General features: G+C 41.6%; 2 protein-coding genes and 1 long non-coding RNA gene across 4 annotated transcripts; 1 reads left to right on the forward strand and 2 right to left on the reverse strand.

The window, feature by feature from the left end:
* Positions 1-59,772: 59,772 nt before the first annotated feature.
* Positions 59,773-112,248, forward strand: GALNT5 (polypeptide N-acetylgalactosaminyltransferase 5). 2 transcript variants are annotated; one of them, XR_006277954.1, is made up of 11 exons: positions 59,773-61,728; positions 73,860-74,026; positions 76,941-77,060; positions 78,497-78,632; positions 79,013-79,132; positions 80,750-80,867; positions 82,121-82,444; positions 86,803-86,883; positions 88,256-88,417; positions 93,323-93,572; positions 110,266-112,248. XR_006277954.1 is itself a non-coding variant. In XM_038422138.2 (10 exons), the coding sequence occupies exons 1-10, from the start codon at positions 60,218-60,220 to the stop codon at positions 93,461-93,463; spliced, it is 2,880 nt and encodes a 959-aa protein (XP_038278066.1). In that variant the 5' UTR covers positions 59,792-60,217; the 3' UTR covers positions 93,464-98,729. The 2 variants fall into 2 exon arrangements, 1 of the variants encoding a protein (XP_038278066.1); XM_038422138.2 differs by lacking the exon at positions 110,266-112,248 and having other exon boundaries at positions 59,792-61,728; positions 93,323-98,729.
* Positions 84,504-92,828, reverse strand: LOC119863548. The gene is made up of 5 exons (XR_005295634.2): positions 91,657-92,828; positions 91,143-91,254; positions 89,104-89,168; positions 86,960-87,039; positions 84,504-85,026 (listed from the first exon to the last, which is right to left on the reverse strand). It is a non-coding gene; the product is annotated as an uncharacterized LOC119863548 (long non-coding RNA).
* On the reverse strand, positions 102,198-112,872 carry ERMN (ermin). The gene is made up of 3 exons (XM_038422167.2): positions 112,258-112,872; positions 111,776-111,868; positions 102,198-103,985 (listed from the first exon to the last, which is right to left on the reverse strand). Exons 1-3 carry the CDS (start codon positions 112,502-112,504, stop codon positions 103,486-103,488), a joined length of 840 nt encoding a protein of 279 aa, XP_038278095.1. The 5' UTR covers positions 112,505-112,872; the 3' UTR covers positions 102,198-103,485.
* Positions 112,873-121,896: the final 9,024 nt, after the last annotated feature.

The following is a 121,896-nucleotide window of genomic DNA, read 5'->3' on the forward strand; positions in this document are numbered from 1 at the left end:
TTTGGTAGGGATGTGATGACTCCACCCAAAATATAAAAAGGTAACATTTTTATACTGTGATTTAGTCACAAGTTAACTCTTAAAACAAAAGGAAACAAGCAGGGTTCTAAAATAGGCCAGGAACACAAAACAACTCTTCCCTTAGAAATTCTCTCTCTCAAATGTCTGTCTGATGTTCAAGTTCACAAACTATAAAAAGCACCTTTTGGTCTCATTACATATTGCTAGTTATTCAGCCAAACAGGTTACCTAAGTTGCTTTCAGATCAGGAAGAGAGAGAGAGAGAGAATGTGTGTGTGGGGCAAGTCTCAGAAATTTCAGCTCCAAAAGTAGTATTTTGAGAAAGTTATAGCTACCTGAAAATAGGATTTTAGGGTTCTACGCTTTTGTAACCTTTTAATTTCAATGGGTAATTGTTCCCTGCTCTTATCTGGGACAGGACCAAGGCTAGATTAATGAGACTGGATGACCAGGGCTAATGTTTTTCGGAGGCCCCTTTTTTCATGACCATGGTATTAATGAAAGCAAAAAAAACACCCAGCTTATGACAAACAACTCATGTATGTTATTGAATAAACATGAAAGGAAACTCAAAGACAATGAACAGGTTATATATTGTCTGGATAAACATAAACATTAAGAGTCAAATGAAATGCTGTGTTTAAACCGGCACCTTATAAGGTTTAAGTGCTGCAGATTCAGTTATTGTATCCTCAAACAGTGTATGAAGTAAATCCCATTCAGTTGATATGATAGCAGGAGCATTAAGGTTTGTTTCTACCATAGTTGACTGAAGACAATTTTTGATTAAGGCAAGCTCAGAGAGTGATCACTTCATAGATTTTTAAGGCCAGAAGGGACCACTGTGATCATCCAGTCTGACTTCATGTATTGCACAGGCCATAGAACTTACCCAGTATAATTTCTAGAGCACATCATTTAGAAAAGCATCCAATCTTGATTTAAAAATGGTCAGTGGTGGAGAATCTACCACAGCCCTTAGTAAATTGCTCCAATGATTAATTACTCTCACCACAAAATGTATGCCTTACGCCCAGTCTGAATTTGTCTAGCTTTAACTTCTAGCCATTGGGTTGTGTTACATCTTTCTTTGCTAGATTGAAGAGCTGATATTTAAATCTTTATTCCCTATGTAGGTACTTGTACACTCTAAGTCTTCCTAAACCTTCTCTTTGTTAAGATTGAGCTCCTTGAGTCTATCCGTTCATCACTATAAACCATGTTTTCTAATATTTTACTCAGTCTCATGGATCTTCTCTGAACCCTCTCCAATTTATTAACATTCTTCTTGCATTTTGGCCACCAAAACTGGACACAGTATTCAGGCAGCAGTTGCATCAGTGCCAAATACAAAGGTAAATAATCTCTCTCTCTACTCCTAACTGAGATCCCCCTGTTTATGCATTCAAGGATCATTTTAACTCTTTTGGTCATAGCATCACACTGAGAGCTTATGTTCAGGTGATTATCCACTACAACCCCGAAATCTTTTTTTATTCACTGCTTTCCAGGATAGAGTCCCCATCCTGTTAACTATGGTGTATGTTCTTTTTTCCCCTAGTTGTATATGTTTACATTTAGCTGAATTAAAACATTGTTTGCTTCTGCTCAGTTTACCGAACGATCTAGATCACTATGACTCAGTGACCTCTACTCTTCATTGTTTACCACTCCCCCAATTTGGGTGTCATCTGTAAAATTTATGAGTGATGATATTTTTTCCATCTTCCTAGGTCATTGATAAAGATGTTAAATAGCCTAGAGCCAAGAACGAATCCCTACAGGACCCCACTAGAAACATACCCACTCAGTTCTACATTTACAGTTAGCCCATTTTTAATCCATTTAATGTGTGCAGTGTTAATTTTACATTGTTCTAATTTCATATGCCTTACAAAAGTCAAAAGTAATAGGGTTGACAACATTTTATGAAATTTATAATCTCATCAAGTAAAGACATCAAGTTCCATAAATCCATGTTGATTTGTATTAATTACATTACCCTCCTTTAGTTCATTATTAATGGACTCCCATATCAGCTGCTCCATTATCTTGCCTGAGATCAAAAAATTGGCACAACAGTAGCTTTCTTCCAGTCTTTTGGAATTCCCCAGTGTTTCACAACTGGCATTGGGTACAGTCAAATATAGTCTCAATGCAAGGAAAATGTTTAAGACATTACTCAGATGTTTGTCATGGAAAAAAATTGATGACTCCAGTAGTGCTCTTATGATGCATAATGACAATATCTTATAAATGTTGAAAACTGATACATTTTGGTGAGCATCAAGCAGTTCCTGAGTGCATATTCTCATCTTGTCTTCACTTCATACTTGATCAAGAGATGTAAGGAAGTCAAATTTGGGGATAGTTCAGCATAGCATTAATTTCTTTTTAGTTCCAAACTTAGCTTGTCGAGGATAACATAAAAGTACAACACCTTACATCTCCTTCTTCCTTGAAGCAGAGTGTTACTTTTGCCATCCGGAAATTTTTGCTTTACAATACATCTGGATGCTTCATGGTGAGACTTATCAACATCACTTCTCAATATATTATTTTTTGCTTGCTCCTCAAAATTGTCAAACTGAAATCATAAGCTTGTGACAGATCCTTGCAAGAAGTCAGCAAATTATCATTATCATATGACTGATCTCTGCAGTTTTCAATAGAAATGGCATTTCTATCCAATAAAGACTTTGAAGTCTGAAGGAGCGACTTGCCCATATGGCTTTCAATCATATAAAAGGCAACAAAACACTCATACAGCACCATGTAAGCAGTATAGTAAAATGACAGATAACCGATCAACATGAGCTATTTCAAGTGTTGAATCTACTATCAAAAAGTTGTATTTCTCCTGTTTGACTTCAGTTACGATGAATTCCAAAACGTTATGTCCTCTTAGCTCAATGAACCCATCACAGATCGTTTTTGACAGGTGGGATGGATGACCTTTCCCTTTGTTTCCATAGTATTTAATATGCTCACTAGAAACAGGTCAAATTCAATGATGGCTTCAAGAATACCGAGATAATTTCTATTCTATTGAGAGTAGATGAGTTTCTTGCTGAACATGGTGTAGCATTTAGAAGAAGGGAGGAAATTAACAACTGTCACAATGTGTGTTAAAACGTCCTTTCAGTAAGCAGTTTGCATTAGAAGCAGATGTATCATCTCCCTGTCAATGAGATGCTTTTCTTGTGAATGCACTAGCCATGCAACTGTGACATTTTGATGTCCCACTCTTTTCATGGGAACAAGTCTTCTCCTCTGCTTTTTTTCCTAGTTGAAAAGCCTGAGGTTATGAAGGTGCTAAGATTGTTAGGAGATAAAATTCTTCTGTTGTGCCCAGTTTATCGAGAAAGAGTTTGCACACAAACCTCAATACTACTCTTGTGGATTTAGAATATATCAGCCAATGCTGCTGATAACATTCTCCACTGGCAGATAATCTAAAGGAAGAATGAGAGATACTGTTTGAGTCCCGCTCAGAAGCTATAAATTTATCATTGCGATTCTGACAATAGAGTGGACCTTTCTCAATAAAATGGGCACAAAATTCCTGTTATCAAAGAAGGCCATTTAGCCAGATATTGTTGGACACTCAGGGCCCTCCCTAGCTATTTTGGTGCCTTACGCAGGCCCTCCCCCCACAAGGGGGGCTGTGTGGGGCCCTAGGCCTCCATGGATGGGAGCAGGGGGTAGGGAGGCTGGTCCCAGGCCTCCGTGGGGGATGGGGACTGGTCACTTCCTGTGGGAAGTGGAGTGACCTGGCCCCAGCCTGCTCCACTCCCCTGGCTCCCAGCCGCACAACTGGGGAGTGCTGGGGGCCGGTTTCCCCCAAGCCTGGGAGCCAGGGGAGCAGAGCAGGCTGGGGCCAGGTCACTCCACTTCCCACAGGAAGTGGCCAGTCCCCCGCCCCCCATGGAGGCCTGGGCCTGCCCCTGCTCCCGCCCATGGAGGCCTGGGATCCAGCCTGCTCTGCTCCCCTGGATCCCCAGCTTGGAGGGTGGGGACTGCCCCCCAGCACTGGCTCGGCTGGGAGCCAGAAGAGCGGAGCAGGCTGGAGCCCAGTCCCTCCGCTTACCACGCAGCGAGTGCAGGGTCCGGCCTGGCTGTAGTCTTCAAGGGAGTGGGGGCGGGGTGGGAGCCTGGGGAAGAACCAGAGCAGAGACTGGAGCAACACAGCTGCACAGGGCACCAGGAAATTTGGTCCCCCAAATTTCCTGGTGCCCTACGCAGTTGCGTGCGGGTAAGGACAGCCCTGTTGATACTAATGGCAACATTATCCTCTTTATCACTACTATTCTATTTGCCTTCTGTACAAAGTAGTGGATCATCCCTTTCATCCTGGATTTCTAAAAGGTTTGCCTTTTATTCTGCCCGTTCCTGAGTGAACAAGTTTATATCCATATCCTCACTTTATCATTTTCTGAGAAAGGTAGTCCAGCATCTCTGGCAGATGATTCTGAAGCAGTACAAGCAGAGAAATAGTTTGGGTAACTTGCATACAATTTTCTCTTTAACTTTCTTTCCTTTTCACTGGTCCACTTGAAAATTGTCTGCTGGACAATTTGAAGTGAGTTTAAAAAAATATTAATGAATTACTATGCAGTTTTGTAATTAGCAACCAGTGATTAGTGCTGCCAGTTTGCACTCCCATCACCAGCAACTGAAATTAAACTTTAACTGTGAAATCTTAAGAAACTGAAAACAAAAAATCAGTGTCAGCAGGGGGATTAAATTATTTTTTCGTTCTTTTCTTTCAGTGCTAGCATGAATACAATCAAAATCCCCTTGTATATATTTCAAGGATTGAAGGGGCCCCAGGAAAGCAGAGGCCTGGGGCTGAAGCCCTCTTAATCCAGCACTGGACAAGACATGGCTCTAAGAATGAGAAGGCCATTTACACTTTAACTCTAGCAGCACAGCTCAATACCAAAACAAGGACAAGATTAGCAGTTATATTCTTCTTCAGACCAGATGGTGTTTGTTCCCTTTGTGATCCACCTGCATCCAGCACCCTCCCTTTACAGTGCCCCAGAAGTAGGGGCTGCATTTGCACTACCACTCAATAGTACTAGTGATAATAGTATCCTTTGACAGAAAAATGACATTTCAGATGTTGGACAATGAAGAATAGATATGCACAAATATAGAGGCGGTCAATCTAGGATGGTCCCCTACAGGGAACCTCACTAACAGATGATCACACCCACAAAGTGTAAGACCAGCCCAGAACCACCAGTGAGTTGCAAACTGCTATTGTCAGTGAAAGAAAACAGCCCAAAATACATTCCATCTCCACAAAGATTGGGATGGAAGGGGGTACACAGCTCAACAACCCTATAGGGTATCTCACAAGCAGACAGTCAGTCATTCAATGTATTGCAGCTTAGCTCAAAGGCTGATCACAAACAGCGCAGCAGTTCACCCTCTGACATGTAGGTCATTGAAGTACAAGGCCTCTGAATAGTTTGCCATACTGGACTGTCACAGGTAAAACATTTTCAATCCTCAATAGTGTCAGGATTCTAATCTGAAAATGGAATTTGGCAAACAACAACAAAGTCCTAATTTCAATTTTAGCATCATAAAACTGGCCTTTACTTTCAGACAAATTGCTGAAGAGTCCTTGTAACTGACAAAATGATGGCCTTAAAAACAAAAGATAATGAACAAGGAAATAAGAACAGCAGGCACAATCCTGTCAGCAAACATCCATAGCTCAGAAGTTTGTTCATGGGTCATTCTTTTTTCACTCCCATTTCCCCCCGCCTTTCTTTTCCTTAAATTTCCAGCACAGGTAATTAATAGGAGGAAATATAAATCATCCAGAAATCCAAGAACTTCGGGGAATTTTGCTCTGGGTGGTGGATAACCTGGTTAATCTGGACTGCTTTCATTCTGTGATAAAACAGAGTTTGAATAACGAATTTTCACATGCCTTTGCACATAAAATCATAAAATTAATCTGCTCTAGAGAGCTGTCTGCCTCCATGGTGACAGAGCTGTGTTTTAAGGAAACCAGGTCTAGGGCTCTGCTGATGAATCAGTTGAATTTTGCACCCTGGACTGTGAAATATTAGCTGGACTCTCATGCTCCTAGGCTAGTGAAAGAAGGTGGGAATTAGTTTGTTGGTTGTTCTTAAAGAAGCTATTGTAAAGACCCAGTTCAAGAAACCTTCGCTTGATGTTGATAGTCTTGCTAACTAAACTATTAACCTTGTTCAATCTCTCTTTATTTGGGAAAGATGGTTGATTATGTTGTAGTAGAATGTGGAGTCTTCAGATTTCCTTGTGCCTTGTCAATTGAGTTGTAGGACTGCATATGGGACAAAAAAACAGAGTAGATTTAATTTTATCTCCTGCTACTGATGAGAGGAGAAAGCATCTGTGCTGATTCCCTTAGATGTTATCTGCCTTTGACACCACTCATCATGAGATATTGTTCAGATGTCTCGAGACCCTATCATGGTTGGATTGAATTGCTTTCAAGTAACTCCAATCTTTCCTTTGAGAGCTCCCAGACTGGCTTTTGGGCAATTTCTCATCTGACCCCATAGTTCTCTCATACAGGATACGCCAATGGTCTATCTTATCTTGCTTCCTGTTTGTTGTGTACCTAAAGTCCCTATGAGGGTTAGTAAGGAGAACTTGGGCTGTGATGTCTTCACTATACTGACAATACCCTGTTTTATATTTCCATCTTTTCTGACCCAGCTGGTGCATAGACGAGAATACCTCGATGCCTAAATGAAATTTAAATTTAAATGAAGACTACCATAATTCTTTCAGCCTCAGCAAGCTAGCTTGGGTATTGGAACCCTGGATTGGGAAAGTGCATCTACTTTGTGTAATACCACTTCTCAAGGCAGGAGTCTCATTCGATCTGAAGCTGCTCCTAAATGCTCAATTAGCAACTGTAGCAAAGAGTGCTTTTTCCATCTGTGCTAGCTTTAGCCATGGCTAACATCGCTAAAAATAGCAGTGTAGCCATGGCAGCATGGGCTTCAGTGTAGCTAGTAACGTGAGTATTCTCTTAGAGGCCACAGCATGTTTCTACAACCCATGCTCAGGCCCAGCCAATGCTGCTGTATTTTCATGGCTATTTTTTAAGCCATGCTAGCGCAGGTATGTGTACCAAAGCTGCAGTCATACCTCAGATTTTATTTCTTGTGTTAAATATTTTAACTATTGTGGAGGTCCTCTCAAACTCCGACAGAGAAATGGAAACACAGCACATGATACGTGTATTACCCTTCCATTCTCAAAACCACTGGATGTTAAATGTGCTTACAGATGAAACAAAGGAAAATGGTTATATCTAGCAAATACTACTGGTGCATATGAGTGGTCCAAGCATAAATGCTTCTGTAATTTAGATTTTCAGATTTTGGCCACCCACCCATACAATCCTAATATCCCCTCCAAGACACGGACCGTTTGAGCTATTCTGATGAGATCTGGTTATGGAGTGATTGTATCTGGAGGGAGTTCTAGCAAATGATTATTTAGGAGTGACATATTTGTCCTCTCTCCTTTTCCCTTACACTCATTTCTCCTGCAGGGTCACAGAGATGGGACAACACCTCTGCCTACATCTTAGGTGTTCAGGTAGGCCATCTTCCTTAACTCCCTAGAAGAGGAGTGCTGGGCTCACTTCTCTATTCCTCTGCCATCTACTAGGAGGTCAGAAAAGAATATTCTCCCCAGTGCAGCGGGTGGCTGCAAATGTTATGAAGAAGAGTTAGCAGGTATTGTGGGAGGAGACACTTTTCACCTCAGAAAATGGCTGCTACTCTTCTTAGCAAGTGACCTCTCCTATTCCTTTTCTAGTTCACTGACTCCATATGTTGTGTTAAGCCTGATTTCGTAAGATGGGTGGAGGGTAGTTCTTATTTGTCAGGACAGGGTCTTGTCAGATATGACTAGGTTAGGCTGTATCTCAGCCATGAAACAATTTTTGATCAGGTCCCATATTCTGGCAGAAGACCATTTGCTGCTTGAGTTTTACAATAGTATACTGGCTCCAAACATGAATAGGGATAAATATAGTACAGCAGTCATGCTGGCAGCAAGTACTACAATTAAGGTTGCAAAATAGTTGTATAATCTTGTTTTCACATGCTCATAACTTTCTCAAACATTGTATTTGGGTAAAATTTCCTCTGCTTGGTCTTTTTTTAGAAAGGTAATGCATAAGGTCAATGTATTCCCAGTTTAACTAGCTACATCCATCCCAGTTCAAGGCACCTTTGACCATGGTATCTATGTGCCAATAAATCCCTTTTCTGGCACATTTACAGTGAAAGTTTCAAAAAAACAATCAGTATTGATCTAATTCTGCTCCCATGAAAGTCAATGGGCTTTTGGAAATTGTGTCATTGACTCTTAATTTTTACATCTCATTTTAAAAGGTAGTTGGGTAATTGATTAAATAGTCTAGTATCGATGCCAATGTATAACTGACTTTCCCTGCATTTGGTATCATTTCTTTCTCTGTGTACTCAGGCCAGTATACAGTTTATATCTTTGGCTAAACTAAAACTGGAGCCTTATGCAAGCATTTAATTGTGCATCTGGATTAATACTGTATTATGTCAATGCTACAAAGACCTAGCCTGAGACTAAACTGCTACTGGTCAACAATTAACACTTTGAAGCAAATCTAAAGCAAACAGGTAGGAATAGAAAGTCATATGAGGTAAAAAAAAAAATTAAGCTGGGCCTATGCAATCATAAAGAGCATACTGCAGATAAGCAAGTGAATTTTAAAATCAGTATGGTGTGTTATTGAGAATCAGTGTAGAAATTTATAGACCGGGGTGAGTTTGGAAAGACTGGCTCCAAAAAGAAGCCGACTGTTGCATTACGAATCAACTGAAATTACAATTAAGAACACTTCCTATTCAGGTAACACTTTACATATTCAAATCATTGTACAAATATTAACTAATCAGATATCATAATATCCTTGTGAGGCAGAGAAGTAGTATCATCCCACTTTGCAGTTGGAGGAATTGAGGCACGTATGTGCTATGACTTGCCTGAAGTCACACAGGAAGTAGTAGCTGAGACAGAATTAGAACTCAGAACTTCGACTCCTAATCCTGAGGCCTTTTCTAGTAAATTCATTCTCGACTCATTTCTGAAATATTAAAAAGGGATCAGCGGACATTTTACCTATAGAGGGCTGATAGATATTTCTTACATTGTAGGTCTACTTTGAACTCTTGCCACTTCACAGAGCTAAGTTACATAGTAATTTCATATCACACTTAAAATCATTCACATATTTAAAGAAAGCCTATGTCATAAACAAGCCCTCCAAATAAGCGATCGTGACAATCGCTCTGGATCAAATCCAGTATATCCCCAATTACAACTTCCCCAAATACCTGAGAGAAAAGGTGGGTTTTCTGGAATGCCCTAGACTCTGGTAGATCAAAGAAAGCAGGGAGCTCCAAGCCAAGAGCCATTAACTGAGAACTTCTTGCTAACCTCCTCTTTTAAACCACTGGGGCTCCAGCACAAATGCCTCCACTGATATCAACTGCAGCAGTATGGCATTGAGAGACAGTCTCACAGATGACTTGAAGAGTTTCATATGTTAAAACCCAACACTTTGAATCCCAATTGAAAACCTTTTGGCAGCCAGTGAAGATCACAGAACTCAATATTCCCTCCACTTAATAAAAAAGCAGCCGCATTGTGTACTAACTGCATTTTCCAAAGGGTTTTAAGGTGTAGCCCCATGTAGAATTCATTACACTACAGTAATCTATTTGTAATGGTATTACATACTCAGGCGTTTCATTAACATGCCTTTCCTTTATAGATTGTCAGCTGAAGCAGGAGCATTTAATGGGATTGGGAAATTTGCCATTGATTGCAATGGGAACAGGATTGGGTTCCCTCCAAATGCAGTGTGTTGATTTTGCTGCAGCTATTAATCTGAAAATAAAGGGGAAGTTAGTTTATTTCCATGATTCAAAACATACAAATCCCAGGTGTCTGCCTATCTGTGACTGGGCCTACTTGAACACTAAGCAGTGAAATCAATAATGACTATGAAAATAATTGTAAGAATAATCTACTAGGTGACACTACTAAAATATGAGTAACCATTGCTTCAGTTCTGACAAACTGTCTGATCCCTATCTTAGTACCATACTGTCCATCCCTTACATTTGTTAACTTCTCTCCCTCCTCCCACCCTCTCCCCCCCCCCAGATCATTTGCAAGCCAAACTGCTTGTTCTTTTATAAACTATTGGGGGTTTGTTTGTGCTTCTTAGTAGTCAGACTCATATTAGAGTGAGGACAAGCGGCTCCAGGGCAGCTGGGCCTGGAGTTGTTGTGCAAGGTAGAGTGGGGTTGGGCTGGGTGGCTGGGGTGAGAATGGCAAGAGATGTCCCGAGAACTGTTTTAAAAGATGTAAAGAGTGCTCCTTCCATGGCAGACAGCCCTGCTTCTTCCATCATCCTTTCCTCACCCAGATGCACTTGCTCGAGGCCATTAATACTGCTGACTCGCCCTTGCCTTATGCCTCACCCCCCACCTATGGCCAGATTACATCTACCATTGTATGTATGCTCTGGAGTCAATGGCTCTCTGGCATCCATTATGTTCACTCCAAGTCCTGGGTAATTTGGTCTTATTCCCACAAAATCTCAGCAGCTTTGTGCAGAGGTCAATAGTCCCAGTTTAGGAACAACAGTCCTGGATTTTAAAAACAATGCTAGTGACCTGAAATCATAAGTCAGGGCACCGAACATTATGAAGTTGTTGTTTTTTTTAAATAAAAGATTAAATCATGGTTTTGGTCTGTAGACTGATGTTTTTAATTCCCACTCCTCACCCCCCACTGTTTGGGTGAGACACTTGCAGTGTTGTCAACTCTCAAAAATTTGTAAATAAAATGATTTGGACTTTGATGCAGAAGGCCCATGCAAAACTGGAGCCCCGTTGTGCTAAGCGCTGTACAGACACATGAGACTGGCTTAAAAATCTTGAAGTTAAAAAATATCCCACCAACACTTTTTGGTTCTTTATTTTGTGTTCTGGTATTTGAGCCTTTGCAGTGCTTTCAGGTCATTTTCAAGCTTCTCTCTGCAATCATGAGGGCTAATTTATTTTTTAAATAAATAAAAGCTGAGATTCTCAACTACCTGCATGACTCCAGGAGCTGAGGCCTTAAGATAAAGGTTAAATATCATGAGACTTGTGATTTTTTTTTTAAAAATCCTAAGAGCTGTCAACACTGCTACTGTTTCTCAGCATTCTTGTCCATAACAGGCTAGTAATTGCACTGAATGATGTCCATACAGGGGGAACTGATTTGGTGTGAGGTTCTCAAGGATGGAGAACACGGGTGGACGTTGGTATAACCCTTCTGCTAAGTGTTGAGGGCAGCAACAAGGGCTGATATCAATAAGTCTAGGGAACCCTTTCTAAAATAAATGTTTGGCTCAAGCCCCTACCCCAGAGCTACACTCCCATTACTGGCTCCAGGAAACTAAATTTAAAGCTTCCTGATCGCTTTTCCAGATGTCCTTTCCCTACTCAGAAGGACATGGGAGTCCTCTGCAGTAAGAAATTACCAAAAAAAACACCCCAAAAAACAAAACAGAAACCCCCCCACCACTTTATTTGGGAAAACAAAATAAAATTAGCAAAACCCAAAGAATATATAAGGGTTATGGCCAACTCCAATTTGCCCCACTGGTGTAGGGTCAGAAACTCAATTCCTACCCACTTAAACCTCATGCACAAACCTTAGATTCATTGCTGATCAAGTGAGTTCTTCTAAACAGCTCTCCTTGCTTGTCTACTTCAATCCAGTGAAGCCAGTAGCACTAGATTCTGTTACACTGCCAGCTGTATGGACTCCCGGAGTCAAAGCAACTCTACATTAGAGTCAAATCCATGTTAACCTCATTTCAGAATCTACACCACCACAGCTAATCTGGTCCTGCAAAATCTGCTCAGCACAGAGTTCCTCATCTCTGCTAAAAGAATCCCCAGTCATACAGTCACATGTGGACCGAGCCCCTGGTCTCACAAAGTCCTTCCATCCTCCCTCTATTCTTGAGTTACAACTACATGCACAATATAATATAATTTCCAAAAGCAGATCACTAAGTCCAAATAAGACCACATAAAATGCTGTACAGAACTGCACTGAGGTGAAATTATAATTATGTAAATTAAGCCTGATAGAGCTAGCTTTCCCTCTTTCTCTAGTTGGGAGAAGTTCCATGGCTCTAGACCATTTAACTCCAGGTCTTACACTGGGAATTGGGCCTGGTGGACAGAGGGACCTACTGGGGATACATTGTTGACAAGTCTCATGATAGTTGGTGTTTTCCTTAAAACTCCAGCTCCTGAAATCAACTGATTATGGGAGAATCTCTGGCTTCATTTTTTAAAGTAAGTTTCTATCCTCATGGTTGCACAGAAAAACTTGAAAACATAACCTGAGCACACACTAAAGGTGTGGAAGTCAGAAGGCAGATAAAAAGATCCAAACGTATCATTTTTCTTAATTTTTTAAACCAATCTCATTATTTTGGGGGGCCTAAGCCTGATTCATGATTGTCAAACACTTGGGGTTAGAAGTACTGTTGAAACTTCCTCAGCTCCCAGTAGAGCAGCAAATAGAAACCTGATAAAGAAAGCATGTGACATACCCCTGAAGATGCCAAAGAGGGGAACAGGCCTGCTGCTCCTGGCTGGGGTGGAAAGCTGCAGGTTACTGGGTATCCTCAAAGGAGACAACAGGTAGTGTGGATGGGACACCTATAAAGAAAGAAGAGAAACAGGGCTGCTAAAATGAACTCCACAATTATTTGAGGCCTTGACATATTAAAATTAGTTATTTCTCCCGGACAACTCCCTCCTTCAGAAGTGGTCCAGCAAATATTTTTTTAAATGTTGGTTATCATGGCCTACTATTGGAGAAATCAGCTTTTTTGTTTTTCTTCCCCATAGATTCCAAGGCCAGAAGCTACCCTTTGATCATTTTGTTTGACCTCCTGTGTAACACAGTCCAGAGAAGTCCCCCAAAATAATTCCTAGAGCATGTCTTGATTTAAAAATTGCCAGTGATGGAGAATCCATTATGACCTTTGGTAAATTGTTCCAATGGTTAATTCCCTCACTGTTGAAAACGTATGCCTTATTTCCAGTCTTAATTTGTCTAGCATCATTACCAGCCATTGAATTGTGTTATATTTTTCTCTGCTAGACTAAAGAGCCCATTATTAAATGTATTCCCCATGTACATACCTTTACACTGTAATCAAGTCACCCCTTAACCTCCTCTTTGTTAAGCTAAGTAGATTCAGCTTCATGAGTCTATCACTATAAACCATGTTTTCTAATCCTTCTCATGGCTCTTCTCTGAACCCTCTCCAATTTATCACGATCCTCCTTGAATTGTAGATAGCAGAACCAAGCACAGAGGTCAGACCCATTACAGAGGTGAAATAACCTCTCCTACTCGAGAATCCCCTGTTTATCCATCCAAGGATCACATTAGCCCTTTTGGCCACAGCATCACACTGGGAGCTCATGTTCAGATGATTATCCACTCTGACTCCCAAATCTTTTTCAGAATCAGTGCTCCCCAGGCAGGCAGCACGTGAGACCCCTCACTTGGGGAAGCCAGCCCTGCCCCTTCTGCCAGAGGCCCCACCCCCACTCCACCCCTTCTGCCTGAGGCCCCGCCCCCACTCCATCCCTCCCACATGCAGGGCCAGAGGAGCCCTAAGCCCTGCACCCTGATTGAAGGATCCCCCCCGGAGCCACCCTGAGCCCTGGCCTGCCCAGGCTGCCCCACTCACCCGAGCTGCCCACCCGCGCCCCAGCTGGCCAGAGGAGCCTTGAGCATAGAAACATAACCTGAGCCTCCCCCAGCCTCCATTATGCACCGGCCATGTCCACAGGATAAAGTCCTATCCTGTAAATATGGCCCACATCCTTTGTTCCTAAATGAATCTGTTTAGCTGAATTAAAATGCATTGTTTGCTTGTGCTCATCTTACCAAGCAATCCAGATCACTCTTTTAGTCACCTGTCCTCTTCATTATTTACCATTCTCCCAATGTGTATGTCATCTGCATACTTCATCAGTGATGATTTCATGTTCTCTTTTGGGTCATTGGTTAAAACATTAACTAGCATAGGGCCAAAAACCAAACACCTGCTCAATGATTCCTAGTTCACAGTTACATTTTGAGATCTATCAGTTAGCCAGCTTTTAATCCATCTAATGTGTGCCATATCGATTTGATTTAACTTTTCCTTTTTGATCAAAATGCCTTAAAGGCAGCTAAATATATCACATCAATATTATTATCTTAATCAAGCAAACTTTTAGCTCCATCAAAAAGAGCTATCAAGTTAGTTTGACAGGATCTATTTTCCATAAATCCACGTTGACTGACATTAATTATATTATCCTCCTTTAATTCTTGATTAATCAAGTCCCAAATCAGCCTCTCCATTTTCTTGCTGAGGACTGATGTCAGATTGACAGGCCTATAATTACCTGTTTACCCTTTTGTACTATTGACACAACCCTAGCTTTCTTTTCTCAGTCGAAGTGGGGGTTAGAAGAGGCAGCAGCTGATGCTAATGACTAGGGCACTGTATACAGAAAGTCCAGGCTTCTACTACACAGAGAGTTGAGTTAACCCTTTGACCTGCTCCCAGATTTCACTTTCCTATCTTCCTCTCATTCTCATATGCAGCTCAGCACCAAGGGAGAAGAAAGGAGCTCACTTCTTGCTAATGCTGATTTAAGAGGCAAATCAAAGGTCTAGTCCAACCCACTCTTTAGAGGAGGGCCAATCCTCATGCTGTTAGTGTTCTTACTATTAGAAGTAGCAGATGCTAGTTCCAGCCCTCAATCTTCCCTATCTGAAAGGATGCATGCTTTAGCTGGCCAGTGTTTAGCTCCCTCACTAAGACTGGAAGCCAGAGTGAATGTGAGAGAGAGGAGATCCAATGAGCCCAGAGTGAGGAACTGGGACTGCTGTATAAGGAGACTGGAATTGGAAGGTGGCATATGGGGAGTCTTGAGGGGTTGGACTCGGACTTGTTGAGCAAAGAGGCTGGGACTAGTATGAGAAGTTTTAGGAGTAGAGTCTGGGTCCAGCTAAGTACAGAGAATGGGACTTGGACAAGGAACTAGGGGTAGGGAAAAGAGAAAGACTGGAACAGAGACAAGTTGGAGGGATAGGACTAAAGAGTCTGTGCCCACTAGACAAACTCTCCTCCAGGGCCTGGAATGAAGCCTGACTTTCCTGACTCTCACAATTCCTCTGTTGTCAGCAAACATCTGTAGCAAAATTGGCAAAATGTCCCATCCCCCTCTAGTGCTGGTCCACACAGAGGATGACAATGAACTGCTGTTATCAATTGCTCTATTAGCCTACTTGGCAGAAGTCCATGTGGTGGAACTAAAGGTTCCAACCCAGGTGATGACCCATGCAGGTGTTAATATGATGCCACATGATAGAACTTTCTGATTTTCAGTTTGCTGTTTTAAAAACTTACACACACAAATTACACACAAAAATAAGTTAAAAACATTATTAAGTTTGCAAAAAATCAAGCACTTAGAAGTCAGGAAATGCCAGAATAAAGGTAGCCCATGCAAGTTTAATTAGTCCTCCTAATATGTATGCATTTTGCTACATTATGTGACTAAGTGAACTTGACTGGTTCTGAAGCCCCTAAGGATGTGCAAAGAGATACTGAGAATAGCTAATCAGATAAAGTCCTGAACCTTTGTTTTCAGTGCTGAGCTTCTTTAACACTGTCTTTATTTTATCCATACACACCACAGTCATTGCAAACATCTTCAAATTTTCACAGTGTGTGCAAAATATACATGCATGCAACTATACTATACACACTGGGAAAGCTGTGAAGAAAGAAAGCAGTTCTGTACTAATTCCCCTAATTTATTCACACAAAATGTCAGTGCAGTGTCATATAAAAATCTTTAATGATTTTAAAACAAATGGTCCCTGGGGCAGGAAAATTGTTATAGTATCATTTCTAAAATTAATTTAATTCCTTCAGAACAGATATAAAAGTATGCCTACTCTATTGCAAGTAGTATTAGAAAATATCTAAAGGCTCTTTTCAGCAAAAATCAAACAGTATTCTTCAACCTTTCACTCAATTCAGAAGAAATGTGGTTCTTGGTGGAACCTTGTTTTACTCAATTTTGCCTCTGTGTAGAGTGCTGAAAAGCAGTCTATTGTCCCACTGCATCTTTTTCCATACCTCTCCTTTGGGGGGAAAAAACCTGATTAATTAGTACCCGTTATTTTCTTAACATGGCTGCAGAAGCTATTTTTATTGCATTGCTAATGTGACTCATCATGGCATATTTCCTTAACCATATGCGCACAAATTCAGGACAGTCAGTTATTTTGATATTCCTGGCCTGGAATTCTTCCCTCAGCAAATACATGTGATGTTCATACATGGTCCCTTTTTGCCATCCACTGTGCCCAAATAGCATCATACCTTCTCACCATATCATATGTAGTTTCACTAGGACCAAGGGATCACATGGACAGCCTAAACAACTCTACAAGTTTGTCCTCTGCCCTTCCTTCTGGCAGCACCACCACATGGGAGCCACACGCCCCTCTGTGCATTATAGGCCCATGATCCAGAAAAGATTACCTGATTAATGGAGAAAAAGGGATATGGGACTCGGGAGCATATGAAAAGGTGTCCAGAGAGCACGCTGATAAACATGGTATAACACATTCAGATGGATAGGACACACGTTGTATTGCTAAGTGTCAGGTCATGGACAACACATGCAGATCTACAAAAAGAAAAGGAGTACTTGTGGCACTTTAGAATAATAAATTAATATTTGTTAATATTTGTTTAACAAACAAATTAACAAATTTATTTGAGCATAAGCTTTCGTGAGCTACAGCTCACTGCATCAGATGCATTCAGTGGAAAATACAGTGGGGGAGATTTTATATACACAGAGAACATGAAACAATGGGTGTTACCATATACATTGTAACGAGAGTGATCAGGTAAGGTGAGCTATTACCAGCAGAAGAGAAAAAAACCTTTTGTAGTGATAATCAAGGTGGGCCATTTCCAGCAGTTGACAAGAATGTGTGAGGAACAGTGTGGTGGGAGGGTAGGGGGGAATAAAAAAGGGGAAATAGTTTCACTTTGTGTAATGACACATCCACTCCCAGTCATTATTCAAGCCTAATTTAAAGGTGTCCAGTTTGCAAATTAATTCCAATTCAGCAGTCTCTCGTTGGAGTCTGTTTTTGAAGGGTTTTTTTTTTTAAGAAGAATTGCCACTTTTATGTCTGTAATCGAGTGACCAAAGAGATTGAAGTGTTCTCCGACTGGTTTTTGAATGTTATAATTCTTGACGTCTGATTTGTGTCCATTTATTCTTTTACGTAGAGACTGTCCAGTTTGACCACTGTACATGGCAGAGGGGCATTGCTGGCACATGATGGCATATATCACATTGGTAGATGCGCAGGTGAACGAGCCTCTGATAGTGTGGCTGATGTGATTAGGCCCTATGATGGTGTCCCCTGAATAGATATGTGGACAGAGTTGGCAACGGGTTTTGTTGCAAGGATAGGTTCCTGGGTTAGCGGTTCTGTTGTGTGGTGTGTGGTTGCTGGTGAGTATTTGCTTCAGACTGGGGGGCTGTCTGTAAGCAAGGACTGGCCTGTCTCCCAAGATCTGTCAGAGTGATGGGTCATCCTTCAGAATAGATTGTAGATTCTTGATGATGCGTTGGAGAGGTTTTAGTTGGGGGCTGAAGGTGATGGCTAGTGGCGTTCTGTTTTTTCTTTGTTGGGTCTGTCCTGTAGTAGGTAACTTCTGGGTACTCTTCTGGCTCGGTCAATCTGTTTCTTCACTTCAGCAGCTGGGTATTGTAGTTGTAAGAATGCTTGATAGAGATCTTGTAGGTGTTTGTCTCTGTCTGAGGGGTTGGAGCAAATGCGGTTGTATCGTAGAGCTTGACTGTAGACAATGGATTATGTGGTGTGGTCTCGATGAAAGCTGGAAGCATGTAGGTAAGTATAGTGGTCAGTAGCTTTCCAGTATAGGGTGGTGTTTATGTGACCATCACTTATTAGCACTGTAGTGTCCAGAAAGTGGATCTCTTGTGTGGACTGGTCCAGGCTGAGGTTGATGGTGGGATGGAAATTGTTGAAATCATGGTGGAATTCCTCAAGGACTTCTTTTCCATGGGTCCAGATGATGAAGATGTCATCAATATAGCACAAGTAGAGTAGGGGCATTAGGGGACAAGAGCTGAGGAAGCGTTGTTCTAAGTCCACCATAAAAATGTTGGCATACTGTGGGGCCATGCGGGTACCCATCGCAGTGCCGCTGATTTGAAGGTATACATTGTCCCCAAATGTGAAATAGTTATGGGTGAGGACAAAGTCACAAAGTTCAGCCACCAGGTTTGCCGTGACATTATTAGGGATACTGTTCCTGACGGCTTGTAGTCCATCTTTGTGTGGAATGTTGGTGTAGAGGGCTTCTACATCCATAGTTCTACATTCATGCAGATCTAATTTTCCAATGCTACCAACAATGCTTTGGGGGGCCCCACACTTCAGGGGGAGCGGGGTCCAGGGCATCCTGGTAGTTTAGTGGGGGGCCTGGGACTGGCAGCAACGAGCAACCCGGCCCCACCCTGCCGGCTCCTGGTGTTGCTCAGAGTGGGAGAGGATAAGCCAGAAAGGGGCGGGGACTTGAGGGAAGAGGTGGAATGGGGGTGGAGAAGGGGCGGAGCAGAGCTGGGCTGCTGCTGATGCCAGGCCCCCTGCTAGCCCCCCAGACCACCCTGGAGCCCACATCTCCCTGAAGTGCGGGGCTCAGGCTGATTGCCCCAGTCCATCCTATGGATGGGATGGCTCTGGGTCCAGGGCAGCCTGAGGGTTAGCTGGGGGCCTGGCGCCAGCAGCAGTGAGCAACCCAGACCCAGCCTGTCCCTGCTCCGCCCGCTCCCCACCTGCATTACACCCCTTCCCCTAAGCTCCTGCCCTGCCTTTTTTTCTGGCTTCTGACCCCTTCCCTGAGCAAAGTCGGGAGCCAGCGGGGCAGAGCAGGCTGAGGCCGGGTCGCTTGCTGCTGCTGGTGCCTGGCCCGCGGCTATCCTCTAGGCCACCTGGACCCTGCATCCCCCTACAACACGGGGCCCCCCCACAGCACCTGGCCCGGGGCGGTTGCCCCAGTCCATTCTTTGGATGGGACAGCTCTGTCTGGACCCGTTCTGGGCACCACTGAAAATTATATAAACCCATGACTACAGGCTCTCTGTATAAAGCCAAGTCCTCAGGGCACTTAAGAAAAACTCAAGCTAATATTATCCAAGTTAAGCACTCACACACAAGTAACACCCCCCCCCCCCGAAAAGACTGATGTTCTCCATAGCTTCTACCTGGAATCAATTATGGGATAGAAGCAGATCAACAAAGAAGTCTGTGACTACCATGATTTGTTGCATGGAAATATTTCTAATGCAGCAGACATAAGGAATCAGGCAAATTTCAATTAAAAAATGAACATCAGGAAAAGAAGGATGAATTGGGAGTGTAGTAAGGAGTTAGATGTCTGACAGTTTTAAAGAATGCATATGGCGTATCTAATATAAAGCAAACAACTATTTTAGTTGCTTCAGAACACACCTCATCCACCCAAAAACTTAAAATCACGGAAATAAGAAGTTATGGGGGAAAGGCTCTGGCGTTTCTTTCACCTTTATACTGCCTATAGTCAACACACCCCAACACTCCATAAAGCTTTCACTTCCATTTCAACAGATACCCCAAACTGATATGCACACCAGCATCATCAAACATGCACTCAAATCTAAAACCTGAAAGTGACCTCACGTGATTTTAAGATAGGCGGTGCTACTCGATCTACCTATAATTAAGTTTGCCTGATACTTTCTAACGCCCTGTTTTCAGCTGATTATAACTTTGCCAAATTTTAAGCATTTGAACTGAAACTCTCCCTCCCAGATGTCTTGTCTATCTGAGGCAGAAGCTGATTTTGAAAGTTTCAGGAAAAATAATTCATGTTTGAGCCATGTGAAAAAAAATATTATAACCATTTAGCCGAGAAGCTCTAATGACCCAATGTTATGAAACAAGGGCTTGACATTTATCATAGGGGTTGCCTTTGGGCAGGGGTGAAAGTAAGTTGAGTGACTTACTGGTACACTGGGGCCAGCTCTGGCCCCTGGAAGGGCAGGGCCTAGGGTGGAAGGGGCGGGGCTGAGGGGGTCAGAGCCATTCCCAGCCCACCCTGTAAGGTAAGTGCCCCCCTTCTTCTCCTCCTCCTCCCCCCTCCCCACCAGGGTAGCAGCAGCAGCAGCCTGGGGCTCCAGGGGCTATTTAAAGGGCCCAGGGCTCTCCAGCTTGTACTGCCCCGGGCCTTTAATTAGCCGTCGGAGCCCTGGGGAAGCAGCGGGGCTCCAGCGGCTATTTAAAGAACTGGGGTAGCAAAGGCAGCTGGAGCCTTGTTCTTTTAAATAGCCTCCAGAGCCCTGCCGCCACTACCCTAGGGCTCCGGGGGCTATTTAAATGATGGGGCAGTAGAAGCAGGGGAACCTCAGGCCCTTTAAATAGCCCCCAGAGCCCCAGCAGCGTGGCTCTGGAGGCAATTTAAAGGGCCTGGGGCTCCAGCCACTGCTGGGAGCCCCAGGCCCTTTAAATTGCCCCCTGGGGAAGCTGGGCTGCCTCAGTACGGTGCACCGGTTCTTGCCGGTATGCCCTACTGGGGGGTACTGGCTTACTTTCATCTCTGCCTTTGGGTCAGGCATGTGCCTTTTGCTGTCTGAAAACAAACACCCCAATCTGGCCAAGTTATAAGCCCAGTACAGCCAACCCTATATTGAAAAATCACAGTCAAAACCTCCAAACCATGACATTTTAAAAGAACAATTATAGTGTGTTTGTTGTTCAGCTCCTGATTTTTGAACACACCTGTGCACCCACAATGTGGGTGTGACGGCATTACCAACTCTTCCAAAGGTACTGAGTACTAGAGACTCTGGCCAATATCACAGGAGCTCTCAGAGGCTGGTGGCTGAGCTTTCAGTTTCTTCTCATACTCCAAGATTCTCATCAATTAATACTGTAGCCCTTCTCCATCCACCCCTACCCCTGCCTCAGCCCAGCATTTATTCCTGGCTCCACCCACCCCAGCCTCCCCTCTTCACCACCCTCTGGCCATACCCAGGACAGATGTTATTAGGCTGGTGATGGGAAGGGTGGAGCAGGGAGCAGACAGGCCCAGTATTCACAGGACAGCAGGAGGACCAGGGTGCAGACCAACTCATTATTCACAAGAAGAGGGTGTCAGGATCCTAGCCAGAGCAGCGTTAAATCTGAGGCTGAGAGTGGTGGAGGAGTTCAGAATCAGATTCCAGGCCAGGTCAATACCAAGGGTCAGAGTCCAAGTCAGCTTTCAGGGTCAAGTTCAGGAGGCAAAATTCAAATGAAGCCAAGATTAAACCTAGGGTTCAGGAGCAGTAATCAGGAACGGTCATAGCAGCTACAGAAGATCGGCACTGTTGCCTGATCACTTCCTTCAGTGCCCCTTGAGTTTATATAGGGCAGGGAGCCAATCAGGAGCCAGAAGGCTGCTGCTTGTCAGACCCCATGAGGTGGGACTTTCCATAGTCTGTATCCACAGCAGGTGGTGGGCAGTGGAGCACAAGCTGGTAACAGCTACTCCTGGGTAGCCGCATAGAGATGTCTGCTGCTTGGTGTCTCTGCAGGCCTGGGTTCCAGATCTATTGGGCCTTACTGAGGGTAGGATGGGGTTGCTGAGCTCTTTCTATTCTATCCCTTCCCCTCCCCTCCTGTGAGACTGGTGCCAACCACTCTGTGTCCCCTACCTAGAATGTCCTCTTGGCCCTTGAGGGGAGAGTTCTGCCTGCTTCCTGAAGCAGCACCGACTGGCTATTCTTGCCTGCCTTTTGGCACCCAGCCAGTGAGGCAGGGCTGAAGTTTGTGAAAGGGCAGCAGCACCTGTCATCTTGGTGAGTGGATCCAGCTTTGCAATTGTGTTAAATTGCAGAAGTTGCCAGCACCAGGCGCTCTCTCCTGTGTTCTCAGTGCTCCCGGCTGGTGCCCAGGCAGGGTGGGAGAGGTAGCCAGCTGAATCAAATACAGAGGTCATAAGATACACATACAAATTGGGACAAGAAGCATGTGGGAGAGACAGAGTGGTTGGGCAAGAAGACTAGGATTAATAGCAAGGACAGGGGTGTATAAGGGCTTGATTGGGAGCCAGAGAGGCAGGGCAGGAAGACTGAGATCAGATGCAGGAGCCATGGAATAAACTGAGACTGGTTGGGCAAGGAGCTTGGGATAAGAAACCAGGAGAAGAGTGGGACTCAGATGGAGAACTGGAGTTAGAGTGGGGATAAGAGACTGGGTCTATCTGGGCAAGGAGACTGGGAAGAGTTTTGTGGGAAAAAATAGTACGTGATCATGTAATTAAAGATTGCATCATAAAGTATGCACAAGGGAAGAAGCTAATGTTGCCTGTGCAACCTGAATTCTGACAATTCCTAACTTTTGAATGCTTGACTTTGCAACCTTAATGCAGGCTTTTGGCTGAAATATCAGATATAAGTAACTAATCAGCACATCTGAAGTTAAAATTTCTTTTGCCTTAACACTGTTGAGATTGGTATGCTCTGCTGGCTTTCATTTTCCTTTGATGGGGTCACTTGTACCATTGGCTGTGTCCCCTCCATAAGAGTTTAGTAGCATCCAGCAGAAGGGAATCTAGAAAAATTTGTGTTAACCTCATTCCCAATTTCTGCACTAAAATTTGGAAAGAACTTTTTTGGATGAAGCTGTAGAACATGGACAGTCCCATGCTTCATACCCTCCTCCTGCCACACCTCAATGGAACCTCTTTGTCATTGAGCTCCAGTGGAAGGACCCTCAAGGAATTGTAGGAATAGTTGCCCCCTCATGTGCATACAATATGCCCACAAAGTGGAAGCTCAGGACCAATATGAATAAAGGCTTATTGCTGGAACATATTGCAAGATCTTGCAGCAGTGAATACATTATCTTGAGTGTTTCCTAGGCTGGGAGAACTCAGGTCGTGAAAAAAGGTGTTCCATAGCTTATCAGTTTAGATTTGCCTTAGTAAACCAATGGAAAACTTAAAAGTGGTGAAGGAGAAGAATTCAGGGAGCAAGCGAAACTATAGGAGACATGGGCTATGCTGTCTTCAGCATGCTGATATACCCACCTTTCTGTTTTCCTTTCATACAGCTTGTCAGTCACAGTGGAATGAATTCCTCAGTGTCAGGATAACACTGGAGCTTGGTTTCAGAGTAGCAGCCGTGTTAGTCTGTATTCGCAAAAAGAAAAGGAGTACCGGTGGCACCATAGAGACTAACAAATTTATTAGAGCATAAGCTTTCGTGAGCTACAGCTCACTTCATCGGATGCATTTGGTGGAAAAAAAAAAACTGGAGCTTGGATGAAGGCTCTCTGGATGACAGCCAAGATGGAAGCAAGATTGGTACACTGGGAGAAGCAAGCGGAAGGGTTGTCCATAATTATGTCAGCATTCTGACTGAAGGAATGGGTCTGCCAATTGTCAGACAGGTTTGCAAAGTGTGCAATCATTTCTTCCAGATACAGACTCTGCTACTATCGTCCATGTTTTTTCACCTTAAGTCTCAATTTCTTCAGTCTGCTTATGTACAATTACAATCTGAGATCATCTGCAAACTGAAACTAGTGTTAAATGCAGCCACCTTCTTGTTAAAAGGTGTTTCATGATTAATACTGTAAGCCAGCGGTCCCCTGCCTTTATGTGGGAATAGCACATTCCTATTCCCAGAAGACTGTGGCGGGCACCAGACACCCCACCGCCAAAATGCCACCGAGAAGCGGCAGCAGAAAGAAGTGTCACCGCCAAAATGCTGCCGAGAAATGTCAATTCTTCTTGTGGCATTTCTGCGGGCGGTTCTCCGGCGGTTGTGGTCGGTGGCAGCATTTCAGCGGCACGGTGTCCTGTGGGTGCACACAACTGCTGCAGCGGGCACCATTGTGCTCGCAGGCACCGTGTTGCGGACCCCTGCTGTAAGCAGAGTCAGAATGAGCTCTATCCTGACATCTGATGGTGAGCTGTGGAAAAGGACTTCAGGGACTGATCTCATTTGCATGGGCACACCCATGCTGCCTAGCATGATGGACTGCTTGCCCACCTGGTCACTTTGCCTGCTGTGGGATCTCCAGTCTCTCTGTTATTGGGGCAGGAGTAATAAAGCGTTGTTATCCTGGTTATGTGAATCAAGGACAGTAGAACTGTAATTGGCATTTTATGATGGAGGGACTCGTCCTCAAATAAGTAGCACTCGCTAGGCAAGGGACATGGGTTCCAAAACCCAGTGAATTGAGAGAGGGGTTGGTGATAGGTATGTGTACCTGGTAGTGTGGGCTCCGGCTCCGGCTCCCTGGTGTAATAACACAGCTAATTTTGGCTCCATTAGGAGTCTTCTTACATGCTGCAGAGCTGAAATCACTAAAGTGCTGAAGTTGCTGAGAGCTGCAGGGGGACCTGAAGATGAGTGGATAGCAGGATGGCAAGAGTGGAGTGGATAGCTGGGTGGCTGGCAGAGAGGAGTGGAGTGGATAGCAGGGCAGCTGACTGAGACACGCAGCTGGTGGTGAAGACTGCAGCAGAACCCCATGGAGAGGCATGGCAGTTGGCCATTGACCCGAGCAGTGGAGCATGTAAGGATGCTCCCACAATACCTCACTCCACTTCCACCGAGGCTGGGAGGTAAACTCTGCAGATGAACTTCTGAACTCTGGGGACTAAGGACAGAAACTGGGGGAGGGGGATGACTATTGGGTTGCTGGACTTAAGACCCTAAGGGGAAAAGGACACTGCCAAACTTACTCGGGGTGGGTTGGTGTTATGAATCCTGTTTGTGGTGTTTCCCCAACATAATGCTACATTGTTTCCCACCTTTATTAAAAGGCTTTTGCTACACGCAGACTCTGTGCTTGCGAGAGGGGAAGTATTGCCTCTTAGAGGCGCCCAGGGGGGTGATATGTAATTGTCACTGGGTGGGAGCTCGAGCCGGTTTTGCATTGTGTTATTGAAACAGAACCCCAAGATACTGAACCTGTCCCTTGTTGCTGCCAACTCTGACAGGCAGAAAGGTTACAATACCTTTGCTCTGTAATTTGTCTGGTAATCAGTAAGTTACTAGTTACCTGAGTGACTGCCTCTTCCCTTCGACCATGCTACCACAACTGCAATCAACAGAAACATTCAAACTCGAGGGCTCTTGATTTAAGTAAGACTGTGGGCTGCCCACTGGACAGTCTCCATGTAAAAACACCTGTGCAAGACCAGGCTGGGGCTCCTGGTATTGATATTACCAATGGAACTGCACCAGAAATAGCACAGTGGTGGGAAATTTCCTGAAAATTGTCAGTGTAGAGACAAACCTTAGATAATTTAAAAAAAATCCAAACACATGAAGTTCTGTTCAGTGAGTCAGTCCACATGCTCCCACTCTCCTCCTCCCACAGTCCTTCTGATGCTTTGAGAGAAATTAAGCTTTTAAATATTTTTTAATGTTTTGTGCTCACTTCATATTTCTCTCCCTCCTTCTGCTCATCTTTCTCTCTATGAGGCCATCTCCAATATAGCTTTGGATTTGCAAATCCACAAAACAATCTCCGTTCCCAATCATCCAAATCGTTTTCAAAAGTAAAATGTGGTATAATGCAGCTATCCTTTTCTGAGAACCTTTCCTTTTGTAATTATCATTTTGTACTTCTATAGCACCTTTCATGCATGCATCTCAAAGCATTCATTATTAAATATGGTTATGACTATACTTAAAGATGCAGGAAAAACTGTGTTTAGGTCTGGATCTAGATTACATGCAGGACACATTTCAGTGAGTGGTTGTTTGGTCAAAATCAGGGCTAAGGTTCAAATTCATCCTTTATTGTGCTACAATCTCTTAAACTATTCTTATGAGATTTTGCTGATCATCTGACTACAACCAGAATATAGAAAGTTATGGTTTTGGATCCAATTCAAAACCAAAATGATAGAGACACTCTCTTTTTCTCAAATTCCCTGAATTGGAGAGCCTAGGCAGCAGATGTAGAGCGCATACTCAGCATTCAGCAGAGTTGGATGAACAACAGTTATTCAGGGAGGAGAAATAAAATTGTCTAAAAAGGCAGAAAGAACAAACATACATTAGAGGAATTCAGTACTGCACTGAGGTTTTCTCCAAAGGCTCTCAAGAGTGTTGTTTCTGGATCAGAGGTACTGAAGACAGAAGCAATACTAGGGACTACAGGGGTGGAGGGAGCAACAATAGAGAGAGCTAATTGAATTGAATGTAGGAGAGAGTAGAGATGAAAATAGAGAACATGGAGGTGAGAAGGAAGGGAAATCAGGAGGAAGCCAAGAAGGGAAGGAAGGACCTGAGAGTAGCAAGCAAGTTGGAGAGAAGTTGTGAAAAGGGAAGTTGAGAAAAGAGGGAGAGGGAGATATATTGAAAGACAGTGTGATGGGAAAGAAGGAATTCAGAAATTACTTAATCACTCCCTGAGTCTTTAGGCCATGGAGGTCCTTGGCCACTCTCACAGTTTGCCCCAATTCTTTCTGTCAAGGCCATATTTTTGCCATTGATGGTAATTCACAGTAAGAACTTTGAGGTCTTGCTCAATATTATCCCTCCGTCTTCTCCTTGGTTAGCCATGAGGTCAGACACCCCAAGGAGGTCCTTCCAGGACATGCTTAGCTGTTCTGTCTTTCGTTGTCGTCCTAATCACATGCCCTGCCCTCTGAAATCATTTTGAAATAGTGGTCAGAAAAAAGAACAATTAATAGTAAAGACCAAATCAACAACATTATCAAGAAATTTCATGGGAAAGTTACTCCAAGGTTGGAGGTCAAATGACAAGGTTACAGCGAAGCAGCAAAAGACAGCAGACTTTGTAAACATTAATTGATGAAACCTCATGATAGTCTTGTAAAAAAGGTAAATATCCCTTTTATAGCTGAGAAAACTGAAGCACAGAGTTTAAATCTCTGATCCAGCAAAACATTTGTGCATGTGCATAATTTTAAGCATACAAATATTCCCACTGCAGTCAGTGAGAGTATTCCCATGCTTAAAGTTATATATGTACATAAGGGCTTTGCAGAAGTAGGGCCTATCCAGAAAAGATTGTATAGCAAGTCAGTGTACATCCCCCAATGAAACCCAGAAGCCCTAATTCCAGTTTCCTGATCGAAACAGAGAATAGTGTGGCTCCTTTGTCCCTTGAAGTATCAAAAAATAGAAATTACTGACAGTGAATCAGTGGCTTTTATCTTTTCTAGTTAGAGTAACCTAGAGGTGCATTCGAATCTCCTGCTGAAGGTTAAGCATACTGGGTGAACAACAGAAAGATTGTCATCTTTAATGGGCTTATTCACCTGAACTCATCAGTGGGGCAACTAATAAATTAATGATAATTTACAGTTATAATGGGCCCTTCATTCCAAAGTGCTTTACAAGCTTTCAGCTCCATGTATCATACCTCTGGCATGGGAAGAGTGGAAACTACGCTGACAAGCATCTGCCAGTATGAAGTATGGGTAGCCAATAAGATCATAAGTGGTAGAATTCTTTTGCTGCTTGTTATAAAATGTAATATTCATTACAAGAATTGCTATTCAGCTACAAAAAAAATATGAGTTTAAAGTATGGTCTTAACATGTTTCTTCTCTCATGTAACTGTAATACAGTTGAAGATTGGTTTGGAATTTTTTACTGTAATCTTTTTGGCCGCCATAAGATGATTCTCTTGCACTGGCTAATAAAGCTGCAAGTCCTTCCATTACTTAAATACATATAATCATTTACCTATGGTATTACATTTTACTTGGAATTTTAAAACGTTATTTTTTCCACTGTCAAAGCCTGGGCTCAGAGTTCTGTGTAGAGCTGGTCAAATGATTCATTGCGAATTGTGAACTGGGCAGTTTTTCATTGAATAATTATTCAATGCTATTCTCCCATATCTATAGCTGGTCAGATAATAATCAAATCAATCATTCACATCTACTTTTCAGTCAGTCATTGAATAATTTCTTTGTAAATAGTTGTTTGCACTATTTACTACTGCTACTTCTGTGTTTCTCCAGAAGGGGCTGAAAATTTAACCAACAGCTAAGGCAGTACAAGGAACTTTTGTTAACCCATAGGTCTCGATCCTGGACCCCTGAAGACAGTAAGAGTTTTCATAGTGATTTAATGGCAGTGAGTCTGGGCCCCTGGCCACCATAAGGATGGATAGATAGATAGCATCACAAAACAGAAGAACCAGGGATCATCCAGTGAAATTAATAGGCAACAGGTTTAAAACAAACATAGAGAAGTACTTCTTCACACAACTCACAGTCAGCCTGTGGAACTCATTTCCAGGGGAGATTGTGAAGGCCAAAACTATAACTGGGTTCAAAAAATAATTAGACAAGTTCCTGGAGGATAGGTCCATCAATGGCTATAAGCCAAGATAGTCAGGGATGCAATGCCACATTCTGGGTGTCCCTAAGCCTCTGACTACCAGATGTTGGGACTGGAAGACAGGGGATCACTCGATAAGAGCCCTGTTCTGTTCCTTCCCTTTGAAGCATCTGGCATTGGCCACTGTCAGAGGACAGGATACTGAGCCAGATGGACCATTGGTCTGACTCAGTATAGCTGTTCTTATGTTCTTATCCCTTAGAGTGTTCCAGAATTAAAGTTCACCTTTAATTCTGCTAAACCAACTTCTGCATAAGCAATGCTTGCTGTATAGTTACCACTATATTTATAAGGAGATATTTTCAGAGACACAAGGAGAACACACTAATTGCCCTTTTGACTTTGAAAACCTCCCCATAGTTAACACTGAGAAAAAGGATAGTACTCCTGTTCAAAATAAATAAATAAATAAATAAAAATTGAAAAAAAATCTGGTATCACTATAGCAGTGCCTTTGATTCTAGTATTGCTTTGAATAAATAAACGTGGTAGATTTGAATTTAGTGGTTGCACTTAAACAGAGATGCACAGTTCAGATTATTAACATATATGAAGGCATACATTTGACAACAGATTACATTTTAAATGGAGATTTTACATTTTAATTTCAGCTGTGCCTTTAAATTTGTTCAGGTGGAAAATAGAACAAATGACCATCTCAAATAGATCATTATTCGCCTGTAAAAAAACTAAAGCTAAAATACATGGAGAAATAGAAAAGGTTCAGAACTCAACTAACTAACCTGCTTGATTTCCCATTTAGGGGACCAGTCAAATAACCTACTTATGGTACGGAACTGTGCACATCTGGGAAACAGAGGAGCACAGGTTGAGAAGGAAAAAAACAGGGTATGTTTGAATACTGAAGTAAATTTTGTACTTATGAAAGATACAATTTGATAACCCTGGAGCCTGAAGTCCAATATTTATCCACAGGACAAGTGCAACTCAGACAGCAGTAGTACAAACTTCCTTACGCTGCTCTGCCAATGTGCTGCAGTTCTGCTAGAGAGGGATCACTTCCCTGTGAGAGATGGCAGTGAAGTCTATGGGGTAGATTTTCTAAGGCACAAATGGCAGTTAGGCACCTAAATGCCATCTGTGCCTTTGAAAAATCTACCCCTATCTGCCCACGTAGGATAAGAGTTTCAGAAACACCTATGTGACTTAGTGGCACAAATCCCACTGACTTTCCATAGGACTTGAGCACCTAGGTCACTTAGATACTCCCATAGTCTCTGCTGAGACACCTAGCGTGGATAGCAATTGTGAGGGTAATCTAGTCTGTTGTCAACCGGCACAGGACTGAGACAGGGATTTTCTAAAGCACAAGTGACTTAGGAGCACAAGTCTCATTGATTTTCAGTAGGACTTACTCTCCTAAATCCCTTAGGCATTTTGAACGTGTCTCCTCAAGGCCACTAACTCCTTTTATAGCAAAGATCACCAATCATTTGTAAGAAAGTAATGACTTTTCTCACCATGAACCTCAGCAAGATTTGAATGAGTGACAAAAGTGTGAATTTTTTTAGGTTATTACCAATCCCCTGCATCATCCAGTTCACCTAGGCAAGATGTTTTAACATCACTTCCAAAAGCACCATTTCTACAAATTGATACTTCCATCAATGACAATAACAATTCTGTATGAATTCAGTATAATGTCCTCCCAGGAAGTAGTGTTTTGGGCAATCAGGATTTCATGGAATGAGGATATTTAGCATGGTAGTACCCATTAATTGGATGGTAGATTTTGACATACCAAATAATAGGAATAAAGAAGTATAATTCCACACATGAAATACAGCACCTACCTTTGGATCCCAAACATCTTTGTTCAGCAGAAGTAGGCAACCTTCACTAAACTGGTTTGATCCAATTCCAATATATGATAAAGTGAAACTTGCCATTAGTGACCACCAAAGAGAGCCACAAAATCTGTTTCCCTGTAAAGCTGGGTTTTCTGTAAAATCAAACCATAATGTACTGGACACCTTGGGCACACTTTAAGCTGATCAATATGGGGTTTATTAAAGAAGGCATTAATGTAATTTTCATTGCACTGATCCACAGATTCAGGCAAAGCAGAATGGTATGCTCTGCACATTGTCAAACAATTTACCTTCATTGATGAGCATAATCTTATTAAAAAAAATAAAAATAAAAGTAATGCAGTCTGGACTGTTAAAATGGTGAGACAGCCCCTTAAAGGCCCAGTCCTTCAGTTCTTACCTCAACAAAATTTCTGTTGAAGTCAATTAGAGACAAAAGGCTCAGGAAACAAAGCTTAGTTCCCAGGTCAACACTAAAGGGTGAGTATGCAAACCAGACTCATCTGTGACTTCATGAGGAAGCCAGGCCTTTTATTAATGCAACACAGCTCCAAAGTGATGAGCATTTCTATGGCAAGACTGAATGCTGACCCTTACAATACCCTACCCAAGCCAACCAAATCCGAAAAGGATAAGAACCAGTTTTGCTCCATCGCCTCACAGTAACAGTTTCTGCAAAAGAGCAAAACAGAATGGCTTTGTTTATGCCTTGAAACAAATACAATGTAGCACCCTTCTGAACAAGTCCAATAAAATTTACTAGAAAATGACAATATTTCTAAAGATTTTTTTTTAAAACCATCCCATAGAAAATGAATAGAGGATTAAATCCCTGCTATAGAATTCTCTAAGATGGTTCAAAAGCATATGGCAAAATTATCACATTTTATGTGTTTTAGAGTAATATCTCTAAACTCCCATTGGTTTTATCACCATTACATTTTATAGGACTTTCCCAAAAGAGACAGGATGTGAGATTCATTTTTATAGATAAATTAATACATGTATATAGCTATGTATCCCCTATCTATATACGAATATACTGCATTGCCTGTATATTCATGAATACACTTTTTAAGAAGGAAAAAGAAAATAAGTTGCCTTAATTGTAAAGTAACAAAGCATTCATTCGTTAAATCTAGTTTTCACAGAGATGTATGGGAGAGAATGCTGCCATGTCATCCCTCCCAAGCTACCCACCCAGCAGAAGCTTGATGCCAAGAGCATGACGAGCATTTCAGATGCTTCAGGTAGGGACCTGTGATACAAGGTCTTCTGCCATATTGGGAGAGCCATACAGCGAAATCCAGATGATAGTCACAGAAAGTTACCAGCTGCTGTTCTGGCCAGAATTAATGTACTCTGATAGCTGCCGTCCAGAGAGGGAGGGGAATAACGTGAGGAGTCCCTTTGGATAAAAAGAAGCATTTCACTTTCACCTCTACATTAACATTGATTACCGCAGGGTGTAGTGGGGAGTGTTTTTGGAAATGGTATGTGAGAAGTGCTTTGAACCCTAATGATTCTTCTAAAATTAAAGACTTTTGTCAACTGTTTCTGAGCTATTTTTGCAGTTCTGCCAAGAGATAAAGAGGGCAAAAGCACCACCTTGTGGCTAAAGGACAAATATATTTCTAGACAAGCAATTCAGCATTATAGTATGCAACTGTTTTCTGAAATATTTTTCATTCTTCTTTTCAAAAAGCACATTATGGCTTTTTTCCCAAAAGAATTGTCAGCTACATTAAATGAACATAATTGAATTCCAGATTTAAATCAATATAACCGAATTCCAGATTTAATTTGTTTCCTCTAAGATTATGAAATTAGAGGCCAAAACCATGTGAAAGAAAGATTTCATAATTGTATCATAAAACAAAATGCCATTTTAACTTTAAACTCAGATTGGGATTCTGATACTTACCTGTAACATTAATAAAACCATCTTTGTGGATAATTTCTTACAACAAAGGTCCCAATCGTGCAATGATCTACATACATGCCTATATAAGTGACTTTACTCACTGTAGTTCCATTGATTTAATTGAGACTGCTCATGGGCTTCAAGTTAAGCACATGTGTAAGTCTTAGCAGGATCAAGGTCTAAGGGTTCTGCCAACAATTTGTAAAAGGAGTACGAGGGAAATCCCTGTGGATTGTTGAACTCTTATTGCTAAAACAAATTCTTCATGTCAGCCTTGTTTCAGCATCTCATAACTGTACTTATATTTCTTAAAGGGAAAATATCATTGGTCTCACATCCTCAGATTAACAAGACAAGGCCTGGTTCTCCTCTCACGTATACTAGCTTTACACTAGTATAATCCCATAGATGGCATTGGAGTTACTCCTGATTTACCCCAGCATAAGAGAGAGGGAAAACAGGCCTACCCCCTCCACTTTCCAAATACAAATAAGCCTGTAAATTTACATGAGATGTTTTCATAGCAAACAAGGCAAGTTTTAAAGCAGAAAATCTACACACATTTCTGGAAGATTTTCCCTTTAGTCATAGTTTAAAATACCACATCTGTATCGGCTCATCTCTAATAGGAAGGATCAGCTCATTTATCTATTGTTCATTTTCTCTTTCTCGGGTTATTATCACTGTTGTGATAAAAATTCATGAAAATCAATGGAATATGGATATTTATTTATTTGTTCCTAAGAAACAGGATCATACATTTAAGTCTTGAATGTGACTTCTGCTTTCTATTTACACCTACATGTGGTGTGGGCAGGGGCGGCAGGTTTGTAGAAATGTTGGTGGTGCCCAGAAAGCCCAGAGCCCACCCCTCCCCCAAACTCCGTGCCCCACTTGCCTAAGGCTCTGGGAGGGAGTTAGGGTGCAGAAGGGGTGAGAGGTTGGTCTCTGGGAGGGAGTGTGGGTGAGGGAAGGGTGTGGGGTGCAGGCTCTGGGATGGTGTTTGGGTGCAGGCTCTGGGCTGGGACAAGAGGTGGGGGTCCAGGAGAGGGTGAGGGATGCAGGCTCTAGGAGGGAGTTTGGGGGCAGGAGGGGGTGTGTGGGAAGGGGGTGGGTGTGCAGGCTCTGGGACAGAGTTTGGGTGCAGGCTCTGGGCTGGGGCCACAGGTGTGGGTGCAGGAAGGGGTGAGGGGTGCAGGGTCCAGGCAGGGGCAGGGGGTGGGAGTGCAGGAGGAGGAGATGAGGGGTGCAGGCTCTGGGATGGAGTTTGGGTGCAGGCTCTGGGGTGGGGGTGCAGGCTCTGGGAGTGAGTTTGGGGGTTGGGGGTGTGTGGTAAGGGGGTGGGGTACAGGCTCTGGAAGGGGGTGGGGGTGCAGCCCTTACCTGGGGCTCCTAGGCAGGGCAGGCTGGGGGGACTCCACACACTGCTAACCCCAGGCACTGTCCCCACAGCTTCCTGTTGGCCATAGGGTGCTTGGGGTGGGAGCAGGGCGTGTAGACACAAACCCACCCTGCCCAGGGGCCACAGAGAGGGGCTGGCAGCCACGAGGAGTGAGCAGGCAGGAAGCCGCTCAGCTCTGTTTTACTGCCGGTGGTGGGTGGGGCTGTTTTAAATTGACCAGAGGACACATGGGGGGAAGCACCTGGGGGCAGAAGGTGGGGATGAGGGAGAGACCTGGCCTCAAACACTGCTGGAGCCGGGCCCCAAGCCAGGCATATTCCTGGTGCACAGGCACCACGGGCCCATATAACTCACCGCCTACAGGTGTGGGCAGGATTGGGTTTCTTTATGTAAACACCATTCCCTCGGTTATTTAAATTATTTTGAAGAACATTCTGATTGCCTTTAAACATACGAGTCAGATTCATATTACTAATTACTTTCTCCTGGTTGTAATAGATTAAAGATTGTTTTTACTTTCATGTGAATGATGCATGTGAATTGCACTGCAAGGCTTATGCTCAAATAAATTTGTTAGTCTCCAAGGTGTCACAAGTACTCCTTTTCTTTTTGCGAATACAGACTAACACGGCTGCTACTCTGAAACCAGTCATAAGGCTGTCACCCTGATTGCCATACCATGACATATTGTTTCATAGTTATCAAAATTACCAACACATCATCACTCATTCTCAGGACAGGATTGTGAAATCGAATAACTGCCTGGTAATTCAGGATTAGATTTTTGAAAATTCATCTATTTATGTAATCATTTATGTTAAACAATTCAAATTATAGGTATCTATTGTTATTTTCAGTTACTATAACAATCATGAGGTTTGTGATCTATTAAACCAGGACCAGATTCTGCGCCTTCATACTGAAATGGAATTCAAGAGCAACTCAAATGAAGTCAATGTCATGACTCCAGAGTTGTACCCATGTAAGCGAGATTAGAGTTAGGCTCCAGAGCTTCACTGTTGCAGTCGAATTTTCTCAATAAAACATAGATTCATAGATGCTAAGGTCAGAAGGGACCATTCTGATCATCTAATTCAACCTCCTGCACAACGCAGGCCACAGAATCTCACCCACCCATTCCTACGAAAAACCTCACCTATGTCTGAGCTATTGAAGTCCACAAATCATGGTTTAAAGACTTCAAGGAGCAGAGAATCCTCCCTCAAGTGACCCATGCCCCATGCTACAGAGGAAGGCGAAAAACCTCTAGGGCCTCTTCCAATCTGCCCTGGAGGAAAATTCCTTCCCGACCCCAAATATGGCAATCAGCTAAACCCTGAGTATATGGGCAAGATTCACCAGCCAGATACTACAGAAAATTCTTTCCTGGGTAACTCAGATCCCACCCATCTAATATCCCATCTCAGGGGATTAGGCCTATTTACCTGAATATTTAAAGATTAATTAATTTCCAAAATCACATTATCCCATCATACCATCTCCTCCATAAACTTATTGAGTAGAATCTTAAAGCCAGATAGATCTTTTGCCCCCACTGCTTCCCTTGGAAGGCTATTCCAAAACTTTACTCCTCTGATGGTTAGAAACCTTCGTCTAATTTCAAGTCTAAACTTCTTGGTGGCCAGTTTATACCCATTTGTTCTTGTGTCCACATTGGTACTGAGCTTAAATAATTCCTCTCCCTCCCCGGTATTTATCCCTCTGAAATATTTATAGAGAGCAATCATATCTCCCCTCAACCTTCTTTTAGTTAGGCTAAACAAGCCAAGCTCCTTGAGTCTCCTTTCATAAGACAAGTTTTCCATTCCTCGGATCATTCTAGTAGCCCTTCTCTGTACCTGTTCCAGTTTGAATTCATCCTTTTTAAACATGGGAGACCAGAACTGCACACATTATTCCAGTTGAAGTCTCACTAGTGTCTTGTATAACGGTACTAAAACCTCCTTATCTCTACTGGAAATGCCTCTCCTGATGCATCCCAAAACCGCATTAGCTTTTTTCACATCCATATCACATTGGCTGCTCATAGTCATCCTATGATCAACCAATACTCCAAGGTCCTTCTCCTCCTCTGTTACTTCTAATTGATGCGTCCCCAGCTTATAACTAAAATTCTTGTTATTAATCCCTAAATGCATAACCTTACACTTCTCACTATTAAATTTCATCCCATTACTATTACTCCAGTTTACAAGGTCATCCAGATCCTCCTGTATAATATTCTGATCCTTCTCTGAATTGGCAATACCTCCCAGCTTTGTATCATCTGCAAACTTTATTAGCACACTCCCACTTTTTGTGCCAAGGTCAGTAATAAAAAGATTAAATAAGATTGGTCCCAAAACTGATCCCTGAGGAACTCCACTAGTAACCTCCCTTCAGCCTGACAGTTTGCCTTTCAGTAGGACCCGTTGTAGTCTCCCCTTTAACCAATTCCTTATCCACCTTTCAATGTTCATATTGATCCCCATCTTTTCCAATTTAACTAATAATTCCCCATGTGGCACGGTATCAAATGCCTTCCTGAAATCTAGGTAAATTAGATCCTCTGCATTTCCTTTGTCTAAAAAATCTGTTACTTTCTCAAAAAAGGAGATCAGATTGGTTTGGCACAATCTACCTTTTGTAAAACCATGTTATATTTTGTCCCATTTACCATTGACTTCAATGTCCTTAACTAATTTCTCCTTCAAAATTTTTTCCAAGACCTTGCATACTACAGATGTCAAACTAACAGGCCTGTAATTACCCAGATCATTTTTTTCCCTGTCTTAAAAATAGGAACTATATTAGCAATTCTCCAATCATACAGTACAACTCCTGAGTTTACAGATTTATTAAAAATTCTTGCTAATGGGCTTGCAATTTCAGGTGCCAATTCCTTTAATATTCTTGGATGAAGATTATCTGGGCCACCCGATTTAGTTACATTAAGCTGTTTGAGTTTCACTTCTACCTCAGATATGGTAATATCTACCTCCATATCCTCATTCCCATTTGTCATGCTACCATTATCCCTAAGATCCTCTTTAGCCTTATCAAAGACTGAGGCAAAGTATTTGTTTAGATATTGGGCCATGCCTAGATTATTAACTCTTAACTCTACTCCATCCACAGTGTTTAGCGGCCCCACTTCTTCTTTCTTAGTTTTCTTCTTATTTATATGGCTATAGAACCGTTTACTATTGGTTGTAATTCCCTTTGCAAGGTCCAACTCTACTTGACTTTTAGCCTGTCTCACTTTATCCCTACATGTTCTGACCTCAATAAGGTAGCTTTCCTTGCTGATGCCTCCCATCTTCCACTCCCTGTATGCTTTCTGCTTCTTCTTAATCACCTCTCTAAGATGCTTGCTCATCCAGCTTGGTCTACAACTCCTGCCTATGAATTTTTTCCCCTTTCTTGTGATACAGGCTTCCGATAGCTTCTGCAGCTTTGATTTAAAGTAATCCCAGGCCTCCTCTACCTTTAGATGCATAAATTCTTCAGTCCAATCCACTTCCCTAACTAATTTCCTTAATTTTTGAAAGTCAGCCCTTTTGAAATCAAAAACCCAAGTTGCAGATTTATTTTTGTTAATCCTTCCGTTCATCTTGAACTGAATTAGCTCATGATCACTTGAACCAAGATTATCGCCTACAACCATTTCTTCTATGAGGTCCTCACTACTTACCAAAACCAAATCTAAAATCGCATCCCCTCTAGTCGGTTCAGCAACTACTTGATGAAGGAATCCATCAGGTATTGCATCTAGGAAAATCTGAGCCCAATTATTATTACTAGCACTGGTCCTCCAGTCTATATCTGGGAAGTTAAAGTCTCCCATGATCATGCAGTTTCCATTAGTATTTACTTTCTTAAAAACATTAAAAAAGGCTCTATCCATATCCAAATTAGATCCTGGAGGTCTATAGCACACCCCAAGCACTATCATAGGAGAGGCTTTACTAGTTTTCTTCCCCAATGTAATTTTTGCCCAGACGGATTCTGTCTTATCCATTGCATCGCTTTTTATTTCTTTACATTCTACCTCATCATTGATATACAGTGCTACTCCACCACCTTTACCTTTATTTCTGTCTTTCCTAAACAGCACATACCATTCAATACCTGTAGTCCAGCCATGACTACTATTCCACCATGTTTCTGTTATCCCTATAATATCTGGTTTCACTTCCTGCACCGGTAGCTATAATTCCTCCATTTTGTTACCTAGGCTCCTCGCACTGGTGTACAAACATCTTAATTTTTGCTGTTTGGCCTCACTCACATTTTGTACCCTATTAGGCATAGTCATTTTACAGCCAGTAGAATCTATTAGACTGGTATCCATACTGCCCTTCCTCCTTATATACATTCTCCTACCCACGGCTGTATCCTTTCTTACTTCGTCTTCTTCCCTCTCAATGCTAAAATCCGGCATGGAGATTACCTGGACATCTCCCAACCATCTCCCCCAAATTCCTAGGTTAGAGCTCTCTTAATATTTGTGCCAGCCTCCATCCTAGAAGTCTATCCCGAGAGAACTATCCTCTGTCCATGAATGCCTCCCAGTGGCCATACATCCCAAAGCCGTCCTTATAGCACCACTGCCTAAACCATCTGTTGATAGTCATAATCTTGTCACACCTTTGTTGCCCTTCTCTAGGAACAAGCAGAATCCCACTAAAGATCACCTAAGCCTCGATTTCCTTAAGCATCTTCCTCAGCCTAGCATAGTCTCCCTTAATGCTTTCCAAAGAGATTCTAGCCATATCATTTGTTCCCACATGAAGAATAATTAGGGGATTATTTCCCGCTCCCTTTAGGATCCTTTTTAACCTCAGGTCTACATCCCGTATCTTAGCACCTGGAAGACAGCACACCCTTCTATTCTCTGGATCAGCTCTAGCTACAGGCCTGTCTATTCTTCTAAATAAAGAGTCCCCGATCATATAGACCTGCCTTTTCCTGGTGACGGAGCTATTCTCCAGTCTCTCCCCTGTTCCCTCTGGCTGCAAGTTCTTTCCATTCCTATTTTCCCTTATAATCCTCTTCAACCCATCCTGTAGCCTCCTGGGGCTCATATTTCGTGTAGTCTCCATTGACTCTTCCTTTTCCTATAGTACTAGCCGTTCTTCTCTTCTTCCTTGCCCTTCCACCTTCAGCAACTACCTGCTGAGCCCCTTCTTCATTTTCCAACTCTGCATACCTGTTCCTAAGCTCTATTTCTCCTTCACTAGCCCGTCTTTTCCTCTGCCTGGTTCTTTAGTCACATGCTTCCACATGACCACTTTCCTCACTCAGTCTCCCCTCAAAATTCCCCAGCCCTGCTTCCATCTGTAAGTCTGAGCTTTTCCCTTCAGATACCTCATGTCTTTGCTCCATCATCAGCTCAAACCTCTTCCTAAACTCAACCAGACTTTCCACCTGCATCTCCAAACCTCGTATCTTTTCCTCCATCAGCCCTATCAGACGGCATTTCATGCAGAAAAAACCCTTACCAGGTCCCCCCTCCAGGATCATGTACATACCACAGCTTCCACATCCAGTCATCCTCATTGTGTCTTCCACTACATGTGTCACTCCCACTGCTACCTCCGTATCTGTCATAGCCTTCCCAGCAAAATCCTGTTAATCTGGGAAACACAAGCCACACCCTCACAGCAAAAACAAACCCCAAACAAGCACCACAATACAAACTCCCACTCAAACATTTTCCGCCTTGCTTCAAAAGAGGAAAAGGCAACAGAGAGTTGCCTAAGTCCAGACTCTGAGTCAAGTCTGACCCCCTCTTCCGTCCACATACAAATTAGTCTGACTCGGGTCAGCAAGCAATTGGGTCCCAAGTCCTAGGACTCTGCTGGGAGGTAGGTCAGAGCTTGAGTCCTGCTGTGATTTGGGTCCCAGCCCTGTCATTTTGCAGCATGGATGTAGCATAAGATGCTGATCTGAATCAGTCTGTGTAGTGCAGTATGGAAGCATTAGCACAGTATGGGTATGTCTACATGGTGCCAAAAAAAAAAAAAAGCCATGGCAGAGATTCTTGGTGCCTGGGTCTAGGGGACTCGGACAACAGCACTAAATATAGCTGTGTAGACATTCAGGCTTGGGCTGGAGCTCAGGCTCTGAAAGCCACCCACCTCCCCAGGCTTAAGAACCTAAGTTCCAACCCAGGCCCGAACCTCTACACAATTATTTTTAGTGCTAGAGCATGAGACCAAGTCGACCCAGATTCTGAAACTTGCTGCTATGAGGTGTTTGGGGAGGGTCATGTGCTGTATAGACATATCCTGAGAGAGCCAGGTCAAGGTTTGCAATGCACTGTAAAGGCTCAAGCACGCGCTTGGAAGCACTGAGTCCATAAACCCAAGTCCCAGAGATCTAGGTTTACAATGCAGTGTAGACATACCCTGAAAGGTCTACATTGTATTAATAACTTCAACTGATTATGATATACAATAGGTCACAAATAAATGCAGTAAATGACAGATAGTTTACAGACATTTGCTTGCCTCTAGAGAGAGACAAATACTGCTAAAAATATTTCCAAAACTATTTGAGTTTTTAATTAATTCACTTTGGCTCTGTTTGTACTCATTTATACTTACTTTCCACTAGCATTCTAGCAAAATGGGTTTACTGGCAAGAATGTTGGCTCAAACATCAAATTTTAAGTGAACATTCCATAATATTTATTATAAGAAAATTCAAAGTTCATAATTACTGAATTTGCACCCAAAACCTGATTCTAAGGGTTAGGCTCATCCAGTCAGAAAGCAGAAACATATCATGAGACCAACATGGCCAACTGAACTGGCTCAAATTTCACATAAAGACTCACAGAGGGCTGGTCATGAACAAGCTACAGATTGAGAATTGTGCACACGAATTATCTGGCAAATGATTTCAAATAACAAGTAAATTCAGAAAAATCTTGATCCATTCACAGAAATTTGTCAAGAGAAAAAGCTTAAATTAATCAAATAAAAATTATGCCTGATTTATTCACTCAGCTCTACTTTTTATACAAAAAATATTAATAAATTCTGCATTAACCTGTAACAAAAGAACAAGATAAGATATAGGCATACCTGAAACAAAAAAGCCTCACAGGATGCTTAGGGCAACAGATAGAAACTCTCCTATCTTGGACCCAATAGGGCCTACAATCTAATCTTTCTTGGGGCATCATATACTATAAGAACATGTTTTTACTAGACTTCCAATGAGCAATTCACCAGCATTTAGAATAATATTTTCTATAAGTTATTTGTTAAACCTTAAAAAAATGTTTAATCATCCAATCAGGAGGCAGAAAATACCATGTAAATTAGGTGACCAATCATACACCACAAAGAGCAAATAGTTGAGCTGAACAGTTTCTGCACACCCCAAATTATTACTTGAATAACAAAGACTTTTACAGTAATCTAGATCAGTTTGAGTAATCCCAAATAGAATAAAGGGTTGTCGTAATCTGATAATGTATTTGCAGTAAAAATTTCAACAAACTCTAGAGAAGATTATTTTTAAATTCTTATCCTTTTTTAGTGGATGATTCAAGACATTAGTATCACAAGTGAAGAATGGAGAAGGGGAAGTAGAATAGAGAGGGGGAAGCAGACAGGGTAAAATTAACTCTAGTTAATATTTATCTGTTGCCAGGTAGGCAAGGGGGAACATTTTGTAGGGGAGGAAGTGCAGGATAAAAATTACTTTTAAGTTCATTTGTTTCATCTGGAAATGTATTTTGGAATATTATTCAGTATCTGGCACCTCTCAGATCACAGAATATTCATTATAGTTCATACTAGATCTCACATCCTGAAGCAGTGATTTCCAGTGGTCCTCTAACCTTAGTCTTACTCTCACTGTCTGTCTTTGCAACTTGTTTCAGAGTAGCAGCCGTGTTAGTCTGTATTCGCAAAAAAGAAAAGGAATACTTGTGGCACCCTAGAGACTAACAAATTTATTTGAGCATAAGCTGTAGCTCACGAAAGCTTATGCTCAAATAAATTTGTTAGTCTCTAAGGTGCCACAAGTACTCCTTTTCTTTTTTGCAACTTGTGTATCACTTGATTCTACTCTTATTTTCTGAACCTTCTTTCAAAAACTCGCAGACTGAGAGAGAGCTCAGGTAAGTCTGAAGCAGAAGAATAAAGATGGTAAAATCATTAAAGCTTGGCCTAAGAGGTCATGTTTCCATTTTGGTTTGTCAAAATTAAGGGGTGGTAATATCCAGGGTTCCTTTTCATCATAACCACCAAACTTTGAAGTGCGGACTGTATATGGACAAAATAATCTGGTTAAGGTTAATGGCCACAGACTTTGTCCTGAGTCTTATGCCCCGAAAGCTCAGCATTCTCTGATCTAAACTTTGTTTATGAGGCAGGATTTTGTTGAGTCTTTCAGTATGAAAGTTCATTTTGGAATTCTTCAGATGACAAAATATCTCTTTAATAGTAGCACAATATCATTTCCTCCTTCGCTGAAAGAAACATTGAAAGACTAAGTTCAATAGCCTGCCCTTGTGCTGAAAAAATTGAATTACAATGCTGAGCAAAATGTTGCACCAAAATGGTAAAGTGTAACTTCAATCAATGCCTTTGCAAATATATGAAAATGCATATGTGGATCTCTGTGTGGCTGTGGCTTCATAAGTGAGAAAAAATTTATTTACATCAGTGCTAAGTGTAGCTCAGATACTCAGCCGCAAAACACACAGAATTCCAAAGTATTCATTCTGTCCCATCTCACAAAAGGTAGCCATTTCCAACTCCTGCCATGCACAGCTGTCAGAGAAACACAGCATTACCACTGCATTGTGTTCCCAATCCTATAATGCCTGGCACATGGAAAGAATCTCGATAAGTACATATGAAACACAGTCATCTCTCACATATGACTCCAATATATATTTTATGTTGCATCTTATTAATTGCAGATGTCAAAGGAGTGTCTCAAATATTGTATAAACATATGCTCATAGCAATGCCAACCCAGAAATGGCTAATGCAATTTATACTGGCCACATGCTCACATATATGTTTGTGCAGGTTAGATTGTCTGATGTTCATAATCCCCAGTGTGAATGTGAATCAGTTTTATTATAGACGGTTAAGACTTCATATCTCAATTAATGTAATATCAGACCATGCTTAAAATCAAAGCAAACAAGATAGCGGGTCAATGTGCTTCTGCACACTGTACCCCTACACATGTGCTTCTGCATTGTACCCCCTAAAGTTCTGTGTATTGTGTTGATTTTTTTCATTGAAAAGATTGTACTATCAAAGCAGTGACAAGTGAATGTTGGTATTTCACACTAGTACAGAGAAATATGACAAATTATTGCTTGCTATGAACACACTTTATTTGGATGCTGTCATTCTCTCTCTGATCTGGAATTTTCAATGGGTATCATATAGTTTAGCTAATTTGTTTATTAGCCATATGTTCTGCTGCTCACACCTTTTTGACTTATCAGTCATATGCAAGTCACTTCACCATGACAGCACCAAATGGCCACAAGATAGATTTTGTGCATAAAAGGATGTGTAAACAAAAATCAATTAAACTATAGCACACTCCTTAGATGTGTAGTGCATAGCTCATATTACTTTATAGCCCTGTGATCTGTTGTACTGATACCACAAACTTCTGGCAGGTAATGCAGAAAGAATAGTAGGGAGAGTAATAGCTTGCAAGCAATAAACTTGATTAGCTCTAGATGGTTGCCAGTCAGAAGACCTCTTTCTCTGGACCAAATTAAGTCTTGGCAAACCACATGCAACCCCAATGACCTTTAAAACCTGTCTATAAGTTCAGAATGTTTTTGTTTTAGCATTTTTAACACAAATGTATCTTTACCTGTAGGAACATTCAGACCAAACCAGTCAGAACCTTTGGAACTATTCATAGTATTTGATGTCAAATTTCTCATTCTTCATAAATTTATGAAGCCCCAATGGTGGCTAATACTGTTCAAAAATATCTGGAAGGCATGGTCTGTTGCCGGAGGAGCTCACAGTCTAGCTCAGATTCTAGGCTACACCAGAAGGCAGTTGAAACACTGAATAGTGCAAACTGAGCAGCTGAAAAGCTCTCTAGAAAAGAGTTTTATGATGGGATTTTAAGCGGGAAAGGAAGATTGTTCAGATCGTGAGAAGTTGGAGGCAGATCTGGGTGTTGGAGAAAAATGGAAGAAGGTATGATACCAATAATGGTTAAAATATACAAGGAAGGTGGCAATTAAGGGAGAACATAGGGAAGGATGGAAGAGTGAGAGGAATTTTTGGAATATTTAAGAGTGATTGTCTTCACTTGGAAGCTGAACATGAAGAAGAGTGGCTCTGGGATCTAATTAATCAGTATTACTGAGTATTGGACTGAGTGTTTTTCTATACTGCATAGTTGAGATGAGGCCCTTGCATTAGACATGTTTGTTTATGTGAAAATCCTATAATGAAGTTGTCTGTATAATAATGGAGTTGCTAACCAGCTCTGTATTGCTCTGATCACAATGGAATTTGTTTATCTTTCTCCCTAATAAGTTTCATCTTCTTTGTATTGCATGTTGGGGCATGTTGGGGCATTATGATGAGATTACTGGTTCTGTGGATGAAGGGAAAGCAGTGGATGTATTGTTTCTTGACTTTAGCAAAGCTTTTGACACGGTCTCCCACAGCATTCTTGTCAGCAAGTTAAGGAAGTATGGGCTGGATGAATGCACTATAAGGTGGGTAGAAAGCTGGCTAGATTGTCGGGCTCAACGGGTAGTGATCAATGGCTCCATGTCTAGTTGGCAGCCGGTGTCAAGTGGAGTGCCCCAGGGGTCGGTCCTGGGGCCCGTTTTGTTCAATATCTTCATAAATGATCTGGAGGATGGTGTGGATTGCACTCTCAGCAAATTTGCGGATGATACTAAACTGGGAGGAGTGGTAGATACGCTGGAGGGGAGGGATAGGATACAGAAGGACCTAGACAAATTGGAGGATTGGGCCAAAAGAAATCTAATGAGGTTCAATAAGGATAAGTGCAGGGTCCTGCACTTAGGATGGAAGAATCCAATGCACCGCTACAGACTAGGGACCGAATGGCTCGGCAGCAGTTCTGCGGAAAAGGACCTAGGGGTGACAGTGGACGAGAAGCTGGATATGAGTCAGCAGTGTGCCCTTGTTGCCAAGAAGGCCAATGGCATTTTGGGATGTATAAGTAGGGGCATAGCGAGCAGATCGAGGGACGTGATCGTTCCCCTCTATTCGACACTGGTGAGGCCTCATCTGGAGTACTGTGTCCAGTTTTGGGCCCCACACTACAGGAAGGATGTGGATAAATTGGAAAGAGTACAACGAAGGGCAACGAAAATGATTAGGGGTCTAGAGCACATGACTTATGAGGAGAGGCTGAGGGAGCTGGGATTGTTTAGTCTGCAGAAGAGAAGAATGAGGGGGGATTTGATAGCTGCTTTCAACTACCTGAAAGGGGGTTTCAAAGAGGATGGCTCTAGACTGTTCTCAATGGTAGCAGATGACAGAACGAGGAGTAATGGTCTCAAGTTGCAATGGGGGAGGTTTAGATTGGATATTAGGAAAAACTTTTTCACTAAGAGGGTGGTGAAACACTGGAATGCGTTACCTAGGGAGGTGGTAGAATCTCCTTCCTTAGAGGTTTTTAAGGTCAGGCTTGACAAAGCCCTGGCTGGGATGATTTAACTGGGACTTGGTCCTGCTTTGAGCAGGGGGTTGGACTAGATGACCTTCTGGGGTCCCTTCCAACCCTGATATTCTATGATTCTATGATTCTATGTATGTGACTGGGAAAGCCCAGGGGAGGCAGAACAAAGGATGAGTCAACATTCAGTTTTCCAGTTTGCTGCGATAAAATGATTTTACCTGAAACCAAAACATTAACCATGGCAGGAAGTTGTCAGCCTCAGCTTCGCCCAGCTCTTCGTTTAGCTCTGTGACACCTAGCAAAGGTCTTGTCTTGATTTGCATTAAGCTCAGAACCCTGAGGACTCTACCTGAAGGTGCTGCGCACAGTAAAAATGCAGAAGAAGAGAGAGAGACTTATTCATCCTCAGGATCATCATTATGGTGAGGGATTTGAATATCAGGATGAGTTAACTTTTCTTCTTTCTCTTTCCCTCTATCCCCTGCCTTAGCACTATCTCCCACTCAGGTTTTGGTCTGTGCCTCTCCCTCCATTTGTAGAATGAAACCTCCTCCCTCTCTCTAGCCTGCCCTCCAAGATGTATTTGAAAACCACCCCCCTCCAGGCATGTGGAAAACCCACATTATCTCCTTGTCTAATCTCCACCTTTAGGCTGCATGGCAGTAACCCCCCACATCCTGCTGTGATTCTTTTATTTCTGAGACTCTGGCTGGATTTTGCAGCAGGGGGAAGCAGGCCAGAGAGCAAGAGCAGGTCAGATAGGAAGAAAAAGGTATCAATAGGGTGAAATGGGGCAAGGCTTTTTCTCCTTTAAGGGGTCCTAACCTGGACCCTCCTCAAATTGGTCAAATTTTCCCTCATCTCCTAGCACAGCGAATACTCAAGCACACATATAGCTCAGGAAAATGGCCAGTCTTAATCGTATAAGATATTTCTAAACTATCCAGTATCCTAAGGGATTTAAGTATTTTAAATTCCATTTTCTCTTTTACTCATCAATCTTTTTCTCTAGTTTTGGAGTTAAGAAGGCTTGGGTCTCAGGAAGGAAGTGTGAATATTTCAGCTAAGCTTACAGTTTTTCCGCTTGTTGCAATAAATGTGCCAGAGAGACAGAAGAACGAACAAGTAGTTGGTGGATTTGAGCCTGTAACAGTTTGCTGCTTGCCCACTCTTTTGAGTTGTCACACTGTGATTATGACTCCAAAAATCTCCAGCTCCTCACCGACAACTTGATAAATTTAGTTTAACTATTTTGATGTAATAATCTAATTAGGTAAACGGGTTCAGTAACCGATTACGTTTTGCTAATTTCAACCATCTGCTTCAACATTTGCTCTTATGTGTACTAGATTTCAGAGTGCCTTTGCTCTAACAGTAATTAATGAAACTGTTAATAAGCTACATATATCATATTATGCTGCAATAATTTATCAAAGGATAATGTTACAAGACAAATTATATTTAACAGTTACAGAAAATGGCTTATATCACTAAATGTTGCACTCTGCTAACTAGTTTCTTTACTCTCTTCTAAATGAATTCGCTAATTAATTTAATGCACACTTTATGCATAATTTGAAATTTAAAAACATTGCTGGGTTAGGTTTTACCATCCTCTTTTACATGCTGTCTGCTTCTACAAGATATATATTAGCAAAACATGACCTCTATGCAAATTACAGAGACCTGCTGTTATTTTCATTCTGAGTCCTCATGAACACAATCTAAATTGCGCTTTCTCTCTCGCGCGCGCACGCTCCCTCTCTCACACACACACAACTTAGATAATGCTCTTTGGTATTCCTAAGTTGTTTCTGTTGCTGACAGGAAGAAGCTAGCATTACATAATATTGGTCCATGCTTACAAATACCACTTTAGAATTAGGTAATTATTTATACTAAAAAACCTACATGGCTATTTTAATCCTTTATTATACAATCATTTCCATTTTGGGCAAGGATATTTTCAGTCTTATGTTGCACTGCCAGCTACCTACGAATGCAGCATTGCCAACCCCCAGAGTTCAAAAATCATGAGTCAGGCCCCAAATCATCATGAGATTAGCTTTAAAATTATGACGTTTTGAAAAAAAATAATTTTGCATTCTGTTTCTTTACCTTCTCTTTTATGAGCCTTTAGGATACACTCTAAGTCACATTTTAAAGCTTTTTTTTACAACCATAAGGGCTAGAATTTTTATTTTATTTTTTATTGAAAGCCAATGTTCTCACCTAATCACATGGCTACAAGAGCTGGGGCTTTAACTAGACCACCAAATATTTTGTGATTCAAGAGAAAATCAGAGGCAACCTTAATTTTGGCATTTCCTAACTTTTGAATGTTTGACTTTGCAACCTTCATGTTAACAGAATTAGAGTTGTCCATTCAATTAATCCCTTCCATAAACTATTTGACAATTGCATACTAGGTTTAGCTAGATCCATCAATATAAATAAAGCACTTCTTTCTAATAGGCATATTATATGTATATAAAATGTAGCATACTTATGACAAGTCTTGAGTTCTATCCCATCATTTGTAAACATGCTCTAGGATTTATCTGTGTTTATATATTGATTTATGTCTATTCTTTATTAAACAGCCTGTTATAGAAATTATTTAATATAAATCTGTATTTTTTTTATTTTGAAAGACAACTCTGATACATTTTCACAGTGTTTTCAGGTATCAACCAGATGTTTGTTCCTGTAACAAAAATCTCAGATTCCTAAACATTTGTCAAAGAACTAAATTATCAGCTTTGCTCCTGACTTCATGGCTAACATTTAGCAATCTTTGCTACTTAGAAGTACAGAAGTTTCTAGAACAATATATGAATGCTGCTTACCACAGACAATGCATAGTACAGTTTCTGCTATGCTTAAAATTACTTTGTTCCTGATAAAGACTGTGAAGGCTGAGCCACTGAAGGAAACAGTTATGTAATGCTGTGCTTAAATAAAACCTTGACTTGATGTTAAATGACAAAACTATTTCATTCCACTAAAAATAAGTATTTTGGTATCTTGAAATAAGGTTTTATATGGAAGGAAATAGTTTGAACCTTGGAGTTACCATTTGCATCAAGAAGCCAGAAACTGAAGAAAATGTATTGAAGTCTCTTTTCAGTTTATAAATATCCATCCTAACTCACCCAGTGACATAGTTCAAACACTTAGAATGTATTCCTGAAGCGTATATGTAAAAAGTCTAAGTTTCTGAATGCTACAGCTATTTTCTGTTTCTTTTATTACAGTGTTGACCCCAGAACTGACTACCAGGACCCATTTTGGAACTTTGACATCTCAGATAGGTTGCCCAATTTCTGATTTTACTTTAATAAATAATAATAATTCATGCTTATTTAATGCCTTTCACCCATACATCTCAATACACTTTAGACAGGTGGGTAGAAATCCTTATTACTGATTGGGAAGCTGAGGAGCAGAGTGTCTAACTGAATTGGAAAAGGTCACACATAACACATTAGTGGCAGAGCTGGAAAGATTAAGGCCTCGCTTAAAAAACATCCCCCTGAGCGATATAAGTTTCACCAGCATAAGTGGTAGTGTGCTTTGTTGATGGGAGAGCTTTTCCCGCCAACATAGCTACTATCACTCGTTGGAGGTGGTTTAATTATGTCAATGGGAGAGCTCTCTCCTGTCAGCATAGAGCAACTACACGAGAGGTCTTAAAGAGGCACAGCTGTATCGGTACAGTCGTGCTGCTGTAAGGTCTGTAGTGTAGACATAGCTTTATATGCCTACACCATGATGGTTGGGGGAATGAACAGCAGAAATTAATGACTTACAGCCTACTGGGTGAGTGCTGAGTTCAGACAATGCTGCCAAATTTGTAGCCAAGGGAAACCCTAGGTCATGTGGCCCCATCCCACTCAGGACTGCTTAAAATGCTAGCATGACATTGTTTCTCATGCTTCAATGCAACTTTCTGTGAATTATGAGCCGTTTTGTGCTGAATGAGATCTGTAGAGTGATAACTTGTGTATCTAATTGGTCTGTCTCTCCCCTCTATCATGACATTACAAAGTCTCCTTTTCTTCTGTTTAACTGGAAACCACCATATACTATTTCCCTATCTTCCTCTACAAATGCATAACAAGTCTGGGCACATTCCCTGTTCTTACCTCCGACCATGGGATGGACTCCCACCCCTGCCCCTGCCCCACCTCCACCTCATCTCCAGCCAGCTGACATGGCAGAGCAGTTTGCTCGTAGGAAAAGAGAGTTGCACACTGGATTTTGAGCTTTCTGCCAGGAGCCTAAATTGAGTGGCTTTTCAATGGGCTGCAGACTTGTCTGAATTGGACCTGCATTGAGCTATCTCCAAGTCACTAGCCCAGCCTTCTAATCATATTTATGGCCAAAATACTTTCTACTCTTCATAGCCATTGTCTCTCATTTACGGTACACTGATTGATTTTAATAAAGAATAAACTATGCCAGTACTTTGATCCTTCTAATTAATATGCCTCATTACAAAGGCACGTGATAGGAATTTTCATTCTATTAGTCACTCTTTGGAACCTTGTGCAGGTCTCCTGCCAAAATCAGCTCAGCATCTGGCAAAAAAAACCCCATATATATAATTATTCTGGCAGATTGAATTCAGCATTTTGATGGGCAAGTAATTCACAAGTAAAGCTCCTTTGCAACTTACTGCTCCCAACACTCACTCACATTAATATGAAAGATTTGGGCATATCTCAGATATAATAGTACTATAAAAAAGTTTTCTTAGGAGAAATTCTCTGAATCTACAGATGATCAGAACAAGGTGGAAAAGAATTAGGAACCTCAAACTCCTTAATGTTTTAGGTGCCTAGAGGTCCCCGAATGGATTAAGGGGGAGAATTTCTGACTACCTGCCATATATGCCACTACTGGAAAGAAGATACTGCTCTGGTAACACTGACCAGGATCCAATCCTGCAAGGTGCAGAGCACCTCCTGAAAAGGTCCCCGAGTACCCTCAACACCCATTAATGTCCACCTTGTCTTAATTTGCTTTCACAAATTAACTGTCATTATTCTAAGTAGGGTCTCAGCTTTTGATGATAACATCAGAGCACAGCAGTTCAGGTAGGCAAGGGTACCTGCAGAAAAAACTGGAATGTTTGAATCTATTCCAAATCACTTTTCATACAGTGTTTTATAGCCACACCACTTTAAAAAAAATCTTCTCTTTCTGTGTGTCCTCTCTTCTCTTTCTCGCTTGCCTTTCCCTCAAGACTTCCGAGTTTTAAAATCTGTGGTTTTTAATAGCTCATTAAGGATTACTTGCCAGATATTTCTGAATAGCACAACAGGCTGCGGAAAGCTTGGGTGTTCCGTGCTCCTCATGAAAACATAATAAAGTCAGTGAGAATTAAAACAGAGATTTAAGTTACTGAGCTGTAATTAAAAAATATGTGTCGGTATTATGAGCAACTTGAAAAATTTTTAGGGTACAATAGTACCCCAGCTCTAGAGCAGTCCATAGAGTTTGGGATTCCTAGAATAGCCCGAGTCATTTCTGAAAGGAGAATTAGTGACACAGAAACTCAGGATTTTCCTTCTACTCTATTTGTACAGAATTCCTGTTCACCTTGAGCAAAGAGGGCAAAGGCACAGCTATGTCCCAACTCTTTAGCCCTCAGTAGCTACACTCAGACCCTTTCTCAAGCACACAGTGCCAATTCCAGTTTGTCCTCTGTGTGTTATCCCACTACAAACACTAAGGGCATGATACATTTCCATCTGAAGTCATTCTGAGTCTTTCCTTCGTTCCTCAATGTGAGTTGAAGATGCAACTCAGGGTTGCTCTTCAACCAGGTGACCATATGTCCACCCAAAACTCATACTGAGCTGGAGGCACCCTGTCTGGTATTGTCGTTTTACACAAAAGAGAATGCCCACAATCAGCCAACATGTACGAAAAGAACACCATCAGGCTGCAGAGTGAAGCCAGTACTTGGACAGATGGCTGGGCAGGATGTGACTGCAGTAGCTAGCCCATTCTTGTGCTTGTCACATTAGTATTGAAATGAAACATCAGCTTCATTTCATTATCATCTTTGTTATAACAATAGATTTAAATCATATTGCTTTTAAATCATTTAAATCATTTTAAATCAACATTTGCTTTAATAACACCATCAAGTACAGAGTGTTACCTTTCAAATATATTCCTATTCCCTTCTATAGATGAGGCCACTTTCCTTAAATGCATTTGGCTTTTCAATATCAATTGGAACAGATTAAAGACCTTGATAAACATCAACAGCCAGTCCTTGGCTCATGTCGTTGTACCATGGAATATTGTAATCCTCTGTGAGAGAGAATTCAAGCCAACAGGTGATCTTGTTTACCCTGTAGAATAATGGGATTAGGCAATGTACGTCAGTCATTCCTGTAGGCCAGGATGCTGCCTCCAGCAATGGTTGAGACCTGGGGCTTCAGAGAAAAAGATAATTAATCAAGCCAGTTGCATTACGGTAGGGTAATTTCTTCTTGACCTATAGGCAATCACCTTGACCCTGAATTATGGGACTTGATTTTGCCTTAACTTACTGAGATGCAATCCCTGAGATACCATGGGAGTTGCTGTAAGGTCACCTCCCCTCTTGAGGCCCTTCTGACAGAAAAATCACTGTGTCTTTAACTCCAAATTTCCTTGCCTGCATGGGTTTAAATCTGATCCTTAACACTATTTTAATGTACCAGTGATCTGGATTCAATTATTCTATTTGTCCCTAGTATGGCAGCTGACTCACATCAAGGAATGCTGTTCAAATACCTGGAACATTTCTATTGCCAAGCAGGAAAACCAGAGGATACATTTTACAGTGGGAATGTTTGACCACAACAACACCAGCAGTGCATTTGTCATGACACATAATGTGAAGGCAAAGTTTAAAAAAATGCAGAGGGTATACCACCATTCACAGTGAATGAGTCATTCATTGCCGTACTGGAATGGGCAGGTGAAGTGCCAGATTATTGGAAAACAAACTTACTGTTCTAGATTACAATGGTAAGCATTTCCTCTTAAGTTACAAGTAATTAAGGGCCTAGTCTTGCAAGGTGCTGAATGCACCGAGAGGTGCTGGGAACTGAGGGTCTCCAGTACTTCAGACAATTCTGTGCCAAAACAGTAGCAAAATCATAGCTACCATCTAAGGCCCCAACTGTGCAATCTGATCCAGTAGCATGTACCCTCCAGCTTTGTGAAGCTTGGCAGAGATGCATGAGTCCCCTGTAGTGGAGCTGATGGCAGAAGCAAGACCTAGATCTGCAATTTGCACTGTAATTCTGAGATAATTTGTTTTTTATATCTTTATGTTGTGTATCACTTTTCAAATGTCTCAGTTATTGTCCCAAATTTTAACTGTGGCAGAGCCACAGTACCTATGACTTTGGAATATTAATGTAAAGCTCATGCAGTGCCCAAGTCAGAAAGGGCTGAGCACCTGCAACTCCCATTAATTTTAGTGGGATCATTTAGCACTTATCAGAGTAAGTCTCAAAAGGGAAGTGGATGGATGGTCCTGAAAAATAAGATTGTCTATATTATTTATCCGCAAAACAAGATGCAAAGAGGCCAATCTCACATTTTCCCGCCAGTGTTTCTCACACTCCCTGTGCCCAAAGGCCCTCCCTTCACTTGTTGGATTTTTCCATTTATAACAACAACACTGGGGGGAAATGTCCTTTTTGTTTTTATTTCCATGTCCCTGAGAGAAGGCAAATAAACAGCAGTGTACAGTGCTGCAGCTGTTAATGCCAGTTTCACTACTTAAATGTGAGTTTTCTTGCCAGTATTTTCTCTTTTTCCTTTACTTCCAAGGAATAACATGGCCGTGTGAGCCATCTCCCTTTCCAAATTTCACCCTTTCTGAGTCCGAATGCTGCTGATCATGTGGATATGACTCGCCTAACAAAGATGTGACCTTGTGAACAGACTTCACCCTCTGACCTTTGCAATATCTGCACCCCACAGTGAAGTCTAACTTCTGTAAGTAGGAAGACAGCTTTTTCACAGAGGAAATGGCGAATATTAGCCCATTGAGCAAAATCATGAATTTTCACAAATTTGACTCAGAACAATTTTTTTGGAGGGGGGAGAAGAGGGGAAAAGACCAGGTTTGGAATGAAATCAAATTTGCATGTGTGCTCATGTGTGGGAAGAGTGGGATGGGGAGCATATGGAAGTTTATCCATGTGTGGAAAAACCTGTTTGTTCATCTGTGTCTGTGATACACGTTTTTATATTCCAGCTGCGAGCTCTACAAGTATCGTGCCTTCTCCGAATTGCACTATGGATTTCTAAAATCATTCTTATGAAAAAATGTTGATGAAAGGAAAATAGAAAAAGTGGCAGTATGGTCACTCAATGAGTGCAGCAGATATGCCATATTTAAGTTGTGCACAGCCATAATCTATGCACTTCTGAAATCTTTTTGAAGTCCTGTTCCAAAAATAATACAAAGTAGGTGGGAAAGAAACAAAAAATGGAAGATGAGCACTAGTGCCACTATAAAGACTGAGTTAAGTCTGTCTGGTTGATCTTAACTGTGCATTTCCATGCGGAAAATATTTGTATATTACTTCCTCTGTTTCTAAAGGTTGTTTTTTGCTAACCACAATGATCGTTGATGGGTTTTTTATAACCTTTTAATAACAGATACATACTCTTAACCTTGCTTCCATTTTAACTATAGGGTACCGTCCTGAAAACACTTAAGAATGTGCACAGCTTTACCCATATGAGGTAGTCCCATTGAAATCAAGCTAGGCCAGGCAGATCTGGGAAGTTTTCCCTTTAAAAGGAAAGGGTTGGAAAAATATCAGAACTGCAGCATCTTGGAAGCTCATTCTAGTCTTCGAAAGGTAAGACATTTGGGATTATTAACCCTCAAAAAGAAATTGATTTGATTCCATCTTGGTTTTTCTAGTTTCTGTTACTTTCCACATGCATTTTTACTGTGTTTGGCTGCCCCAACAGTGGTGTGTTTCTTTTTCATTTCCTTCTCTGTTGCTACTGAATCTTGTTGGGTTTCCAGAAATGTATTGCTTTTAAATTATTTGTTCATACCAGCTTTTGAAGAATCTACAAAGATTAGCCAGCGCAAGATTTTCACTCTTTCACTTTAATAACTGTATCCTTAATTTCCTAAATGATAAGTAGCTTTTTGTGTTGGCTGGTAAATTTTCATGGGAATTTTGCAAGGTTGTATGATTAGCTTTTTACAGAGGAACTTTAGAGGGGACTAGAAAGCCATTCTGTTGCTCCATTGCTTGTTGTCAAGGGGCCATATTCTACATGCCCTCCCCCCCAAAGTCTGAGTAAGCAGGCTTTGTTCAGGATCAAATCAAGATTGCACACAAGGGTTACACCACTCCAGATCCAGAAGCTGCACCACTCCTCTGCTGCCACTAGTATAATAAGTGTACTGTAGTAGGTAGCAGATAAAGCCTCTGTAAGTCCTTATTGGGAGGACAGAGTTAAGTCTGGAAAAGCAAGTAGCAGTGAGGAGATCCATTGGAAGATCCATTTAAAAAAAATCAGTATATCATGACCAAAGATAGGAGTAACTTGGTCATCCACCACCTTTTAATATATGATGGCCGATAGCAACTATTACACAAAAATACTGGGACCAAATATTAATGATTCAACTTACTGCAACATTGACTTGTACCTTAAAGCAAATGGGAAAAAGAAAAAAAGTGTATCCCTTTCTGCTAATTCCTGGCAACCCCTTCCTTGCATTTAGCTTCTGCATGTTAATGAATGTAAAAACAGTATAATTTATTTTATATTGGTGGCTAACCGAATCAAACCAAGAAGGAAATCAGAGATGATTCCTGCAATCAATGGTTGAGCTGATAAGATTTTCAGATTGGCATTGACAGAACTAATAACAATCTGAAAATGGAAACAAGTGCAAGGAATACAGTGGCACATGGTCACCACACAGTAATGCCATAATTACAGGATTTCCTTCTCCCTCCTGTCAGATTGTTGGTGCACCTGTCTGCACTTGGCAGAAGTCAGATTGCAGAGTTTCTGGGAGTCAGGCATCCTGTTAAGAGTTTTTAGCTTGACTGGTTAGAGTCATTACTCATAGGTGCCGACTCCTTGGATGCTCCGGAAAAAAATGGTGGGTACTGAGCACCCACCAGCAGCCTCCCTATGAGCTTCCCCAGAGCCTCCTGCCCCCTGGCAGGCTCCGTGGATCAGCACCTCCCGCTCCCTGCCTGTGCCTACCGCCCACCACAATCAGCTGTTTCGCGGCATGCAGGAGGCTGGAAGGGAGGGGGAGGAGCAAGGAACCAGCGTGCGCGGGGAAGGGAGAGGAACTGGGTGGGAAGAGATGGGGTGGGGTGGAGCAGGGGAGGGAAGAGGCAGGGTGGGGGTGGGGCCTTGGGGGAAGGGAGGTTGTGGAGGTGGGGCCTGGGACAGAGCCAGGGGTTGAGCACCCCCCAGCACTTTGGAAAGTCAGCACCTCTGATTAAAATGCAAAAAAAAGAGGCACCCCCTGAAAGCAAGCCTGCCATAACCCCAACCACAAGGCAACTCTGTAACCCTCCCGCAACAGCCACTTATAGTATCTAGAGAGATAACACAGATAATTAAGATTGATAACATCACCCATCTCCTCACTCTCGCATGACTCAACCCCTCTCACACGGTGTGCTTGTGTGTTGGTGGGCAGACAGCTGCTGTATTTTCAACAGTTTTGATCTGTTATCACTTAAACTGTAAAAGTGGGAACACTTCAGCATCTTTAGCTGCATACAGAAAGTTTGAACAGTAGATATCCCAGCGTATTGTGATAATAATGCAAATCTTTAGACCCACATAAAAAAGATTAAATTATTTTCCTAGCAACTGGCAAATCCCTAAAAAAAAACCCAGCCAGGCCAGTCAAATACCAGCCAGGTAGTAACCCTAGTCACTAGTGAATGTGTATCATAAGTGCCAACACCTCAGAGGCCAAAGGAGACATTTCCCTCTCTCCCCAGCTGTCAGACAGAAGGAATCAACAATATATTTTGTTTGCCCCAAGTTTGAACCATTGCTGGCTGGGAGACATTGCCATTCTGACCCCAAAAGTGTTAAAGTGCATAGCAGCTGCTAAGCAAGCTCCTGCTCTTCCTCCCCAGGCCCCCAACAGACGATGAACAGAGATTAGAGCTCCTCCTACCACCTCAAAGGTAACGTAGTGCCACATCCAGCCAGCAGAGGGAACCAGAGGTACGGGACCCATGTCCTTGTTTCTTGCAGCAGGAGCAGGAACCTGGAACAGGCGCATCCCCTCCTTACCGGCCTGGAGCACATGGAAGGAGGCGGAGGGCAAATATTAGCAGGTATGGTAGGGTAGGGAGAAAGTTACTAGTGGGAGAGGGTCAGACATACCCTACTGGGGAGACTGGCTGTGAAGTGGAGTGGGGAAGATGTAACATGGGGAGACAGAGCTAGAGGACACAGAATGCTTTGGAGGAGACCAGGGGTTCCAGACCAATGGGGGGTGGGCGGGAGGTGACACAGCACATGGGGGAACAGGACATAGAGCACTAGGGGACACAGTGCATGGAGAGTGACACAGATCTGGGGGGTGGGGACACAGTGCCAGGCACATACACGCACAAGCCAAGTCCTGCTCACACACATACTTTATGGTATCAGTGGAGGATGTGAGAATTCATCTGTAGAAGTGAGTGCAACCGTGAAGCCAGCTCCCTCCCCTCCCCCAGTGTTTCAATCCATTGGTCCCGCCTACCTTCTTTTTTTTTTTTTTTTTTTGCAGTTGCACCAATGGGCTCTGTGTTCTAGTAGGTGGATATGTTTGTGCTCAGGTGCTTTTGCTCAGCTTTTTTCCTTCTCTTGCTGTGTTATTTATAGGGCCCTACCAAATTCGCGGCCATGAAAAACACGTCACGGAGTGTGAAATCTGGTCTTTTGTGAGCTTTTACCCTATACAATACAGATTTCACAGGGGAGACAAGCGTTTTTCAAACTTGGGTTCTGACCCAAAAGGGAGTTGCAGATGGCTCGCAAGGTTATTTTAGGGGTGGGTCACAGTATTGCCACCCTTATTTCTGCGCTGCCTTCAGAACTGGGCAACCAGAGAGTGGCGGCTGTTGCCCAGTGCCTGGCTCTGAAGGCAGCGCCCCCCAGCAGCAGCAGTGCAGAAGTAAGGATGGCAATACCATCCCCCCGCCACCCTTACTTCTGCGCTGCTGCCTTCAGAGCTGGGCGGCCGGAGAGGGGTGGCTGCTGACTGAGGGCCCAGCTCTGCAGGCAGCAGCGCAGAAGTAAGGGTGACAATACCAGACCATGCCACCCTTACATCTATGTGGCTGCTGGTGGCGGCTCTGCCTTCAGAGCTGGACTCCTGTCCAGCAGCCGCCGCTCTCTGGCTGCCTAGCTCTGAAAGCAGCACTACCACCAGCAGCAGCACAGAAGTAAGGGTAGGAGTAGTGCAACTCTCCCCGCCCACAATAACCCTGTGGAACAGCACCACCCCCAGCTCCTTTTTGGGTCAGGATCCCTACAATTACAACACGCTGACATTTCAGATTTAAATAACTGAAATCATGGAATTTACCATTATTTAAATCATATGACCGTGAAATAGTCCAAAATGGACCGTGAATTTGGTAGGACCCTAGTTATTTAGGATTCCTTATTTATGTAAAAGTAAAAAAAAGCCATTTTTAAATCATATGTTCCCATGTCTACAGTTAAAAAACTTTAAATGCTCCTCTGCTCCCTTCAGCTTTTTCCTTATAGAATTATACCGTACCAAATCAAGACCCTGTCATGGCGCAGCACTCCAAGGGACAAATTCTGCTTTCAGTCCACCTCATTAAGTCCTATTGATTTCAGTGAGGTTGCCTCCCTGTAACTGATGTTGGTATTGTAAAATAGGAACAAACAGCCAAATGTGCTCCTCTAATATGTGCTGCAAAGAAGAGCAAATGTGTGCTAAATATGTGAAATCTAGCCAAATCTGGCAACAAAAGGTGAACAGTTGCCCCTCCCAGTGTTGTCATCCCCTCCTTTGTTCTCTTTTTAATTTAGATTCTGATTTGGCATGTGCAGCAGTGTTTTTCCTCATCTACAGGGATGCTTTCCTGAATTGAGCCTTTGCTCATAGGCTCTTTGGGGCAGTGAATCCACCTTCTGCACCGTAAAGTGTGATGTACATTTATGGTGCTATACAGGTATTAATGGACAGCACTGTGGGGCGGGGAGTTCCTGGGATATTACGGTATAGTCTCCAGGGCTCTTCTTTGCATGACTTGCTTCCTTGGGAACCTGGCAGTGAATTCACCAATATTTATGCTGTTCAGAACAGGAAGTTAATGCTGGTGTAAACCACAGCACTGCACCTCCTACTTTACCCTCACCCCTAGTCTGGCTGAAGGGCCTGGGAGAGTACAGTCCTAGGGTGGAAGCTAGTGGCAGCCTGGCTGTGGTGTGAGCTATGCTGCGGTACAGTGGCAGCACTGGACGCAGCATGGAGAGCAAGGCACAATGCATGGATGTCCTGACCAGTCTGAAGTTAGTGGACATATGCCCAGCGTCCCCCAGCGATCACTAGCTTTTCCCCCATACTGTAATGGGTTTTCAGTGGTATGAAAGCTGTAGAGCCTTTGTCTTTGTTTTCCCCATTTGCATCTTTGTGCAGGAACAGGGAAAATTTGGCTCATTCTGCTGAAAGTGCATGTCCATTTTTTTTGCCCTTCACTTCCTTGGACCCTATATAGAGCAGATTTCTTCACCCTGCAGCTTGCTACACCCCACAATTCAAGTATATGAACAAGAAGTTTCCAAGTTTTAAGCTAATCCATTTACTTCAAGTAGATCTGCCTTCTGTAATGAAGCAGGAGAAATACGAATACTCACTAAAATACTGCAGCTGTACTTCTAATTATTATCCTTTTGTTATCTATTTCTAATGAAGATAGACTGTGGTCAGATGCCGAATTTTTGCTACATTATCTAAATGAGATACTGAGCTATATTTATCCATTGATTTAGAGTTATTCTGGAGATAAAATGTTGTCCTTTTAATTTATTATTTACTTAAGGTCAGTCAGTGTGGTATTAACATTACCTTAGACAAGAAGAGTTAATGAAGGGTTAACTTTTAATACTCTAAGAAAGTGTACGAAACAGGAACTAAAGTATTGCCTCTGGATAGGTTGCTATATAAATGGTTAATATACAGAAGAACTCGGAAGGTAAGAGCTGCACAAAAAGTTTTCTGGGTAATGGACTGAAGTAGTTTCCTTATGTGAGGAGGTGTTGAGTTACAGCAGGAGGAATGAGAGCTGGGTGGAGAGAAAAAACATCTGATCTGCAACCTTTCCCTTCTCTTGGGGCAACATGTATAATAGTTAAACAAGAAAAGCAATGGGAATATAACATGGAACTTGTATTTATTGTTTCTTCAGTGACCTAATGCCTGTGTTTACTGTAGATTACATGAAATGCCGCTGGATTAATCATGAAAAGCTGAGGAGACGCAGATGCCCCGCTGTAAAATGCCACGCAGGCAAAGACTGACAGGCAGCAGGATCTGAGGTTTCCCCTGGATCACTAGTCAGACGTGTTCCAGGGAGCAGGGACTGCTAGCTCGCTAAGGTAAGAGGCCCGGGGGGCAAGCGCAATAAAGAAGACAAACAAACTTTTAAAGATGAACAAGATCCGGAAGCTTTTCCGAGGTAGTGGGAGAGCTCTCGCTTTTATATTTGTTGCTTCTGTCATTTGGTTGATCTTTGACATGGCAGCTCTCAAGCTTTCATTCAGTGAGATCAACACCAAGGTTCTGAAAGATGAGATGATCAGGAGGGAAAGGGAAAGATTCAAAGTTTGGCGAAACCTAGAGAAGACCCCTGAAGGCTCCAGAAGGGAACCAAAACCTCACCCGAAAGGCTTTGAAAGGGGGAGATTTAGTAAGGAGAAATATAGAAATATAGAAGAGAAAGTGGTAGAGGCTGAAAATGAAATAGACAAACAGAATGAAAAGAGAACACCAAAACCAACAGAAAAGAGAAGCATGGCCTATAAGAAAATGATTGTTCCATTTGGGACATTCTCACTGAAACTGCTGAGCTCCTATCCCTCTGTTCCCATGGAAAAGAAAGAGAGAAAAAAGCATGTAAAAGCTGTAAACTCCACAGACTTGCTGAGAACAAAGCAAACTGTTCCCAAAAGGCTTCAGCAGACCCCATTAGCTACAGCAACAGGGAGATCAGTAGTCAAATTAACACACAGCCCAGCTACTGTAAGAAACAAAGTTGCACAGAAAGAGAACCAACTTGTAACTAAGGCATCAAAGGGTATTGAGGGCAATTTAAAAATTGGGATTACAGAGAAAATCCCTTTGGCTGGATTAAAACAGGAATTGCAAACGGAAGCAAATCCCAAGGCACCTCAGAACAAACCCCCAGTACTAGATTTGCCAGTTCCTGGGCAAATCATTCCTATAAAGCAAAACAGGATTGGGGTGAAAGCAATAGATGGCACTGAATACAAAGCAAACAGGAGTTTGGATGTACCTGTCAGCAAACTGGCTGCTGCAAACAGTGCAGAGAAAAAGGGATTGTCCGCAAAGCCAACAGGACTGGGAAAGCTGCCAAAGGAAGACGAAACAAAAGCTGCTCATGAAAAGAAACTAACTTTCTCTGAAAATCAGTTTGTCATTATTAGTAAAGAGGGGATAAAAATCAACATCCCAGCAACCCAGAATCTTGTAGCTGATTCTAAAAGAAATTTTACAATGAGATTGAAAATGAGAAAAGAACAGCAAGTTATTAGCAACAAAAGTGAGGATGCCCCTAACGTGAACTCTGTAACCAAGACTGCTGTGCTTAATGGTCTAACTAAGAAAGCAATTTTGACTGAAGGTCCAGAGCTAACAAAAGTTTACGTCAGTTTAGCTGATAAGGAGCAATTAAGGAAAATAAATCGAAGCAGCTATACAGTCCATTTTACAAGGAACACTGGGATGCACAAAGTCTTAACAATTGATGTAACACTTTCCCCAAGAGATCCCAAAGCTCCCGGTCAGTTTGGGCATCCTGCTGCAGTCCCTGATGATAAGCAAGAAGAAGCAAAAAGTAGATGGAAGGAAGGAAACTTCAATGTCTATCTGAGTGATTTGATCCCTGTAGACCGAGCCATTGAGGATACAAGGCCTGCTGGGTAAGATCTGTTTCCCCCTGCATAAATTATCTTAGGCAAGTTTGAACTATGTATTGATCAAAAGGATTTGATCATGATGTGCTTTCTGGAATGCTTTTAACTTTTATATAAACATCCCATAACTTTAAATAGTCAAGTGCTCTTTTAAAACTGCAGTGCACTATTAGCCCCATGAAAAGTATCAATAAAATATCTCTATATTTTCAACTAATGGACCAATCACACTGTAGATAAAATTTTCAGAGGCACCTAAGGGAGTTAGGAGATTCTATCCTATTTTTAAAAGAGACTTAGGCACATAGAAACATAAATCCTGTTGACTTTCACTGTGCTTAAGTCACTTTTAAAAATAGTACTTGAGCACATTGGAACATTTTACCCAGTTTATCTGATGTAATACCCAGCATTTAAGGGCATCATAAGCAAAATCAAATACATTTGGCATATGGATGTTTGATTCCCAAGTGAATTCTGTCTCATAATTGGTGTAAGCACAGGACTGGTAACTGGTAGCTCATGAGGGCTCATCCTTGTTCTGATATTGCCTCCCTGTCTGATCTTTTTATTTTCCTCAATTTCTCAACATATATGATGGAGGTAATAGTTTATACTCAGCTATTACAAGTGCCTTGTAAGGATTAGTTGGCTGATATGTCTACTATGCTTTGAAGATGAAAACTAATATGTAAGTGCTAACTAGTAGGATTATTAAATAGCAGTGTGCATACTCTACTTGACATATTGTTTGAGATATCCACTAGGTAATGCACCCTTGCCTAGGATTAATCTAAATGACCACTGAGTGGCATTCTTAGTCTAGTGAAGGATCCCTTGGCGCTCACTTTCTTGGTTATAGCCAAGGGCAGTTCTGAAAGACAGAAGTTTGTGCATTTCAAGTTTAAATGCCTGCACAGTGCAAAAATGTATATTTTTGTTTTTAAAATTGTTGGCAGTAAAACCGAACATTTCCTTGAAATTTGCAGATGCTCCTGGAAATTTCATTTTTGTGCTCCAGATGCAAAAGTCCATGGTCCAAATACATAGGTGATGTGTAAGTTACTTTGCTGGTCAGTAGGTTTGATAGAGTCTAATTGAGTCTAAGGGACTCTGACATAGTGAATTGTAATGTACATATAGAGAACCTGGAAGAAGGTGCAAGTTAAAGCTGGGGACGTAATTTAATCTGCTGCATACTTCTTTACATCTCCCTATTAGCTGCTTTTCTCACTGCAACCTTCTCTCCTAGTCTCTTGGTTATTGTACATTACATTTCATACTCCTGGGGGAATTCTGTGCCACTGCACAAGTGGAGAATTAACATCCTGTGCAGATTTTCCCCCCTGCGGAATAATTGATTCTGACGGTGAGGCGAAGGAAAGCTGCAATTATACCTTTTGACCACCGGGGCTGATGGGCACCAGAGAGAGGGCTGTTGGCTCATAGGCTGAAGCAGCCTGCTGTAGAGAGGGAGGGGGCAAAGGCTGCTTTCCTCACAATTCCCTGCCCACAGGGCTGCTGGAGGGGTCACACATACTGGGGTTCAGAAGGGCTAGCAGGGGGGACGGATTGGGGCAGGGGCACAGGAGCTAGTAGGGCGACACTATTGAGCTTGGGGATGAATGGGTGTGGGGATACAGAGCCACATGGGGACAGGGACAGCTATGCTTGGCGGAGCGAGGATACAGGGATACATTGGGACAGAGGGAAGTGGGGTACACGGCCACATGGGGACATGTGCATATATGCCTGGCTGAATGGGGGTGCAGGGATACACGGGGACAGGACAGATGTGCCTGACTGATTGGGAGAGGGTAGGGGTCAGCCAGGGTCTACATGAGGGAGGCTCCCCAACTCCCTAACAATCCCTTCCCCCCCCAAAAAAAACTCAAAAAAACCTGTGCCATACTTCTCTGCCCCACTCCCAAGACCCCTCCAGGTTCACTCCCAGGCTCCTTCCCAGCAATTACTTCCCTCTCCCTCAGCTCCTCCATTACCCCAACTCCCCCAAACCTTTGCACTGCTTCTGAGGGGTGCAGGAAATACGTTTCTGAGTAATAATTCATTTAAACTACAATACAAAGTCCCATATTAATATGCCTAGTAAGGAATCTATTTGTCAAAAAGCATTTCCTGAATCTTTTTTGTTGTCTGTATTGTTACAGATATACTTGCTAAAAGATATTCTGAAATAAATTACCAAAATAATTGAAACTGGCATGATTATATTGTGTTATTTTGATAAATAAAATATAAAGGATTTTGCAGAATTTTAAAATATCGTGCACAGAATTTTTAACTTTTTGGTGTACAATTTTAAGTGCAGAATTCTCCCAGAAGTAAAACTGCATTACATTTAGACTCCCTGAGCACTAGCCTGCTGCAACTTCATTTGCTCACTGATTTCAATAGCAGTTGTATGCATTTATAGCAGGATTCACTACTCCTCCCGAGTGCTACTTATAGCACTTTACACATCACTTCTGAAGTTGGCTCCATGATCAAAGGTAAATTGCTACAATGTGTAACGTACCTTTGAAGTGATGAGACATTGGAAAAAACTATGATTGATTTTTCACTATGTATTCTATGAAGCACAGCAAGACAGAGAAACTACAAGTGATATGAGGCAAACATAAAGAGCAAAGAGGCAACACTCATGTTTCATAGAACAAAGTTTTGTCTTGAAATAATTGTAAAGTGTCACCTGAAGGAAACAAAAGACCACAGAGACCAAAATCAGGATATTCTCCTTCCAGTAGTATCAGTGCATATAACAGGTATTTTATAGAACTGTAAGATACTTAGTGATGGGTCAGATCTCCCGGTAAGGCTAGAAAATGGGCATCTCTACCTTGTTATCACCGAAAACACCATGGCCAAACATGGGAGTGTTGTAGGCAACATAGCACCTAGGCAAACTGCCCATCTGATATTACAGCTTAGTATGGTATCTGAAAAGATAACAAAAACCATACCTGGCTACATGGAAAGTTGTCTGGAATATTTTGCTGGTAGCTTTTTCCATTTCTAGAGGGCAAAGATTTCCTCTTTGTTTAACTCATGGAGTATGTGGTTCCTAAGTTGAAATTTCCCATCAACATACTCTGCAACGCTTTCTAACCAGTGGTGTCTGATGTTGGGATAATAATTTGGGTGGAAAAAGAAGATGCAACCATGCGCAAAAGTGTGTACCAACTGGGATAGGCCAGTTGCTAATTACAAATCCATAACCACTTAAGTGGATGCCTTTTTTTCAATCCACATCAGCTAGAGTCAATCCAAATTCTTTGCTCACTGTCCATTGGCAAGGAAGCAATACTGCATGCCCAGTTTTCAAACAGCTCGCAGTGCAATGAATGTATTAAAGAATCTGTTTGATAAAATTGCCATTTTTTTCTCTGAGATCTCCTAATCTTTTCCATTTACACCTCAGCTTCCTTTTAAAGCCATACCTCTTTACTAAGCTACCTCGTACTAAGCTAGTGAACTGAACCCCAGTAACCTGGAACTTGTTCCATGAGTGACTTGTTAGGAACTTGTTCCATGAGTGACTTTTGTTTTTCTAGCCCTTAACACAATAAAAATAAAAACTCACTGAGGACCAAATCCACCCAGGTGCAGAAGTACACTGGAGGCCCCAAGTATAGTGGGACCAGCACAGGAATGGGAAAGATCCCAAGAATCCATGCAAAGAGAGATCTGGAATACACACAGTGGGATGGCCAGTGGATTTGCAAATGAAGTACTGGACAAAACCCATTTGTGGCAGTTGGCTAGCAGACAATGGATGCTACTGTACACAGGGGTCATGGAAGGACTGCATAACTGGTCTCCAACTTCTCTGAACTTGGTGGGTATGATTCCAATCCCCTTCCCCTAACTACCATTGTAGTCTTTCTCTGCATAGCTATTTACGTGGGCTTTGTCATTAACCTGGATTTGATCCTGAGCATGCCCAACCAAAAACAACCTCGCTTGGTAGAAAAGCATCATTTCCTAAATTCCACTCTGCATCTTGGCAACCAGGTATACATGCTAGCAAAGTCATGCATCTCAGCCACCATTCTAGCAGCAAAAGATGACGTTTTAGGGCACCAACAGTCTTTAATCATCTGGAGGTGTCACTAGACACTCTTTTGTCAGTGTGGATTGAGTGCTCTGACTCCATTGTACTCTCAAACTCATGAATCAAGAGAACTGAGGTAACATTTTCAGAAGTGCCCAAGTGACTTAGGCTGCTAGAGCCCACTGACTTTCAGCGTGTCTTAGGGTATGTCTACACTACGAAATTAAGTCGATTTTATAGAAGTCGATTTTTAGAAACCAATTTTATACAGTCGATTGCGTATGTCCACACTAAGCGCATTAAGTTGGCAGAGTGCGTCCTCACTACTGTGGGTAGCATCGACTTACAGAGCAGTGCACTATGGGTAGCTATCCCACAGTTCCCACAGTCTTTGCTGCCCATTGGAATACTGGGTTAAGCTCCCAATGCCTGATGGAGCAAAAACATTGTCACGGGTGGTTTTGGGTACATGTCATCAGGTCCTTCTCCCTCCCTCCGTGAAAGCAACGGCAGACAATCGTTTCACGCCTTTTTTCCTGGGTTACCTGTGCAGACGCCGTACCATGGCAAGCATGGAGCCCACTCAGCTCACCGTCACAATACGTCGCTACACAGCAGCAGCTCCTTGCCTTCGTGGCAAATGGTGCAGTAGGACTGATAGCTGTCGTAAGTCTCCTGGGTGCTCCTGGCAGACGTCGGTGAGGTCAATCAGTGGTGCCTGGACAGACACCTCTATTCTCCTCTAAGAGCACTGAATGGGAGCCAGAGATTCCAGGTCATTCTCTTCTTTAAGTTTCATCTCATGGAGATTCAGTCCTGCCTGGAATATCATGCGATCTGGAGGCTTCTGCCTCAGGCTGCTCTCCCAGCCGCAGCACCGCATGGTCACACCTACCCCAGCCTACCCCTTGCTCCCATGGCTCATGAAGGCTGGACAGTAGTAAGGAGCATTTCAACTATAGACTGAGCAAGCGCAGAATGGTGGTAGAATGTGCCTTTGGACGTTTAAAAACTCACTGGTGCTGTTTGCTGACTAGGTCAGACCTCAACGCAACCAACATTCCCATTGTTATTGCTACTTGCTCTGTGCTCAGAAAGATCTGTGAGAGTAAGGGGAAGACATTTATGGTGGGGTGGAAGGTTGAGGCAAATTGCCTAGCGTCCAATTTTGAGCAGCCAGACACGAGGGTGATTAGAAGAGCACAGCAAGACACGCTGCACATCAGAGAGGTTTTGAAAACCAGTTTCATGATTGGCCAGGCTTCAGTGTGACAGTTGTGTGTGTTTCTCCTTTTTGCAAACCCGCCCCCTTTGTTGATTTTAATTCCCTGTAAGTCAACCACCCTCCCCCCTTCGAAATAAAGTAACTATTGTTTTGAAACCATGCATTCTTTCTTTATTAATTAAAAAAATGAGATAACAGACAAGGTAGCCCGGGTGGGGTGGAGGAAGAGGGAAGGACAAGGCCACATTGCTTATTGTAGCCACCCTAAAAATCAAACTGTTTGAACGACAGCCTTCTGTTGCTTGGGCCATCCTCTGGAGTGGAGTGACCTCCCGCTCCGTGTTCTTGGGCGTCTGGGTGAGGAGGCTATGGAACATGGGGAGGAGGGTAGGCGGTTATATGGGGGTCCGTGCTCTTGTTGGCTTTCCTGCAGCTCTATCAGATGCTTCATCATGTCAGTTTGCTCCCGCAACAGATGCTTCATCATGTCTGTTTGCTCCCCCATTAGCCTCAGCATCGCGTCCTGCCCCCACTCGTTGCGCTCACTTAATTCATTTCCGGCCTCTGCCACTGAATGCCTCCATGCATTAAGCTGTGCCCTATCAGTGCAGGAGGACTGCATGAGCTTGGAAAACATGTCATCGCGAGTGGTTTTTTTTTGCCTTCTAATCTGCGATAACCTCAGGGATGTAGATGATAGGGGGAGCGTAGAAACATTCTACGCTCTATGATTCTGGGGGGACTGCATGGTCACGTTTGCTATTGAGTGCTGCTGAGTTCGCCACACTGACCAAACAGGAAATTAAGTTCAAAAGTTCCCAGGGCTTTTCCTGTGCACCTGGCTAGTGCATCGGAGTTGAAAGTACTGTCCAGAGCGGTCACAATGGAGCACTCTGGGATAGCTCCTGGAGGCCAATACCGTCGATTTGCTTCCGCACTACCCCAAATTCGATCCAACAAGGTCAATTTTAGTGCTACATCCTCATCGGGGAGGAGTACAGAAGTTGATTTTAAGAGCCCTTTAGGTTGACGGAACAGGGTTGGTTGTGTGGATGCAGTCATTTTTAAATTGACCTAACATGGCTAAATTCAACCTAACCCCATAGTTTAGACCAGGCCTTAGGCTTCTAACTCACTTAGACACTTTAGAAAATGTTACCCTGAGCTAGGAAGCAGACGCAGGTCACCCTCATGGAAATGCAGAGACCTATCACTAGGGTGTCAGACCTTGGAGCCATGTTGATTTAAAATGTCATTTAAGGTGAGTTGTTCAAAAGTGTTTACAGCTGGCTTCTCTCTGTTACTATCTAAGTCAATGGTGAGCTGACTTCAAGGAAAGCAGAGTCAGACCAACGCTGTGTACTTTTGAAAGTCCCACATTAAGCAACATCATTTGGTTCCTTTCATTTAATCGTCATGTATACTTACACTAGCTGAGGGAAATTTTGAAATTAAGCTTCTTTAAATGTGTATCAAGAGAAGGAACAATGGACCCACCGGTCCCTGTGCAGGGAACTTATCCCTTTTCCTTCAGGCAAGAAAAGAGACACTGATGCCATTCCTTAATTTAAGGTTGCTCCTAAGGGCTAATTTAAATCCTTAGGGGCTGTTGCATCATCCACAGATTCATCTTTGCTAGAGGAATCCCCCAGTACTTTCTAGATGCTTTGTGCTCCCTAAGAGGATAGAAGAAGGCCCAGAGATCTGGACTAGTGATAATAAAATTAAGTAGTTTAAACATGGATTTAATATTCCTTTTTATATGTTACTCTCCTATTACCACCACCCTCAGTCCATTGAGTCTTGCTTGTGTCTTCTTTGTAGGGCTACTTTTTTGCCCCTTAAATCCCTCTCTTTATAGTGAAAGCTTTCACTCTCAGGTTTCAGAGTAGCAGCCATGTTAGTCTGTATTCGCAAAAAGAAAAGGAGTACTTGTGGCACCTTAGAGACTAACAAATTTATTAGAGCATAAGCTTTCGTGAGCTACAGCTCACTTCATCGGATGCATGTGGTGGAAAATACAGAAGGGAGATTGATATACACACACAGAGAACATGAAACAATGGGTTTATCATACACACTGTAAAGAGAGTGATCACTTAAGATAAGCCATCACCAGCAGCAGGGGGGGAAAGGAGGAAAACCTTTCATGGTGACAAGCAAGGTAGGCTATTTCCAGTAGTTAACAAGAATATCTGAGGAACAGTGCGGGGTGGGGGGGGGGGAGAAATAACATGGGGAAATAGTTTTACTTTGTGTAATGACTCATCCATTCCCAGTCTCTATTCAAGCCTAAGTTAATAGTATCCAGTTTGCAAATTAATTCCAATTCAGCAGTCTCTCGCTGAAGTCTGTTTTTGAAGGTTTTTTGTTGAAGAATAGCCACTCTCAGGTCTGTAATCGAGTGACCAGAGAGATTGAAGTGTTCTCCAACTGGTTTTTGAATGTTATAATTCTTGACGTCTGATTTGTGTCCATTCATTCTTTTACGTAGAGACTGTCCAGTTTGACCAATGTACATGGCAGAGGGGCATTGCTGGCACATGATGGCATATATCACATTGGTAGATGCGCAGGTGAACGAGCCTCTGATAGTGTGGCTGATGTGATTAGGCCCTATGATGGTGTCCCCTGAATAAATATGCGGACAGAGTTGGCAACGGGCTTTGTTGCAAGGATAGGTTCCTGGGTTAGTGGTTCTGTTGTGTGGTGTGTGGTTGCTGGTGAGTATTTGCTTCAGATTGGGGGGCTGTCTGTAAGCAAGGACTGGCCTGTCTCCCAAGATCTGTGAGAGTGATGGGTCATCCTTCAGGATAGGTTGTAGATCCTTGATGATGCGTTGGAGAGGTTTTAGTTGGGGGCTGAAGGTGATGGCTAGTGGCGTTCTGTTATTTTCTTTGTTGGGCCTGTCCTGTAGTAGGTGACTTCTGGGTACTCTTCTGGTTCTGTCAATCTGTTTCTTCACTTCAGCAGGTGGGTATTGTAGTTGTAGGAATGCATGATAGAAATCTTGTAGGTGTTTGTCTCTGTCTGAGGGGTTGGAGCAAATGCGGTTATATCGTAGAGCTTGGCTGTAGACAATGGATCATGTGGTATGATCTGGATGAAAGCTAGAGGCATGTAGGTAGGAATAGCGGTCAGTAGGTTTCCGATATAGGGTGGTGTTTATGTGACCATCGCTTATTAGCACCGTAGTGTCCAGGAAGTGGATCTCTTGTGTGGACTGGTCCAGGCTGAGGTTGATGGTGGGATGGAAATTGTTGAAATCATGGTGGAATTCCTCAAGGGCTTCTTTTCCATGGGTCCAGATGATGAAGATGTCATCAATGTAGCGCAAGTAGAGTAGGGGCATTAGGAGACGAGAGCTGAGGAAGCATTGTTCTAAGTCAGCCATAAAAATGTTGGCATAGTGTGGGGCCATGCGGGTACCCATCGCAGTGCCGCTGATTTGAAGGTATACATTGTCCCCAAATGTGAAATAGTTATGGGTGAGGACAAAGTCACAAAGTTCAGCCACCAGGTTAGCCGTGACATTATTGGGGATACTGTTCCTGACGGCTTGGAGCCCATCTTTGTGTAGAATGTTGGTGTAGAGGGCTTCTACATCCATAGTGGCTAGGATGGTGTTTTTAGGAAGATCACCAATGGATTGTAGTTTTCTCAGGAAGTCTTTGGTGTCTCGAAGATAGCTGGGAGTGCTGGTAATGTGAGGGCCTGAGGAGGGAGTCTACATAGCCAGACAATCCTGCTGTCAGGGTGCCAGTGCCTGAGATGATGGGGTGTCCAGGATTTCCAGGTTTATGGATCTTGGATAGCAGATAGAATACCCCAGGTCGGGGTTCTAGGGGTGTGTCTGTGCGGATTTGTTCTTGTGTTTTTTCAGGGAGTTTCTTGAGCAAATGGTGCAGTTTCTTTTGGTAACTCTCAGTGGGATTAGAGGGTAATGGCTTGTAGATAGCGGTGTTGGAGAGCTGCCTAGTAGCCTCTTATTCATACTCTGACCTATTCATGATGACGACAGCACCTCCTTTGTCAGCCTTTTTGATTATGATGTCAGAGTTGTTTCTGAGGCTGTGGATGGCATTGTGTTCTGCACGGCTGAGGTTATGGGGCAAGTGATGCTGCTTTTCCACAATTTCAGCTCGTGCACGTCGGCGGAAGCACTCTATGTAGAAGTCCAGGCTGCTGTTTCGACCTTCAGGAGGAGTCCACCCAGAATCCTTCTTTTTCACTCTCAGCGTCTATCTTCTGCCTCCGCTGAGGTTCCCAACAAAATCATACATGTCACAAAGTTTTTTAAGGGCAGGGAAGGATTGCAAATTCTCTCTTCTCCCCCTGTGATAAATGCCTCTCCTGTGGTACATTCAGTAAGTGTTTTCCAGTTTGAGAGTCCTGAATTCGCTTCCAATCCAAAACCTCCTACACTGTAGCAAGCTGTGTCATTGCCATGGGCCAATGTGTTGATGGTTTCCAACTAAAACATAGCAAATATCAGTATTTCCTTCTGGCTGATCCAGTGATGACTGGTGTCCTAAGATGAACCCCCTGTAAGTCTATTACAAAATCATTCTCATGCTATAAAAGGGGGAGGAAAGATATACTTAAAGGAATGCTAGAGAGGCTGATCTGGATTTTTTGTATAGCCAGTGCTAGAAAAGAAATCAAAACTGCACTTTCAATTAGTGAGAAACAGATAGGCTCTGCAAATACTTCTTTTTTATGGCCCACACTTCACTTTCTCTCTGAGATATGCAGATATGAGCCAATAAAAGTATAATTTGATGGCTTATATTTCCAAATATAAGAAAAAATATGACTTTTCAAAATTATTCTGGCATACAGTGCTCTGGTGCCTGCTTGTTTTTAAAGGGAAAGTATAAAAACAAATGGTGCTCTTTGTTTTATGTTCACCAAGAAGAGCGTTATTCCTGTAGTATTCTCAGTTAGCAGGTGGGTTGGTTGCTCATCCTACATGTAAGAGGCCTACCCTGGAGGAAAACAGATCAAACCTTTGTCAGGCTACACTTTATCAATAGAGAGCAAGCAAGCCCCAATAATGCTAAGGTATTCTACGCGAAAAATAAAATAATTCTGGGAAGAGGAATTTGTCAGTAAAATGCTCTGTACTCCTCAAGATCCACTTGAAGATACCGGAGCTTAGGGAGTGAATGTCCCCTTAAGGCACATATCAAAGCAGTAGTTGAATTGCAAATAGAAGATGTGAAAAGCTGCTCATCGACCTTTTGTTCAAGCACTGAAGACCCAGATTTGACCCAGCCATCACATTTTGACTGTCATGGAATAAGATGACAAATTCATAGCAATCGGAGAAATTTTATCACTCCCTCAAATCTGCTGATTTTCATCTTTCCCTGTTTGCTAGGCGAGTAGGCTACATTCAGACCCTCTGGATGGAGTCTGTTGATGAGCATTCAGCATTCACAGGCTGAGCTGGTGGGGGAGGAATTTCAGGTGAAAAGGAAAGGCCTACATATTTTGACAAAAGACAGCAAATGCTTGATGGTTTTAGATTCTGAGATTGTTTGAGAAATGGAACCTCAAAGATAGTTTTGTGTGTGTTATGTGTGTACAGATTTAATTGCACTGATGTGAAGTTACGTATATTGTAATATCATCCCACCGCCTTGCGCCCTCAAGATTGATTCATTTTGGTCCACTCAAAACTTTGGGTAAGTTTTCTTCTGCATCTACGTGTTTTGTGTATTGTTACTGTACTATGAACAGTCCTTTTTGGAAGTGATTATTTCCCTGTACCATTACATGTACCATTGGATTTTTTTTCCCTATACAGCTGATTTATGTACAGTTTGGAATATCAAGGAATTCATAGGCTCTGTGAATCCTCAGAATTTCTCTCAGTCTTTCTCTGCTTCCAGTTCAGTACAGAATTGTGCAAGTGCCAAGGAACTGACGCTCTGGAGAAACAGCAAGAATACTGCGCCCACCCTGCTTGTTCTGACCAGGCAGCAGTTTCTTAAACAGAAAAGTGGTGATATCAGTTCAGGCTGTAGATTGCATTTCTTTATGAGCAGCTGGGGACTGTGCTCTGGGGAGAGACACAGCAAGAAAGAAATGAAGGCATGGCAGCAATAAGGCAACTTGAGCTATAAGACAAAGACATGCCAGAAACAGGGCAGCATGAGCTACACAATACCATGAGCAAAGGAGAAAACATTAGGAACAAACATTGTAATAATGAGTACATTATTTTTGTTCTTAGGCCCCTCATCCTGCAAAACCCATAAGCACATATGAAACTTTGCTCACAAGAGAAGTCAATTGCACTCAATAGGAACACTCCCAGGAACAAAACTATGTATCTGCTTATTTGGGGGATCAGGGCCTTAGAGGATGTTTGTTCGTGAAAATGAGATAATTGAACAGTGGCTACTTTGCAGTAGATGCAGCCTCTGTGAGGTATTACTACAGGCATAGCACTCTGTAGATGGGTACGAAGTAGGGCTGTGAGTATGTGTGTGTGCATGCATGTGAGTGAGAGAGAGGATAGCCTTGGTCTCTCTGCTGAGACTGCCCCCACTACAAGTAGCTGTATATATCTTATAAAAATCATCATCCATTGCACCTGAACACTCATCTTTGTATCACTGGAATTTCCTTATTGGTGTTATGTCTTTATTATTCAGAATACTTCAATCCACCCCACCCCACCGACCCACTTTATAAATCTCCAAGCTAAACACAAAACAAGCAGCCTTTCAAAGTTTTACCAAAACTTACAGAAGTTTAAATCCTCTGACCTCATGTATATTGAAAACATCACCTGCTGGATGCTGTTCAATTTTATTGTTGACATTTTAGGTGTTCAGAACAACTGGTGCACGATGACCTTCCGACTACCACGGTTATCATGTGTTTTGTGGATGAAGTGTGGTCCACTCTTCTACGCTCCGTTCACAGTGTCCTCAATCGATCTCCTCCTCACCTGATTAAAGAGATTATTCTGGTGGATGACTTCAGCACAAAAGGTAGGTGAAGCTTCCTTTAAATTCAGGAAATGAATGTGTCCCAGGGCTAAACAGCAAATTGCTTCTCTGTATTTAAATTCTGTATAGGAGAAGAAATATTATTTTCTTCATTAATTTCAACTTGCCCCCGTGTTTTTATCACGAAGCTATGCCACCTTGTGCTGTAATCATAGTTTGAATGGATTCTCCCAGCCAGGATGAGGCCAATGTACTGCTTGGATAGGAGACTTTCAAGAACACTTCCAAAGGAAGTAGATTGGATTATATGACGAATCAGGAAATGGCATGCTTCCGTCTGAATTAGTATGAAACCAATGCCCCATAGTGTTGCAAATACTGTGTTGCTTGAGGCTCCATCTTTCACAGGAGGTATAAAATAGGCGCCCCGACCAAAGGTACTAAAACACTTTCATGACAGTTGGAGTGATAATCATGGAGTCCTGGCCAAATTCAATTACATTTGGCCTACTTCAGTGACCCTGGAATCTCAGCTAGATACGGTACTGTTCTTCATCTCTTAAGCTATTGTGCAGTATGAAAGCATCTAAATCAGGGGTGGGCAAACTTTTTGGCCCGAGGGCCACATTGGGGTTGCAAAACTGTGTGGAGGGCTGGGTAGAGAAGGCTGTGTCTCCCCAAACAGCCTGTCCCCTGATTGCCCCGACCCCTATCCATGCTGCCGCGCCCTGACACGGCCCCCCCCCCCACCGGACTCCTGTGCCTATCCAACCACCCCCTGCTCCCTGATTTCCACCCCCTGTTGCCTGTCCCCTGACTGTGCCCCAGGACCCCCTGCCCCTTATCCAATCCCCTCCACCCCCATCCCCTTACCATGCTGCTCAGAGCAGCAGGAGCTCGCAGCCCCACCACCCGGCCAGAACCAGCCACACAGCCACACTACCCGGCAGGAGCAGCGGCCAGAGCACTGGCGGTGAAGCAAGCTGAGGCTGCAGGGGAGAGGAGACAGCTTGGGAGGGGCTGGGGGCTAGCCTTCCTGGCTGGTGGCCATAGTTTGCCCATCTCTGATCTAAATAGGCACTTATGTACAGTCAAGTTACATGCACAATCATAGTAATTGCAATGCCACTGAGTCTCTGCTTTTTAATACTTTGGTTCTCAATGCTCCACAACAGAGTTCAGCCTTGAATAATTGAACAATGGGATAATTCTTAGATTGTTAGCTCCTCATGGCAAGCCCTGTACCAAATCCAGATCAGGGCCCAATTGTGCTAGGTGCTGTACAAACAAAGACAGGATCCCTGTCCCAAAGAGTTTAAAATCTAAAAAAGAGAACTGACATAAGGAGGATGAGAGGGAAAGGACTTAATTCAGTAGATAAATGTTATAGACATTTGCATTTTTTCAGCAAATAAATAGATTTGTACACTATTTTCTAGCAAAGTTCCCTTCACTTTTGCATGGACTAACCAGCCAGTGGCATAATGAAAATACTGAGCATCTTGCAATAGAAATGTCACGGGCAGTGGTAAAGTAATGAGAACTGTTTTATGTGGTATTGTATTTCTAGGAGTGGCAGAAAAAGCAGAACTTCTAGTGTGTCCACAAAGTTTAAAAAACTCAAGCCAAGATTTTGAGTTGGCTTTTGAAATGTAAACAATTGTTTCCTTTGGTAAAGCAAAAAAGGACATGTAAAATTCAGGAGCCAAATCCTAAGGCTCTTTCTCAGGCAAATTTATATAAACAGGAATTGCCACAGTGAATTAGTTCAGTGGTCAATCTACTGCAAAACCTAGTCTGCAACAGTGGCCAGCTCTAGATGCTTCAGGAGAAAGGTGTCAAACTCCACTTTAGGAACTCTCACTGAAGCTCTCTCTCTTTCCGATTTCAGAGTAGCAGCCGTGTTAGTCTGTATTCTCAAAAGAAAAGGAGTACTTGTGGCACCTTAGAGACTAACAAATTTATTAGAGCATAAGCTTTCGTGAGCTAATGCATCCGATGAAGTGAGCTGTAGCTCACGAAAGCTTATGCTCTAATAAATTTGTTAGTCTCTAAGGTGCCACAAGTACTCCTTTTCTCTTTCCGATTTCACTCTGTCTTTACTCAGGCAAAGATCTGGTCCAATATATTTAACCCACACACGCCTGGGATTGCTATTAACTCATACATCTTTCTTTCTCACATTTTATTCTGAGAATTTTGTACAATAAAACTCACTCCCACAACAAAGTCAAACAAATATAAAGTGCCACGTGAAAAATAATGACAAGCAATGCTGCATTCCTCATTCAATTTAAGACCAGATGGATTGTTTAACTGTAGCAATTAATATTAGCTGTTGGAATTCAACAGAAAATTTGCAAAGCACAGCAAAAAACAGTCACTCTATGAAAACCAACCTGAGAGCCAGTTTTTTAATGGGAATTATGGTGTTTTAAAGGAGAAAATTCTGGTTTTATACGTTCTAAAGGAAATGTTAAGTATAAGCTTCAATGGGGAATGCCCAGAGGTTGGAAGGGAACCAATGTCACACAGGCTGGGATTTTCAAACTGAGCAGCAATAGCCTAATTCTGCTGTCATTGACATTAATGAGAGTTTTACCTGCATAGGAGCAGAGTTTGGCTAATTCTGAGAGCTTTCGAAAATCCCATCCATAGCATACATATTTTTGCCCAGTCCCTTCCAATTGGCTGTGTTCCAAACCTCCATAGAGCAAACACATGATTCATACAAAGAGGCTTCCAAATAGTTTGGGAGGGAGGAACCAATGCTGCTAAAAGGCCTAATCCAATGCTCATTTAAGTCAAAGGGAATGTCTCCAAGTGAAAAAAAAACTAGTGTGTTTCATAGATGGTTTAAAACTTAGTGAGAGGGAACTTTTTTCACTGCTTTGTTATGGCTTTAAAAAGACAAGCCAATCATTTATAAGAAATGGCTAATTTCTCTCCTGTTTAGAATACCTCAAGGACAGCCTGGACAAATACATGTCACAGTTTCCAAAGGTTCAGCTCCTTCACCTCAAAGAAAGACATGGTTTAATACGAGCCAGACTAGCAGGGGCAGAGATTGCTAAAGGTAAGAGGGAGTTATTCTTATTTGCCATTTTGGGCTTGTCTGAATAGGAGATTTATACTACCACAAATGTTACCCTTTATTATTGTGCTGTATATCATAGAACCTTGAACTAATATTAGAGAAAGCTGAATATTATTTGGCAAGTTTTGTCATTGTTTGGCAAAGAATTTTGCCGGTATTTGGGCAGCTTGCTTTATTGTACTACTCAGCCCATCGCATATTTGGAAAATAAAGGAAACATTTGCAGGATAAATTTATTATTTTTTCTCTACCAGCTCTAAGTAACCAGATGATTTGAAATTAGGCAGTAATAAGATAAAGGATTTGAGTAGGATTTGTGATGTAAAACAACAATTTTACTGAGCAGCTGAGAAGCTGGCTCCTTTCAGCTGTAGTGAGTTACCGTGAGGCTCTGTATTTTAGAAATTCTAACATCCTTTTTGCAGAATATCTGTCTTTCCCTCGCCTCAGTTCTTGATGCTCACAGACCCATATTATTTTGTCATTAAAATGTTTGCATTGCCCTGCACCAATGATGTCATATATTGAATTTTCTACTGACAGCCAATTTTGTCTGGTATGTCTTAAGCTTGCTTTCATTGTTTTGTTGGCTGGGAACTTGTTTGGGTGGTAAGCAGAAAGGGGTGTATGTTTTTCTGAGGGTGTTTGAAGGGAAGGTGTGTTTGGGGTGTATGGTGTAATACATGCATGGTCATGGGTCCTACCTTTTCTTCCACTTTGCCCAGGAAGCATTTTCCCCCTTACATTGTGCATTGAGTTAGGGAAGATTGCCCCTTTCCAGACTTATATTCTAGTTTTGCCTTCTCCACTAGGAGGTACACTTTTGAGTCCAAGATCCTGTCTCAGTGCTCATACCCACTCTTGAGGAAGCATGGAGGGGACATGTTGCAGTTGGAACCCACAGGAGAAATGACACCTCACTTAGCAAGAATTCCTCCTAGAGGCTTCTGGGAAGCACTCACTAAAGCAGCAGGAGGAGTTTGCTCCACATTCTGCACCTGACCAGTTCTGTCTGCCAGTTAAGAGATGGAGCATATTCCAGCCACCTCTTTGTCCCTTACCACTCATCTCCGATGACTGGCATCTACAAGGGTTTTAGGAGAGAGTAGGGACCATGCCCTTCCCTTGGATTCTGGCTACCTCCCTGGCACACATTCCCCACCTGCTTATGCACCTGTGCCAGGGCTGGCCAGAACGTGGCATTTTGTGAGCAGGCAAACACTGTTTGCAAAACTTGTCTGGAAATCATAATTGAGGTCAAAATGTGTTCAGAATGGGGCCCCTACTTGGGCTCTTCCTAGGTGGGTTCATAGGAGTAGAGTATTATCGTTAGGGCAGTAGTTGCTGGATGTGGACTTTACTGAACATATTTCATTCTCAGAAATGAAATAATCCCCTCTTGGTTCTGCCTCTAGGTGATGTATTGACATTCTTAGATTCTCATGTGGAATGTAATGTAGGATGGTTGGAACCACTTCTGGAAAGAGTCCGTTTAAATAGAAAGAAAGTAGCGTGCCCAGTTATTGAAGTAATCAGTGACAAGGACATGAGGTAATTTCATTGTATGCCATATTGTACTTCTAGATCATAATACAAGCAGCTTTTATAAAAAACACTTACAAATCACAAGTATCAAAATATTAATTATGGGAAGACAAGCTACTTAACCTGCTAATTACTTTTCACAAATTATTTCACTCAAAGAAAAAATGTGCATGAACAAATATTAAAATACATACAGCTACCTCAGTTACCACAGTTTGCATTTACTGTTTGGTAGGTCATGAATGTTTAGTTCTCAAAGAAGATACATGAAGAAATCTTTGAGATTTTTGCTTTAAATTATATAGACAATTTCATTTTCACTTATTCTTTTTGATTATGACTCTGCTTAAAAACTTGATATTATAGCTTTCTTTTTCTGTATTTAGTTACATGACAGTGGATAACTTTCAGCGTGGTATTTTTACCTGGCCAATGAATTTTGGATGGAGGCAGATTCCTCCAGAGGTCATTGAGAAAGATAAAATCAAGGAAACAGATATAATAAGGTAAGAGTATAAAATTAAGCACTTTGTGAGCAGAAATGCTCCTTCTTCAGAGTTTCAAACAACTCGTCTTTTTGGGGACAAAAGTTCCCCTTTTACATAAATGGGCACAGAAAGGCCAACATCCAGAAAAATCTGTGCAATTAAGTTGTATAGGAAGTTGCTCCACCTGATGTGTGCCAATCTGAGTCACAGAGAGCACAGCAGGCATTGCTCAAAATCCCAGGAGCCGTAAATATTTTGCTGGACGCTGCATGGCCTCAAGGGCTTCAGCATAACAGGAAAGGGATTCCAGCACTGGCATAGCCAGAGATAAAGGTCATGTACTAGAACAATCACACTGCAGCAGCAAATGGTCTCTTTATGTCAGAAGCCACACAAGCTTTTGCAATTAGGTGCACTTAAGATCAAAAGAATTGGACTGACTTTGCACCTATCCGCCATAAATCATGTTGCGTTTGTTGTCAGCACTTGAAGTTAGGGGGTGGGATTCCTCAGCCAGCAAAGTCCACTTTGTGCCACTCACTTTTCCTTTGGTGTAGGAGGAGGCAGGCAATGAATCAGGGTTGCAGCAGAGTGGACCAAGAGGTGATGAGGGGCATGGTAGAATGGACCTCCACTCTACCCAATCCCCTAATAGCTTAAGGACACAGAGGGACCTCACACCAGCAAATAGACTAGATCAGCTCCCAGCAGCTCTGACTTGTGAGCTGGACAGTGCAGGATCAGAGAGTCATAACTGATTGCTACACCTCATCCCCCTTCACTGTGTTCAGAACTAAATGGGTGATGTGGAGTATCCAGCCCAGACTGTTTTAGGTGGTACCATACAGAGTAAGTGGTCTTTGTCTCTGATTCCTTCCATCTTTCTAGTGAATGTCTCTCCTATACAATGTTGTTTACACAGGATAAGAATCATCTGTATGGTGGCCTTTCCGGTTTATTTCCATTCTTTTTGTATTACCTTGCTACTTATCTCATGACTCTACTTTGTACCACTAATTAAAGCATTTGGTCTCTAGTCTCTAATAGGAAAAACACTCTCTAGAAATTTAATCTAAAATTTGAACCCACGATGACATTTCTGTTAATCCAGGATGATGCCAGAGGAACTGACAGCCATACAAAACTGATATCAGAAAATTACCTTAGTGGTTCATTAAAATTTTCAGCTCCTGTTCAGCCACTTTGCCAAAGCGTACTGTACTTTCTTCTAACCAAGGCTTTGCCTCATGTTTACTTTCCATCACATGCTTTTTAAACATTAGCATCCATTTTGTTAGTGTACTTGACTGTCTGCAGCAAGGTAACACACATGGTGCTCTCACTGCCACTTGGTTAACTTCAGATTTTAAACAGTGTGGTTTTGCTTATTTTCATATCCAATGGATCTCTCCATTTCTTCAAACTGAGCTGTTTGCTCTCTGTTCATTAACTATCTAGTGTCTTTTACTTTCCATTTCTGTAAGTGAAGATTAACATAGGGTGTTACACTTAGCACCTGCCACAGGACAGCTGGGAGTCCATGATTTCCAGGCTATTACTGTGTAGAGGTGCTGTGGCAGGTACATTTTTATTGTCCCACAGAGTACCAATGTAAGGTCTGTGGTTCATTCCTAGGTGTCCCGTAATGGCAGGTGGATTATTTTCTATTGATAAGAAGTATTTTTTTGAACTTGGAACGTATGATCCTGGACTGGATGTTTGGGGAGGTGAAAATATGGAGATTTCATTCAAGGTATGCTGCTTTCCTAAGTAGTAATAATGTTACTGAATGTTTCTTTCTGTCAATTTGAATCCTCGTAGCCTTTAAATGCTATTATCTCTGAATCTCCTTTAGGCCCCAATTCATATTCTTCAGTGCTTTGCTGAATCAGGGCCTCTACTAGCAGTTAAAGATGAACTTTGAACCCTCTTGATTTAAACAGTAACTCTTGCATTCACCTGTGTCAATTAAAAGTAGAGAGTGTTGCAAAAGGGAACAGCTTTGAAACCCGAGGCTCTCCTCCCCTTTCCAAAGATTGTTGTGGAAATTACTTCCTTTTTGGCCTGGAACATGGGCCACAAGCTATGCTTGTCATTTATTTACGATTTTTTGCTAATACAAGGCCAGGTGTAGAATTATTGTTCAACTCAGCAACGCTTGGAGGATTGTTTATCAGTATTTTCAAGTTAGTCTGCGTGAATAATACATTTGACTTGATTTTTAACAAGACCTCTCCCTGACCTTCATTTTTGTGGCCACAGTTATTTCCCTGAAAACAATTCCATCTATAACTCATGGGTGAGCGTATTACAGATCCCCTATGTGTTGACCCCCCAAAGGAAAGTTACAGTCAGTTACAGTTGTTACAGTCAGCCAGCTTTTCAGCTCAAGCTGTAGCAGTTCACAATTTTATCTTGGGAGGTCCCTGTTCAATTCCTGGTTTATCAGCCCAAGAAGCGTTTATCATATACCACCAATTCATTGCTCATGCAAACCCTATCATTAAGGCATGTAAGTATTTGAATTGCAGAGATACTCAGATATTATACAGAGACAAAGCAAGAAACCTTCATTTTCATCCCAGATCAGGGACCAGATACACCAACTACAGTCTCTGCTAGGCAAACCTCTCTAAATGGGTCAGGAAGAGTCTGGGCTTTGGCTGTGTGCCTCCTCCACACCAGCCTAGAAGTTGGTGAAATAGGCATATGCTGGTCCTCCCTAATGGATGGTGGAGTGGGTGTGGGCCCCCCCGTGTCCTGGAGAGCTCTGAAGGGATTGTACCGGATTGAGAGGATTCCCCCTAGGGTAATACTGGTCCACAGTGCACCCAACACATACCATTTCCCATTGGGCTCTCTTAATTTGTATCTACACACAAGTGCAAGTTACACCCACAAAATTGTGCCTACAAAAATTGAAGCCACTTCTCAAAAATCAAATCTATTGTATACCAGAAGGTACCATTTACCAATATTTTTATCAAATCGAACTCTGTTTGACAGGTCTGGATGTGTGGAGGAGAAATTGAGATCATCCCATGCGCCAGAGTTGGACATATTTTCAGGAATGACAACCCGTACTCCTTCCCTAAAGACCGGATAAAAACAGTGGAGCAGAATTTGGCACGTGTTGCAGAGGTCTGGTTAGATGAGTACAAAGAATTGTTCTATGGACATGGTTACCACTTAATCCAGAAAAACCTGGATGTTGGAGACTTGACTCAACAAATAGAACTGCGGAAGAAGCTTAAGTGCAAAAACTTCAAGTGGTATCTGGAGAACATCTACCCAGACCTGGAAGCTCCTCTTGTTAAAGCCAGTGGGCTGGTATGTGAACTTTACAAGGGCAAATTACACTACAAATGCATGTTTACATTTCTGTGTTAACCAGCCACTCTTCATTTAAACTTACTTTCTATGGCTGGGCTGTGACACACAAGCTCAGTGACTGCTAGAGGTGCAGAGGGCCTCATATGGTCTCCTTCAACCATGGTGAATTTCACCTTTACTGTAGATCGTGGTTTAGGACAAAGTGGTTTAATTATGTTGTAGTAATTCTCTTTGCTCTATGACAGGCGACAAATCTGAAGATATGGCCCATTGGTTGGTATTTCTGTGCTTCTCTTTGCATTTTCTATTGGGTGACATTTCTGATAATGAAGATTCCATCTTTTTTGCACTTCCCTCTTCCCCCCCCCAGACAAAATTTTACATCAACAAGCCACTTCAGTGATAACTGACATGATAAATTACCCCATAGCAGTCAAGATAATAGTGAAACATCTGAGCAATTTACCTCATTCTTGGAGTTTATATTTCAGAAATCTTGTGGCTACAGACAGATATGGTAGATGCAGAGATATATTATCTATAATCTCCAGGATTTTTAGGGCTTCAATAATGTATTCATGGAATCGATATAGTACATGAACAATAATGATTGTTTTGAACTGAGAGCCTGACACCACTAGAGTGCACTAGAAATCTATTTTTTTTCTCCTCTACAATAAAAACAACCTCATTTCTATTTCAAACAAAACAAATAGAAGTATCCTCCCAAACATAGCCATATCACAAATTAAAGTGCAGCTAAAACCCAGTCTCCAGTACTTCTACAAATGCAACAAAGGTATAGTGGACAGAATACTTTTTCAGAAATATTTTGGGTTCAGTCCTGCTTTCTTTACCTACCCCAAATTCCCACTGATTTTAGTGGAAATTGTGGTTGTGTAAGGAATGTAGCAAGATCAGGTTGTGTGTATTCTCTGAATTTACTTTCTTTTAACTTCCACTGGTGTTATATTCACACCATTCACAGCCCAACCATAGAAAGTAAGTTCAATGTCAGATGAGTCTCATTTTTACAATGTGCTAATTCACATATTCAGCATCTCTTTACGTGTGTGTGTGTGTGTGTGTGTGTGTGTGTGACAAAAATGTAGATTTTGATCTTGGTCCATATTTCTTCACCAAAGTTCAGGGCTGTTGGAAACATTTCTAAAAATACAGGAGCATGAAATAGTCCCTCCTGAGGCATCGTGGACATGTTACTTCATTAAAAAATCTGAATGTTAAGAACAAGTGACAGTGATCCCAGGTCACAAAAGTAAGGCACTTTGTTACCATATGTAGTTCTGTCAGCTTCTGAAAGTCTTTCTAGTTTTAACAAGAGCAGCACTCCTGAAAGTAATTGGTCAGATCCTCCGCTGTGCTTGTGCGGTGCCTGCTGAAGGCAAGAGCATAGGTAGTGTTACGCCTGTTGGCACTAATGCCGGCTGTGGGGCAGTTCAGTCCCTCCCCCAGTACAGCTTTGATTTACCTTCTAGGCTATTCCAGCAGCCAGGAGCAGACATGGCCATACTCTGCACCCCTCAGACATGTCTCCCAGGCCACGGGCAGTGCCGGAGTGATAAAGAGCTGCTCTGCTGGCTATAAACTCCCAGATATTTCTCTACCCCAGGGAGTCAGTGAAACTGGGCTAAGGTTGTTTTACTTTAGCTGTGATGTGAACCATATTTTCCAATACAGCTGATCAAATAGTAAAAATATTGGGGAATAGTTTTGTGAATTAAAAGGGCCAAATTTGTATTACTGTGATGTGAAGTCATGTGATTTATGAATGATCACTGAGCATTGTGTTCATAAATCCCCAAAGTTTTATATTTTAAGACAAATAACTATTCACCTGAAAACTACAAAAGTTGGTTATTTGTTATTTTCCTGTTTAAAAACATCCAGTCATGGGACAGAAACAATACCTTGTTGCTTAGATGAGCAGCTGCACAACACAAACAACAAGTACTGATTACTGAAATAACCATTCAGAAGCTACCAATAGGATGAATATTCATCAAAGTTACTTAGAAAATATTTTATGAAGAGCAGATTTATTTACAGAAATGAGGATTAGTTCATAAAAGGTTCAATAATCTAAAAAGGGAGGAAAGCGGTTACATTTTTTAATAATAGCTCAACCAGCTGTAATTTTCAAATATGGCCATGATTATCTTAAAATACAAAAAATATATCTCAATTAGGCCAACTCCTCATTTGTTATAAATAGATAGTGTTCCATTGACTTCCTGGTGTGTGAACTGAGGGCATTTGGTACCTGGCAGAATTCAGTCCAGTGTAAGCAGTGTTCTAATATAAAACTTCAGAACGCATAAATGCCCTTAGAATGCATTCGTCTGGTCATTCAAAAGCAGTACAAGAAAGCTTAGTGCAAGCCATAACTTCTCCAGAAGGTCATGCTAACAAGGTATCATGATGACTCCCTGGTGTAATGACAATTGTAGAGAAAACAGAGCAAAAGAGGCAGAATGAAGAGCAAAAGAGGCAGAATGAAGAGATACAAGACACCTGAGAGACCTGAGGCCAGCTGTACCACAGCAAAAACAAAGGAACATCTGGAAAGAGAAAATATTAAGACACTTAAAAAAATTCTCATTTGCATCTGCACTTTCTAACTAGCTATTCCATGAAAGACAATGTTTTGTCACTCATTCTTTTTTCCACCAATATGATGCAAAAGTTTAAAAAGATAATCATAAACCTTTTGGCTAAGTTACAATGAAATTCCTTCTTTCCAAAGTGTCGATATGTACACAACTGCTGCTGACTCCTGTATTACCATAAGTACCAATATACCCTTTCACTGACTGGATCAAGGGCAGCCAACCCTATGTGTGAAGGCTGAAGAGTTCTTAGTGACATAACAGATCACAGGTTTCAGAGTAGCAGCCGTGTTAGTCTGTATTTGCAAAAAGAAAAGGAGTACTTGTAGCACCTTAGAGACTAACAAATTTATTAGAGCATAAGCTTTCGTGAGCTACAGCTCACTTCATCGGATGCATTTTTCATCGGATGCATTTGGTCCAAATGCATCCGATGAAGTGAGCTGTAGCTCACGAAAGCTTATGCTCTAATAACAGATCACATTATATATAATAAATTAAATATATATAAAAATCCACAAACAGTTTTCCCCTTGGGGAAGGAGAACAAAAGGAGAATAAATGACAGATATTAGTTGTGTAATTTAATCCCCTGTGGGGAGATGCTCAGATGCAGCAGTGAAGAGTGCAGTATAATAGCCTGAATAAAATAGAAATGTATCCCACCACTTGTGTCCTAAATCCTTCACCAGTCAGAGGTCTGATGACAGCAGGTAGGCTTTTGCCAGCTATTATGGTTTGGGGGGGTGGGGGTTGGACCTTCTAGTTAAAGTGTAGCTGCATGACTAGCTCAGAGCAGCTTTTAACTCTGAATTATCTTTGGGTGGACAAGATAGCTCCAGTTATCTGATCTCTGATTTGATTGGCCAGGCAATCAAATTGTCTGCATAAAGTCCATTTAAGAGGATTTTTCCTCTAACCTGTTGCTCATTTGGGTTGGTTAGACTGTGCTGCAGGAATGTGAAGGGATTTATAAATCACTTTTCAACAACAGTTACAGCATATGAATCAGCAATAGGAAAGTTAGCTGTGCCTAACAAAAACCTTACTCTTGCTGCCTCCCATGTTCCAGAAAAAGGCTAATGTAAAGCATCTCTTGGCAGACAAAAGAGTTTGAGCAGATATTATGGGCACCACTGACACCAGCAGAGAATATGGTCCATTATCTTTAGTTTGCCTAGATTACACTATGTTTCTTTTATCGGGAGCATCCAGTAAAAGAGATAATGCTAACCACTTACTTCTGGAATAACTCCCTGTGTAGACAAGCCCTTAAAGATTCCTGAATAGCTATTCCTGGCTAAATCCATGTGTGGATGCTCTTATTCTCTTGTCCACACATGGAGTTAATCAGTAATAGTTAATCTGCTTTAAATTCACACCCTATCTTATTTCAGATTAACTTTCATGTAGAGACAGACTTTTATGCTAATCAGAACTCCTTGTTATTTTTATGCTAATCAGAATGTAATACTCTTAAATATTAATATATTGGGTGACCTTGGGCAAGTCACTTCCCCGCTCTGTGCCTCAGTTACCCCAACTGTAAAATGGGAAGAATGATACTGACCTCTTTTGCAAAGCGCTTTGAGATCTGCTAATGAAAAGCACTACATAAGAGCTAGGTATTATAATTATTCTGTTTTTGGTGTTCTGTCTCTTGCATTTTTGTGCCTCACTTTGATATTACTCCTTTTTTTGAATTTCCATTTTTAATTTTGTTCCCAGATTGTTAACATAGCCATGGCTAGATGCATTACTGTGGAAAACTCCACTCTGGCCTTTGAGACTTGTAACATTAGCAACAAGGTAAGATGCATTTGGGTTTGTATACTGGATGTCAAACATTGTCAGTTTTATTGCTTATGCTAAAGAATCTCCCTACCTGCCACCTCAGTGATTTGAAGTCCATCTTGGAGGGTCATGTAATTCTTACTGCCAGGACACATTGCCAAAAGATGCCATCTGGTAAAACAAGAAATGAGTACTGGGCTATATTTGTAGAGGCAATAGCTAAGCAATGGAACCTGCACCATTTCGTGAAAGCTCCGAGACCCCCAAAATCAAACAGAAGTCTGCAATTGGCTGAAATTGCAACTCAAATGCAAAATTCCATACATGCCCATAGTGGAGAGAAAACTTTAAATACAATAGACCCACTAGTGTACTCTACCACAATAACAAAGCCAGCATGGGAGGGAGGGTGCATGGCAGTTGCTGCAGGAACGGGGCTACTTTCCTCTGCTGTCTTATAGGAAGTGCCTCCTGATGGGTAATACCCAACTGATTACTAGCCAATATAGACATCAGGGCACCTGCTAGGACTGATCAAGAATAACTGTCATAAGGGGTTTCAGAGTAGCAGCCGTGTTAGTCTGTATTTGCAAAAAGAAAAGGAGTATTTGTGGCACTTTAGAGACTAACAAATTTATTTGAGCATAAGCTTTCATGAACTACAGCTCACTGTATTTTCCACTGAATGCATCCGATGAAGTGAGCTGTAGCTCACGAAAGCTTATGCTCAAATAAATGTGTTCGTCTCTAAGGTGCCACAAGTACTCCTTTTTGTCCTAAGGGGGGAAGGCTTGGCCTTTTGTCACTGGGCACTGTTATGCCATCGAAGAAGGCCAGTCCTGAAGCCCCACCATTGCAAGTTGGTGTCGGCTGTAGCAGACAAATCCCCTCTTCAGAATTTGTTCTGGTGTTGTTTCCAATTCTTCATTTCTACGGTCCAGTTTATAAAAGAGATCCTCTCCTCGCCCACCCTCACAACTACCCTGACTCAGTTTTCCTCTCTGTGGGCCACCATGAAATGCTTTGTTGAACATAGTTTGAGAATCCCTGTACTAGTACATTGTTAATGCAAACATTAGAAAGCTTTGAGTTATTAGACTGTTCTGATCTCAGCTACAGCAGTTTGAGAGACAGATTGTTTTCTAATCAAAGTCAGAAGTAGTCTGGTTACTGAGGTCACTGAGAGCACAATCAGGCCTTAGACCGGAACTTTATTCTGTGAATTTGCTCCAGATTCACACTAATAGAACAGAATCTGGCATATCTGGAACAATTATACAAAGCCTAGATTTATGTGGTTGGATTAGATGCATAAGGTTCAGAAATAAAGGGAAATAGCTCACAAAACCCAAACCGAAATCAGTCTGCTATTGTTTCTCCTCCACAGAACCAGAAGTTCAACTACACATGGCTGAGACTAATAAAACATGGGGACTTCTGTGTAGCACCAGTAGATGCAAAGAGAACACTGGGCCTGTATCCTTGCGATAACAGAAACAATAGCCTGAAATGGTTGCATAAATCATTGGTGGCCTTTCAACCAGAACTGGTAAGTAGAGCATTTGTAATGATTTCCTCTCCACTGCCACCATATTTACACCTGAAATAAAACTAAACAAAGAAAAACAATACTTATTGCCAGTGTTGTATGATTTTCATGTGTTTGGCAGTGAGAGACTATACCAAATTCATAAAGATAAAAAGAGAAACAAAGAGACACACACATTTAGTTTGTCTCTTTGTGACTTTCTGAATACCTATGAGGAAAAACAGAGGTTGACAAAAAATCGCCTTTCCTAAGGCATACTTTACTTCAAATTATTTCAGGCACTCTGATCATTACTCTGCTCATGCAGTTTTCAATCCTCAGGATTATTTTCCTCCAAGTTGCATTCAAAGCTAACCAGCTGCCAGTGTGATTTCACTCCCATGGCCCCATTTACTTTCAGGGTGGTGTATATCAATGTGCTGCCTTAGCATTGCATCAAGCAAAACGTAATATAGTGAAACTAACCTGGCGCGCGCGCGCACACACACACACACAAAATTGTTCAAATGACATTTTGTTCTCTTTTTTCCTACCCCTGCGTCCAACAAAGTCAAAGATTCAGGCTTATAGATAACTAAGCATTAAAGAATTCCATGAATAATTAGAAATGATTTTTCCCCCTCTGAAATGACATGCTTTTAGAGGAGCCTTCAATTTAGGAAACAAAAGTGTAGCTGTTGTGTTACCTGATCAATACTCACTAAGACATTCCATTATTGACTCTCCTTCCATTCATTTCTTTTTAGCCAATCTAAAAAAAAAAATAAAAAAAATCACTCCTTACAAAAGCCAGGATATTTTGTAAAAATAAAAGAAAATTGTCAGCCATTTATGAGACCAGATTGCACAATAGGTACAGTGACAATTTATGATGGTAAGAAACTGTTCCAGGCTGAACTTCAAGCCTTAAGCTAGATACATTTGATGGTTCCTGCTAGGATACAGAAAGTCATGTTTCATTTTACAAAGCCACAATACCCAATTTAACACAAATTGGACACAGATGATTGTACCGGCATAGGATTGAACTAGTGACAAGCCTGAACTATAACCTTTAGTTCACTGAAGTAGACCAGATTAGTTTTTAGGAAATCCCTGGACACTGGAAGCATATAGTACCAGCACTGTGAGGAGAAAGACAGTTGAAAGTTATCACTGTCAGTCCCCCTCCTTCGAAAACAGCCATAGAAACTCACAAGCCAAAAAGACTTGAATGCCTTTCTTCCTCCCCCCCCCCCCCCCGCCAGTGAAATATTATCCTTTCTGGGCCCACTGAAGAACATAAGAACGACCAAAGGTCCATCTAGCCCAGTATCCCGTCTTCCGACAGTGGTCAATGCCAGGTGCCCCAGAGGGAATGAATAGAACAGATAAATCATCAAGTGATCCATTCCCTGTCATCCATTCCCAGCTTCTGACAAACAGAGGCTAGGGATTGTAACTGTATGAAGAAAAACAAAACATCACCCAACATTTAATATCTCCTGAATGTGGATGTTTTATTTTATTTTATTTTATTTATTTTGTTTTGAATATTAGTGAGGGTGACTATTATTCATTATTTGTATTACTGTGGCATGTAGGGGTCCCAGACATGATGAAGGCTATTTACATTAGGCACTATACATACACAAGAGAGCCAGCCTATGCCATGAAAAGCTTTTAATCTAAATAGACAAGAGAGGGTGGAAGAGAGGAAGTATTATTATTATTATTACCTCTATTTACAGGTGGGAAATTGAGGCACAGTGAGATTAAGTTACTTGCTCAATTTTAAGGTTTATTGTAGCTATTATTTTTAAAAGTCTTGGAGGAAAAAAGTTTATATATTGACTACAGTAATTGGATTTGTAACACAGGTTTAAAACTGATATATTTTTGTGTTAGCATAAAATATAACCCCAGAAATTGAGAATGAGACAGCTGAGTGATTCTTATTTTGCACAGTAGTGTGGAAATTGCTTTATTGTTAAGGTTGCAATTGAGTTTCCATTTTAATCCAAATTTGGCCACCACCTAAAATCCACAAAATGTTAATCTCAGAATTAACAAATTAGTTCTGAGGCAAGGTAGAAATTTTCCACAAAAACTGAAATTAATTGAACAAGGAGCTCCTGAATTATGACATCCTAACAACAGAAAGTCAAAGTTCAAAATGTAACTCTTCAACCACTTTGCAGCAAAAGCCAGACACAAAACACACACGCACAAAAACAGAAAGATGGAAAGAAATAAGACTTAGCTTTTGACACCAAAACTTTCTAGATTAGATTAAAGTTCAATTTCAAAAGTTGTTACTTTTTATATCTGGAACATCACTGGGGACCTTCTGCACCATTGAGCTTAATACAGCAAGTGAAAGGACTCTAGAGACATTTAAATAAAAAATAAGTCACTAGCACATTTCCTTGCAGAAATAGAACTTAGAGTGTAAATTGTACACTGGGGATATGGGGTAATGGAGGGAAACATCTTCCACCAAAAGGCTTGTAAATGAAGCTAATGAGCACCCTTAGTTCTCCCCTCCTGCAGGTCTGAAGAAATCCACACAAAAGGGGATTTAATCTTAATCTTCTCCTCTCAAGACCAGTGTTCAAATCTGGGGCTGTGGTTAGGGTCCATCTCTAACTAAAAACAAACATAGCTTTTTTTGGTTTACTTCTGTGTGTGTGCAATGGAGTCAGCACTGTCCTGGGAATGGGGGACTGTCATGGGGTTTACTCACTGTTGGTGGCACTCCTCCAGGCCCAACCTGGGGATCAGCTCCAGCCAGGTGTTGCATCCTCCTTTGGAAGTGTCTCTCCCATTGTCCTCTCATTCTACAGACCCCTGTCACTCTACGAATCACAGATATCTCTTTGTGACTTAGCCCTCCAGCCAGATCACTCCATGGTTCCCCCTTCCAAGGTAAATGTAACCAGGTTTTTTCAGGGTGCCCAAGAAGTCTGTTGTCTTCTGCTTGGCCTGTACCATATCCCCAGTGGTTGGTAGGAGAACCCAGGCCTACCCATTACTCTGGGTTTAGGGTGACCAGACAGCAAGTGTGAAAAATTGGGACAGGGTGGGGGGGGGGGGGTAATAGGAGCCTATATAAGAAAAAGCCCCAAATATTGGGACTGTTCCTATAAAATCAGGATATCTGGTCACCCTATCTGGGTTCCAGACCAGGGACCCTATACCTGTCACTATGGCCTGCTTTCCCACAGCCTTTGTTCCTCCTTCCCTGGACTCCTTCCTACCTCTCCCGGTTCCTCTCCTTTCTCTGGGTATACTAATGCCAAACCTCCTCCCTCTTCTCAGGGAATGGCTACAGCCTTTCCCATCAGCCTTTGTCTGTTGCCAGCTTCCTGGTTTTATAGGCCCCACCTGTTCCTACCCAGTTTAGCCTGCTTTCAATCAATTCCCTGCTCCCTGGCTCCCCCTCCAGGTACAGCCTGTGAAGTTAATTGGCCTGCCTGGCCATCTTAATCCCTTTTAGTCTTGTGTGGGGGTAGACACACCATCACAAGGGCTACTTAACTCTTAGCACAGAGTCAACTATTGGAACACAACATCATTCTTGTCCAAGCCCTACAGAAACAATGGCTATTGTTAGTTTAATTTTGAATTGTTTAGGGATGATAGAGTGTAATGTTAAAAGTCAGAGACATTTAGAGTCCAGGGGACATTCTTCAAAAGGGCGGGACAATCATAAAGGTGATTAAATTTGGAGCCTAACAGGACTGAAGCATTTTGTGGGGTTCCGGCAAATGCTATCTCTGCCAAAAAAAAAAAAAATGTCATTCCTGAAAAGGATACAGTTTGGAGAGGGCACCTAATATAACCTAAGCTCTAACTTTCTAATGTGCTTGTCACCATACTGTCTACAACAAAAAGGTATATTATTGTAATCCAGTTAGGTTCACATTCACTGGCTTTCCATATGTTTTTCTGAAAGATCACTTGGAAGCTGATTACAAAGGAGACTAGTTTGAGTTACTATATAACAAAGGTTAAAAACTAGTCACTCCAGCAATTGACTATTGCAAACCAGAAAACAAGGGGGGAAATGGGTTAATGCTGGCCACAGAAACAGTGAAGTCCTTACTCCTCATCAGATGTCATAATCCGCAACAGAACAATGGCACGTTCAATGAATTTGTCATACACATACAAAGCCCCATTACTTGTTCAAATAAAAAGTCTGTTGGTGATTTCACTAATATTTCACTAAGATACATGACTCAAATTATTCTATCAAATGTTATACAGAGAAAAACAATAATGTAAAAATGTCCCTACCGCTGAGGATACTTGTAGTATTGCCATATTGGCAATATGTATAAGTAGGTTTAAAAAATGCACACATAAGTGCAAAAGGATCAGAATAAGGCCCCTAATCATTCAAACTCCTCACAATTTCGTAATCCAATTTAGCATCCCAGCTCTTGGATTTAATTAACAAATTACCTAACACACTTTTCATCATAATAAGTGTGCTTTTACTTCATCAGTTGCGAAATACCACAGTATGAAAACCAAAGTCTCCTGCCATACGTTATCCTATATTGCAAATGCCATCTGGAGTTATTTCCTTTACATGATAATTACCATTCAGACAGCAAGCGAACTAATCCGTTAATTTCCAAAGAATTAAAATCCCATGAAGCACAGAAGATATAATATAGTTGTAATTCACCAACAGGTGTAAACTTTGGATCCCACCCAAAATTCCCTTTAAGCCTATGAATGAATTATTACATAATGCAGAAATGCAAAAATGGGCACATCCTAGGGGATCAAAAATCTCCACTGGGGAAAACTGAGTACAATTTCTGAAGTTTTTTTTTCAGTTTTTTTCCCTAACCCTAATAACAATTGCTGTATGAATCATGTTACCTATTGTCACGTGCTGTTTCTCTTTAGATGGATCACGTGGTTTTAGAACACCTTCAGCAGCCAACATGTTTGGAAGTGGATCAGTCTCACAAAACCCTAAGGGTTAATGCCTGTGACGCCTCAAATCCTTATCAGAAATGGCAGTTTGGAAATTATTATGCTGACTGAAGAGAACACGATCAAAACAGAAACAGAAGATTCAAATCGTGTGAATTCAAGAATGACATCTGTGAGATTTGTGACAGCAATTACAAAATTGGAGGTTCATTTCCAAATGGTAATTTAAATCCATCATTTTAAATCACCATATTGAGAGATCAAAATATCAAGCAATAGCACATCTGGTTTGATATGGTTTAAAACACACAGGCATGTTTTCCACTCACTGTGGGGCACTAGGGGAAGGTTGAGTGAAAGTTTTTTCAGTAAATGGAAATACTTTCTAAAGTTCCTCATTCCCACCTTAAGCTTCAGAGAGATTAATGCAAGTTACCAGAAATAGTTCCAGGGTTCAACCCCTGTGACTGCACATAGCATGTTGTTCTGCTGTTTGGAAGATCCACATTTGCTCATTTATGCCTCCACACGCCAACAAAATGAAAGTATCCTAGACCCAGTACCTAAAAATCCATCCAGGATCACAGGAACCTGCTCCTACCAAATTGGATTCACTGATTCTGAAAGATAGGTGCCTGGAGCCACTTTTGAAGCTTGATTTCCCATGACAAAAGCCCGTCTTTAATCACAAAAAATATAACTCTTTAAGCACTTCTAACCTGGCAGCAGGCAAGGCCCTATAAGTGCTGTATTTGACACAGGCACCTTGAATTTGCTACCTTGGTTTGACCTCCTGCTTCCTAGATGGGCAAGGAGTGGTTAAGCTGCAAAGCAGTGTTCAGTGGGTAGGTGGGATGTGCCTTATGTAGCTCTACAGCTCACCCTCTGGGCCAATGCAAGAACGGTATGAATGCAGTAGACTCTAAAGAGACTCTCTATTCAGCCCTTCTCTGCCAGAAAGAAGTGCCTGAGCACAGCACAGAGCCATGAAAAGGGAAAATAAACCAAAGGGTGTGGGAACAGTGTGGTGATGGGGGTGAAGATCCTCAGAAAGGGCTTGCTTAACCTGAAAAAAACAGACCTGGCTTCTCGCTACTGGTGAATCCAAGATGGCAGCCACACACTGTTGGGTATGATTTCATGGCTCCTGCATTACAGGTTCCTGGGCTGGCCACATGTTATGCAATAGTACTGTATATGCATTCAATGCAAAGCAAACCAGAAAAGCTTAAATAATGTTAAACTTTTAACACAAGGGGGCAAAAGCTGAGAAAGTCTGAGTCTATGTTAATTGCCTGTTCCTTTCTCATGCCACTGTGGAAAAAATGGAGTCTTTATTTTTCTTAGAATAGAAAATAATCTGTCATGGAAGCGTTGAATGTTTTTGTACCTAAGACATCTCATTCTGCTCTTCCAGATGAATGAAAATGTGGGCAGTTGTTAAAAGTATGTAATAGCAGATTAGGCTTCTGCTGAATACATTCCTGTTTGTTGAATATAGACATCGATATATTTTTTTAAATTCATTTTATTGGCTGAACTGTAGCTGGTCTGTGATGCGAAGATAGGGCAATTTAGCATCCCATTAGATAGGGTACGCCCTGTGCTTCACTGGAGGAGCCATGCATTGGTGGGAGCAGAGTGGTGGTGATAGCTGTGTACCAGGTAGAAGCACAGGAAAAAGATGTCTCGGGGTGGGCAGAATGCAGCATGTGCACTAGCTGACTGCAGGAGGAAGACGTCTCCTAACTGACTTTGCCCACTTGAAGGCCCAGCATTCAGATAGCATAATAGCTGGTGCTATCTCCTTCTGCTCCCCTTAGCACTAAATAGTTCCTATCTTGCTGCTAGTAGGGGGAGGGGATGGAAGTGACTCCTTGTGTCTGCTCATGCCCTTGTGCAACCATATAGTGGAGGGCAGAAGCTAGCCTTGGTATTATATCGATTAATGATAAAAAGCATGTGATGTTACACTTTGACGGGCAAAGCAGTTGTTATAAGAATTGGCTAAAAGTTTGCTTTCTACAAACCAAGCTTGAACCTTTTGGAAAGTGTGGGATTGGTTTACTAATAGACCACCCCCAGCAGGGCTCTGGAGCTCCTCTCATAGCCTTCCCATCCAACTCCTTCCTGCTGGATCTCTTTGCCTGTCCTATACTAGTACCTATCTGCAGGCCTTCAACTTCTCTCTTATAACTACATATTACCTCCTTCAGACGACCACCGGCTATGCTAACCAGTTCAATAGGCATGACAGGGTCATGAGCCTTTGGACTGGCTAATATCACTAGCAGCAGTAGCTCCTTGCAGGCCCTGTGCCCAGCTGAACACGTGGACTCGTGCCCTTCTGAGTCCCTTGGACACTCCCCCACAGCCAGAGCACAGTTGAGCCTTATATTTGTTATTTTGCTTTGCATTCTCTTCACTGGAAAGCAACCAACGGGAGCAATCTGATAAAAGTTGCTGTGAGAGAAAGGATATAATGGTGGCTCTTTGCTCTGATCTGCCCTTTTTGCATGTATAGAACCCTCCAGATTTGATTTAGAATATTCATAGGAGGGGGACACTGCATGTAGGAGCTCCACACGTCCAGGGACAGGAGTTGTTCTGTGCATGAAGAGAGGGTAGAAGATCTGAGTGAAGACTTTCCAGATAAGTTTTAAGCCTATGAACCTAGAAGCTGAGACACGTAAGTGCTGACTCTTCTCTCATGAATAGTTGATTTGGAAGATGAGTTTGCATGTTTACTCTCTTTGATCAAAGTGCTACAGTTGTTGAGTCAGTGGGACATATAGGGCTAGATTCTCCCCTGCATCTGGACTCCTCCAAATAGGAATTGGGGGAGCTGTTAGGGAGCAAGTTAGAGCCCCTGAATCTGGCCTGATCCTGGCCAGTCTGCAATGACTCAGCTTACATCTCTGACCTAGGATCCCTAGGGGACCCTATACCAGTGGAGGATTTGTTTAGTGCAGCAGAGCTCTGCTCGCCTCCTTATTCACCCCAATACTCCCTCTGTGCCATGGATGGGAGGCTGACAAAGGAGCCAGCTCTGCCTGCTTTATTGCAGCAGAGAGTTTCCTTATACCAGGGGAATTCTTCACTGGCTGTTTGCAGCCAGAATCTAGCCCATAATATAAAAAACCCCATTTCAGTAACTAAAAGTTTTGTGTGAAAAGGGACTGCAGAATTTAGTGCTTCCTGCCTTGACTTATTTTTGACTTATTCATGTACCTCACATGGAAGATAGGATTAGATGGAGTGCAGTAAAAATGAGAACTCATCTTCACTCTTACAGCTATTTGGAATAAATACACGCAGTTGACAAAACTCAACATACTGAATATCCTTATGAATTAATCCTCGTACATTTTTCATACTGTGAAACTTTTTTAAAGATCTTTTATGTCTGTTGTATGGGAAGGGGGGAATCGTACTGGAATAACTGTCATCAGTTAGTGAAAGAACATTTAGTTACTTTTTTGATAGGGTCAAATTCAGCTGCAACATGATATCTATATCCAGGGTATTGTAATGTTTTGTACATGGGACTTTCTTCTCGAGCTTTTTATTATGCCTTTTTCATGTTTTTGTTATGTTTTGTGACAAACTGGAGACTCGTGTAAGTGTGAATGGTCCGTAATAGAAATGTAGTTCTTACACTCTTTGGCCATTGCTTTGTATGTTGAAAAATTGGCTTATCCAAATATGAGCACATTTCTCTACATATATAGGACTGAACTGTCAACTCAGTTCATATCTTGTTGTTCATGACAGCCAAGCCTTCGCCATCTCTAATATTTACAGGCGGTTACAAAATAACTCGTCTTTTCTCTTTGATTTTTCAAACGGGCCTCTGTATAATTTTACCTTTCACATCAAGGTGCAACACTGACAGTATTTGACAGGCTGAGCCTGCCAAAATATTGATTTACCTCACAGACTATCACAGTTGGCTTCTATCCTAACTGTCTTCCTGATTTTTTTCCCCTTTCATAATACAACTAGCCTGCAGTCACTATCAGAAAAATTACATAGATGTTGTTTGTGCAGTCATGTTTTATCAGGAGCATGAATTTCATTAAACTCTGCTTGCTGACATTCAATCATTTGTCACTTAACATGCACCAAATGGTCATATGTCATGGTCACTTCACATTTTCAGTCTTGTCACTTGTACTGTTATTCCTGATTTGTGTAAATGTTCACTTCAGTGTTGGTATCTCTTACTTAACGTCTCTAGCATGTCCTTAGGGACTACTGGTAACAGTACTGTTGCTGTTCTGTTACACAATATTAAGAAACACTCAGATTATACCAATCAGCCTTGTCTGAGAACATTTTTCTGGCATACTCAGTAAATATTCAAAGAAGAAGCCTGCATATGTTTTTCTTGGTTTCATGGAACCACTCACAATTATATTTGTCCAAGAGGGCCTTCTAGAGCCCCCGAGACAATGAAGAACACCTTTATCCCTACTCACCCATTGACATTCCCATGTAAGAGACCAGATTACCATTACCACCTCCAGCGTCCTTAGTTCACAGATGCAAATAAAAATCACTTCTAATTAGAAAAATGTGAGACCATTTACTAGAATGAGCCTTACTCCCTTTGGCAACTCTTCTACAAGCGTGCATATGTTACCAGCTCTTCTGTAGCCATGAGTGGCTCTGACTTGCTTGGCTGGGATACGGACAGATGATTATCATGCTCATCTTTTCAAAAATAAAATAAACAATTTTAACACTTTCCAGTGATGTCAGTCACAACCTCACAATACTCTTAAATCAACTTTAGGCCTGCTTTGGGCATGTGAGCTGTGCAAATCAGCCATCCACCTGTGGCTAGAATCTGACCCTTGGTCATTGTCCACTTGCAGCTGAACTGTTTAATTTGTAATACAAATGGTGCTCGGTACTTTTTATGTTTTAAGCGATGAATTGTCCTATGTAGGTATCATTCCACATATAACAGCTCTTCCTGAACGTAACCCTTTTATTTTAGTTTCCATTTGTACCTATTCAAAACATTGAGACTATTTCTGACTAAAAGCATTTTTTGTGAATTTTAAATATGTACCCAAGGACACTATGCAATGTAAATATCTCAAATTTAAAAGAAATTTTAAGAATGGTAGCTTCGTTCATTACTACGTTGATGAGAAAGGTGTAAATGTTTTTAAAATTGTGAACAAATGTCTTTTATAAAATGTGATTTATGGGAAGTTTTAACAGTCCATATATGCTATAAGATAACAGGCCTTCACCATGTCAATTTATCTAAGTATTCTGTATCCAAAAGGCTGAAATTGAAAACCTGGTTTGATTTGTATACAAAAAAAGTTAGAAAACATGGAAATAAAGGACTGTACATGAATATCCTGTTATGGAGTTTCTCTATGGTTACTGTGTCATTAGCTCTTCTGAATTCCATGGAATGTTTCCTTCCCTGGGTTACTTTTGGGTAACACTATAGATCAGTGGTGGTCAACCTGCAGCCCATCAGGGTAATCCGCTGGCAGGCCACAAGACAGTTTGTTTACATTGACCGTCCGCAGGCACGGCTGCCCGCAGCTCCTAGTGGCCGCGGTTCCCTACGTCCATGCTACTTCCCACAGCTCCCATTGGCTTGGAATGGCGAACCACCAGCCACTGGAAGATGCAGGGGCCATGCCTGCGGATGGTCAATGTAAATACTGTCTCGCGGCCAGCCAGCAGATTACCCTGATGGGCCACATGCTGTAGATTATTAAAATGTAAAGCACTTTTAAATCTCCAATTCACTTTGTACCAATTATGCTGTTTATTTACATTTTGCATTTTACTGAGCTTAGCTTATGAAAATAGACCTTCCTCTATTGAATCTAGTAGTTGTTCCTGGTAATTGTTGCTGACACAGCAGGGAGATGTTGAAATCCAAATTAAAATGTTGCCATTGAAATAGTTAAATTTTAAAAAACATATCCATCGGTATCAGCTTTTCTAAAACCCTTAAAAAAACCCTCAAGTGTGCGCCAGCATCACATGACAGGGTACCTCCACTGTGGAAAGGAACCAAGTCTTTGAGATATTTCTGAGCTATGCCAATTGGTTATCTATCATGGGGCCTGATCCTGCACCATTTAAGTGAATGGGAATTTTGTCATTGGCTTCAATGGGAATAGGATCAGGTCCATAGATCCTTCCATCCTAATAAGTATTCCCTTCACTTTGTTCTACTCCGGAGATGGTGGATTTCACACACCATCGCCTGCTGAAGATTGCAAAGTCACAACTTAGCCTCTAGCTGTGCTCACTCCTCCCAAAACTAAGCTTATTTGACCTACAAGTAATAAAAACTAACCCCACCCCATTCCACTCCACTCCACCCAGAAACATGTGTACCTGTATATTTACACACACACACACACGCGCACACACACACACACACACACAACTTGCAGAAAATTGCCTGCTTCTCTGAGGTAAATTCGTCCATTTTTTTCTGCACAGAATATTTTTAGCCATATTGGCCTTTGACAGAAAGAGAATAAATTCCATGACTTTTATTCAAAGGCAAGTGTCAAGGAGATTGAATGGTGAGATGGGGAACTGTTAAGCTCAAGGGGCCGGATTTCAAAGGCACTCAGGCCTCTAAAGATGTAGGTAGTTGTCTAGTGGGATTTTCAAAACTATCTCAGCAGGTAAGGCACCTAAATCCCATTGACTTCAGTAGGTAGGTACCTAACCTCATTGGATGCTTTTAAAAATCCTACTATGTGCCTATCTGCATCTTTAGCCTCCTAAATGCCTTTGAAAAGCTGACCCTTAAGTGATTGGTTTCAAATAAGGCTCAAGCAATTACTGATCATCAAAATCACATTGCAGCCAGTGTTTTCCACCCTCCACACTCATCCTCATCCCAAAACGGTTCCACCTTTCACTTTTAGGCTGCCCATTCTAATCCAGCCCCAGGCTGGCAATCACTGAAATTCATGACTATTTTGATGGTTGTTTGGTGGCCACATTATATGAATTGGTGATCTTGTTCCAGCTTCTGGTCAAGAAGTATCTAGGTCATAAAATCACCAGCACAATTGGCTCTAATTGTCATCTTTACAATTGTTTCAACAGCAATTTCTAGTTTGAATGGACCTGAAGATGGCATTACCATCCTAGCAGTAGAGACAGTCCCTCCAGGACAGGACTGAGACACATTGGTGGGGCAATGTGGGGAAACTTGCATTGCTTATGTCCATGCTGTACCTGTTCAGTGGATAATCAGTTTCATTCTCCAGGGGTGTTTATCTAGCATCTTTCATAAGCCAGTTAATTAACTCTCAGATGGTGAACTTGATGGGATCTGATTCTTCAGAAATGCTTTTCAACCACAACTTCAGAAGTCAATGGAAGTTACAGGTGCTCAGCACCACTGAAAGTCAGCCCAGCAATGAAATACTTTTTTAAAAAAAATAAGTAATTCTCACTTGAATGTCCAGAAATGGAGTCTGGTTCATTTTATTTTTTTAATAAAATAGCAATACAACTTAATAAGAGCTAACCACTGGGTTTTTCACAAACCAAAGAGCAAATAAACAAGGCTGAATAGTACAATGAGAACTGTGTTTTGTTTGTACAATGAAGAATTGTCTTTTTTTGTTGTTGTTGCATATAACCAATACATAATTGTCTTTTATGTAGGAGAAAAATTCAAAACAATATTTGGTGCTGCTGAAAATGTAAAACTAGTTATTAAAAGAGCCATTATTCTAGCAGGTTTCAGAGTAGCAGCCATGTTAGTCTGTATTTGCAAATAGAAAAGGAGTACTTGTGGCACCTTAGAGACTAACAAATTTATTTGAGCATAAGCTTTTGTGAGCTACAGCTCACTTCATCGGATACATTCAGTGGAAAATACAGTGAGGAGATTTATATACACAGAGAACATGAAACAATGGGTGTTACCATACACACTGTAAGGAGAGTGATCACTTAAGATGAGCTATTACCAACAGGAGAGCGGGGGGGCGGGGGAAGAGGGGGGAAGGGGGTGGAGAAAACCTTTTGTAGTGATAATCAAGGTGGGCCATTTCCAGCAGTTGACAAGAATGTCTGAGGAAAAGTGGGGGATGGCAGGGGGGAAATAAACATGGGGAAATAGTTTTACTTTGAGTAATGACCCATTCACTCCCAGTCTCTATTCACGCCTAAGTTAATTGTATCCAGTTTGCAAATTAATTCCAATTCAGCAGGTATTATTCTAGCAGATATGGTAGATTCCCCTGTCTTTAACATTGAGTTCCATCTTCCTTTCTGACCTCCTCCCTCACTCTTGTTCTGTTGCTGACCACTTTCCCAAACAAATTTCTTCTGGGATGAAATTTGCCAAGCTTGTCTCAGCCCAAGGTGAATTTTTCTTTAAAACATTAGAACAATGTCAGCTCATGCATACTGTAGTTATTCAAGAGTTTACATGTATAAAGAAATGTGCTCAGGCAACTTAAAACAGCTGATGCTTCAAATGTGCCTGGTTTTGAAAATCTCACTACGATCTGAGATTTAAGCTGAGTTTAAAGAATATTGAATATTTTTAAAACTGATAAGAAATGTTGTGAGAAAAACTTGGATCAAAATGGCAGCATTTGAAGAGTACTGATTTTCAGTGTTTTGGGTTTTGATCAGGTAGACAAAGAGACACAAAGACGTGATATATGCCATATATACATATGTGTATAAAATGCAGACCTCCAATTTGTATGGTACAGTATCTATGCAATTATCTAATTTACCAATAACTGATGGAAGATTCACAAAAGATACCTATTGGCTGTATGGATATTAGTTGGCACAGCTGCTATTGGATAAATTAACCATTCACATCATGTTTAGCCAGCATGCTTTCTTTTTTCTCTCTTTTTTTTTTTTTGAAAGAGAGAAAGAGAGAAAGATAATATTCATGTAAGCTCTGAATTGAAAACAATTAAATATCCTCCCACAGTAGCTGGTGACACTCTGGCTACAGCTGACACAGGCTACTAAGGAAGGAATTTTATTACAAAGTGATACTTTGGGAAAGGGGAAAAGATACTTACCAAAAAGGGGCTCCTTTTAGTTACTAGAGATATTCTCATATAGCTTAACATTATTTTAACTTTTTTTGTATTCATTTTACATTTAACTTAATCATATTAACTAAAATATACGGACTGAAACAAAAGTATCTATTACTGTAATGAAACCATTTAGTGCAGATCTGAAGTAATATAATATTCTCTATTTCCTAAAGATTCAGAATATATCAACCCAAGAATGAGTTTAATTGAAACATGAACATTTTAACAGCAAATGCCAACATTTACAAAATGAATTATATATGGTGCCAGCCATTCAGACCCAAAAATTAAGAGGTGCCCTCAGATGATACTAATAGTATTAGATGCTGAATGTAACTGTTTGTAATTACATTACAATTACACCAGTGCATTCCAGATTAAAGATCTATATTAAGGAGCACTACAAGGATGTGGGTCAGAGGAGGAAACTTTGTGGATTTATTGCTTTGTTAAATGAAATGTTATGTGCTTATTTTCTGTTAATCTATATTTACATGCTTATGCAATTAGCCCTCTATTCCATCAGCACAAAGTGGAAACGGACTGGTGATAGCACAAGGCGGCTTTAGTGCACCGTAAGACACCAACATAAACAGATTTCAAAACAGAGAGCATTGCTGTTGCAAACAGTTCTCTCTTTTATTATCGTTACTGCACTCTCTAGTTTTACTGGAACTGTTCTGCTGCCAACTAATTACCAGAATGGCAAATGGCATGGATCATTTTCTGCTGCGTGCAGCTACAGAATTTCCAATTAGCTCAAAAATTTCTAGTGCCTGAATCTTGTTACAAAAAAAGGATAGGGGAGATGGGGATGGATAAACTTTAAATCAGGTTGTATTACATTTAGCAAACTGTTGATTTTATTTCTCTCCTATGGATGCTTCTGTATGATTTCAAAATGAAATACAGAGGTTAAATTTGCACCGTGTATTATGAAATTACATACAAAAAGGAAAAATGATGACTTGATATGACATGAAGCGATACGTCTTGGAAAACAAAATGAACTCTCAGCTGAGGCAAATTCCCCACCTCAGTTTATAAATGCATCATGGACTCAAATTCATCAATTCTTTGTTTAGTGTTTCCTTTTCTGATCTTGCGATAGGAGATTGTATTATATCTAGAATAACTATGTCTGGAGATATCATTTTTTTTCCCCGAGCCTGGCTGCTCCTCAGGTTTCTCAGCCTGGAAGTTAAAACAGGGGCTGGTAGGAGGGCATTCCTCCCTGTTATTTTCTTGCTTCTTTAAAGGAGACTCCCCACCATTTTCTTTCTTGCTTTCTATCAACTGCACTTCCTCCTCCTCCTCCTCCTCCTCTTCCACATTCTCTCTTTCTTCTAATTGTGTATCAGCTTTATTTTGCTCCTTGGATTCAAGCATCCTTGCTTCTTCCTGGGCTCCTGCTGTCTGGAACTCCTTGGCCTCATTAGCATGAGTAGCTGTTTCTTCCTGAGGTTGCTCTGTGTTCCTTTCTTCCTGTCTAGTTATTTCACATTCTTTGGTGCTTACAGGAATAATCTCCTCACAGGTCCCTGTAGCAAAAACCAATTAGTTTCGGATAAAGTATGGGACAGGGGATTTCTTATGCTGCAATATGTTAAAGTTGCATTTGAATTTTAGTCTGGATTTCCATAGCTTACATATGCAGATCCCCACGAAAGTGCAGGATAAACTGAGCAACCATTTTCCAGAACAGGACTATATGTCAGGAGCTAACTACATCTTGAGGCTGGATTTTCTATCACCATGAAAACTCAGATATGCCACCACACCTTCTTTGTTTATACCAACCTGCCCATTGATAGGTTTTGTACTTAGAATAACTATTTGTACCAATTTGTGGTTTTTACCAGTATCCTCCTCTATACCATCCATCACACATCCACCTTTTGACCTTGAAAAAGAGGAGAGGTAGTGTGGTAGCACATGGGCCTGGGAGTCAGGGAAACCTAGAACCTATTCCTGGACCTGCTCTGTGCTCTTAGGTGAGTCGCTGCTTCCCTTCCTATCCTTTGTCTGTTTAGACTGGAAACTTTTTGGGGGCAGGCACTGTCTTGCTCATCATGTGTTTATCTAGCACCATGGGGCTCTGATAATGGTTGGGGCCTCAGTACTGTGATGCAAATCATAACAACTTCCTTCTTCAAGGAGTGGTGTTTGTATGTACACAGCTGCATACTACTATCTAGTTAAATAAATAAACTACATGGTTCAAACCCCCCAACTGCAAGCAGTACTCGCCCAAGTAACCTTCTGTTCATATTGTCTTCAGTCACTTCAAACCCCAGCCCCTCCCTGTCCTATTGTCTCCTCCTAGTCTCAGTTTAGAGCGGGATTCTGCAAATTCTTATTACTAGGTATTAGGTCTCCCAGGCATCACTCATTGACATGAATGGGACCACAACCAGAATTGGGCCCTTTAACTGTAAATTCTTTAGGGCACAGATCACGACCTTACTTTTTTTGCAAAGTGCTATGCACATCTATAGCATTATAGATGTGATAAATAATATCAATTTATGCACCTTCATGATGTTGGAAAGTGATGGCTTGTGACATGATGTGAAAGCAAATCTAAATATAGTGAATGATTTGCCAAGGTTTGTTATGGCTAATGTAAATAATCAGTCTTAATGCAATATAAAGGTCCTGAAATCAATCTCTCAAAAGACAGGAAACGCCAAAAAGTCAGGAAATTGAAAAGGGTATAATGGGCCATGGTTTCTCTTTTAATGTCAACACGGTCACAATGTTAGGGTCAAATGATGGGTAGGTTCCTGCATGGGGGTGCTGGGTGAGAAAGGGCACAGGGAGCCTTTCTACCCTCTCCCTAGGATGGGCATGCTGGCCTGCCATATTCTTCCAAGAGTGCAAGGAACTAATGCAGCCCATGCTCTTATGAGGCAATCTTGTGCCATTAATGTTGCATTAACATAGCGTGTATAGAAAAGGAGTACTTGTGGCACCTTAGAGACTAACAAATTTATTTGAGCATAAGCTTTCATGAGCTACAGCTCACTTCATTGGATGCATTTTCCACCAAATGCATCCAATGAAGTGAGCTGTAGCTCATGAAAGCTTATGCTCAAATAAATTTGTTAGTCTCTAAGGTGCCACAAGTACTCCTTTTCTTTTTGCGAATACAGACTAACATGGCTGCTACTCTGAAACCTGTCATAGCATGTATGGGGCAGAAGGAGGATTGCTGGATTTGTTTAGACTGGAGCTATGGGGTGGGGAGTTGTTTTGCTTTATTGCATGTTTATTTTTACAGAAAAGATAATTCCAGAGCTATTCGGTTTGTGGTTTGAGCTGCCAAGCTCTACAGGCTTCATCAGCTAAGCTAGTACCAAAGTCAACCTCAATTATCTTGAGCATAGCTAACCAAAACTCTTGGGGGTAGATTCACAAAAAGACTTGGGTGCCTAACTGTCAGTTCAGACTCCTAAATCCCAGATTTCAAGGCTACTGGTATTCACAAAAACCCAGCTCAGCTGCTACCTAACCCTGTAAGCACCTATACTCACTCAGCACCTACATTTCAACTGTACAAATTCCCTAGGTGCCTAAATTTCTGTCTCTGGGCATGTGCACTGCTGTCTAGGTCTAGGCATCTGAATGCCTAAGCTCCAGTGTGATTCACAAACTGAGGGAAGATACATGCTCCACCGCCTAGCTCATCTGTAGGACCCGATCCAGTAGGCATGCTCAAATGCTGCCTAACTTCACACAAAATGGCTGAAGTAGGACCACCTCTCTCATAACTTTTAGCCCAGAGGTAAGGTTACTCACCTGGCTTGTGGGAGAACTCTGGTTCAAGTCCCCCCTCTGCCTGATGAGGAGAACAGGATTTGAACAGGAATTTGTCACCTGAGTTCCTCAGTCACTGGGCTATGGGATATTCTGATGGGGGCAGCCTCAGTCTCCCCAGTTGAGGCTATTTCACTTTGGCTAAATACTTTATGAGTAGGTGGCCAAAGAGCGCAGGTGAGAATGACTTGATGGCCTGGTGCATAGGGCACTCACCTAGGAGGTAGGAAACTCAGTGTCTAGTCCCCTCACTCCAAATTATTTAGCCAAAGAGGAACAGCTTCACTACACAGCTAACGCCTGCTTGCTGTGTTCCCATCCTCCATTGTTCAGATAACAACCCCCTTAGTCTATTCCACTGGACATTATATGCAGCAATCCAGACAGAGTTTTCAAGATAGCTGAACATGGAACCAGTGTGACTTCACTTCCTTGCACAGTTGTTTGCCTCCACTGAGAGAAGGTTCTACCAGCTTCTCCTGCAAAGTGTGTCACTCCACTCCTGGATCAAGAGTTACAAATGTGCTATAAATTCCCTCACCCACAACAAAATGGCTGGCTCTACTTACAAGCTCAAACATCATGCTCAAACATTATTAAGCCTATTGAGTTTGCAGTCTCTTCCTGCTTCTGCAAATGAGCTTGTAACCAAACAACTTTGCTATGTTTTTTTAAAACCACAATATTTTTATAAGTGCACAGCTAACAGCTCACCATACTTTCCTGCTGCACATGCTCAGTCCTGTATATTCAAACCTATAGGATTTTGTTTTAAAACTATTTCCCCCTCAATACAGGCCAGACTGTGATATCCTTACTTGTGTTGAGTACACTACATGGTGAGTATCCCCAAAAATGAAGAGAAAGATTTTAGGCAATGTGAGTAAGAGATAACAATCCAGCCCTAAGGGCCAGATTCTCCTCTGCATTCCTGTTCTGCTCAGTTTAGGGAAGTGGGGGAGGAGAAAGTTTTAGGGAAAGAGTTATGACTCCCTAATCCTGTGGGTTGGTCTACAATGACACAGTCATGAATTAGAGTCACCTCAGGGTTTATACCATTTAAATCTTTGGCATGGGACCTTCAGCCAATAGAGAATCAGAAAGTTACGTTCTTGATCATTCTCACCATTCTCAAGGAGGCACAGCAAAGATTTTATCCTATGAGTCATAACAAACCATTGTTCCGTAGATGCAGGTTATGTTCTCTCTTCAGTTATGGACGTGTTACTGACAGAGCAGACAGCATTGCATTCTAATCCTTGATTCTGTCAGACAATGCAGCTTAAAAGGAGTGAACACTGTTTCCCTTGTGGCCAGCTGTGGTGATTTAAGGCTGGATGTAGGTCCCCAATTTGAAAGGGGGTTTTGCCATCTGGAGGAGACACCATCCTACATCTTCAGGCGTCGGCTCACACTGCAGATCCCTGGGCTGCATCAACTGGTTTTTATTTTATTCCCTCATCTAAGGGCAAGCACAGCAAGCTGCACAACAATTACCATGCTCATCACAAAGACTTTGCAGCATTTTGCAGCAAGTAGGCTTTCTCTTACCCTGTGAGAGGCTATAGGAAAGCACAGTGAGACCCCAGAAGTATGGAATCAAGCAGGAGTCCATCCTAGGGTTCTAGGAAATTTTGGTAGCTCTGGCCCCATTAACTCATACTCTACTACTGGTTATCAGCACTTTAGCCTTCATCCATTCATAAGAGTAAGACCCTTCCAGGATAATGTTCTAAAAACAACTTAGACAATGTTTTCATCATGGTATCAGTGAGAGCAGATAGGCATTTTTCCAAATGTAATTTGCTTAAAAAAAGAAATTTAAAAAACAGAAGAAAAAAAAAAGACTAAAAAAACAAGAAAAGTGGGAGTTCTGGGAATAGCCTGCTGGTTTGAGTTTTTGGAATGAAAATGAATTTTAAATGAACTGGATTTATATAAGTGAATATACAATTTGCTGATTTCTCCTTAGGAAGTGATGAGTCGTCATATGTTCACTGGTTTAGTGCAGACAATTGGTTCATCTGCTCTGGTTTCTAACAGCAATTGTAACATTGCCTACATTTGTTTCCAGGGAATAAAATCCTCAAGAAACACTATTTTTATACTTTGTCATTTGGGGAACCCCCACGCTAATCCCCACTCTAAATCAGTGTATGTCCTGAAATTTGAGACATTTTCTCAAAGAATCAGCAGAAATCAGAAGGTGGAGATACATTAGACCATATAATTCTGCCAGAGAAGGAGTAGTCCCTAGAACTAAGGTAATGGAACTTTCTGTAGGAAAATATTCTGCAGTCTAATAGATTTCATCTTTGGGACATTTGCCTGATATTTAAAGTCATCTTATTTAGCTCCAAATATATGGTGTTTTTGTTATTTTTCCCATTCAAAACAGAAAATCTGTGATCCTTACACCCATAAGGGGGAAATAAAAGATTTTCAAGAGAAAGGAAAATGAGTCCCAAGTTTCAGTGAGCTGTTAAGATTCAGCCTACCTTTCATTCATTCATTAAATGTGAGACATAAAGCTAAAATTAAATCTCAATTAAACACTGGTTTCTGTGTGATGAAAGCCTCAATAACCTGGCTTTGAGGAGCATTCAGCAAAGAAATAAGTTTTAATTAACATTGCCTTTTTCCCCCCCCTCTGTGAAATCTTCTTGCTCCAATGGACACAATTAAAAAGTGGGCATTTGCTACCAATTACCACAGGGTGGTATCTGAGAAACAGTATCACACTTTCCCTTTATAATTAGTATAAGAAGCTCTGTGGTAACTGTGTGGTGTCTATTACCAAATGCTGATATTTTAATAATACCCACTGTTCTTCCTCTTTATGGTCTGGAGAAGATGTAACAGTATCTGGCATCATAAATACCAGGAATCTCATTAAAATTTGTGCAATCCATAGTATAGTGAGGTCACAGAATGATACATTCTGAGATATCATCAGTGAACCTGGAATTTCTGAAAGAATTTCAGAGGAGGGAAGGTAGAATAAAGCAGAGGCTAGTTTAAAGTTATTTCTGTGTTGAATACCTTCCTCTCTCCCTGAATAGTGAAGGGGGACAATCAGCTCAGAAAAGAGTTATGGGGACTGATGATTTGCCCATTGTTGTTGCCCTATAAAGGTGAATTGTGTTGGCAAAGAGTTGTGCGCTACTGGAAAATGTATCATTCATTCACTGTCTTTGCCATTAGGTCTTTCAAGTGGGATGGTGGTAGATGTACCCACTAAAAATCTGAAATAAAGAGGAACTGCAAAGTGAATATCATCATTGTGTTTGTGCCATTTAGTGTTGAAAGATGGCCTCAGCTCATGATCTCATACTATTAAAGCTCCTCCTCCCTCACTTCCCTTGTTTTGCCAGAGACTTTGACAAGATTTTTGGAGAACCTAGATTGGTGATATCAAAGGAAGCTAACACCTCAGCAGATGGTCTCACAGCTAATTAGGAATGGGTTGTTGAAGCTTGCACATTCCCTTCCACCTCAATGTCCCTGCCCCCTCACTTGAGATGGGAGAACTGCAACTCAGTTTCAGCCTCTTGAAAGGTAACCCTCATTGGAGGCAGTGTAACTGGACTGGAAGTTAGGAGATCTACTTTCGATTCTACTTTTGATTTCCAGCTCCATTGCTGACCTGATGTGTGAATTTGTGCAAGTCACTTCACATTTCTGTACCTCTTTTTCTCTTCCCACCCTTTGTCTGTCTTGTCTACCTAGACTGCAGACTCTTCAGGGCAGGTTGTCACTCACCATGCATTTATACAGTATCTAGCTTAAGGGGAGCCTTATCACAGCTGGGACCTTTAGGTACTACTGTAATACAAAAAATAGTACCACCACCACCCAGGTCCTCCAGAGATCTTACTCAAAATTGTCCCTCTAGCCAAAAAAGGAGGAAGTCAAGATCTGATATTTCTAAAGGAATAAAACAAATAGGAAAATAAACTTTCCATTATAAAAATAATCAGAGTTGGATTTCCTGCTGTGCAGAGAGCATGGAAGCGGAGAATACTGACCCACCAGAAGAATGAAGAAAGACCTAAAGGAGGTCTCCATGACTGCCAGGAAAATAGCTAGGGATCTTGGGGGAATGACTAAGAAGGACACTGGAAACTGAAATGAGGTAAGAGGATTGTTATGGGTGGATGGGGGAAGAAGAGGAATTTAACTGTGTGGTGAAAGTATCCTTGCCTTGAGAAAGAGCTGTTAAAAGAGCCAATGCAACCGGGGTAGGTATTCTACAAGTGGCTCATATGGGGCCCAATCCTGTTCTTATTAAAATCTATTGGTGTTTTGCCAATGAAGTCAGTGGGAGAAGGATCAGGTCCTTATCAGGAATCAGGATTCTAGTAAGCCTTGGGAATAAACTATATAGTGAGGGAGGCAAAACAGGCCCATTAGACCAGTTTTCCAATGATATCACCCTCTTCCTACGCTGTATTTTTACAGCGCAACAGTGACATCCAGTTGCCAGCTGGATTAATCACAGGTAGTTTGTATATTCCCTTAAGACATATTCTATACTTGCTTCTCCCATTCAAAGGTGGCAAACTACATTTAGATGGGTATCTCCTATTTGTCCTATTTGGCACATCTCTATTTTAAATGACGCTTTGATGTTACAACAAATGATCTATTCGACATTTTGCCCGTGGGGTCCTAAGTATTAATTAGGCTAAATTGGTTAGGTACTAAAAAGCTGCCTGCAATTTAGAGATAAAGTGCTTGTGGCTAGGCGTTGGGGAGAGGGGAGTCTGTGAAAGATTACTTAGTAGGTTTTATTGTACACTTGTAAGGCAACACAGTTGGAATATAGATGTCACCTTAAGAAGGAAAAGCCTCCATCGTGATTTCCTTTCTCAAAACCTATGGAGCTTCTATGAAATATAATGTAGACACTGATAAATGTTTATATATTGTTCCTTTCCTTAATCAAAGCAAGTGTAATTATCCTCAGATTCTGAGGCTACCATATTTGGTAGTATTTATTTATACAGCTTTTCTGCACCTATCCCTGAAAGTTCCATATAGTAATTCTCTGTGTTCACATGACTTTAACATTGATAAAACTGTGAAAAATATTTCAGAGTTATATCTCTATATTTTTCAAAATAGATCTATACTGCATTTGAGGAGGTGGTTACTATTCACATGCAAGCTGGTATGGTAAGAGCTGGAGATACTACATGAATGATATTACAGTTAAATGGGCTTATAAATGAAAAAGAAAGGTAACTATAGCAATCCCTTCTCTAACCACTAATAATCAGATACGCTAATCCAGGCACGTTGTACCTTGCAGTACCAGTGATGTTTTCTAAGGTTCAGCAGTGCTATAAATCATGAGTGACTTACTGCCCATTGCAGAATTAGGATTTGGATAAGTTTCCTAGCTTGTTATTTGGAAAAATAAATACCCATGCAATTGTTCTCTTGAAAAGACATCCCTATGATCATATGGTCAGCAAAATACCATACATCAGACAGCATTTCTCATTACCTTCTCTTGATTTCTCTTCATCAGGTCTAGTGTTCTCAGAAGGGATGTCAGCTGATCCCTCCTCTAGAGTTGCATTGTTTTCCTCTTGTTTTTCTTTAGAAGATAGAAAACAGTGAGAAAGTGACTAATGACGGGAGTTAGTAATGATGATGATGACTAGTTTTCATAGTTACATACTGTCACCTGTATATGATAAGTGGGAACTAAAAACTGCTTATCTCTTGCGCTCTTACTTCATCCTGCCATGCTTGTAGCAATACTGTAGACAGCTAATAATTTCTCTTTCTCATCGTTTCCATTCCTTGTTAGTTCAAATCTATATCTGATTGTGAATCACCTCTTATCATGGTTTATGTCTATTCATGTGTGTGGAGTTTCTGATAACATGTAAATTACATTCTATTATTCATTATGCTATATGTAAAATAAAGGATTGGGTTTTCTTCCCAAACAAATTGAAAAGAGGCAGTATTGTACTTTACCTTCGCATTGCTTCTCCCCATCAAGAGCACCACATATTGTGTTGTCCTCTATTGAATTCTTGTTATCCTCTTGATTTTCCTTTTTAAGTGGAGCTTCAGGACTGGTTTCTGCATTTTCACATGGAACTGTCCCAACAGATTTTGCTATTTCATCAATAATATCAATGACCTGCAGCTGAGTTTTTTCAGGTGGTACATTCCCATTGTACTCAAGTATACTAGATGTAATCGGGACTTCTTCTGTCATGATTACTGTAGTGTCCAATTAATTCCTTTGGGTCGTACACTTCCACTGAAGTACCAGTATCCTACAACCACTGTAGAAAAAATAAGCTATACACCTTATTACCTTTCTCACTGTTCTCCCTCCACTGCTTGAATAGTCAACAAGCTTCTCTTCTTCTGAAGGCGTTGTAGCAAAACAGAGAATAGAGTAACAATGTCAGGATTTGTCTAGGATTTGCCAGCAGTCCCCTTCTACAAAACTATCCAATCAGCACCTTGCTTGTTGCTTAGAGTCTTCCAGTTGCATAATTAAATGCACCATTTTAATTTACATAAACAAACAATCTGAAGCAACAAAGCTTTTGTGCTGGCATGCAGAGCGGGTCTTTCAGCATGTCAGCCCCATGGTAATAAACAGAGATTTTGTACTCTTATCACAATGGCTCTTTGTGCGTTCGCCTTGTAACAAGAGCAACAATTGTTCTAAATCTTTAAGCCATAGTGAGTGACCACCTTTATTCATATTAGTTATGTGTAACCAGCTTAACATTCCCAACCAGGTTTATGTTCTGGTAAACCTTGAAATACTGTTGGTCAGACAATGGCTTCATTTTCTATTTGGTAAGAAATAAACTAGCTTGTTTAAAAAGTGCACATATTTTGCATACAATACAGTATAATGCCACTTTCTTTAGTACAGCATCACTCAGGCCAACTGTGTCCAAAAATGCTTTACAGAGATAGGGCTAAACCATGAGAGGTCTGGGTATTTAATTCAGTGGAAGCTTCAAGCATTTAGCATCTTTCAAGATTTTGCACTTAGAAATAAGACCAGAGAATTAAAATGAAAAACAACAGCAGGAGGACAGGCAAGAAGAACAGAAACATTTTGAGATGAGATTTGAAATGAGAAGGTGAGTCAATGAGGCGGAGAGCTCCAGATGACAGGATATTTCTAAGTGTTACCATGTGCAGTGGAAAAATGTCCAGTAGAATGAAGATAAAGTCTCCACAAACAGCTTGGCTCATAGTATAACATATCAACAGTGTTTCCCCATTTTACCAATCCAAGTTTTAGTCCCAGCAACAATAATATTCCTTATGTTAAAGGATCATAATAGGGGCAGTGGCATGAGACTAATACGTACATCACTGATTATCAACCTGACCTACAAACTAACTGAGTTTGAGAAACTTTTTCTAAGGTACAGTACTTACAAAGAATGAGTGAACTCATTGCTGTAGTTCACTGGGAAGCAATTGGCCAGACCTGGGTGACAGAGGCATTTTTGCCCATAGCTGAACTTGTCCTCACAGTCTCTTCCACAAGCCTAGCATCTGAAGCCAAGTTGACATAAGAATGAAATCTTCTACTTTAAATGTCTTTTCATATCAGTACTGTTACACCCTGACACCCCAATATTCACCATGGTCATGTAATTAGGATATGTCTTATACAAAGTATGCCTTGTGAGGTGTCATTCTAAAGGTTTTGCTCTGCTAGACAGTAATAGCTCACTGGATTGTATGTGCTATCATCGTATGTGAAGTTATGAAGTTTGGCTATGTATGTGTTGCTGAAACATGTCCTGAGGTTGAAAACACTCACAAGCAGCCTTTCAGGTATGACAGTAAAAAGGCCAAACAATGTTAAGGGCTTACTGAGGAAATGCACACAAGCACAAGGATTACCCCAGGAACTGTGTACAATAGAAATCTCTCAGAGATAGCACTACACAATGGGAACTGTTTGACCCAGGTCACAGCAAAAGATCTTTCCAGCAAGTGGGGAGAAGATACAAAAGGGGGGAAATGACGTGATGGAAAGTACCTCGCTCTCCCTACAACAACACACCTGGAAACACCTGAGGAACAAAGACTGAATTGTGGGAAGTGATGGCCCAGGCTAGAAGGATTTTTAGCCTGTGTATGGAAACTGGGGAAAGCCAAGGCAACTTGTGTCTTAAGAATCTGTCAGCCTGTTTATCACTCATGGTGAGAATTTGCTAATTTATATCTTATCTATCTATCGTTAAGCTCAGTTTGCGGTTTTTGTTTATTTACTAAGGTAAACTGCTTTGATCTATTTGCTATCCCTTATAATCACTTGAAATTTACTTTTTGTAGTTAATAACCATGTTTCTTGTTTATAACATAACCCAGTTTGTGCAATGCATATCTGTAGGGGCGTGGGGGCAAGGAGTTGTGCACCTCTCTCCACATTGAGGGAGAGGCTGAATTTTTATGAGCTTGCGCTGTGCAGATCTTTCTCTACAGTGCAAGACAGTAGTATCTTGGGTTTATCTCCCAAAAGGGGTGTGCACGTGAGTCCTCTCATACAAAGCTGACTTCAGTTTGTGTCTGCAGCTGGATGTGGCCCTACCTGTGTGTGTGTGCTACAAGAGGCCAGAGAGCCTAATTCAGCAAAACAGGAAGAGGGAATCAAGGCTGGTGCAGCAGGAGCGGCTCATTGAAATCCCAGTACATCAGGTGGTATCATAAAAATGAGTTTGGTGTAAATGATTTGTAATTGTTTTAACTTTTCATGAGAGATGGCTACAGTATAAAATCTTGAATGTGGATTGAGCATATGTGGACATAGGTAGCTGCAAGGAAAGAAATTGGATACTTTGAAAATGAGTTGAGAGTGGAATAGGTAATTTTAAAATCTCTGCTGTGCTGCTGTACCCCTGGAATTAAAAAGAACCTTCATGTTTGTTCAAATGGCCTCCTTAAACCAGTGCTCTAATTTATGGCAATGAAATGTGACATGTTCTTATTTGGCAGTCAGTCTTGTTCCCAGTGCTTCTCTTAATGGGGCAACTCCACTGAATTGGAGGCAGAAATGGAGCTTACCTGAGCATCTCCAAGTCTTGGTTTTCAAAGTATGCTGTCAGTTTTCAAAGTATGCTGTCAGGAGAGCAGTACTTCTCTGTACTAATGGATGAAATTACAGGCATGTCTTCTTCTGCCCACCTTTTAACATTTGTCCACTATGAGTGGAAAGGAACTATAGAGGTGGCCTTCCTCTTTCTCTGTTCTCTTACAGGACATGCTACAAGAAAAAACATATATCTTCAAAGCTCTACAGCTATCATTTCTTGCAGCTGGGTCACACTGGTATCACTGTATTGGTATGGATGATGCCTGAGCTATGATAGGAAACACAGTGGCTTGTCATGAGAATCCAGCCTTTTGTTCCTCAAGACAACTGGGCACCTTGTTCAATTTGCTGGGAATAGTTGGCAGAGGATCCTGGTGGAAGTGAAAAAAATATTTGATGGGGCTATAAAAGTTGCAAGCTTTATAAAAGGGAAGCTCAGTGCATAACCTCTTCCCCATTTTATTTGAAGAAATGGGGACTTGACATCATCACCTCCTTTTCCACACCAAAGTTCAGTGGCTTCCACATGGCAAAGTTTTGAATCATGTGCTTGAGCTCAGAGAAGAGGGAAGATTTTTCCTGGCTCACTGTGGCTCTCCTCTGCCCCCCAGCAGAATGCTTGCTTGACCAGTATTGGCTTGCTCCAAATGCTTCTAACCAGAGCTGTGTTATAACATGGGTTTTCACCCGGGGTCACAAACAGGAGTTAGAAGTTTACAATCACCTTTCCCATATTGCTAAATGGGAGGGAGTATTGGGAAGGGAGGTCCCAATATGGAAAAGGTTAAAAACCACTAATCTAATCTATCTCTAGGATGCCAGTCACCATGGTATTTAGCATCACTTCCGTTGCCAAGAGCTCCAGGGTATCTATAATAACCACAACTGGTCAGAGGACTACAGTTTTGTGTCTGATAGAAATAATGGCCAGTCCAGCAGCACAGTGTGTCATTTCATTAGAAACACGACTGGCATCTTTGTAGTATCCTATATTTTTTATTAGATCAACAGGCTTGATATTAGGAATGAGCACCCAGATCTGATTCAACAAGAATTGACCCAAACTTTTGTCCCAGTTTTCAACCAAAAACAAAAACCTTTTTCTAGGTTCCTAAAAGTTCTAGGAAGCCCTTTTACTCCTTCTCGAACTGACTGCAAAACTCCTATCCTTACTGAAATCCAACCTTGTGGCTTAGTATTTCCTGTACATTTTTATATTAATTATTTTTTTATTATTATTTTCAGCAGTGCTGGTAGTGACATCTGTAGTTAAGGTTGCCTAACACTTGCCATTTTACAGCCATTTTTCACTTGCTCAGATCTTTGCAAACTTTAGCTGTTTGAGCTGAAATTTTCCCATGCTGGCTGTCTGCCCCAGGCTGATTTTGTAAGTTTCAACAAAAATAGGTCAGTCTTTTCCAAGAATGAAGTTTGGGAAAAATATATTGTTTTGCCCATGTTAAACAAAGCTTACAACCATTTCATTGAGACGCTTTAGCAAATGCATTATTTGGAACAGGGACGTGAAATTTGTCATGAGAATCGCCCTATTGTCTGGAATGTGTCTTTTTCTGTCCCAAATTTAACCAAATAAGACATCTCTAAAAAAAAAAATTAACAGTTTGCCCATGCTTAGAAAAGATTTATTAGAAGCTGGCAGTTAAATTCTCCAAAAATTCCACCCGCATTGAGTATACCTCCTCACCACACATCTCCCATGTGCCAACCATATGTATATGCACATCCCCATAGAACGAATGAGCCTGCACCATTCAAGACATTTAGGGGCCTACCAAGATCTCCCCTGTAATTGCCTCTCGTGGATGCCAGAGGCTGCTGTGTCACTGGACACCAGAATGGAAAGTACAGAAATCGTCTCTTCAGTGCATTGAGTGCTGGAACCCTGGCAGCCTGACTCAAATATAGAGAGGTTGGAGGTAAGGGAGCCAAGGATAGGCAGGGGGTGACAGAGGCACAGTGGGAAAGGCACAGGAGTTGTGGAGGGGGAATAGGAGCCAGAGACAGGCGATGGGTGAAACGGGAAATATGAACAGGAGGGTCTCCATAACTTCTCTCCATAACTTGGAATTGAACCCAGGAGTCCTGAATCTCAACATTCTTCTGCTGTCAGAAAATAACTGTGAACCTCACTGGAAAAATGTGTGTTTCTTCCCCTCTACTTTCTGTTTTGTTCAGTTAGCTTTTTTATAAAATAGGGAATTATATTTTACAACTACTTTAAAAGAATGTTAAGTTGCAAAGTTGAGCACTCAGAACTTAGGAAGTGCTAGAATTAAAGTTGTCCATGCTTAATTTGGCCCCCTTGTATGCACGCATACAGTGTTTAATTACATGATCACATACTATTGTTTCCTCTGGATGCCTGCCTCAGTCAGTGCACGCTGCCTTATGGGTGGAGCTCACGAAATGACTCAGGGTTGTGTAGTGAAAGAGGGTGGTGTCTGTAGGACCCCTCCCTCGTTTGTTGCAGAAATTGGAAGGTGTGCAGGGAATGAGACAGAGAAAGGATGATCTTGTGGTTAAGACATTTGAATGCCACTCTGGAGAATTGGAGTCTGTCCCTGCCTCTACCACAGAGTTCCTATGTGATGCTTGGAAATTACCTTATACCAAAATTTTCACAAGTGGCCACCAACTGTGTTCCTCATTCTCTGGGTGCCTGTAGTGTATAGGAATTAGATAATATCCCTGCAAATAGTTTGGGAGCCCTCTAGTGGGCCTCCCTGTCTTTCACTGCAGAAGCCATCAGATCCTAACAGAGGATATCGTGATCATAGCTAGGCCTTGAATGTTGGATATAGTTAGTAAGCATGGTTATTTGGAATGCAACTTTAGTTTCTTCATATTCGTAATGATGCATAGAGAGCAAAGAAATAGCAGTGCCCAACTTGAGACACTTGGGGCCCGATTTCAGAAGTGCTGAGGAATGACTACTACTACAAATGAAGTCAAAGGTGTGTACTTTAAACATAAAGTGCCTATAAAAATGCATGGTACTTTGAAAAATTAGGTCTTAGGTGTCTTCAGTTGGGCACCGAAGATTATGGATTACTTATGGCAATTTTCTCCTTAATCTCTCTGTTCCTATCTCTAAAATACGGATAATATCACCATTTTACTGCACAGAGTTGTGACGAAGATATATGCTTTGATGTTTGTGAAGCAGTCACATTCTACAGTGATAAGTGCCATACAAAACCCAGGAGGAAATTAATAATTCTGTCTTTAGCCCAGAGCCACTTTTACAGTATGCAATACTACACCATTACAGAGTCACTTTATAACTGTATTCTTGCTATGTGTTCAATGAAAAAGTGAGTATCTGAGTGTTCACTATGGACAATTTATATAGTGTATACATTTCCTTAATTATAAAACAAAGAAAGAAAGAAAGAAAGAAAGAAAGAAAGAAGCACCCAAATTTCCAAATGTTAGGAAATAACACTGCACAGTGTATATCAGATAGTCATCCTTAGCTCTTCATCCGTTCCTCAACAAGAGACCCACTAGTCTCCCAGTTTAATCCTTATTTTCTCTCAACTCTCCAACCTGCCCTACATCCCATCCCTTGCCAATTCACTCACTAATCCAAAAGAGATCTACTTGTATCTGCTCACCTCCCTTCAGAAGTGCCCAATCTACAGTCTCACCAGCTCCATCCCTGACCTTCCTTCCCCCACTTCCCACCATGACACTGGACTGCAACTTCTGGTCACAAGATGAGGGTGTGGCTGGGAACTGGCAGTGGGAGTGAATGGCCAGAGAATTGGGAAGAGTTTCGAGCAGCAGGGAGACAGGGATTGCTGAAATGACACTAACACCAGGTAGGAATCCTACCCCATCTCTCAGTTGCTAGAACTCACCATACCTGCTTTTACCCCAGTATCTAGATTGGCGCTCCCAGAAGACTTGTCTCCTAATGACCCAACTCATAGGTGTCAATGGAAAGTTTTCTGTTAATTTTAATGGGGGTTGATCAGGCCATACATTCGGAAAACAGCAACTTTCTGAATATCACGTCCCTGCAAACTACTCAGTTTTCCAAGCGTAAAGATATTTGTCTATGGAAACCCTGTGCTTGGAGTCTTCCCCTCTGAGAGACTGTGATGTTGATGTAAAAATATAAGAACTGCCATAATGGCATAACGACAACTGCCAATTGTCCATCTATCCCAGTAGCCTGTCTCCAACAGCGGCTAGTAACAGAGCTTCAGGGAGATGAGTTTATGGAATAAGGCAGTAGAAGTGATCCACCCCCTCTTTCCATCCTAGCTTCTGGCAGTCAGAGGATGCATCCCTGACCCTCTTGGCTAATAGTCATTGATGGATCTATCCTCCATGAACTTCTCAAATTCTTTTTTGAATGTAGTTATACTTTTGGCCATTGCATCATCACCTGGCAATGAGTTCCACAGGTTATTGTGCGTTATGTGAAAAAAATCTTCCTCTTGTTTGTATTAAACCTGGTGTTTATTAATTTCATTGGGTGACCCCTGGGCTTTTGTATGGTGGGAAACAGATGTAGCTTCTTTTAGCCTATCTTTAATAATTTAACTAAGATGCAATTCATCAAAGTGTAAGGAAGGAAAATTCACTCTAACTCAATGGCCATAATAAATCTCCAACCATATTAGAGCAGAAAAGATTACATTTAGATTGCTGGTCCACATTCACCTTCATCCAGCCTGTCTCTACATGAAATCACAGATTGCCTTTGAGGTCTGTGGAGTTAGCTGCTTTATTTAATTACTCCAAACTGTGTGTTCTGGAGAGTATCACAATAATAAAAGTAGAGGAGAATCAATATTTCATTTCAACTCCTCTAAGTGGGACATCTCACTCTGTGTCACTAATGTGCTGTCACCATGGCACTGAGCAGTTAATAAATTCGGCTGTGAAAAGCTGATCGTTTCCTCTAAAATGGAAAAAGTTCCTGCATCTTAATTTACTCAAAGGCAGTTATCCCAGCCTCTTCATATTAACTTTTTTACAATTCCTACAGATACACAGTAGGCTTTTGAAATAAAATATTAGTGCATTTCTGCAGCCATCTATTGCAAAAGTAAGGGTGATTTGGGGTTCACACAGGTATGCACCCATTAAGTTTTACTTTGAGTTTCAGTTTGGGTGAACTCAGAAACTCAAAGCAAAGTTCCACTGCTGAGTTTCACTGATATCAAGTAGCATATCCCTGCTCTAGCATCAGCATGACAGAGAGAACTTAACCAGCCCCGCTCCCTTATGCTCAAAGAGTCCCAGGCAATGAAGACTGGGCTCAGTCTCTCCACTGGGTCACAATAGGCTCAGGCTTTCCCTTACCTCAGGATGCTTTCTTCAGAATGATGGGCTGGAAATTCCATCGTCTCTCTCAGTTTCTGCAAGAGTCCATGGCCATGCAGGGGATATCTGGTCTGTGTTTAATGTCCTCTCCTCAATCTTTCCATTCCCCCCTCAGCTTTGAAAATTTTCTGCTCCCTCTTGCTCCATTTTGGTTATTCCTTTTCCTTCTTTCTTTGTTTCAGATTTTAAAGCTTTCCTTCTCCAGTGCCGCCTGTTCACCACACTACTTTTTCATCTGTTCAACATGCTTTAAAGTGTGGTTTTCCTCATGAAAAGTCTCAGCACAGATCATTTTGCTGCATCACATATTTTCTCCATTCTCTCCCTCCTCCCGCTCATTACTTCTCTTTTACACTTCGGATCACATTTGCATGATAGGAGGATTTTGATTTTCTGATGGACCCAGGGAACAACTCTATTAGGTAGAGATTGCCATAGTGCACTGATGCCTTGCCCTTTTCTCTAGCTTTGCCCATTAGGCCAAAGGTCAAGAGAAAGGGTGGCAAATTGCCACTGCATCAGCCCTGTGTCACCCAGGGATTCCTCCACATTGGTGTAATTCTTAGGATGCTGGTTAGGCTGGCTTTCCCTACCATAATGGCACAGAGTGACTTAGGAGCATGCTGATTAGCTGTTCCTGGTACCCACTTAAAGGGCTTCATAAGCCTCCATTTGAGGCATAACTGATTGCTCTGAAACATAATTATTATGCATTAATAGCAATCAATGAGACATATTTATTGCCATAAGAATGGCCATACTGGGTCAGACCAAAGGTCTATCTAGCCCAGTATCCTGTCTTCCGACAGTGGCCAATGCCAGCTGCCCCAGAGAGAATGAACAGAACAGGTACTCACCAAGTGATCCATCCCCTGTTGCCCATTCCCAGCTTCTAGCAAACAGAGGAGGGGAACACCATCCCTGCCCACTAAGGACCCCATCCCTGTCCATCCTGGCAAATAGCCATTGATGATTTATGATGCAGAGCTGAAGGACACTTTTCCTAATATGTGGAAAGAAAAGGAGTACTTGTAGCACCTTAGAGACTAACAAATTTATTAGAGCATAAGCTTTCGTGAGCTACAGCTCACTTCATCGGATGCATTTGGTGTTTAAGGAGTCTGCTCATGCTGCTGCTCAGGAGTTGCAACTGGTGAGTGCAGCTTTTC

Source organism: Dermochelys coriacea, chromosome 11 (assembly GCF_009764565.3).
Source record: "Dermochelys coriacea isolate rDerCor1 chromosome 11, rDerCor1.pri.v4, whole genome shotgun sequence".
NCBI classification, from domain to species: domain Eukaryota; kingdom Metazoa; phylum Chordata; order Testudines; family Dermochelyidae; genus Dermochelys; species Dermochelys coriacea.

What these genes read in the sequence shown, in the direction of transcription:
- GALNT5 (XM_038422138.2), top strand. Translation starts at nt 60,218, where the DNA reads ATGAACAAGATCCGGAAGCTTTTCCGAGGTAGTGGGAGAGCTCTCGCT. An exon ending in ATCAGTGACAAGGACATGAG is followed by an intron (nt 78,633 to 79,012) that starts GTAATTTCATTG and finishes TTCTGTATTTAG; the next exon opens with TTACATGACAGTGGATAACT. An exon ending in AAGGAAACAGATATAATAAG is followed by an intron (nt 79,133 to 80,749) that starts GTAAGAGTATAA and finishes GTTCATTCCTAG; the next exon opens with GTGTCCCGTAATGGCAGGTG.
- ERMN (XM_038422167.2), bottom strand. Translation starts at nt 112,504, where the DNA reads ATGACAGAAGAAGTCCCGATTACATCTAGTATACTTGAGTACAATGGG. An exon ending in TGGGGAGAAGCAATGCGAAG is followed by an intron (nt 111,869 to 112,257) that starts GTAAAGTACAAT and finishes TATCTTCTAAAG; the next exon opens with AAAAACAAGAGGAAAACAAT. An exon ending in TGAAGAGAAATCAAGAGAAG is followed by an intron (nt 103,986 to 111,775) that starts GTAATGAGAAAT and finishes TTTTTGCTACAG; the next exon opens with GGACCTGTGAGGAGATTATT.